The sequence below is a fragment of the Numenius arquata genome, chromosome 14 (genome assembly GCF_964106895.1).
Source record: "Numenius arquata chromosome 14, bNumArq3.hap1.1, whole genome shotgun sequence".
Classification (NCBI taxonomy): Eukaryota; Metazoa; Chordata; class Aves; order Charadriiformes; family Scolopacidae; genus Numenius; species Numenius arquata.
This window is the reverse complement of record NC_133589.1, coordinates 4,762,911-4,884,806: the sequence shown is the minus strand read 5'-3', so window position 1 is coordinate 4,884,806 and position 121,896 is coordinate 4,762,911. Positions and strand designations below refer to the sequence as shown.

Below are 121,896 nucleotides of genomic sequence, written 5' to 3'. Positions count from 1 at the left end.
GGGGTGGGTGGGGAGACACGGGGAGGAAGAAAAGAATAAGAGCTTTTAATACACCAGGAATTCTGTTTTTCAAACCAGAGCACCGAAATCTCCCCCTGAAAACCATCTGCGCCGGTGCGGTCGCACAAAGCAGAGCCCTCTTCACCAGCCTGGGAGGGTGGGGGGAAGAAAACAGAATCAACATTAAGGCTGATTTATATGGTTTGGCCTCGTCCCTAAACAATTTGTTTCTAAAGCACTAACGAACCAGACCGCATTAGCTCCGGCGGCCAAGCGCGTGCGAGCAGAAAACAGAATTCATTCGTTCAGGCTCCAGCATCAAAAAAAAAAAACCACCCCAAAACCAAACCAAAAAGGCAGCCAAAAGGCTGAGCCCTCGGCATCACAAAGCGGAGCATCCCTGCTGGGGCGAGCCCCGTCGCCGCGCGGTGGCACTCCTCCTCCTCCTCCGGCGAGGGGACAAGGTGGGGACCGACTGCAGCGGCAGCCCTGGGGATAATGGGAAAGGCTGGTTTCTCCTCTTCCTCCGCAAGCTCGCTGCATTATTAAAAAGGGGGCAGAAAGCGTCGCCCAGCATCTGCGCGCCATCCTGCCCGGTTCGGGGAGGGGGGGAGGGAGGGAGGGACCCCCCCCGTTCCTGCGGGTGCACCATTCAGCTGCATTTCTCCAGCCGTTTTCCATCGGCGACGAGAAGGCTCAGGTTAAATCTTGCGGCGCCCAATTACAATTGAAAATTATTTCAAGCGTGACGAGACGGGCCGCGAAACCCAGGGAACGCGATCCCTGCTGCAGAAACCGGGCTGCCTGGGTGACTCCCACAACCCAACGGAGCATTTTCCGTCTCCGATGCGCTACTCAAGGTGCTTGAGTTTTGTCGTCCCTTCTTCCTTCCCTCTCGCAAGCTGTCGCGGGAATCTCTCCACGTACGGAACTGCCTGGTGCTCTCCCAGCTCGTGTATAAACCAAACGCAGTTCCACCGTCCTTTTGTTCAGCTGCTCGGGTAAGATGCTCATTTAAAAAACGAACAAACCCTTATTTTCCTCCTATTTCTTCCGTTAATCAGGTCGCTCCCCACCCGTCCCGGGCAGGTCGGGCACCGGTAACTCTCTTCTAAAGCACGGAATCTAAAAGGTTAGACCTCTCCATGTGTTCAACCACGCTGGTGAAGCCAAGGAATGGCTGTCTGGATACACACGCAGAGCTTAATGACCTTCCTGGTGTGGCTCTCACACCAATTTACACACATTCTTACACATCATTCCATAAGGAAGAGAGGGGAAAAAAAAAAAAAGCTATTTTTGCTCGTTTACGCTCTACGTTCCGAATGGCTCTCTCTCACAGGCTGCAATTCAACCCACAGCCCAAGCTCCCGAGAGCAAGACCCAGCGCAGGGGCTGGGATCTCCACGAGCCAAGGAGCTGCTTTAAAAAAATAAAAGCAAGGCAGTGGCGGAGGGGGAGAAAAGCAGCAAAACCGCGTTTGTGACAAAGCCAGAGTAGGCTGGTGGCACCGAGCGCCGCAAGCTAAGGACAACCGACACGGCAGCAGGGGTTCTGCGGGGAGGAGAGGAGCACGTGAGGAGTTAATTCCTGTGGGAGGATACAAGGAACCAGCACCAGCCCAGCACGTACCAGGAAAATGTGGTGTTTACTTAAAACCCGAGCGCACTGCAGAAGTGCTCAATAGCAGCAGATCCATCGCTCCACGCTGCCCCCAGCAGCAGCCGTTTCTAACAGATGGTACATTTTTCAATACTGAGGTTTTTTCAAGTGTCATAGATATATATATATATGTGTGCGCCTTCGGAAGGCAGCAGAGGGAGGAAGGAAAAAAAAAAACCCAAAAAAACCAAAAAACAAAAACCCAAACCCCAAACCAAAACCAGCAACAACAAAACAAGCAATTTTGAGAAATTCAAACTTATTCACAAGAGGTAAAAAAAAGAACCAAGACCACTCTTACAGTATAAACACGCCAATTCATTCATTTTTACTGATGGTTGCATTTATGAATTTCATTCTCGTGAAAAAAAAAAAGGGAATAAAAGGAAAAAAAAATTAAGAAAATAGCTATTTATAGAAAACAAAACAAAAAAAAGGGCTCAAACAGAAAAGACTCTGTGCTGATGCTTTCGATGGGCAGTCCGATGGCATTGCACGTTACCTGTGCGAGCAGGCATGCTTGAAAACCTGTCTCAGTACTGTAGCTTCAGTTCCACAATCCAGGATTTCTTTTACGGTTGTTGGAAAAAAAAGAGCCTAATAGTTTCATACTGTATTTATTTAATAACTAAAATTCACAAATAAAAAGATACTTGCAAAGTCCTTTAGTTGTGTCATCCCCTCCTCCTCCACTCTACTGCTTTCAGACCCATATGCATAAAAAAATGGGCTTGGATTTTTAATTTTAACTGTTATATGATTGGTCGTTGGAGCTGAAGCACCAAATGGAGAAGATGCTTATGGAGATGAGGGTATAACCCTTGCCTTCCCACACACATTTTGGAGGAACATAGGAGATGTACCAGCGCCCGGACTCCTCTGCTCCCGTTTCCCCCACCCAGAGCATTCCTTTCATTTTATATTTCCTCTGTTAAGTGACTGACTGTAGCCTCTTTTATTTATTTTTTTTTTCCCCCTTTGTCCTTGCGGGACTGCAAACACGTTGGACATTGTTCATTTCTCCGCCAAGGCTTTGAGTCAGTGTCAAGTAGGTCCTGTTACAGCTCAGTGCTAGTTGTTTTTTAACGGGTCTTTTCATTTCAGGTAGGTTTGTGTGTCGATTCAGAAGGCTTGCTTATTTTCTTCCTTGTTTATATCTGACAAGCTGCTGGATAAGGCTATTCATACTCCAGGAACTGTTTGTGATAGAACAGCAAATACCTGTAAGAAAGCAGAGGAGCAGTTTCAGCTTCCCGCTACGCGTCGGAGCAGACCAGTACTTCCACTGATGCAATCATAAAAAATGATTAATTTTGTTATTCTTTTCAATTTGAAGCGATCCCAGGGACATGCCAGCTCTCTACACCAACCGTGGATGAGGAGGAGGGAAACCAGCTGAAATGATTTTACCAGCAACTCAGGAAGCTGAACAGTTGTACCTCAAACAGTCGAACCTTCTTGTTGTACAATCTACTTGGAACCTGAAAGATTTCGGAAGGTTGGACCGTGTTGGTGCCCAGAGAGGCAGCACCCGCTTAACACTACCGTGACAAAAAAAATACAACAGAGGTGCTTTAAGATGGGACCGTCGCTTTAGAGTCACATTTCCAAAGCATCACTTCGCATTATCGCAAACCGTCTGCCGTTTACTGTTAGAGCAGCAAAACGAAGAAGCAGGCACGTGGGTGAAAACTCGTGTGTCCCAACCAGATCCAGCTCCAATATCCAATGTCTCAATCTGTACTCAAATCTGGTGTTTCAACGGGATGAAATTCTTCCCGTCCTTAATGACATTATGTGCGCTGCAACGTAACGGAGCGCAGCCCTCGAGCAGTTACACGCCAGGGGGAACCGGACCCATCTCTACGTACTCTTTACTCCCCACACGCCGGGGCAGGGTCACTTAAAATGCTTCGAAGCACTTTTGAGACCTTCCAATTATTATCGTTCCCTCTCACGCCCCACGGAGCTTCCCTTAGTGCACATCTACTTAGTGTCGGCCTTTATCTGAGCCAGGGAAACGGATCACAGCTCAAACCAGCCTTTAACGGGACGGGAGGGACGGGCAGCAGTTGTGTGGCGTGTCCTCTCCTCCCTGCCTACGGCAGTTTCTCCCACAGACATCCCCCCTCCGAGGGCCAGAGCTGGCCACTCGTTATCGAAGAAAAACAAACTCCTTTTTCTGCTGACCTCAAAGCAGAAGTTACCCTGTCAAATCATTTAACACTACAAATCAGATATTTTAGGATAGATTTTTTTTTTTTTTTACTTCCTGGTTGAAGCTCAAAAAATGAAAAAAAATGGGAAAATCTGTTAAAAAAAAAAATTACAGACCGAACATCTGCAGCCATCCATGGAAACGTCAGGAATAATTAAAACAAGAACAATAAAGGCTTAATCTTTCCAGTACCAAGCCCATAGTCGAAAACGCAAAAATGAAGACTTCAGATTTCAAGTTACCTTATTTTTGAAGCATTTACCGGTCCCCAGTGCTTCCCTCAAATGAGGGACACCAAGATGCTTCCCTTGCAAACTACTGTCCTGCACTCCCAACACTTGCCTAATGCAAGTATCTGAAATTAATTTAAAGCCCCGAGCTAAGAAACAGCTCACGTTCCGTACCTGCCTCCCATACAGCCTTCCCGCTCTATTTTCACAGTATTTTCTTAATGGCTTTTCTTTCCATCTTTTACACTCAGAGTAACCCAAAGGTTCTGCAAAGACTGGATTGTGTCATGGAGGTAAATCTGCTCCTACACCGGACGGTCGGATCACTTCGGTTCTCAGAGTCCCTTCCATTAGCAAGAAAAGTTTGGACACGAGGAGCCATTACAGACTCTGCAGAGTCAGCTGATGTCCCTCATCCTTCCCCTCTTCTTCCTTCAACAAATCCAGGACTATAAAGCCACGCTCTGAAGCGCCGATACATTCACAGAGACGTCAGATATTCAAGGACAGAAATTAAGTCTTCTCTATGACGAAATGGTGTTTTAACTGCAAGCAAGGAAAACCCAAGAAAGGCCAAAGCTTCCCTCCCTTTCCCCATTTTCCAGTTCCCAACTTACCCTTCGCTGTCTAGCACATCCTTAATGCTAGCCTTGGTGATAATGGCATCATCACACTTGAACCACTGGTCCTTGTGCTGCCGGATGAAGCTGGTATAGTGCCCACTCTCCAAGGTTCCCTGGTGATTAACTACTGCAAACAAGGAATACCTGGTACAGGAAAGAGTTAATCAGTATGTGGATCAAAAGGGAAAAACCAACTCACATTTTAGACAGGCAGAAGCTTGTGTTCATAAATACAAACAGCGATAGAAAAAGATCTGATCCATCAATAAATCACCAGTTCTGAACATTAACTGGGAAGTGGGTATCCCTGCCCCGGGAAAAGAACCACATTTTTCTTTTTCTGTCCTGGTATTTCTGCAACACTCCAGTCTGGTGACAGCCATCAGCTTTAGCCACACTGGCTACCAAAGATTCTTCTTCTAAAATAGATCAATATCGATGTATTCCTGAAGAGGACCCACTGATTATCTACTCTGACCTTCTGTTTCCCTGAACTAGTTACTCTAGGGAACCGGAAAAATGCATTCGAGGTACGGGGACGGAGAAGGAGGTAGTATTAAACATAGCTAATCTTAAACGTTTCTAGTGATGTATTATTGTACTGAATAATTGTCCTTAATCTGGAAATACTGGATATATTCAGCCTGAACTTCCAGCTTTCAAGTGCTGCTGTACATTTGCCTGTCGGCCTGAGAACTAGCAGATACACCTCTCTTTCAAGGAAAGATACTGGCAGACTAATCAAGTCACTCAACTTTTTTTTTTTTTTCCTTTTCTTTTCTTAAAAAGGAGACGACTGGTGTCCTTGGCCGTTTTGTTCTAAGGTAAGACTTTACTTCCAGTCTTAGATACACTTGCAACTCTTTTTCAAACGTCCTCCACTCTCTTGAACTCTTCCTTAAAATGCTGTCCTCAAACTGGGATATAAACACAGCTGCACAACCGTAGAATCATCTCTCTAATCTCACTTGATACTGTCCCACTTATGTTCAAAGTTCACAGAGCTCTTTTGAGGCAGTGGTGCCGCAACAAGGCACTGATTCAGCTGTCTGTCCACAGAGCCACTGATGGATAACGTTACCCTCTTCCTAGTGGAGTCCTTCAATCCAACTAGGATGGACACCACTCTCTGGTCCCAGATGGAGGGTTCAAAGATTGCCCAGCTGGTTACTGGCATCCAGTTTACTAAGCGGCCTGGATGCCACTGCTCTTATTACCTCATCCTCTTCATTGTTAACAGCTTCTCCAACTTAAGACATGTGCAAAGCTCAACAGCGAGGTTGTGTTTTCTCAGTTGTGTTTTCTTTCAGATGTTTGCTAACACTATTAAAACAACATCCATCTAAAGAATCAATTGCTCTGAGACCACACGTAGCACCTGCCTGGTATCTGCCTCTATGACTAACCCCTGGTCAGCTAGTTTTTAAATCTATCTATTGTGTGATTCCGTTTCTTAATGAAACTTTTAGGACCAAATGAAGTGCCTTGAAGAATTTAAATACACAACATCGGCACATGACTGAAGCAACCAAACCTGTAACCTCATTAAAAAAAGATAAGGTTTGTGTGACCATCCCATGAAGCTATGGATACTGGTTTCAATTACACTCCCTTTACATTCCTAAGCAAGTCCTGTATCAACCCATCATTTATTCTGGGTGGAATCAATACGTAACCCAAGAGACCCCAGAATTACTGGGGTCATCAACTTGGGACTTTGAGTGTCAGTGTTCTATAAACTTTCTTTCGGTCCTCTGGAACTCCCTTTGCTACTGCAAGAGAAACAGGATTATTTACAGGAAACCCCCATCCCTTTTAATACTGTAACCACAGCTTTTAATTTTGCTCATAGAACTACTGCTGGGGTTACCACCTTCAGATCTGAAAGTCAGCTGCCACAAAACCATGAGAGGGCGGGCAACTGTAGTGAACGAAGTTTTATTTTGCAACAGTTCAGACTTACTGTGCTGTCAAACACGGTAACACCCTTCGCACCACGGGATATATACATCGGACCGTGTATCTCCGCCTAGAAACCAACCACCTTTCACAAGAGGAGTCATGGAATGGACCACTTACTTATTATCATTGTTTAGACTATCCGTCGGCTGCTGGTACTGCCCGTTCATTCTGCTCTCTTTACTGCAACACACACAAAAATCCAGTCACTTAAAGCAGTGGCTTCCCAAACGGAGGAAACAGGTTGTACACGACACAGCCCCTTTGCCGAATCCAGGTCCTTATCCATGAGCCCAACGCCGCTCAGCAGCAGAGAAGGGCTGCTGATTAGGATGCTAAAGATGCTTTATTTGTTCTCACAGCAAAGCTACATAAGAAACAGCGTTTCTCCTCCTGGTCAAGGCTTCCGTGCTGCAAATGCAGATCTGTTTACGTCAAATGTCCCATCCAAAAAGCTTAAAAAGGGGTTAAGAAAAGATTTGTATTTTAAACCTGGAAAAATATCTAATTACATCAATCCTTTATCCTGTGATGGGTCAATCATCCCGCCTCTGACTTGTAAATTAATTTTGTGTTTCGACAGCAGCAATAGGATTATGCTGTTATTTCTTAGCCGATGAAATTCAGATTACTGAGTTATGCCTGCTGATTATCCCATCACGCTTGATACCTTTCATCAGCAGAGCCTGTTCTATCCGGGGAGAATTCACCACAGAGGAACAAGGAAGTCCCAAAATCTCCACAATATACTGGAATAAACCTTATTTTCTTAATATAACACTATCTAGCAGAGCTTTAGGGCTCTCCTTTCTCTCCTGGCAGAAGCATCTACTTTTCTTTTTTAGGGGAAGGGCCGGGGAGGGAGGCAAAGCTTGAAATTACTAGTAAAATTTAAGCATCCAATAGAGCCACTACTTTAAGAGCTGCCATGTTTTGGGGCTTTCTGCACTGCTTCAGGGATAAATTAAATCTGAATATCCTCTTGTATATTTGAATGGAATACCTGACAAATACTCGTTAACGAAGCTGATTAAATTCCTTTCATAAAGGTATATTTATATAAATGTCATGTCTTTCACAAACCTGGGGGGTGGGAGAAGTTTTACTGTTTCTGTTTAAACACCAATTAGAAATACCTATTTTTAATCTGGACTGTGTTTTTTCTTCTTGCAGCCTTCTCTAAACAGACGTTGAAGGTACAAAACAAAAAAAACCCAGATTTGCATGCGTGCAGGAGTAAAGAGGAAGGATTTGTGTCACTTCAGAAATACTAGGTTAGGCATTAGGTTACGTCTAGTCTGCCTAATGACACAAGGTGACCGGTGGCAGGCACCCAGGTGATGGGACCAAAGCGGAGATTTGACGGCACAATGGATCCGAGTCGATAAATTTAACATGCAACCAGAAACATAACACATATTAATAAAATAAATAAATAAATAGAAAACCTTTTCTGGCAACAAAACTCAATAGTTGATCTAAAAATTAGTTTAGAAAAGATGCACATCTCAAGGAGAAGCTTACAGCGGAAGGATCGTTATACATACTGTTCTATAACCTTCATTCAAGGATGTTCCATGTTTCATGATGCACATGTATGAACTGGTAAACAGTTCTGTCCAGGTCTTTGGGGGATTTTGAACTTGATACACACCTGGAAGCCATGAATGGTGTCATGTCCAGCTCCAGCGGAAATGAGACATACGTAGTGATCTTTCGCCTCAGTTTGGCTGAGTGTTCAAACCGCTGGAGACAAAGTGGAAGAATGTTTGTTTTTTTTTTCCTTTAGAGAAAGGCTAAGTTTTCTGTCTTTTACAAGTGTCTTAAGCTTAGGAACAACAACACGAAAGCATATCAGCTGTCAGTATCCAGGGTCTCCCCAGATTTTTTCTATTAACTATCTGGGCTGGGAACCCCTGCGTAAATGCTAACACATTTCTACCAGGAAAATAAACCTTTATAACTTTATAAAGGTTTATTTATAATAATTTTATAATAATACAGTTTTAATTATATACATAGTTTATATATATAAATAAAGTTTTATATATAATAATACAGTATTTTATAATAATGCTGTATTATAGTTTATAATACAGTTTATAATAATACAGTATTAATTAGATTGTTTACCTTAATATCTATACATACGAACTTATTCCCAACTGAGATTAAGAAAAAAAAGATATTAAACAGAGAGAGCACACACAGCCTTTACCCAAAGCGGTGTTCATTTGTACTACACACTGTTCAAACACACAGCTGCTGCCTACAGCAGCACACAGAACCGGTGACAATGAGAGCTTGTCATCAGATTCGCACACTGAATCCACCCATCCAATCGTCTCAAGTGACAGGAGTCAAGCCTACACAGGAATACCAATTCAAATCAAGGCAAAAATGGAATATGATAATAAAAAAAGCCTCGTCCCTCCACCAAAAGAAGCCTGCCATGCCCACCATCCTCTCCTCATCTTCTCGATTGAACATTAAATGGAAACAGGAACAAATACCAGAGAGAGATGAATGAGTTTCTATTTAAAGGCAGCTTCTCTCTCCATTTCTCAGAAATTCTGCTCTATTTACACTTCAAGTTAATTATTTTCAAATTGTGGTGCCATAACAATTCCCTAGCAACAGATCCAGACGTGAAAAGCTTAGATTTCTGTAATTCTTATCTTTTGTGTTTCTTTTTTTGCTTTAACACATGAAGTGAAATTTGCATTTTGCACGGACTGGACAACACAATCACTTTGGGAAAAGTAATTTATTAAAAAAAAAAAAATCTTCAATCATTCTGGATGACACAAAAACTGAACTGAGTGTAGGAAAGGGGGTGAGCACATTCACATTGCCTTGCCCAAAGAGCAGAATCTAGGTGTATCTTGCCAACTACTCTGCAATAATAAAATAAAAACAAAAACAAGAGCCCCAACACCTCTCAAGCTCCCCCAAAAGCCAAGGAGCCAGCCAACCACTCCTGAAACCCCAAGACAGTCACAAAAGAGTGATCTTCGGGAAGACCACAAACAGCCAAAGAAGAAAAAAAAGGAATTTTGCTACTATCTCTTCCAGTCAGGCCAGCATCTTTGGCACATCACGTTGCCTATCACCTCGGTTGATACTCAAAATGGACCGGAAGAACAGCGGGTACATAGGGTGAACATCTGAAGGGATGATTGCCTGAAAAGGCCTAAGTTACAGATGAGGGAATTCTTTCCACCTGTAACAGCTTTTTCCAGTAGAAAGCAGAATCAATCTTTTCTCACCAATATATGCCTTCGTATGGCATTCTGTTTTCATGTCAAGAACTCTGCATTTCATTCACAAGCTTCTGTACAAGCCAGATTTTGAAAATAAATTTTAAATTGCTGCTATGCTGGATACAGAGTTGCTGTGTAATTTAACAACTCTAAACTACAATCATTTCTTGAATACAGTCCGTGACTCGCTCAGTGAGACTGTAACACTACAGTCAGACAGATTATTAGATTTTCCAAGATGAACACACTGACCTAGCTTAAAGGGCTACTGGAAAATAAACCAGAAAAACTGCCTCCATGCTGCTGCAAAGTTCAGCATGCACTTTGCCACAACAGCTACAAGATAAGGGTCTAATTCCAACACTGTTGAAGTTACCCAGGTGTTTTACTAAAGTTCAAAGCCTAGAAACCATGTAAGAATCGAACAACTGAACAAAGTCTCTGGAGCAAAAGGCTGAAACGTGTGTTCTTTCAATTCACCATTCCCCAATTGGAAAGAGAAGCAAGACAAGCCTTCGCTTGTACACAGCGCATAGGCTGCTGTTTTAAAATCTGTTTCCAGCCATAAGTAAAAATGCTGTTTTTTCTTTATGTAGCTTATGTGACACTAGTATCATCATCAGAGAGGCAGTTTCTTGAAACATTGGTCATAGTAAGAGCTGAGGCCAGTGGTCATCAGCTGCTGCCTAGCAATGAGAGGACCTTGTCATTCTGTCCCAGGAGACGCTCAAGAACTTAGTGGTCTCAATCTGAAAAGCTCAAGCAGATCAAAGATGCAGTTAAATGCCTACGGTGGCTGCTTCTACAAAGGCCTGTGGCATCACTTTTCAAGGACCCTTTGGCCTCTTGACACAGAACGACCTTCATCTTCTGCAACAGCTGCCTACTTTGCACCACGGTCACATTCTTTACATTTAAGACATAAATTGTACAGCACTAAACTATCTGACATTATCTCCCATCATTGCATCTGACAGAATCTGGACTGCAAATGTTGAAAACTACATCACAGCTGGGAAGATAGAAGAAGCCTTCTCCATTGCAAACGATAACTTTTTCACGGGTTTCCTTCAATACAGAGCTCCTCTCTGGCATTCCTCCAGCAGAAGCCCAGGGTAAAATTTTTAGCATGAAGGATGAATAAGTGTTACTGGAGATTGGTTTCTACGCTGCTCCAGGTATCGTACTACCTTCTATTTTGTTTCCAGATTTTCACTGTTAGGTTCCCACAGCCATACTGCAAAGCTACATTATAGATAATGTAATACTATCTTAATAGAAAATCTAGCTGGGCATGCAAGCTGTTCTTTGTATGAGTTTATATCATAAAAGATTAGTCGGTGAAAGCCAGAAGACACATCCAGGAATTTAGTTCATCCTCTCAGAGAGGAGTACACATCCTCTGCTCTGTCTGCCCCCTCTGAACTTACTTTGAGATGAAAACAGGCCACAATGGGTAACTTCTTCATAGTGAGTTGTTTGGTAGATTCCTGGTAGCTATGGCAACCACTACATTTGATTTTGGCACTGCTTCCTAGATGTTCTGGCCTTGTAAACCTGAAAAAATATTGAAAAGCAAAGGGATGCACAAAATGATCAGATATTTTCCACATATGCTGAAAACACTTATTTTTACTTGTGGGTCACTGGCACCACAAGAGACAGAATTCATGGCTTTTAAGCGTCATTTTGCAAAAAACAACCACCTATAATAATGTAAAGTGCTCTGGTTCAGATACCCAAATCTGACGTTTATCATTGCTCTACTTGGGAACATCGCACTGAAATGCATCTGTGTCTGAGAAAGGAGCTAAATGTTAGTTCATCTCCTACAACAGAAGAGCTGATTTTCATACAGAAAGCAAAGAGCCTTTGTTTTCAGAAACAAAAACACTGATACGGAAGTTCCAAAGCAAGATGACACGACTTCTGTGCTCAGCTGCACGCTAGTCTGCAGGACACTCTCCTAAGCTTGTAGCCCTCCAGGGCTAGGATCAAAGCTCTGAGATGGAAAGGGCTGTAAACACAAAGTTCTCTTCAAAAAACCAGATATCTTCCAAGAAAACTCAAGTGTTGACAACTAGAAAAATCTCTTTCAAAATTTTCAGACAGAAATGCTCAAGGGAGCTATAGGAAGAGACCATTACAGAACAGGGAACTGTTTAGAGAAAATAAACTACCTCTGTGTTCTCACAACACACTAAAGCAAAATACCTCTCACTTTTTCAGAAACTGTCAGCGCAGACAAGGCGAGGAGGATGGACTGCTAAGTCTTTTCCTCCGAGTTTAGACTTCCACAGGGCAAATAAATCATCTCCCACAGGCTGCTTTACAACAAGGATTTTTGAGATGAAGTATTTTGAAATGTAATTTAAAATTTTATATTAATGCAGACACTAAGCATGCGAGGGTAACATGGTATCAGCTCATCACTAACCCAACCCTGCCTCATTCTACTTATGGCCAGCGGAGCCTCCAGCATTAAATGATCATCACAGCCTCCTGGTCTCCCCTCCTGTTTGATTAAGAAGATTTTTTCCTTTACCTCGCCTACGAACCACCATTCTCTGGTTTGGGATTTTATTTTTGCTCCTTCTATCTTATATCTGTAAAAAGGTGTATAGACTTGTTGCTATTCCTAACAACAGGAATGCCTATATCTTCCTGTTTTGTGTGATATTCCTGCTCAATCCTTCCTTCTTCAAGCCAAATTAAAGCTGCACAGCCACACTGGTTCACATGAAGTTACACACCTTCCTTGTTTGAATCTAATATTCAACCCGCTTGCTAATTTTTGGGTAAAAACCTAGACCCATCCTCTTTATCCATTAGAGTTCAACTTCCTTCCCGTAATTTCTAAGGTTCTCTCTGAACCTAGATGTTCTTCTTTCCCTATCATCATCTCTCACTGATTCTACCAATCCCCACGTTGAAGAAAATGACCGAAATTTGACTGATTTTGCCTCTTGATGCATTCCTGCATCAGCAATTTCTCATTTGCATTATTTCCCTTGTTTTCTTAAAATTACCCATCTTAAAAGTATCAAGAAGGTTAGAAATCAGATGTCAGAGGTTATGAACTTTTGTTTCAAGAGGATTAGTTTTGCCCCAGTCTACAGACAACCTCTTCCTCAGACAAATATCTTCATTTGCCACAACAGAACGACTTTCAGATCTGCTAAAAGATCCAAGTTAAAACTGTATATATTAAGCCATGACATTCTCTCCAGTTACCTGTTTCCAAGATGCCTAAGTTTCCTGATCAGAATTATCTTTTCTTTTTGAAAGCTCCATTCCTTTAATTCTTAATGCCATCCCCGCAACCAAGCTGGCAGCAGCTGACCCTCAGCTCTGCTTAGAGCAAAATCAAGATTCATTCTTGGTGTTATAATTTAGACAAGTACTAAATGCATTGTGAACTCTCTTCATGCGCTTGCTTAGCTACAGAACCACGAACATGGAGACAGACACTAGCGGTTTCGATCATTTAAAAGCACATTGCCTGGCAGCAGCCAGTGTAAAATTTGTTTTCTTTTTGCATCACGTGACAACTGGTTTTGATTGCTTATTGTTAGGCCTCCTGTTGCTCTGAGCCTTCTTTGCCTTCTCGCTTTCTCTCACACAAAAAGCTAAAACGTATATAAAAATGCTATTTGGGGATAATGCCATGACAAAGCATCACTTACTCCCATTGTTCAGTTGCCACCTGGAGAACAGAATGAAGCCAAATGTTTTTTTTACCCCACCAAGATTGCTTTTGTCTCATGTCATACCTTCGCAAGCAGTCTGTGAGAGTGGTGGTGCCTGATACATGGCTTTCCCCATTTACGACACTGCCATCACTCCCTGGACTCAGTGGCCAGAACGGGGTGGAGGAGCCTGGCAAATCCAAACTGATGTCCCAAAATGGGTCTATCGTTGTGGAAACGCCACTATGAAAAAGAAAGCAGTTTAATACATGTTTAAAGGAAGCAAAATTAACATCCTGTCCCACTTTAGGGTGCACACCAGATACTTACTTGTAAGAACTATGGGATCTACATCACCCCTAGAGGGCACTCAAAGATGACAGAAAATAAAGTTGCTCCACAGTGTTTTCCCACAACCGACTGTTTTTCCAAATATTCAAAAGCCATATGTTTTAGGAAACATATATGATGTACTAAATGCAAAATACATGCATTTAATACATTCTCCCACTCCCTGGAGCCCTGTGACTCAAAGCGAACAAGCAGGGTTACTCAGAGATAGAGGCAGTCGTTATACTAGTGACCAGTATAGACCAGCTAACACCTATGAAGATGGTGACGTGCAATCCAACCAGTTTAGAAGCACGGTTCTATGGTCAAGACATGGAAGACAGTGTTAAGGCTCCTTCAATAAAAAGAGTGCCAAATACTTTTGCTGTACAGTAAATTTGAGAGGCCAAAGCACAAATGCATCAATTAGCATAGGTTCTCGATCGGATTTCTCAGCAAGACAGCTGAAGACAAGCCAACAGCTAGACTATGGAAAAAGCTGCTCAAAATTTTAACTGGTCTTGACTCAAATCTTCTCTTCCAGCATTTACATTTTTAAGGGAAGTCTAGAACTTCAAGGTTCTAAGCTCCTAGTTTGGAAGCATTTTCCGTTTGTACTCGTTATGCTTATTTTAGAGTTCTCTCTTCCTCTAAGACCAGCATCTTTCACTCTGCAATCTCATTAAGCCGACAATATTCTGCCTTCTCTCCAGCTTCATTTGTGCAAGAGTTGTCAGTTTTCAAAAGAAAACTTCTTTTGTTACAGTTTCACCAATGCTAATATCGTGTCGTAACACATCAGGCTTTTTATTATCATATAAGGATTCTGTGGCTCTACGAGGCAAAGAACAAGATCTCACGCGTTTTCCTTACAGTAAGTCTTCTGCAAATCTCTCCAGAAAACTGAGAATAAAAGCAGATTCAAACAAGCAGAGCACAACAGTCCGTCTACAGGACAGCGTGCGTAATTATAAAGAATGCAAGACAGAACAAAAAACAAGAACTCTGACTTCTGCACTATGGCAACACCAAACATCCCGAAAGAGAAGTCAACTTGCTCCAGGACACAGAGCAGAACAAGTAGTGCATTTTTCCTTACTCTTGTAAAACATTCACTTGCTGGTATCTGAGATTATATTAGTATCAGCCTCTTTGAAACCTCTCCTGATGATACACGAGGCTCCTAACTGAAGGAAAACATGGTTGCACACCAGAATTTTCTTCACATGTAGTGGCAATTACATACGTTCAAAACCAAAGAGATCTTGGAAGTCTTTTCCTCGTGCACTTGGAAAAGAACAATCTCTCACAGACTAGTAAAAATTTCTACGAACTTTAAAAAAAATTTTTTACGGACTTTATGTCCATAAGCCTATGGTACTTTTCAGGTAGCTTTTTTGGTATGTCTTAATATACGACAGCAAACTAATAATTGATTGCATTTAGCTGATGCTGTGTTTAAACAGTTCTTGCCTTGCTGGAATTTTGCTGGTATTTTATCAGTATTCAAGAAAGAAAAGATTCAGTACACTGTTGTGCCGGTGGGCGTACAGCTTCAAACCAGAGTTAGGAATTAACAGAAATCAGTAGAATTTTAAAAAAAATGACTTACTGGCAGACTTGACAGGTAACATCAGACTGCAGTCCGCCTGTGAAGATTTGGTCTATGATGCAGTTACAGTGGTTGGGGTTGTTGGCCTTCTTCCCATTGTCATCACCTGCAGGAACGCAAACACAGACTCAGAAGTCAAAAATCCTCCTCGGGAACAGCGGTTTGTCTTGGACTGTGTTTCCAGAAACTCCTAATAACGCAAATTTATAAACATACTGCAAGCTCACAGAGATAATATGGAACCCTGAAAACGTGCATTAAAGAAAAACAAGGAAACCAGAAGAGAACTCCTAGCAAAATATAGATTATAATCAGCAGGTTAACTCCTGTGAAGCTTTAAGCCGTATCAGCTGTGAGGCAACCCCTTTTTCGGGGTATAGCCCCATCTCCCTTTGCAGAGATTTGCTCTGCCCCATCTGGTGTAAAGCTCAGTTCCTAAGCTGGAGTTGCCAAGGTGGCTCATGAAAAAAAACATTTAAATTTCCCTTCCAGGGCCACTGTGCAATATTTGTACCTAAAGAAACGGCCAGCTCTTTACCACAGAAGCACCAATTTCTGCTTAGGCAGAGTATTCAATAGCACATTACCTTCCTAAATGAACAGAGAGGAGAAACCATCAGCAGGCACTACCTTTTAATTCTATCCCAGTCAACTTCTCTGAGGAGTGAGGGGAGGTTTGTTAAGAACCATTAAGCTCCAGCCTACTTCCTGCGTCCCGTCCTTTCCATGTAAACGTGTACTTTCCGTTCAAGTTTTCACCAGTGAGAAAATGAAAGATGTCCTTATCTGAAGTGGGCAGATAAGTGCCATGTCTTCCTCCAGCTTCTTCAGACGCGGCAATCCTCTAAGTTCCCAAGGGGCACAGGGAACGTGTACCCATCTTTTAGGCATTACAATCTGTCATTGCAGGTCTCGGGAGCACAGCCATTCATTTTTTATGAATTGAGTGCTGAGATTAGGCCAATTCAGCTTTCTTAGACTAACCAGAGCGTTAAATAACCAAAAATTTCTTGGCACAGTTCTCAGCTGTAAAGCATACTCCTTCCATTCCCCATAGGTGAGCTAGGAGTGATACGCTGCTTCTTTGATTTCCATGACTGTACCGATTATTTTCCTTGGGCAAGATAGATGCAATTGGGTTTGCTTTGCAAACAGAGATGCACACACAAACCATTTCACAGCACCGGTTAATCATTTTGTAAAGTACATCTTAAGACGTCTTCCCATCTCCTACAACAGAAACTGCTAAGACAGAATCCAGTTTTCACAGCATCATAGAATGGTTTGGGTTGGAAGGGACCTTAAAGACCATCTAGTTCCAACCACCTGCCCTGGGCAGGGACACCTCCCACCAGACCAGGTTGCTCAAAGTCCCATCCAACCTGGCCTTGAACACCTCCAGGGATGGGGCATCCACAACTTCTCTGGGAGAAATGTTGCCAGATTTCCTGGTATCTTTAACCTACTATGAAACTGAAATACTTCCGAAATTAAATACCAAGATGCTGAGTCCTCAAATCAGAGCTATTACTCAAAAATAATTTCTAGTCAAGCACGTCAAAAAAAAAAAAAAAAACACCTAAAGAAACTAAAAGCATAGGGTAAAACCCCACCATTTTTCTTGGGTCTAAGGCAGTCCAGCTGGAGTCTTCTTGCAGCGGAAAGGAGATTTCTGTTTTCCAATAAAGCTTTAGAAATTTGTTGGAAAATATTGTGTAAACTGACAAAGGTTCCAAGCACAGAAAAGCAGACATAGGTGGTACCTACGAAGCTGCAATGGGCCACTTCAGTTAATTAGATCCTAAATGCCTCAGAAAAGCTCGCTCTCAGCTGCCCACTTTAGAAACTCCTGTTTGAATTGTCAAGAAAAGCACATTGTTTCCTTAAAAAGGCTCTTGAACAAAATGCCCTAAAATTAGATTTCAAATGTACAAGGTTCAAGTTGGGGGTTATCAGACCAAGTCTCAGGCATTTCTTGATGGGAATTTCAGCTAAATCTTACTGAACTTTAGATCTTTTTAAGGTCTCAATTATGCTAAGCTAATGAATAGAGCATACAGCATAGAGACTGTACAAGACATTCTTCACCTTTAGAAAAGGATCACGTATAAGCTTTAAAGACTACATGTGGATTCTCAAAAAAAGAATTTAATGGGGTTTGTCCTTGTTTTTAAAACTCAATTTTTTTTCTTTTTAAAGAAACAACATGCAACTGCCACATCCCTTTAACCTCGCCATTGGAAACATTATTTCTCTCTGGTTTGTTTCAAGGGGGCAGAAGCAGAGAAACAGGGTGTAGAGATTTTCACGGGACCAGGGGTAACATCCCTGTTGGCCACCTTTAACAGCCGTCCATCTCCACCCGCAGGAGAGAACCAACACTCCCTTTTCAATTAGACAAGTCAATTAGGATCAGTGACGAGAGGGTCTCAAAAGAGTATCCTGCGAGCTTGTTCCCAGCAAAACAGAAGGGCATTACCCACTCGGCGTTATTTCCCATGACATTTGGTTGGAGAGGAGGGAGGAAAAAAAAAAAAGTAAGATTACCACCTACTCACAGTTGTCAATACGTAACAGATGCTGAGAGGAGGTATGTTATGCAGCTGAGAACTAGAAGCTGTGAGATTGTTGTGCTCAAGTTAAGGTTCCCTTCAACATTTATGTCTTACAAAGCAGGCTTTAGTTCCATACATTTTATTCTCAAAGCTGGTCGTGATTCCTACTAGGGAAATCAGCAGCTTCTTGTAAGAGAATTGTCAGCACAAGACTAAACCCAAACTTGAAAATACATCAGTATACGCTAATGTAATTATGGGAATGGAAGAAAGTTTGGATTCAAATTAAATCACAGAATGATATGGGGTTGGAAGGGACCCCCTCCAAATGCAACTCTTAAAAAAACCCACAACACAGAAGATGCAGAACTACTGCATCTGTGCAATAATTAAGCATATTAACTTGTGTTCAAATATATACACATTTAATATACTACTAAAGGTAAATCACAAGTAACAACTGGAAGAACAGCCATAGATTACTTTTTAATATTGCTTTAGGTTTTGAAACAAAGAAGTTTCGCCTCCAACTTCCATTATGTATTTTAGATGAGAAAAAGGAATTTAAAAATTGCCAGATTTTAAAAGAGGCATTAATCAGAACAAGACATTGACTCTTCTGCTTTCCTTTGGCCCCTAGCGTTCTGAACATGTGGTTGCTATTCTTTATGGCAAAGCGGTGTACACTTAAATTTCTGTGGATCACAGCAGATGACACGTTTCACAAGCACATGCTCTATCAGTTCCTAAGAATATGAAGCAGAATTCACAGAGCAGGGTAGCGTTTTACTCCTAAATCTCAGCACAGCGTTCTTCCTCTGTGATACCCAGCACCAGGCTTCGAACCTGCTTTGTAGCAGTCCTTGTTAAAGATGAATGCAAAATGCTTCATGAAAACCAGATAAATGAGGAATAATCAGCTTGAAAGTACTATGCTTTTTTTGTTTGACAACTGAATAACGTTGGCTGGATAAAGTTTGGGATAAAAATATAGGATTACTTCAAATTTTTTATCTTTTGAACCTTTGTGTACAAACGCACATCTCTGCCGCTCTCTGCTGCTTGACTGTTGTTGCTTTTGCAATAAAATAAAATTAAAAGAAAAATTAAAATACAGCCAGTGGTTTCCCGGGGCTGAATATGAACTTTTGAATTGCAGTCTTGCTCCATACAAGGAAATAGTACTTCTGCTCTAAGCTTCTCTAAGTTTGAGTAAGTCTGAAACAAAGTTAGTAAACTCGGAAGTCTCTGGATGGCTGGAACCTCACTCTCGTGAGAGTCTGCAGAATTAGAACCCCGAGTGGTAATTAAGATGTATCTGTCATGTTGACTAAAAGCTGACCTAATGCTTTACAGACTGGGCAGAAATATCCATTCTTTACATCCCTCTAACAAATGTCGAGCCCTGGAACTCCTGAAGGATCCCACGGGAAGAACGGGGTATACTTTGTACTTGCTCGGCATGGAAGAGTCTAAGAAAACATGCAAGAAGCAACAGATCGATGTCTGATCATTCTCAGCATCTTCTAGAATCCAAACACATTCTGAGACTGAAAAACAAAGTTGCTATGTATTTTGAAGATCAAAGGCAATACACGCCAAAGTCCAGGTGAACGCTCAGATTTTAATACAAAGAAGGTGGCCGTTACCTACACAGCCAGGTCTTCATGGCATTACTCTGGTGAAGAAGCGAATGTCTGACGTAGAGTAATATCTGGTATGGAGTAAGCTGTGAATCTCATTTGGGAGCTTTTGTGGTGAGAAGGACCACAAATGCCAACACACAGTGACACTGCAGAACTCTGAGCACTATGAAACCAGCAAGAGACCAGAACACCACAAAACGCAGGTAACAGCTTTAAATGCTGTTTACAGGAGCAACGCTGGGAAAAGAATTCCGATTCAAGAAAGTTCTCTCTTTTTTAGTTGATGCACGTTCTTGGTGAATGGTAGAGAAAGAGGAATAATTAATAGCTTGTCCTTTCCTCCCCCACCCGCCCCCAACCGAAATGCTACTTTCCGGTTAGTCCATCCTTCTCCAGTTGTTGAATGAAAAACAGTGCTGCATAGACATGACAGGCCAGATTCCTTTTTATTCAGAAATATTTTCTGTTACTCCAGCAGCAGAGGGGAGCCCTGTTAAGTGTCCAGAATATGCCCTGCACGGATGCCACAGCTCAACACAGCGGTGCCAGCACAAGGAGAGCTATCAGCCCCGAGACATGGTGACCGTACAGGTTTTCCTGGGCTTCCAAAACTTCATGGATGCCACTAAAACAAAGTATATATTCAACCAGCATTTAAAAAACCCAAACAACTACCTGGGCCAGCCCATATACGGATCTTAGGGCAGTTAAGTTTTATGCTTCGTAGAATGGAGTATTACAAAACTTATCTTTAAATACGTATCAAAATCATATACTTTTCATAATTTAGGCGATGACAGATATCAATACCAAGCACTCACAGCCTGCTCTGACTTGCATTATGACACTTCCTAGAAAGCAGAGTAAATGGAATAGAAAAGGGATAAATGACCAATGTCAGCTAAACAAATATCATTGGATATTTATACAGTTCTTAACATAAGGAACACTTTTGTTTACTTTGGTGCCTGAAGCCTTGGTGATCATGAATAACGTCCAAAAGCTAGGGCTTTTGGACAGAATTTTCCCTCATACTTTATTTTACTTCACTGTGTGTTAATTGTAGAACTTGATTACTATTGACTGGAAGCTTTAAAAGCTTTTTTGATTCATTAAAATAAATATTTAATATTGGCAGGGGAGGCATTATTTGCTTATTATAGCTTTAGGACATATTCTCACTATTAGCAATAATATTTTTACATATGTATAGGTCACGTGTGTGTGTGTCTGTGTGAATGCATGCATAAGTGGGAAAACTTTCTCATTACACAGCAAACTAGTTCATTCCAAAAGCGGTTTATTTTATTACGACCATACTTGAAATTCTGGTTTAGACAAACTGGTTTGGTTCCCACACAACTGCTCAACCATTTATTTTAAATTACCTTGATGTGGAATAGATTATTTACCATAGTTTAATAAAAGTCCATTTCTTAAGAAACAGACATTTAAAGACCTGGATACACAGATGTCAAGGATCTGGAGCTAACACCTTCCCACCAGTAGCACTGTAACAGCTTGCTTACGTCCACACAACTAGCTCAAACTTAAAGGTATCCATTAAATAACTGAATTTCAGTCCTTGCATTGAAATGTAAACGGTACCTTTGCCACAAGCCAAAAATGCTCAGTACTAAAGGTGCAAAACCCCTTAATTCAATTCAATCTAGCTGAAACCGTTATAAAACTTGGTATCAATTCAGAAGTCAGTGTTTTCAACACCTCTGTGATATCCAACCAGTAGTAAAAGAATCCACACACATGCACACGCTCTTTCCAAAGATGTCCAACATATAGTTTTTTCAAGGTTTTAGGACAGATCCCAGTTTCGTTTTCATTCAAGCCAGAGAGGCCAAATAGAACCAAGAATAAACTGTTGAGAAAGCTTGATTTTGTTGGTAATTTCAGAAGACAGCGTCTTCACTCAAAGCCAAACCACACTTTAAAAAATAAATATATCTTTTCAGATTCTTTATCAGTTTGAAAAGAGTGAGGGGACCTTGATTGTTGCGAGTTTTTTGCTTTACAATTCTGAGAAGAAAATACTACTCCTTCATGAACAAATCAGAAAGTAGAGAAGAAATATAAACATCATTTTATATGAAAGATGAAGAAAAAGCTTCAAGATTTGTTAGATCGGTGGTTAAGAGGAAACACAGAGTATTTCTGTTTGCAGCTGAGTTTATTCAGTGTTAAGAAGGGAGAGGTCAGTATTTGGGTAGACTCTGTTCCTTAAAGTACTCAAGACTAGTTTCATTAGGCTTACTGAATTTCAGTTAGTGATTGTCAAATGACAGATATTAGTAATCACAAAAGAACTGTTCTCCTTTCCTTAGAAGTATCCTTTTTGGAGAAGACTCTTTTGGAGGACACCTATTATGAATCTGAACAAGCACATCTGCTACCATGTAAGACTATCTCAAAGATAAAAGCAAGACTTCAAAATATTTCAAAGTGGCCTTCCCTTTGATAGTCCTCTGATAAGCCAAACACGTAACCTCTAAGTGCTTTTTCTAAGAGCACTAGAGGAAAGTTGAGTGCTTTAAAGCTTATTTTTAGTGATCAAGGATTTTTGTTTGTTTGTTTTGCTGGTATCAACCCTTCTGTTTTTCCCTTACAAGAATAGTACAAATTTCTGTGCTTAAGCGAATCAAGCTAGATCAAACATTGGTGGGTTGGGAAATTTTCAGTTCAGACTCAGTTCAGTTAACTAACATGAAATACATAATTTCCTATCATATTAGCAAAGTGATTCAAGACTTAGGTACTTCATCTCTAAAAGCATCTCACTGAATATTTTTACTGTATTGTAGAATTGTGTATTTTTATATACAGACTAATAAAAGATACCAAAACCAAATACTACTTTTTCTCTTATTAACATTTCTGTAAGCAATTTGGTATCATAAATGCTGCAGAATAATATTTAAGCAGAGCAGCCATAGCCTCCCCTGTGTTATTTTCATCAGTCCCATGACACACTGAGTAAGAGCTTTAACTACCTCAAGTATAAATAGAATTAAAATGGCAATTTAAAAGAAAAGACAGTGACTCACAACCAATAAGAGAACACCACGATGGTGATTCAAATCAACGTACAGGCTTGTCTGCTTCTAACTCTAGGTAATTTCTGACAGTAGGAATGGTTTCTTTATAAATAAATCTTTTCCTTCAAGTCTACCAAACATTTTAAAAGGAATTTGCTAAGACTGCTCTACTGGAAGACACTACACTTGATTTGAGAAGAGATTTTTTTCTACCTCCTTTTGATCCAATATTCCTTGTTGATTGAAGACCAGGTACAAGCCTTACCTTTGCAGTGTCTGTGTAGCACATCTAATGCAGCAATGAGGAACTCGTGTGCATCTTGTTGCTCGTACCCTGCTAAATGCCGTGCGTGAGTCCATACCAGGTGCAATAACCTATATGGAATGTGAGGAGATCGGTGCCCAGAGTAAAACTGCTCAAAGCAAAGAAAAGGACATGACTGTTAACACATTACACAGCCTCAGTGCATTTCATTATTAAAAACTTCAATGAGCGCGATTAGTCAAATAAATTTAAACCATTCAATTCTGATGGCCTTAATAATAAAATACAGAGACAGCTTTTTATCACAGACTACTGAAGAAGTGATTTTGGAACTGAGCACCTCAATTTTCTTCCTTCAAATTCCTTCATTTTGTGATGGTGTAGCCTAAAATTTAAAAAAAAAAAGGGGGGGGGGAAGGGGAGCAACATTCAAAAATTCCTTACTGATACCACTGGCTTTTATTAAAAAAACCTGGGGGGAGAAATCCTACATTTGCAAGAGATCAGAAATTTCATTCATAAATTACATGCCCCCCAAAATCAGGACAAACAGTGGAGATGAGGTTACCAGCTGCCATCCAGCCCCTGAACCAAGCCTTTACGAACAGCTTTACTCATCCCAGCTGTTTGTGGAGCTGAAGGTACCACTTCATTCACCCATCCCAATGTCAGCTGCCCGTTACCGCTCCTGCAGGGTGTCGCTGCTGGAGTTCTGGTCCTGGACCAGCTCCTGCATCTGCTTCTTAATCTGCTTCAGTCAAAAATCTGATGAGCTGGCTACCGTAGCCACTGAAATTGCCCCAGGTGATTTTGCCAGAAGCGTATTAGAGAGCGCACAGGCAAATTACTCAGTCAGCAAAACCGTGACGGGAAACACCGCTGCGGAGTGGTGACACGCAGCTGGGGAGGTAAAGCAGCACAGAAGAGGAGGACAGATAACTGCCTACAGAAATGCACGCTGGGGTTTTGTTTGTTTTTTATTTTAAAAATAAAAACCAGCCAGGTCCCACAAAAGAAAAAAAACCCAAACACAAACCCCCCACACACTAAGGGTCTGTGTTTCCCCAAGTCGAGGCTCCTTCCTTTACCCTCTCTGTTTCCATCCAAGTGCTACCTTGGGTGCAATTCTTGGATGCTGCAATTCTACTTTCATCTTCCCGGGTCCTCACTCCTGCCAATCCTGGCACCGAGTCTGAGGCTAAAGCTCAGTCCCCTCTCCAGCAAGCCGACTTCTCTATCTATTCAGGAACCCCCCACATCGTTAAACCAGTTCCAAAAGCAAAGCAGAGACGCTTGCGGTGTCCCTGCGGGGAGCCAGAAAAGGCCCAGAACTGTTTATGCACTTGGGCTTCAGGTTGCATTTACAGGGTAACGTTTTATTTTTAATAAGTGAAAATTCTGTAAGTCATTTTGCCTTCCCTATCCTTTGGAAAAGGTACTTGCCAGTAAAGGGCGCCTGCAGCACCATGATTATGTTTTGCCAAGATCCTATCAAATCAATGGCAGTTTATTTTCAGTTATTCTTCCCAAACAGAGGACAGTAAGCAGCACAGATCAAAAATAAGATTTGAAACCCCAGCAGTATATAATTTCTCACTTTTATTGGGAAAGCAGGCTTCCTTCCCCAGCCCTGAATTTCTCCCTGCCCAGTCTCTGAGCATTTTATATCAAGTGCAAGCACAGGCACTGTGCTACAAACCTACCTAGATAAAATATACTGTACTTTAAGGGACATGTAGGCAAAAAGTAGTGCAATCTTCTCATCTAGTCCTCATATTTGTAGGGTTTTCTAAATGGTTTTAGCCCATTTCCTTGCAAAGAAATGTCTTTACTGCAAGCTTCGCTTTTTCCAAACAAGAAGATATACCTCTGCAGCCAAACAGCACAAAATGCTTCTATAAATAAAATGATCAATAGTTAACTGTGATGCCAACGAGAATGACACCAAGGGACTGGAGCAGTAGTATGGTAATTGAAATCTGCTGACGCAGCTGCTGCTCAACATAATTCAGGGAACTGCAGCAATAAAACTTCTCTGTTCTGTCACTCCTTACAATTAGTCCCAGAGCTCTCCGGTCATTTTAACCAACAGCACTCTCCGTAATTACTCCACTGCAGGCACCAGACCTGCCAGCAGATTCTACATTCTCTAGTGCTTCATTAGGTAGAGAAGAATCTAACAAGAAGCTTTATCAAATTATTAGCTATTATCACACAGAAACTAGAAACACGCACCTAGTAAGAATGGTGTTGAATACACATGGGAGTGGGGAAAGCTTCACTATTCTAATAAATCAAAAATGAAACAAAAGAATCTGAGCATATTCAGTAGCAATATTTAACTGGAATGTATGAAACATCCATCCCATCTCTGTCATTTCCTTGTTGCTGGGAGGAGCAGCCTCTCAGAGCTGTGCCAATCCACAAAAAGGAAAAAAAGTCCGCATAAAGACTTATTCAATCACTACTATACAAACCTTTTCATTAAAGCGTGCAAATATAAATAATGATGTATTTGCAAGTCACCTGTAAAACATTCCAAAAGCACAATTCTTCCAAACATCATTTAAAACAATTTTGGTTTAAATTTCTTAAATTTTCAATTCAGCAGTATCAGTTGTTTATATTGGAGAGAACTAGTTCAAGCAATTTGAAAATACTTGGTAATACGCTGTTTAATTGCTGTTGCAGGAAAAAAAAAGGAAAAACCAAACCAGGATTCAAATCCTCCATTTCTTACATACAACCCAAGTAACAGTAACTTTCTTCTACTGCACTTGAAACACTGGCTCTTGGATACTAAAAGGAAGAATCTATAGGGGATTTAGAGGGTTTTAGACTTTGTATTTTGCATTATTGATACCAAAAATATACACATCCCAGTCTGAAAAAAAAAAACCACAAATCAAAACAAAACCCCCACCACACACATCTGTACTTCTTTCTATTCCTCCTGCCAAAAACTCAGGCAGGGAAGTTTCCCAATTACGTGAACAAATACATTTGATCTATCCTGCATGTCTATCAACTAAACAGTCTCGGAGCTTTGTAATCAAGAATTTTTAGGCATAAATCCTGTACCAGGCTCCAGTCCAATTTGAGAAGCTAAAGTCTCTTTTTAGAAATTGGTTCTCAATTAAGACTTTAAACGTTCTGAAAATTTACAACGGGTAAAGGGAGTGGGTAACACAGAAGAAAAGAACACCTACTGGAGGTTTCCAAACAAAGAGCAATGGTTCAAGGAGTCAGAAAAACCATTTTCCTTGCACGCGCTCTGTATGTTTTATACTTATTTCAGAGACAAGATTTTACTAAATCGGCACAAACTGTACTTTCCATTACAAAATGCAAAGCCTCTGTCTATGTAAAGAACCTTAACTACTTTTTCTCCCTTGTACCTTTGTAGTAACTTATTTCATACATAAGCCGTTTCAACGGTGTACCATCTTGAGATATCAAAGCCATAAATCACCTCCTCCTTTTTCCCTTCTGTCCTCACTTCTCAACTCTCTGCGTAGTTGTGCTGTGCGCTTTGATAGGCTCACGAGGATGAGTAATGATGGGAATAAAGAAGGCTTTGTTCTTTACATCTCTGAGTGGATGCTCTGCGTTCTGCTCTATTCCCAGGTATTCTTGCTATTCCAGTCACAGAGTACACCGAGATACAGACCCGCTATAATCCTACCACCCGGAATGGTCACTCTCTAAATTATTTCGGTAAACCCTAGGGTGTGGACCATCTTGAAATTAGTTTTCATTGGTGAAGCAAAACTAAAACACAAATGCCAGTAGGTAAAAAGTAGTGCACAAACCCTTTCAGCCCAAAGGCTCAATGAACGGATTCTGTGTGTTCTATCTTCCCTCCATCCAGTTTCACCACTATCTGTTATTCCCAAATCCTTTTCATTCCTTTTCTTATGCAGTGTAATTCATGTCATGATTCTATTGAGAAATAGGTTTCAAGCAGCACAAATGATAATGTTAATTGATGCAGTCAGATATTTTTAAAACAAACAGAGATTCAATGCTTGGCATATTCACAAGAAAAGCTACCAGGAAAGAAAACCCCTCAATTCTGAGAACCATCTGACGCTCATTACTCACCATCAACCTACTTCAAGGTAGAAGAACTTTGTAGCTTCCTATTCATCACAGAGAAATCACACAACCTATGTAACTAAATGATCTTAAGCAAAGAAAAGGGACAACTGTTTTCTGTTTAAGAAGGAAAATAGCAAAACTTGCTTATTTATGTATAGTAACTCTCATTTAATGTTCAAATCAGTCTCTTTTTCTCCTGGAGAGATCTTCCTGGCGTGCATTCACCAGATCCCCTGGCATTCCATTTGCCTAAGATCACACTTTCAGAAGAGAAGGCTGGAGGGGAGATGAAGTTAACCCTTGCCCTGATCGTTTGTCACTGGGCAAGATGCCTTGGGATAACTCCAGCAGTTAACCCCGGTGGGAAAGCTATGTAAAAACAAGATAGAACCTGAACCAAAGTTTCTCCGGTAATTCAATTACAAAGGAATTCTCAACCATAGCACTGAAATCTCCACTGGTTGGCGTTCCCTCATTCAGACCTCATCTCTGCAAAGACAGCGTAGGAACCTTCATCATAACCACCGCATATAGTTGGGAGATGAAAAAGAACCAGTCCGCTCCAAAAATGCAAGATTTTGGTTTTCATTCGGAATGCAGAGAAATTCAAAGTCACTGGGAAACAGAATTTCATGAGCGCTGATAGGGCTATACACATCACACGGGATTTACTGCTTGCAAGTTAAAATATACAGAGTTGGTTACAGACACTACAGTTTTGCTTGTGGAGGACTCAGCTCTAGTTTTACTTTGAGATGGTTGAGTCACTTTCTGTTGTCCTCCCACAGCACAAAGCTGCAAGATTTCAACCTGAAATAAGGACAGAGACTACTGTACTGCTGTCTTCACAGTCTGATCTTGCAGATAGGGCTCTTCCCTCACTCACATGCCCTCACCATGTGGCAGAACATTAATTATTAGAACTAATGCAAGCGCAGGCATGAATTTTGATTGGGGAAAACGAAGGCTGAGATTCCCAAAGTTGTGCGTGAAATTAAACTTGATTACAACTGAAACTAATACGAATGCTGCATTTAAGCCCCATTTTGGATAACTGCCCATTCTTTGTTACATGCTTGTACACAGTCTTGCAAGAGGCAACCTAGGCCATCAACAGGGCTCCACATACAAAAATGGAAAGAAAACTCATTACCTAGACAGTCCTGATCGTTCCTCCAGCCCCTCAATCTGTAAGGTAATACTCGCTTCCCCCTTTCCCAAGGGATTTTTTTAAAAAATGCATGTATGTAAACAGATATTCATAGGAATAAGGCTTTATACCACAACTTGATGAAAAGATATCAAGATTATAATAGTACCTTTTTTTTAAATAAACAAATAGGTTTCTATATTAACAGTGTGCAGAAACTGCTATTTCTATACCATGACGGATTTTTTTTAATCCAGGCAGTGGTATTTCCCCATTTAACTGCACATCTGGTTTCAATAATCCTGCAGCTGCTACCTATTGGTATGCCTGCCTTTTTGTTTTTACCTCCTTTCCTGATAGACTCAGGAATAATTGAAAAATAAATCAAAAAATAAGAATAACATACAACTGTTGATTGATAAGCAGCATGGAAAGTTGCTAAGTCACACGAGTGCCAAGTATGAGCAGAAAACAACTTTATACTGACTGGAACTGCTAAGGGGGACTGTACCTTCCATGTATGTTTAACTCGCCTGCAATGACCAAAAAGAATCATCTCTGGGGAAAAGGGACAGAAGTAAAATCAAATTGAAAATCACAAAGATAAAGGTAAAGCTATTTTAGGTTGGTCTCAGTCCGAACGAACTTCCGTGACAGCATATACACAAGACATGCTCTGAGTACTGACATCTCCAGCTATCTCAAATGCTCTGTGACAGCATGGACTATAGCTTTTGCTTTTCCTTTTTTTTTTTGGTTGTTTTTGGTTGGGGTTTTTTTGTGTTATTTTTTTTACTTACCAAGAAAGCAGATCTATCACCGAGGGAAAGGCACAGAATTAGATTTGTTTGTTTGTTTTTAAAGACTTATCTTAAAACTAGAAGCCCATGTCTAGCCACAGTCCCTGATGGGGAACTAAGATAGTTAATAAAGCTCGTTGACTATTTATTAAGGAAAGACTGTGCTGTCTCATACAGCACAGATGAGACCTGCAGAGAAAGGCACGCTGCAAAGCCACCTGAGCGAGAACAGGAGAGTAGTTCATACATGGAAGGTACAAACTGTGCCAACACATTCGCTGTTCTACATCCTCCTGACCACTAATGGATTTCCACCTAAGAGATGATAGCAAAGATGTTTCTCCCTGTTAGAAAGCACTGAATCGAGGTCTTTAAAATATTTATACAGACCTACATAATGCAGTGCCTTAAACCACAAGGCTGTATACTACTGCTTTATTCTCACTCCCATTATCACCCAAGAGCCTGTGACATATTTTCCAGTTACAACTTGCACCTTTAATTAAAGCACACATTCAGCTTTAAGACTAAAGACTTGCAGATCAGTCTCAGAAGAGCAGGCAGCACTGTAATTATTTCCAATATGAGCTTTGACTAAACAAGGGTGACTCAAGAATAGGGCTTATAAGGCCAATGGTTTCCTTTTCAGCAGTTGGGTATTTTTGACAGTAGGGTCTCACACGATCTTCGCTGCTCTGTTTTGCCACAACTTGAGGGAAAACATAATTTGCAACCTCTTTATATTTGTAAAAAGAATACAATCCCTTTTGGGGTAAAAAACAGCCAGCATCCGTGGAAAGGTGATGCTATTGTGGCAAACAGCACTCACCTCCTGAAAAAGCGTAGACATTTCACAGACCAGACATGAGCTGGGGCTTTGCATTTCACATTTGTGCCTGTCGGAGAGGAAGAAATCTCGCAGCAGTGGAGTGTGGGTAAGTGCCTGGACAATACAGTTCATAAAACATGTGTTCCCAAGATTGATTAGCCCTCGTAGACCTATAAAGACAGAAGGGGGAGGGGAAGCATAAGCATTATCGAGTTAACAAAATGGTATATCTGCATCTTTACATAGTTTTCACAATATTGCCAGTTATTGTCTATACACGGCTCCAAGTACACAGTTTTATATTTTTTAGGTAAGCTATTGATTTTGATGTACCCAAGTCACAAGCTTTCTGAACTACACTGGGATTTATTTTACAATTCTCTGAAGAAAGTAAACCTCGAAGTACAGCAACACCAATAGCATTATTTTGCAACGGCTGTTTTACCACACACCACCAAAGCATGCTCCCTCCCTCCCCATGCTGATACCAAAGTGCCATGACAACAACTGGCTCAGTCACTGTAGAACAAACCCAATACATTTAAATAAATCAATCAATAAGTTTTCAGATAGTTTAAAAGGCTTTTCCTCATGCAGGTCACGAAGCCAGAATAAGGTTTTTGCACTGTTATAATGCAACAATCATTTTTTTCTAAGAAAGGCAGCAAAGGAAACTGCCTCGACAGTGATATCCAATGCGGATTTAGCATATCCATTTTTTTTTGTACAAAACCCGAGATCCGAACAAAACAACCTCAAAGAGAAGCGCTGAACAATACTAGTTCCACACTTGTTTTAGCTAATTTAAACATCAATCTACAGTATACATCAAAAAAATTCAACTTGGCATAAGAGGATTCATCACACCTTAAGTCAAACGTTCAGTAATGCCCAGAGACGATTTCTTGTGCTTGGAAACCAAGATGCTTAAAGGAAAGCTCTTTTGTTGCACAACAGAAGAGAGGTTAGGAGTGGGGAAAGCTTTTCAGTCATTTGCAAAGTCTAAGTGAGAAGAAAAACATGCTCAAATCCTTGAGTATTCTTCCAAAATGTTAACATAATACCACCATACAGGAAGTGCTAAACGAGAAGAGCATCAGGTGCACAAGAATGCTTATTTTTAAAACAAAAATTTACTTCAAAACAAGATAAAAATGCATAGATAGATATAATTCTGGTATTAATTTAAAATTAACGTAGTCCTCTTCTGCAATATAAATGGGATTACTACACAAACAGTGAATGAAAAAACAGGATTACTTGACAGAGAATGAAGAATTTCCTTGCCGTTCCACGGGGAAACAAAAGAAAAAAGAAAAAAGTATCAGCTGGCAATGCCGTGGTAATTAAAAATGGTGCAGTTCCCTTGCAGTACACCAGATAGTGCTCAAAGGGCTCTTTAGCATCTTTCAGCAGGAGGAGGTGTGGTCCGGTTGCTATGGTTACCAGAGAGAAATGGCACTACATCAGCTTGAACTGCATTCTGAGCTGGAGGCGATGGACACACAGCCCTCCAACATTATTTTTCCTGTACCTAATACAACACCGTCCTCCTTCCAACAGCTTCCTGTTGCATCTATTTATCAAAGCGCAGGACAAAGTTTCTCATTTTATTAAAGTAACTTCTACTGGGCAGAAAGCTATTGCAATTATTTGCTTTATTTTCATGCTGGGAGGCAACAAGTGTACGCACAACATCAGCAAAAGTGTTAAATAGTTAATTTGTTGTAGCAGCTTGAAATACGGTGTGATGCTTCAGCTTTGTACGCAATCCTATTTCAGTCCCCGGTCTTCGTGTCTCTGCAAACAACCAACGTCACAACAGAAAGGTGTTCGTGCTGTGCAAGTGGAGGAATGTGGAGAACCTCTCCCCTCTATTTTCCATTTAAAACTTAGCAGTTATATTTAAACCACAGACTGTGCACACAGAAGCCTGTAACACTGCCAGAGATGCACCAGGGTATTTCAAGAAGGAGAAGGGTCTCTCCCTATGTCTCCCTGGAAAATTCAGTCCCTCTGGTTATCACCAGAATTCCAAGTCAGCCTGCACGCTGCAGAAGACTACTGTAAAATCAGAAGTACATCTAGAGACTCACGCTACCACTTTTCCTCTCGGTATCTAATTGAGCAATCACGAGTAAAAGCAAACACGTAAAGGCAGCTTTTTGGAATCATTTATTAAGCATCATTTGTTACATGCCTGTGGCTGGACCTTCTTTCCCTGTGACCACAAGAATCAAATCTTCCTCAAAGTTGCCAGCAGAGGACTAGTTACAGGCGTCAAACTCAGACGGCTCTTGGTTCATTTGACTCGCTTGGTCTTTGGGTGTCAGTTTTTCCTGGGTCTAAACGCAGCACTTCGTACGCAATGACTTCACTTGAATGAACCAAGACAAAGTAACCTGCAAAACAGACAAGGCTGCAATGTGAATACTCCAAACCCTAATAAAAAAAAAAATAAAAATAAAGAAAATGGTGAACGTAGCAAAACATGAGAACTTACTTGGCTGAAAAGGGAAAAACGTAAAAGAGCATACATCAGTCTTATCCTTGAGGGAGCAATGACTGCAGCCGCTACGCTCTTAAACTGACGTTTGAAATGAAACAGGTATGATGCACTGAACTACAGCTAAGACACTGCGTAACTAACTGCAGCATCTTGGAAAACATCAAAATTTGATTTATGTAAACTAACGAGCTGACAGAACTCGGAACAACACATCCTCTTGCACTTATATGGAAAAAAATGACTTTTGTTGGAAAGTAGCTAAAAATTAAAGCCTATACAGCATTCTGGTCAATCAAATATTAAGAATGTAAGAGAGTTGTGTCTGCCACACCTATTCCCTCCCCATTAATAAAGCCTGGCAATATTTAACTGGAATAGTGAGCTTTGCAACATGTGGGTCATAAATTAACAGAAAAATAACATGCCAAACCCTCAAACGCAGCAAGGGCACTTTTGCTAGCACCAACAGCTGTCTCCACCAGCATCTCATCAGTGGACCGTGTTTGTACAGAGAAGCGGGCTCGATGTCTAGGGATTGCCAACGGGACCCAACCTCTAGTAATAAAACCATGGTACTTTGCAAACTTCTGCTGTGCTTCACAGTGTTATCTTTACTTCTGTTTCTCATGAACTGTTTCTGAACTGAGCAGGAGCAACCAGCGAGATACTTAATAGATTCTATACACAGATGTGTGCTCTTGTGGCAAGTGGTCAACAGAAAAGCACTGTTTTTACTTCCGAACCTCGCTGATGTCAATGTAAATACTGGAGTAAGTTAATATTGCTGTCATGACAAAATGTTCGTGTATGGTGTAATTCTAAAAAATAAAACACCCTTTGATCATCATACATGGTCTACAACCACTACTCTCATTCTGCCACACGCTGGACAGGGAGGGCATAAGCAAAGCAGCAAGAAATCTACTGCTGCAGTGCCTTGAGCACAGGTAAACCCATCTGGGAAATTCTTTTTACGTTTGGTCTCAAAACTAGGTTCTAAGCAGCTGGCTTACCTTTGTCAGCTTCAGTTCTTCAATCTTCTTGCAGTAACAGCCTTTGTTTTTTCAAATGCTCTAAGTAACAGATCTGCAGTACTGGGCAACAACGCTTGTTGTGATGCAGGGAGATCTAGAACACTGGTTCTGCAAGTCCACCCACGCAGGCGAGATGAAAAAACCAAAACAAGATAAGGAAATTCCACTTCTCTGTGAAATGCAACCGTACAGCTATTAAAGGTGGGGAAAGAGAGGAAACGAGAGGACCACACATGAATACAAAACACAGAAAAACCAATCACGGCGCCTATCTGGCTCTCCTGGAAGAGGTTCTGTTTGTCTCTAAAACTGGGCTTCATGCTGGGATTGGAAAAGACAAACCAGTCTGAACAAATATTACCACACAGAAACTGATTTATTTGAATGAAGGTTCTGGAAGCAAGAACATAGGTCACTATATAATGCAACTTTGTTGAGATGATCAGAATATCATTCAAGATGCACTGAAGCACAGGCAGCTTCAGATCCTTTTTACATTAAACACAGGTTGGCAACACCTTAGAGCGATTTTTTTGTCCCCTGGCCCCAGCTCTCCCAGTTCCCCATCTGGTGTTGATGTTTCCCTGAAGCTCCATCAGACAGCATCAGAAGTCAGTGCAAGCTGAGGAAGTGCTCACTGAAATATTGAAGAGTTCAACATAACCCTTGGAAACAGTGAAGCGTGAAAATGAAGAATTTTGGGGTTTCATCCTAAGTTCATCAACAGGAATTGCAACATCATTTAAGAGCATCTTTCTGAAAACACCACACGTCACCAGAATGGATCCGTTACACACACACAGAGCCCAGCCAGGCCAAGACGCTGCCGCTCTACTCGCGTGCCAGAAGCAGTGTGGTTTTGCTAATGGGGTTAGTGACAGCAGTTATTCTGAAAAAATAATCCCTTTTGAAAGAAAGAAAAAGAACATCTACTAATTTCCGAAAGCAACAGTATGCAGATACATGAAAGTCCACGTCTACACAGGAAAATGCATGACATTGACACTTGTGATCGCGTGAGTTACCGAAAGAAAAAAGAACCATGCAGTTTTGGTGAATTTATTCCACATCGCTTCAGTTGAACCATCCTTTCTCAGCGGTGGCATGAAATCCACATGTAACTGCAGAAGCAGAAATACTGAGTCCAATGTATTAGAAAAGGTCTTTTACAGAACATTTTTTACAGACTTACCGATGATACACTCAGGTATTGAATTATTTTGACAACAGTTCAAGAAAAAGCTACATAAACTTTTGCTGCAACCAAGTCAAATGAAAAAATATCAACCACAGTTGTATTCTTTAAATTCAAACAGTTTTATAGCTTTGCTTTCAAATTCGTAAAGAATTAATTTCTTTTCCTTTGTTTATTCCTAAAGGGTACAAGCAAACAGTTTGACCACATTAAGTTCGTATTTTAACAGGAAAATTTTGATATAAAATTCTCAAAAGTTATCTTTAAATTCACCCGAGTTCTGCCAACCACGTCTCGTATCTTAGAAGTGATGGAAAAAGTACAAGGCAAAAGCAGGAATTTATTTCTTCAGCAACAAGCCACCCTATTTAGGTGTTACCCCTTCTTTATGCTGCAGAAAGGTATAGGGATGGAAACCGGGAGTTTTGTCTGGCTGATTTTTAAACACTGCAAAGATAATATTCAAAAATATCACAGACCCCAAACAGCTTTGATGAAGAACACGGGAGGATGGAGAACATGTGGCTGTACTAAAAGGAGGGCTTTGCTACAGACTCTGGTTCCAGAAGCTCTTAGAGGAGCACATATAGAAGTGTATGAAATGGTTGGGGATTTCCCCACCCCCTTTCACATGTATTTCAAGAGTTAATAATAACGCCCTGACAATATTCTGTCAGTTTACAGGCCACAGCATCAGTACCGCTTTGGGAAGATGGAGTGAGTTTGAGAAAAGAATTTAAGCAAAAAAGTTCTCCCACTCCAAACTTTGAAACACCTGTGAAATTCAGAGCATGGTCAAAACCAACTAAAAACTCTGTCTAGAAGCAAGTTAAAGACTATCCCCATGGCACAATGATTTGTTTGGAGGTTCTAGCAGGAGAGTGCAGCTACTGTATACCCTTGACCGATGAATGGTACGTTTCTATCGGGGAAAGTTGTCCTCCTCGACCAATCACACAGCTTCGGGAGGGACGCACATGGAGCAGTGAGGGAGGAAGGGGACACCTGCCTAGCCAGCCAGATCAGCCAAATCAACCCTGGCGATCAATGGGGTGACAGATGTCGCAGCCAGATCACCCTCACATCCATTGTGCCCATTCCTGGAAGTGCTGCCCCATCCCTGGAAGTGTTTAAGGCCAGGCTGGATGGGGCTTTGAGCAACCTGCTCTAGTGGAGGTGACCCTGCCCATGGCAGGGGGGTTGGAACTCGATGATCTTTAAGGTCCCTTCCAACTCTAACCATTCTAAGATTCTATCACCACCTCAAAAAAGACCCTGGTTAATAGTGGACCTGCCAAACACGTACAATAGGAGTAAGCTACTGCAGTGCTGGTTAACGTAGCTCATGTTCAACAAAAAGCCTGAACCAACAGCAAGACTATTCTGATAATCCAAAAGGATTTCCCAAAAGGATAAAAATTTAGGAGATACAAGAGCCAGAAGAAACTCAATACAGAAAATGCATAATGTTAAAATAGTATGAACCACTCAAGATGCTGAGAAGTTAAACTGTCGAGCTGCAAGCAAGACAACAGATGTTTGCAAGAGTTTAAGCTTGAAAACACCGTGCATCCCTACACTGAACCTTTCTCAGTTTTATATAATCAAGCTACAGAAAAACCCCTCACTCGGAGAAGATAGCAGGAAGGGAGAACGGGTATGTGGCTTTGGAAGGCCAGACTAAAACAATTCAGTTAAATGAATGAAAAAGATGTGGTGAGATCCTGATACATAAAAATAATGAGCAAACCACAAAAATGTTCTAGGAGCTCTCGTAACAAGAGAGAACCCAGTAACATGAAACAACGTCACAGCAATGATGAGACCACCCGCTTGGAGCGATGCTGAGCAGCAAGATCAGGGGCACGAAGGCTGCAGCACCAGGGTTCTGCCAATGACATCTCCTCCTGGCCCCGACCCTCTCTCACCTACAGGCTTTTCACCTCAAGTACTTAAGCATCCCCAGCAGATGAGTTGGGGCGACGGCTTGAATAAGTGCTCTCCAAACGGATTCACCAATTCAGACTGGTCAATCAGTAAAGCTTTTTTAAACAGAGCATTTTTCATGGAAACTGTAAGCAACCGATGACATGACATATGAAGGAAAGTAAGATAAACGCTCAGGGCAATAATCTTTCCTCTCTTGGTTACTTCTGAACCACGTGAAAATGTGCTTATGTTCCCCTGTGCTTGTTTTTCTGACTTGGCTCCTTTTCTGCAGTTATTCAAGGTTGCCAGGTTAGTCATTGCTCGTTTTGAATCCTTCTAAATCTCTTCTGAAAAAAAAACACCTTTCTTGAGCTATACCATCACCACCACCCACCCCCTCAAGCTATTCAGTCACCAAGAGGCACAACCTGGAGAGCTTGCTCTAGAGCGGTATTTCTTATAAGAGATTTGTGATACGTATTTCCAATTTTTCTATATATGTTATATTCAAAATATTAACAAATATTTTTCTATATTATATTATTCCCTTATCTTAAAAAACTATTAAATATCACATATATATGTTGTGTTGAATCCTGCAGTTGAAGGTTTGGAGGATGACAGGGTACATTGTATTTAGATGATGTTGTTAAACAAACTTGGATTTCTTTTTCCCATTTTAATTACAAATATTTTCATTTGGCACTGACAGAAGTCCAATAAAAGGCCAGCCCCTTCCATCCAGAAGCCCTCATAGACACACACACTCTCGTGCAGCTGGAAGACACATTAATTAGTTTAAATACCTGACCTGCACACACATCATTTGGGGGAACCATAAGTTAAGTCCATTCTGCAGAGTATTGGGATTAGACCAGAAAGTAAATTTATCTGTATTTATTGCACTGCTTACACTCTCCAAACACGCATGAAGAATGAGGTGGGATTTTTTTTTTCCTTACGCACACTGACCTAATGTTGGCATGGTTCCCCCACCACCATCCCTTCTGGGAAACTCTTAACATAACCAACCTGCATAAGAAAACTAATCTAAAACATGGAAGATGCTGAAAACAGAACCAGTCAGTATAAGACTATCAAGAACAACTCCTGTTAATAGAAAGAAAATAAATTATAAGACTATTTCAGATACGCATTGCACCATAAACTACAGGTTTACCCACCCCTATGCAAACAGAAAGGTAATTACATCAGAAAAGGCTTTCTGGAAAGGGAAAAAAAAAAAAGTATCTTCGGAAAAAGAGATATTTGCATTCTAAATGAAAACCCATCTTTAACCTTCCAATTTCTGGCAAAAGGACTCTGGATCACTGCATTTTTTCAATGACTACTGAAATAACAGATTGCTCAATAGAAACAGGTTTGCTTATGTGTACAAAAGGAAATTGTCCTTGAGTTTCTTTCCAGTTGAAAATCCTGGAGTCCAGCTACAAAAGATGGTACACTGGAAGAAAGAAGTATATGCCCTGAATGGTACCTGTATAGCAAAATCATTAACTGTTGAAAGAAACAGAATATAGTAAGCTTTCCTCCTTGTATGCATCACCAGCACCAGAAGACGATGACTCTTTAGATGAGTGAATTGCCCAAACCTAGGATGTTCTCAGTTTCGGTAGGACACTGCTGTGCAGTCAGTGGAATTTATCCTCATGACTGATCAGTTTACCCATTGACACAACATTAGCCAGAGGCAAAGATGGGTTGGTCAGTCCATTTGAAGAAATGAAGCAGTTTGCTCTATAGCCGAGTAACTAACAATTCAAAAAAAAAAAAAAAAGCTAGGAAATAGATCCCATGCACGGAATGCAAGTTGCGACCTTAACTAGATACTCTGCTATTTACTTATTTTTCTTAAGGTACTCATTACTGGCCAAGGGTGGTTTTGCTTTTAGAAAACAGAGTCAGTTCCCTACCTTTCAGACTACCAAGTGATTAAAAAAACAAAAAAATCAAAACAACGTGTCAGTTCATATTTCCCAGTTTTGCTACCTGTAAGAAAAAAAATCTCACGTTAAGTGTTATGACTTAAATGCAACACTTAAATACATTCTCCAGTACTTCATTCTGCTTCACATGACAACTCAAAGTCTTTTTTTTTTTTTCCCCTCAGTAATTTCTGGCATACTTGTGTGCAACTGTGACCCCAACATTCATAGGAGACTTTCCAGATTTATTTTTTTTTTACGCTGTGTTAGGATTGCCATTCGTATGTCATTGATTTTACTCTTTTTCTTCCTTAAAACATCCAAAAACCCATGAAAAGTTACTGGTAGGTGACAACCCACCTACATTAAATTGTCAGGATATATGCACGACGATGTTTGTAGCATCTGTTCAGAGATGAACACGTTTCTCTAGCATGTCCATGAGGATGATCTAGTTCATCCACACCACAACATAAAAACAATAAGCACCCGGTTCCGTACAGGCAAGATTGAATAGTCCAGACCAAGTAAATGTGGTTACATTCTTTACGCAACCAGATTTAGTGCCTCTGCACCGCGTTCCCCAGCCCTTCTTGGAAGGCTCCTTACCTTGGGCACGGTGCCACGCAAACGTGTTCCTGCTGTTTACAGACCCGGACTGACACTGCACACATTCATCCTGCTCCGAGCCCGAGCTGAATCTGCATCGACTCAGTCTGGATCGAGACACCGATAATGTTTTTCCAGCATTTAGTTTGTCCCCACCCCTCTTGGTTAAACAGGGAATTGATTGCGTTCGCTATTTTTATCCAATAGCTCCAGTGACATCACATAATATATACTTACAGAAGGGACAAGCTAATTCAGGATAATGCCACTGTAATTGGGAGACAGAACAATAATTCAAGAGCAACTTGTTAAATGGGAGAAACCATCTGAAATCAATTAAATTCAATAAAAACAATTGTGAGGCAAGAAACAAGAAAAATTAAATGGACAAACACAAAATAAGGAGCAATGGCTATAGCAACTCAACCCAAATGACTTAATACTGTGCTGTAGTTCAGAGACAAGCAACATTTTGAAACTTAACTGGGATATGCAAAGGCCTGGGAGGTAATTATTCTGCCCTGGTGACAGGAAAACCTCAGCCAGATGATGGCTAGAATTGAGCACCCATTTAAAAAAAAAAAAAAAAAAAAAGAGATCTATGCAAACCGGGGAGAAGTCAAGAATATGAGTGAAAATTTGCATGAAATTAATATTTTGAGACTGGAGAAACAACTGAAGAACCCACTGGTTGAGTTAATTAATTAAAAAAAGATAGTGCTGATGGAGAAACAGCCCGGCTGACAATTTTCAAGCATGTTACAGGCCACTGCAAAGAGGACTGTAATTAACTCTTGTGGCCTACCATAGCTGTAATAATAATATTAAAAAAAAAAAAAGAAAAAAGACTGAGCTCACAAGAAGTGAAATTTAATTAGATATTAAAAATAATTGTCTCACAGTTACAAAACATTGCAACAGGGGAGGCTGGGACTCCCAGCTGTTGGAACGGTTCCAAAAGCAGCTCCGGCAGCCATCAGGAATGGCCCAGCACATTGACCCCAACTCAGAAGACGCGTGTGACACCCCCTCTGCCTTTTCATCCCACCACTGCTCACACATCCAGATTAATATTACAGCGCGATACAGAACACAGGAGCCGGCTTTGACAGGGAGGGGGAAGGCGAGGGTGTTTTCACGTGACGGCTAAGCCCATCTAACGGCTCACTGATGGGAAAAGGGCTGTTCCCCTCGCGCTGAGCCGGCGTCTGCTCGGCTCCAGGGTGAAATTGTTCACCTTGCCCCTCTGGACAGAAAAAAAAGCACTCTCACCTTGAGGGGGTGAACTCAGCACTTGCAAACCATGATGAGTCTTTGACCCGTCTGAGCAGGTTCACACGGTTCCTCGCAGGTCAGGACAAAAAGGCCAGTGTCAAGAGGATGGAGGGATACAGGAACAGTCGGTCTCTCTCCGAGACATCCAGCCCTCATGTCCCCTCCGCCGGAACAAACCTCCAGCACAGGCAGTTGTCTAAAAGCCACAGCTCTAATACCTGTATCCCTATTCCTACCACACGGATCTGGAAACCAAAATTAGCTGCCCTGCTGCCACTCAGGAAGGGATGGAGAACAGGTAACAGTGGCTGCTAGAATCAGGGCATCGTTTTTAGACTACGTAGGTATTCTGCGTATGAGCTTTCGCATTTGTGAGTAAATGCATTATTCATTCACTTTAGTAATGAAAAAACAAACAAAAAAAAAAACAACTCGGAGGATAATGCAAAGAGATCACCTGGATCTGGTATTTCCATTCATTTCCTGTGTGTCATACCTGCTAGTGTGTGTCCAGACAAGTTTAAGTTTGCAGCTACCAGCAGTGCTATAAATCAATTCTGGAGGAGCTCTGCAGCATCCCTGCATTATGCTGTACCTTCAATTAAAAGCACTTGCATAACATTTAAACAACACTGGACTAAAGGCTCAGCATAGAGAGATGCATGTCTGTAACTTAATTAAATAAAGAATTTCTAGTAATGACATTGAAATAAATCAACAACAAACAGAGATGAGAGTCAAGAAGGGCTACCCTTAACTTTGCCAGATTTGGGTGAAAGATGCACATCTCTAAGCAGTAACTACCAAAGGTGGCTTTACTATAGATTCTTCCTCATAGCAACAGATTGGCCTTTCCACACACGGTACTCGGACATGTATTGTTGGAAGAACCTAAGGAGAAGTGACATCCTTTGGAGCAAACGGATCAAACAAGTTACCAAGAATACGATCAAACACAAAAAGCATAGCATTTTATATTATTATTTCATAGATGAAACAAAAGCCTCAATCCAGACAATGAGTCCTGAGTGTACACAGTGTGCCAGACAGAAAGTACTCTCTGTACTGTACTTAGAATATGTTCATCTTCACAAACTAATGATGCCAAAAGAGGAGCCATTTCACAGCCCAGAGGAGTTTCCATTCTTCCCTGTGAGTTCATTTACCTGTAGATACTTCCCGAGTTCAGTGGTGCCCAACCACTGTGTGCCCCTCATCCTCCAGAACAGTACTGACCAATTACGCTTATTTTTATTTCTCCAGGCTTAAAGCACTTCGAACAAGGCAAGTGATCTCTTTTAACGGCGTGGGCATTGTAAGCCAGGGTGTGAGGTTACAGCCTGTCATTTATTTTGCAGTAACTATATCCTTGGGTTAAGACCAAGCACACAGTTGAGGCAGGAGGACTTGACGTCTTTTAAGTTCTCATCCTTGTGATTTGATGGCAATTGGCTCATGTGTGCACACCCTTGGCTTGGTAAAATGAGTCAGCATTCCTAAAATATCTAGCAATACAAACAAACAAACCTCTTAAGGTTAATTTTTCATATAGCCCATGTAAATAGAGAAGCTGTTTTGAGCAGTACAAGAGACACTGAGAATTTCTTCCCTGTGATTGTATTAAGAAACGCACTTCCAAAACAGAAAAGAAAGTGAGTGGTTTTGACTAAGCCACCGGAAAGTACATTGAATCTTCCACTAAAATGACAGGAAAAATAGCTGTAGAAGATCTTGAGAAGTCACTTAGTTTATCCCTCTACCTCAAAGCAGAATTAATGCTACATATATTATTCCTGACAAACCTTTCCCTGAATTTTCTTAAAACTCTCCAGTGATGAGATCCTGCACTATCCTCTGATGCACTTGTGTTCTGAAATGTTCCAGTGTCATCTTGGTAAATAAATGGAGAGTTTAATAACTGCAACAACATTAATATGGAAGACACACATACACTATCAAATCCACAGATAAGCTCCTCTACTAGTATTAGAGCTTCTGAATTAAAATACATTTTTTAATACTTTAAATAGGCATAGCTTTACAAAAGGTCCCAAAATGAGTCCAAGATCCTGTGCTATCATTGTTTTTCTCCATTAGAAATTTCTGTGCACCTGAGTGGGTATGGCATGAGCCACTTTATTTCCCCATATCCTTCCCCACAAGGAGGAAAAGATAACAGCTAGAGAGAAACCTTGTGTGGGCCAAATCTAGCCAACGTGTCTCCAAATTGATCATGATTACAGTAAAAAGGAACAGATCAGAATACAAGTAAAAATGCTTCCCTTTAGAGTAAATATTTTGCTGTCTTGTAGCTGCAGCGCATGACAACAATCCTGATACAACCACACAAAGTCCACAAGGGCTGGATTTTCATCTAGGTAGGACAAAAAAAAAAATATTCCAGGAGCCATTTCTCCTGGCCAGGATGTGAAGTTGAATTGTTCTTCCCATTAGAGCAATGGCTGCCTTGTATTATAAATGTAAAGAATAACCTGAATTAAAAAAAACAACACACCAAGAAAAGGCCTTTTCATAAACTAAGGTGACATAGTTAAATCCACACCTAAAGACTGAATTTAAAATATTTACAAGTGTAATAGGTATCTGTATGAATTTACTGTCTCCCATAGCCAAGCTTAAGTTTAAAATAAACATGGGGCAGGAGGGGGAAAAGCAGCTCAAGCCAAGGATCTCTGCAATACGCAAGGTTACTTTTGAACCTTTTGGCAAGTCACCCCACAGGAAGAAGACCTGTGAGCACTTTGCAAATAAATGCCTTTTTTTTTTTTTCTTCCCTTCAAGAGTATGGAAAATGTCAGGCTTTATATCTATACTTTCTCACGTTCAGCATTTTTACTGACCATCTGATCGTCCCCCTGTACTCGGCACTGGTGAGACCCCACCTCGAGTACTGCGTCCAGTTTTGGGCCCCCTACCACAGGAAAGACATTGAGGTGCTGGAGCAGGTCCAGAGAAGGGCAACGAAGCTGGTGAGGGGTCTGGAGCACAAGTCTTACGAAGAGAGGCTGAGGGAGCTGGGGCTGTTCAGCCTGGGGAAGAGGAGGCTGAGGGGAGACCTTATTGCTCTCTACAAGTACCTGAAAGGAGGCTGTAGAGAGGCGGGGGTCGGTCTCTTCTCCCAAGTTACAGATGATAGGACAAGAGGCAATGGCCTCAAGTTACGCCAGGGGAAGTTCAGGTTAGATATTAGGAAATATTTCTTTACTGAAAGGGTTGTCAGGCATTGGAATGGGCTGCCCAGGGAGGTGGTTGAGGCACCATCCCTGGAGGTATTCAAGAGAGGAGTTGACATAGTGCTTGGGAATATGGATTAGTGTTGGGTGGTGTGGTGGTGTGTGTGTGGGTTGCGTGTGTGGTGGTTTTGTTTTTGTTTTTTTGTGTTGTGTTTTTTTTTTTTTTTTTTTTTTTCATTGGTTGGACTAGATGATCTTAAAAGGTCCCTTCCAACCTCTGTGATTCTGTGATCTACGTCGCAAAACTGTTTTTCTCTCAGGTGTCTCAAGAAGAAACCAATGCATCATGTTCTCAGACAGCTACACGGCATGTAATCATCCACGGCAATCATTCCTCTCTGATTCTCTCGGCTGAAATGAGCAAGACTGAAAAAAAACCCATTAAGTTCTGCAGCAGAACTTGTACCGAACTTCTCCGAATTCCTATCTCAGCACATCAAGACCCACTGAACAAACGCTGTCTGTTGTGTTTCAACCTGACCGGGTCTCTGTCAGGATCTCTTAGCAGTGAGTGAACACACCAGTGAACGCACACACACAGTCTGAACCTCAGATTTTCAGAACATGCAACAGAAGAAAACATCTTTCACATACGGCACTGGAAATAATCACATAATGCTTTGATACTTTGGAATAATTTATCTGATCCCGTAACACATGAAGATCAACGGGCTGGAGGAGAAAGACGGAACACGGTGCACTCCAAGGTCACATCAAGGGCTACAGAAACAAAAAGGCACCTATTTCTGCTCAAGAGAAAACGTGACATGAAATGCCACAAATAGGAATTGTGCAACATGCCTCAGTTTAACAATGAAGCCAGACCCCTTACAACCGCGGTGCTTGTCATACACGCAGATACACAGAGCCGAATGAGTTTAGAGAAGCCGAATAAAGGTATGGAGAAGTTCCTAAAGCAACCACGTAACCGAAATAGCAGCTGCCCCGTCTCGCACACCCTGCAAAGCAAAGGGCAAGGCATTAAAGCCCTATGAACCTGAGCATGAAAATAATCATTAATCTGGTAACTGCAGGGAGGTCAGGGAGACCAGATAGAAGACACCCAACATCAAAACAGAGCAGTAGTAGGCAAAGGACAGGAACTGTGTTTGTCAAAGCGACTGCGTGATCGATACGGAGCATTATGACAACAAGCCTTTAAAAGCCAGTTAAGTTGTAGACCCTTCAAGGTATTTTTATATGGCAACTTGATGTCAAAAAAAAAAAAAAAAAAAAGCCCTTATAGAAAATAAAATACTTCAAAAGGTGGCACAGAATAAAATATTCTCTTTGCCCTCCCCCAAAGCAGCCAAACTTAAAAGCTCAGTGAGTTCTCGCATGATCTGCACAGAAACATAAGACTTGCAGTGAGAATCCTGCGCAGATGGCATCTCGAAAGAACAAGAGGTACTCCCACTAAACTGACAAAATAAAATTCACACCCGCAGCCGTCCTTTCCCCCCAATATCACACCATATGCTGCCTAAGAGTTTTTACCCTTCCTCAAAACAGATTTCACAAATTAATAACTTGAAGAGCAGGCTAACTGCCAGTGAAATGAAATGCATCCAAATATATTAATATGCACAAATTATTGTTGATGAACTGGCACCGAGCTATTCCAACAATCCACAACACACAAGCCATGCCACATGCTGTTTATGCATATTCCTACTTTCAGTATATACTGTATCTACCTTCTGTCCACACAAAGCCCAATTCTAGAAGCAGATACGAAAGAGCAGAACGGAAGGTCAGAGTAAATATAATCCAAAAGCGATCCACAAAAGAACAAAACTGAGACGGAGATTACTGGCCTTGTTGAAAATGCCACGCTCTCCGTAATGACACAGAGCTAATCAGGTTAAAATACAACGGCAAATCGGAGTTTGCTTCTTTGGTTTGGGTTGTCTTCTCTTAACAGTAAGAAAAAGAACCTTCTCACGCTAAGGGTACGTCTCTGCCCATGACAAGATGACAGACGCATGTTAAGACTGCGATCAGCGGAGCTACAAGGGTTAATTCTGAACTTCCTCATCTGGCTCTTAATTTAGAGACTATGAAAGCACCTTTGCATTGACTGAACCGCTGTACAGCAAAAATATACCCTCCATGTCCAGAAAAGCTTTGGTTTTTAGAGGTTCACTGCATGGTATCGACAAAAAGGGCAACAGTCTGTAGCTTTGTGTGGTGGGGTCAAGAAAAAAAAAGGAGACAAACCTGCTCACCTCGGGGTCTGCTGTCGAAGAAGGGGAAGGTCTGATGTGTGTTCCGACAGACACAGAAAGCCAAGCACTTCTAGCACATCTGTTTTTCTACAAGTATCCACCGTTTTATTTATTTTTAAGCCAGTTAAACAGTACTTTAAAGAAAAGCCTTGATAAATTTAACTTTAAACAAACATAAAATACTTTCTCTAAATTAAAGTACCTTGCTCCAAGGGCCAGAATCAAATCCTGGCTATATAGTGCTGTTGGGTTTTTCTTGATAAGGAACCTCCCATTCCCACAAAAACCTGTTCAAGCAGATGATGACAAGTGACTAACATTTACTGCATTCTTCATGCTAAAAACCTAGTGTTTTGACTGCATATTGAAGTTATACAATGACTTGGTGAAGAAAGCACAGCACAGGAAAGAAATTAACTACCATTAGCAAGAGACAGGTAGGACAAATAATTGAGTCAGCAAATATTTTACACTTGAAAGTTGAATCAGCATCTAGGAGGGGAAAAAAAAAAAAGGGGTTTTTTTGGGGCTGCTACCTAGCTGAATCCAAATGATGAAGGTTCACCTGAAGAAGCACAGAACACAATTTTAGAGAAGTCAAATTGAAACACTGTCTGTAAACTAAGAATGATGCGTGTGGATGAGTAACAACCACAGATCTACTTTTTAAACAGTCCAGAGGAGAAAAAAAAAAAAAAAAAAAAATCAGGTTTGAGTTAGAAGTTTGGAACATGACCCAAGGTCTGGATTCAGAACCCTGTCTTCTAAGGAATTTCACGTTGTGAACACACACGGTGTATCTCCCTTCGTCTCAAATCCCCAAGAGCCACCTAGAGTTACAAAATTCAAGTCTTTTCTATGCAAGTAATACAAATGGCAATTTTCCAAGACAGGATAACACAAAAATTCAAGCCCGACTGCAAACTGCTTATTCCACATACAAGTAGTTGTACCTTCCTACAGTCTGCAGGGGTTGTATTTGAGGTAAATATCCCGGAGATTAGAATTCCAGCTTTACAAACTCTGACGCTTATTTCAACATTTCTTCATCTGCAATATTTTATATTATTGCAGCTACTCACACGCCTATAAATTGGTGTCTCTCTCTGCTCTTATTTCCCCACTAATAAAACACGCAAAACAAGCTTTATAGGGAAGGAAAAAAGCCAAACCATTCAAATTTTTTTTATATATATATATTTTAAAGAATTCTAAAACCTGTATGAAAACCCACTACTCCTCAGAGAGCAAATATACCCAAAGCTTCTACTCAGCTTGCTATTCTGTTTTAAACTAAACTGCTCCCACATAAAGCCATGCAAATTAAAACCTTCAAGCAGACCCTGAACCAGAGAATCTCCTCCAGAACACATTTAGCACATCACTGCAAAAGCCGTTCCCGATGCCAACCTACCACCAAGCTCAAGCTTCGAGGTAACTTCTCCTCAAAATTGTTTTTGACATTTTTTTAATTTTTACTGGAAACGAAGCAAAGGCTGGGATTTATTCTCAACACAGATATTGCAAAAAAAAAAAAAACAAAAAACAAAAACAACAAACCAAAAACACAAAACCAACAACCCAAAGTATTGCATTTCTAAAAGCTGCTAAGAATAGTCCCAATCTACAAAAGTTAGGTCTGGTGGTTTCTTCAACAATCCATAGGCTACTGGCAAGAAGATCAACCAAAAAAATACTGGGAGGCCTAACAAGGGCCAGAACTAGCCATGATTTCCTTGAACACATAATTTCATATTCCAAGCTATCCCACTACTATTGCCTGATACTCCCTGGAGAAAAGATGTTAACTGGTTTATACTTCAACTTGTTACAGCATGGACTTGAAAGCAGGACTAAACCCTAGGGGAAAAAATAAGTTCGTTGTAAAGGGAATCTGCATCCTCTTTCATTAATCTTTACAAGCTGAAAAACATGCCCTGCAAGTTTCAGCTATTCTTCAATCATCAAGCTAAAGATAGGCAAACTTTTTATATTAGTTACTTCCAAAGAGGTTTTTTTTTTCCTGTTGGGAAGGGGGACTGTCTATAAAAGCTGAAAAGGAAGAGCCATAAACTTTGAGGTTACCCATGGACACTACAGCAGGAACAGTAAATGGCGTAACTCAAAAAGGTCGTTTAGATTTCAGCCTTACTACTGATCAATTTAAAAAAAAATAAATAGTAAATTAATAAAAAAAAGATAGCAGAATGATTTTAGAATCTCGGAAGACAAACAGGAATTCACTGAATTTCACTGAATTTTTAGAGTTGGAAGGGACCATGGAGATCATCTAGTCCAACTCCCCTGCTGAAGCAGGAAATTCACATAACTGTGATATTTACTTAAAAAATATTAATATAAATATGCAATAATATAGGCCACATTATCACCGATGACAGCTTCTCAAAGAATTTGTCTTCTTCTCGGGGGATCCTAAAAAGCTGGAAAAGTTCATTTTCTGTTTAAAATTGACTTCCTGGCTTACTCTAATGTCAAGCCTTACTAAGGTGAGAATCCAAGAGCCGTTAATCTTTGCTGGTTTTGCTGTAGATGAACAAAACGACAGCTCGGATGCAGCGTGGTTTGGTGTCAGCAAAGGGAGGTTCCCTCTTACTCCCAGCCACGTGTCCCGTTCCTGGGCCATCCCATCTTCACGCGTGTGTCGGAGCCTTTGCCAAGCGGTTGAGCGCCGTAACACAGGAGAACGTTGCTCTTGCAAAACCACCGCCACCAAAAAGCACAATGTCTTCTGCCAGGTTAACGAATGGAAAAGAACCTGCAAGCAGCCTGACAGCACCAGAGGGAATGCCCAGGAGAGGGTGGGACCACGTGGCTGGATTTAAGGAGAATTTTCTCATCACACAAGGGTGATGAGAAAAAAAAGGATTGTCCCCTGACAGAAGGCGGCCGCCTGCCTCAGTCATAGGACACACCTTCACCCTTAGCAGGTATTAGAGAGAAGTGTACTTTTGCTTAAAGCATAGCAAAAGAGGAGGAGGAGGAGAGGGGAGACGGAAAGGTAATAGAAGTCTTACTGCTTTTACCAGAAATGGTTGTTTGGTTCTCTTAATGTTCACTAAAGGGTATGCCCCTGTAAAAATCACGGCATGAAATGAAAACACAAACAGGATCATATACTGAAAGATACCAGCTTATGTCCTTTCTGAAAGGGGGCCTAAAATTCAATCAAATATTGAGGTAGAAAGAGCAGAACCCCTCCCCCCCCTCATTCCTCAGCGGAGCTAACCTGGGATCAAATAAACATTCTGAAGCACTGTTAATTAGTAAACTCTTCAAATGGGAAGGTAAGATGACTTACTTTTACATTAGAAAAGTTTCTGTAACAAAAGTTTGCTCACTCCAAGCAGGTAAACACTGCAGGGACTTCAGTGCTACTATGGCTGTCCCTAAGCTGACCCAGGAGCAATTAAATCATAGATAGCTCAATCAATGACTGCTGTGAAGATAAACCATCCGAAGGGACATTACAGCAGTGATGAGAATTCCGGCCTGGCACTAGCTTTGGAATACTATGTGACAAGCTCTCGGAGGACAATCAGTACACAAAAAGGCTACTGAAATAACAAATCTGGAATTTCTTTTCAAAATATCTTTTGCAGGGGAAAGCCTTATATTGCTAGAGAGGTAAACTTCAAAAGTCTATCAAGACTTTCTGAAAGCTGATCTCTACAAACCTCAGCCAGTAAATCACAGCTTGAGTTTTAGAATTCTTAACAGATTCACACCCCTCTAATTTTTCTTATAATTCTATGGGAGCTTTGAGAGGAAAGGGTTTTTAAATTTATTTTTACTATCAGGTTTATCAATTTTAGACCTAGGAAAAATATTATAGAAGTCAGTCCAACGGTCAGGGCTCATGACAAAGTAAAACAGGAACAGAGGGATCTCCCTGATAGAAGGGTAGCATTTTTTGATTTTACTAATCCAACCTTTTAGGAAACAGATTTCCAACCAGACAGAGATTATAATTATGAAGTTAGATGGGAAAAAAAAAAAACCAACTCACAGAGGAGACATTCACTTGAATAGTCTTAAACGTCATTTTCCTTTCCTTAACCACACAGCAGTCTAAAAAAAATTTAAGAATCAAAAAGACTTCTATTTGAGGCGCACTTTGTGTGGTCATGATTTCAAACATAAAAGTAATACTGCTTACAAATCAATAACTTTTAAATTGAAGTTACAGCTAAAAATTTGGTGCTGCACCAAACCACGTTTTTCATTCTGCTTTTCCACTTGAGCCACCTTAAATAGCATTCAACTAGAAAACGCACACCGGAAAGCTGGTACATCCCAAAAAAAACTTCCAAGTTCTAACGTAGTCTTCAACACCTTCAGGTTACTGCTGCTTCTACAGCAGCAGCCACACTCCTGGTCGCTTGTCTAGAGCACCAGAAACATTCCCAGGCCACTGCTCCTCTTCCCTTGCCACCTTTACATGGGAGCTCTGCCGCAATATTTATTCCAGTCGTGCTTCTCCACCACATCCCCAGCTGCAAGACCCACCTGCTACTCCCATTTAGCTCTTGGGTTTTGCCACCTCCCCCAACCTCATCCTTCTTTCTAAAAAGGATTTGCTCATTCTCCGATAAAGGCCGCCCCCTCTGCCTTTTTGCAACCCTGCAAATGGGAATCCCAGGTGGCTCCTGCTAATTACCCACGTGCCTTGGGACTCTAATTCTTCCCGTTGTTAATATACAAATCTTTAGCCACAAAGTCACTTCATATGCTAATGGGAGACCAGCTGATCCCAAGCTAATACTTCATGTACTCGGGAGAACTGATCTGCTGGGGGCATTAATGATAGCAGAGCAAGACGAGCTTTGGAAAATAGTTCCTGAAAGATACTCTATCACTTTCACTTCCAGTCCAACTCTGTAATAAAAAATATGCTTGTGAACTTGGAGCTCAGTCACTACCTTCACTTGCTGCAGGAAGCCTCTTCACAGACAAGAAGAGATTGAAAAAATTAGATTTTTCCTTTTATGTTGTTAGAATCTATTTGATAATTGTTAAGTCTTATCTAATTTTCCATATAAAAGTTTTGGTGTTTATAGGATGCTTGAAACCAAAATCAAGATGAGCATTTCTATGAATAGAAATATTTATGAATTGAATAGCCGAGGCCACGATTCAGTGCTGCTGCTGAGAACAAGTTCATAACAGTAACTTAGGAGATGTCTACTTTCCACTCACCCTCTGCATTCCCCACAACTTGCCATCCCTTCAGCCTGATCCAGTTCACCTGAAAACAACTGTTCCGGCACAACGAAAGAGGCAGCACCCTATGGGAGCTGTGGCACAAGGTCTGAGAGTGTCTTGAGCTGATACTGCTACTCAAGAGCATTCCTTTTTTTGCTCCAGGTAGACTACACACTCTTCTTGAATGTCTTGAAATACAGGAACACCATCAGCATTTCAAGTCTGCCAGGACATCACAATAAAACCCAGGACATCACATAAAGCCCCACATAAAACCCACACCACACAAGGATTTTTCATCACGGCTTCTTGCTTAGTGTTTCCACTTGGTGAACAGTGTTCCACGTCACTCGGGAGATGCTTATGTGCAACATGGGAACAGCCCTTCGGTTATACCCCAAAAGGCAGGAATCAGCAGAGTTTCCACAGCCTGTAGCAGTGCCCGACCTGAGTTTTCATTTGAAGAGCTATTTGCTCAATGGCAAAATAGCGATTCAAGCAAAGTTACCTTATCTATCTTCTTACTGGCTGGAAAAATATCTGAGAGATGGAAACATCACCATTCTAAAAGAGAACCGAGCGACATTTATGGGGTTTTGTTAAGTTGGGTTTTTGTTGAGGTCTTTTGTTTGGTTGGTTTTGGAGGTTTGGGGTTCTTTTTTGTTGTTTTGGGGTTTTTTTTACTTTTTTTTTTTTTTAAAAAGGATGTGTACAAGAAGTTCCTTCTTCAATGAGTTTCAAATTGTCGCATAAGTGAAAACATCGTTTCATTTTGCTAAATCAGAACCTAGGAGTTCTGCACAGTATTTCTTCCAATGAACTACCCGTTCAATCCTCCATTATAACGTATTCATTCCGTGACTGAATATTCTTCAGCTTTAATTTATGGTGCCAATGAAAGACAAAGGATCCTGCAGCTGTATAAAAGTTCAAACAGCTCAAAGAGTAGCAGACACATCCAGCTGTTTGAGAAGCATCATGAGATTGCTACGAATTTGGAATTAAAAGAAAATCCCTTTATGTACCAAGAAGGTTCTGCCACTCATTGACCTAAATGAGTGTCATGCAAATAATAAGGATGTAACAGGAAATTACAACAAAACATATTTTACCACCGAAGTGTGTTTGATATGAAGAAGATCAAGTTTAATTTATTTTATTATTAGGACTGAAAATCATATGCTAGCCCTTCACAAACAAGTTAAGTGTATCCTTTCAAGGCCATGCCTGTCCAGGTTTCAGAGTACTGTCCCACCTACTTTCGCTATAATACTAATACACTCATCTTGCACAAATGCTGAAGCAGGCATTGGCACAGTAACCGTTTCAGAAGGTCATTGCGGAGCAGTCAAACATGCCGTCTCCTAGCTGACACCAGAGCATCTCTGGAAGTAAGACAGAAAGCAGCAAACACCCCTTGCCTTCCTCTTAAAACAGCTTTACAGAGAACATTTTATACATAGGAAGCAGCTGGTTATGCTTTAACAGACTCTTTTGTAGACAGAACTGATCAACAGATGTGCAGTGCTTATTATAGATGGTTATCAACATCATCTTCATTTTCAGAACCAATAAAACTGGACATTATGCCTCTTCTCCGAGCCATTTACCTACCTCAGAAGCTAAACTGGATTTGCTAATATCTGCTATGGGATTGATAAAAACTTGATGGCAAAAGAATTGAGTATTAGAAAAAAAGAAAGAAATGGGAACGTCCAGATAATTGCAGCATTTCAGTCTGCATATAGGCTCTTCACTGATCTGAAACTGCAAACAGACAAGTCAACGTGAGGAAAGTGAAGGGAAAAAGCCTCTGAAGCAGATATATATTTAGCAGCAGGTTAGATGGAGAGAAAAGGCTCAAGGACAATGGCAGGTCTTTTCTTGCTTCAGCTAAACCCCCAATGTATTTTTGTGAAAGAAAGCTAGTCTTTTGCTTTTAACTGTAGCCCAAAACTGCATTATGTCTCTTGGGTGCTTTGATTTTTTTTCTCTTTCTAAATCTCAGCACATAGACAGCTCCAGGGCTCAGTAGGAGAAATTATTAAAAGCACGCCTGCAGAAGTAAAGAGATCAGTCATTTCCCTCATCCCCTGTGTTTCACGAGCACTCTCCTGCCCATGCAGTGTTGTATGAGATCTCATGCAACCAGACATGTCCTTTTTAAACAGACTGAAAAATTTAAAATCCTTTAAGAGTAGGGACAGCATTCCTTCAAACTGGAAAGAGAATCACAGAAATGTGCTTCCACTCTTCAGAAAGGTCACATTCACCTTCAAAATGCTATCAAACATTTTTTTTTAAACCCTGCACAGTTGTATTAAGTAATTTGCAACAGACTTTACAAAATACACTGGAGTTTCATAAAACACAAAATCCCACTGTGAACATGATGCAAGCAATTCTTGGCTAGTTATTTTTTCCTAGAGTTTCCAAAGTCCAGATGTTTTTCCAACTCTTTCCTGTTCCACTATTGCAAATGCATAGGTCCCTTCTTTAGCATTACCATTCTATACACATTTTCTACTTACTCTGTGCTTCTCAGTCCATTTTTTTTCCAAATATACACATATTTTGGATTATAGATGATTGACTGTATTAGAAACAGACATTAGAAAGTTGAAACATGGTATTAAGAAGTTACGTTCAGTGTATTTTGACAAAAGCAAATATGTGCGAAAAGCGTGACGCATGCTCACAAAACAGTAAGTAGCTTAAAAATTAGGAAAAAACTTTTTAAACAGTTTCCTACTTCCAATTTCTACAGCTACATCTCCAATATTGTACCTTCACCGTTAAAAATGTTACTGTGCATTTAAAAGCATATGAAAGTGCCCAATAATCTTCATTAGAGCTCGTCAGGAAGCTGGTTTTAACCCCCCTACTCTCCCAAATTAAAGACAACAGAAAAAAAATTGGAAAATGCTGTTCATTTCCATCACCCTTAGCCAAATACTCCCCAGCCATAAGTAGATATGCCCGCATTTCAGAGAGTTCTTTGCTCCAGACTACTGAACTCTAAGCATTAAATGTTTGATATGCATTTCAAAACTGCTATTTGACACACACTGAAGAACAAATTAGGTCTTTTCCGAGTCAATGTGAAATTGAAGAGACCCTATTTAGAGTGTAGAACACGAAACAGAAAGACAGCACTGTGCTTATTCTGTCTGCTAAAAACACATTTACCAATGGGTTGCCACATTTAAGGATGCATCTGAACTACAGGATTTCCCTTCAAACACCTGCATGGGATCTCTGATGAAGACTGAGTTGAGATAACATCACTGATTTCTGCTAAAGTCTTTAAATGCATATTGTCCAAAAAACAAAAAAAGTTCTGTTACACAGATGAATCATTATCAGTACCTGAAGTGACAGAGCAGATATCCTTCTACAGTGAGAAAAAGGTAGCGTAAAATAAATTTATTTTGTTATCCTAACGGTTAAGGAAATCAACTACAATTACATCAGGGTAAAAACAGTCATGGAAGACCACCACAGAATTTTGAACATACAAGTGGCTGAGAATCAGCTTTGGAAAGGATTTCTAGAACTTACCTATGGTGCAGTTTGTGGTTATTTTTCTCCGCTTGGGGTTGTGTCGTAGCAATTCTAACTCTCGTTTGGTTGGCTCCCATGTTGAATACTTCTCTCCAATGCCTAAGCAGACGAAAAGAAAGTTTCAGGGAGTTGTTTAGTAAAAGGATTAAAAACCTCTGTTCAAGTAAAAACTTTCAACATGCTGTCCATTAAGTTAGATTCAATCTATGTACAAAAGACTGATTTCTTTTCACCCCGCCCCCAAAAAAATGTTCAGAAAGATATCAACCAATCTTCCAACAAATAAGAGCTAAAGGAAGAAAAGCACTTCTTTACTTATAAAGAATATCTATCCCAAATAAATTCTCTGTTATTGGATTATAATCCTCCTTTCAGTTAAAAAGAAATTGCAGCACAAGAATAAATCCACTATTGCTCAAAAATGCATTTCTTTGTGCTCAGAGGAGGTCAAACGACAGACCCACCATATGATTTTAGGAGAGGATACAGGATAACCAAGAAATCTCATCACCTAACTTGAACAAGTTATTAAAGAAATCAAAACTGACCCAACTTAATGGACAGATACAGGCTTAATCTTTACAGATGAACAGCAGAATTTAGTAATTCAATATACTAAACAGTTACTACATGTCTTAGGATATGCCATTACAGAGTAAGACCTCTCCTTATTCATGGAGGACTGGATATTAGGAAGTTCTAAACATTCACTTTCCTGACATATCTAATATTACCTAAAAATGCAATTAGTAGTAGGTTTAAACATAAACCTCCCCCCACCAACCAGCCCAAACTGTCCAAATGCTCAACTACCCTTTCTCATGAGCTGCAACTAAAATCTGTCATTTATACTCTTTAAGTATCAACCCATTTCTTTTGCTCAAAGGGAAGCGCAGTGGAAGAGAGCCAGGTAAGCAGTACAGAGAACAGACGTGAAGTAAGCGCAGAGTTGTGTAAATCCCATACAAGAGAAACACAACAGTGAAGACTCGTGTGCTGACCAGCCGAGTACTGCTGCAGCATTCTACGTAGCGCAGAGAAATCACTACGTGAGGTCAATTATAGCAAGTCGCAAAAGCACCTTGGCATTAAAAATAAAGAATAATAAGACGACAAGCAATCTATTCTAAAACTGAGGATTAAAGTCAATTAAGAGTTATTTTTCAGAATGCGTGGAGCAGAAACAGTGCTGTGCTACAGAAAATAAATTATAAATCATACATATGAAAAGAAGGAGAGTAGAAAATATAGCTAGAGGCTTACACATTCTGCATAATATACATTAAATTTTAATAGCTCTTTGATCTTCATTTTCAGAAATAGCTATGCTTGTCAGACGCTACCCACCCAAAAATGTTCAGTTCACATTTACTACTGACCCTCCAGGTTCTAGTAATAAAAGGTCTCCTTTTTGGATTCTTGAGGACTAGAAAATTCTTATTTACATGGATGCACCCATCACTCACTTCATTTGATTCAAGACCAGATTATGCAAGAAGCATAAGAAAGAATACCAGAATCATATAGTCCCTTTCCTTTATCCAAGGTTCAGCATCAAGCTACACACCCAGGAAAACAGAAAAGGAAACTAATTACTGTGTAACAGATTGATGAGATAAAACAGCTGCAATGCTTTGAATACACTATACAGTAGGCATAGGCAAACGAATGAAGCGACTTCAGAGACGCACATATGGACAGTTAACATATGACAGAACATTGGCTTGCAACAAGTTTTATATTAGATATCTTCAGCAGCCCTTTTCACATTCGTAATACTCCCTTCGGAATTGATATAAATTGGTTTGTATAAAAGGCTCAAAGTAATTTTCAACACCGTGTCGGTACCAGCTATCGCACTGGCCAGCTGTAAGCTTGAACTCTCGCGTTTGGGTTCATTGTAGTTTAAACATGGCCAAACGCAGCTCGTATCATCTGACAACGGGAGGAAATCTCGTAATAAAATAAAAAAAACCAACCTTGGACACGTATAAATGCTGGTTTAAATCAAATATAACAAAATTCACACCTGGAAACACATGTGCGCTCAGCTTTAGGCATGCAATAGTTCCACATATGTCAGTGGGACTATTAATATATACTTATATATATCTATATATAATTATATAGCTTGAATGCTTATAGAGGACGCGGACCAAAGCATTTCACAAGAGCAACTCTTCAGGTAAAGTTAAACATGACAGACTGGATGACTCTGCAGGATTCTGGGTGAATCAAATATTGTTCAATTAAGAAGAAATTAAACCAAACACAAAACCAGGTACAGCTGATGCCACAACAAACACAGAGCAAAACAGACAGAAAACTTTTACAGAAGCCTTTCATTAGAAAAAGCACAAGTTAAGTCAGAGACAGAAATTAAAAAGTGTTCCGTTCCAGCTATAGAATTTACCAATAATATTAAGGGTTTATTACTCTTGAAAATTTGGAAAAAAGACAGAACCATTTATTAAGAATGGTTCAATGTTTAAAATTTAAAAACAAACAAACCAACCCCCCTCAAAAAACACAAGAACTAAACCAACAGCAACAAAAAAAAAAACAAAGGAGGAAAAATATTTAATAGAAGGTTTAATAACACCCGCAAACATGCCAAAAATGCCAATATAAACTACCTTAAAGATTTGCAAAACATGCACAGGTTACCATTTACAAATAAAGGAAAGTAGCGTTATAGGAGTGAAAATTCGTCATTTTAAAGATGATGCTATAAGACAGCCAGAGATTCAAGTCAGCATGTGAAATCTCCATCCAAGAATTAATTTTGTTAGGTAAAATACACAAATTGTCACTTTTCAGAGACTTTATCAGGGACACATGGATGAGTGAAGGAAAAGGTGATGAAGGCTCTAGTTTATAAAAGTCACAATTTTGCAAGTAATCAATATAGATTTTTTTACTTTGCTATACTTCAGCAAATCTCCCTTTTCCCTCCCAAAGATCCAAACGTTAATTAGAATGAAGGGCTCCGTGTGTTCTCACCTCCTTTGTTATTAAAGAATATTCAACAGCAGAGGGAAAAAAAAATAAATGGTAGAGGTGCAACTTGTTCAGAGTTATATCATATAACCCTGAACTACAGCTGGACATGGGAACTCATCACACTAAGAGTTAATATTACAGGAGTATGAAATGAATCTCATTATATTTGGGGTTTTTCTTAAAGTTTTTTCTCCAGGCATCATGTTATTATGTGAGCATCTATTAAAGTATATACTAATACCCTTCAAGCACTGTGTGGATAAAAGTTTGCAAATACACAACTTTGACAATTCAATTTTTAAGCCAATCTCACTTTTGGCAGACTGGATTCACTTCTTAAGTTCTTTAAGTTGGCAGCACTATTTGAGGTAAACTAACTCTGTGGTGGAAATACAGAAACAAGACACTGAGTTTGGGCTTTGCACCAATCTTGACATTCAGTTTGGAGGAAGAAGGGTTTCCTCCCCCTTTATAATCTTTCAGGTAACATGAATCACTACGGGAAGGAGAGGATGGATTGAAGCAATAGAAAAAGAAGGAAAAGAGACTAAAAGATGACATAATTGTCCATTATTTCTCCCATGTATCTCTCTTTCTCATTTCTTCGATAAATTTGCAGGGAAACACACATGGCTTCACAATGAAAAGCCGTAAAACGAAAGATTCTGTGCTATGACTTTAAAGAAAAAACATCTATACTGTATACTCCAGTAATTTAAAGTGTATTGTTGCCTATTCCTTCATTTTCTATCTTTATTGGTTACTACAGATTTGTTCTCCAGGGACAGAAGATGCAATGTTCATATTAGTATAAACATGCATTCATATGTATATATATTTAATATGCCATTCATTAGTCAGTTAACCAGTACAGAGATGGTTTCCTGCCTGGCAGCTACTCTCAGTGATTTGTCCCTTCACCGCACAACTTCGTGGCCCAAGACGACAAGATGAACAATCTTGTAGCTCTTAATTACCCTAGAATATAAGCGATAGCAGCCTGATGCCCACTGGAGGACAAACTGGCTGCATCTCAGTCCAGAAGGCACAAATATAACCTTTGCTAAGGGCAACATAATTAAGAAATTGCTCTTGTAATTTACGTATTCAAAGGTAAGGAACTGGGGCGGGGGCTTCCTCCTCTATAGCATCATGAAGAAGCATTCTGTTGTTGTAGTCGATTAATTTGGTGCCCAAAACACCACAGTTTAGAAGGGTTTGAAGGAGTTTTCAGAAGAGGTTCATAGGCTAAATGAAAAGTTTAAAACATGTTTCCATTTTGCCTTGCTTTGAAAACCAGTACTTTGTGCTAAAGCATTTTAAGCTGTGTTTTCTTGTTCCAAGACTCGCTGGCGATCTCACTACCCTTTCCTCTGACTCGACTCCCTCAAAATGGGGAATAAGCAGAAAGCAGAATGGGATCTGTAGTAGGAACTAAGTAAAAGCAGCTATACTTTTGAAACACCATCAGAAAAGCTCTAGTTAATACGATGTTAGCTGCTATTTTTAAAATTGGAAATGAGGTTAAGAATGGTTTGAAGTCATATCAGCCCTGACTAAGGCTGTCACATTGAAACAGGATGCCATGGATTCAGTAAGAGACATTACTAGACAGAAGTCATCTGTCTTTAAATACAGACTTTCCCACTTTAAGAAAACGTACCCCCTAGAGGCCACTAGAAATGGAAGATGACAAGCTTTTATAACTGATGCTCAAAAACTACTCAGTTAAAGGTAAATGCTACTTCCTTTCCTTTCCCAAAAAAAAAAAAAAAAAAAAGAGAAAAGGTTTGTTCTGGAATAGTTCTATCAAGGAAAGGGCATATGAAATCAAGTCTGCTGTAACTATTCAATCATTGGAACATATCCAAGCAAGAGGAAAACAATTTGCACGATAAAACTGGCATTCTTAACTGTGATTCATGTCTAAAATGGCAGGATAATCAGCAAAGGGACGCTTGTTAGTGAAGTGCGTCGCCAGCCCACGCCTCTTACCTGTCATTGTACACTGGTAGTGAGAAACCACTGTTGGGGTGAAGGCTAAAAAAGAAAAAATTAGGGAAAGCAAACTGAATAAAACAAATGTGTGCACATATATTTGTGTGTAAATATTTCTACATAGATACTGTGCATGTACCATGAAAGCACAGGTGTGTAAGTAAGCTGGCACGTTCTATTAAAAAAAATTAGAAAAAAAAAAAAATCACACACAAGGGTGGCATTTCATGTGAGGGGAACAGATTTATCGCCTCTATCACCTAAATTAGCCTAAAGGAGCAGACTGTTACATTTTTCTACCTAATACACATCTGAGACTGATATTATGCAAGTTTTGCAGGATTAATGTTAGATATTTTTCTTTTTTTTTCTTTGCAATTAGAAATAAAATATTTCTGCTACAGTTAGGTGTGGCGCACATGTTAAACTAACAGTCTAACTCCTGGAAAGTAACAGCTAGACATCCCTCTCTCTCCCAAGTCCTTCACTACTAAGTCTAAAGAGCTCTTTCTTCCCCTTACTGTTTTTTGCCATTGACAAATGGGAGGGACAGGTATGATTAAAAACAGAAACAAGAAATTCAGGCAGGAAAACCAAACCTTGTAATTTCCAAGCTTTTCGTTGTTCTTCTTTGGCAATTTGTTCCATGTCTTTGTCGTATATGTAATCTTGACACATAAAGCAGTATATACCCCCATACAAAAGGTCTATGGCTGCAAAACAGAAGGGAAGTTGGGGAGGAGGAAAAAAAAAAAAAAAAAAAGATGTGAGTTCATAAACTAGAAGACATTTTAAAGCAGGCTTCCAAGTCAGGCACCCTTTCTTCTCAGCTGTCCACAAAAAGTAAAACCTGTACCTTAATCTAGAGGATTTAAAAAAAAAAAAAAAAAAAAAAAAAAAAGAGAGAAAGAAACATGGAAATTTTTCCAGTTACAGTGTGAGCTATTCAACTGCTTCTGGCACAGCAAGAAAACTGTGTAAAACAACAAAGCATCAGCTGCTTTCAAGTTGTTTGTAATTCACAATATACCTTCCAAAGACATAAGTAACCAAAAGGCGTAATTACAGTGACTGACTTAAATACATGCAGAACTAGTACTGTAAGATTTGATATCTAAGTTTGAATTGTCTTTTTCTAAGACTTCAGTGATTTCTATTCAAAGCCATTAAAATAATTAGAAAGCACCTATCCAAATGAAGGCTCAAACAGAAGACAGCACTGAAAGCTCAGATACTTGTGCAGGGGAATGGTTTTTCTGGAGTAGTTTATTCCACAGGTTACACATCACACAATTTCTCTCGTTTCACATGCCCTTTTAGAACGGACATATAAATGTGGAGCAACGTGAAAAGTATTTACATAACCCTAAACAACAAAAAGCCAAGAAATGAAATAAATCAGCTAACTGGGAAATAACATTTTGCTTCAACATACACTGAGGAAGAAGTAAGTGCAAACTAATCATAGCAAATTGCTGATTTTCAGTAGAGAGATATGGAAAAGCAGCCACAATCAAAGTTTAAAAAATAAAATAAAAATCAGTGGGCCAGCTAGTAAAATACAATCTGCATCTAGCGGACAGCTGAGAAACCTATCACCATTCTCCCTCAAGAGCGTATCCTCCATTTATTTTATTTCCAGATAAATAGCATTATTAAAAAAAAAAAAATCTCAGTATGGTGGAAACTTGTTTTAAACAAAGGAAACCATTACCACATTAGGTGGCCTCCAAGAAACAGCACGGAATTTACTCTGAAGTCATAAATAAGCCAAACCGCACGCCACGCCGCAGGAATTCTGCTGTCGGTCTCATCAGGCAAAGGAAGGTGAAGCCTTTGTGCTGTCCCCCGTTGGGTGAGGTCGGGGAGCTTAGTACGGTTTCTTCCCAACCACATCTCACCCATCCTTCACAGCCTCTACCCCTCTCAACAACCTGCTGCCCCCTCTCCTCCTTTAGTCCCGTATGGCTTTTTTTTCCTCCTCCTCCTCTTTCAAGAAATCACTTTTTCCATGATTCTGTCAAATTGTTTGTTACTTCTATTATGTAATAAAGGGAACAATTATTTAAATAAAAGTTTGCATAATGCCTATTGGCTGTCATCTTGTTTATGTGCTTCATTATTTTATTCTTTAGTCTATTTGGCCCACAGTCTGTTTGCAGAAGAGGACAAGCGCTGCTTGCATTACCTTCTGTAACGTCCAAACACCAGAATTTTCACCCTGGGGTCCAGAGGGCTTAATAAGTTCCTTTAGCAAAATATCACACAAGGTGTTAAGAATCTTAGCTGTGGTCGAGATCAGTAACAAAACAGTATGCCATGGGGGGAGGGAAGGAAAAAAAAAACCCACAATCAAACAACTCGAATTGTGATAACATTTACTCCATTATCTATTGCACTACCAGTTACGCAGGGTTTTCAACAAAGAATGGTTGAAAATCCAAAGTACTGGTCTCAAAACACAAAGTCAAATATTATTCTCCATATATTCTTTAAAAGATCTTACAAACAGCCCCCTCTCCCCCCCACCCACCAAATAACAGAAGAGGGCTGGCAGAATATGAAATAAATAGGACCCTCTGTGAGCACCAATAGTTTCAAGTCTCTCATCGGAACGGGGAGGGATATGTTGTTCTTGGAGGATTCCTTACTTTTCTCAGCTTTCTGGATTTACGTGTGTGGATGACGACGTACAGACATGAAGATCAAAGGCGACAAGAGACCATCTTACACAAACCACTTGTTCAGAGCGGGATGAATTTCTCGTGAGAAGTATCAGAACGTTTAACAGAAACACTGGCGGAGTAAAACCCGTAATTGTCCAGCGCCTGATTAAGGACCCTTCAGAAAATGTCCTCTCTCCAGCACACTTATGTGAACAATATAGTTGTATATATGCCAACACTTTTAATGTCATTAAAAGGACTGCAGTAGGTTTTGGACAAATTACCTCAAGCACCAGCAACAAGGTGGCCCCACAGGGCTGATTACAGCACAAAGGGCAGGCGGGAGTTTCTCATGAAAGCCAAAACACGGCTGGCTGCTCAGTTTCGGGATCCTAGGAAAAGAGTCCACTAGTAAAGCTCCTAAGTTAATTGTTTCAAATTAGTATAATTCGAATTTTTCTCTTGAAACGTACTTTAGCCTTCTTATTCTGGTCGTCTTGAGGTGAAAAAGAATGTTTTCTTTTGGGCAAAGTGCAAAACATCCACTATCACGTCCCTCTGGTGAGCCACCAGGTCTGCAGGGCTAGGGGTCCCCAAGGGAGGAACCCCTGAAGGGACTCTTTTACAGAAATTCTTCCAAAGCAAGCGATTCGGTAGCACTAACTGAAGTTACACCACACCAAAAGGACAAAGGCCATACAAAACTGTCTCCCTCAAAGGATTTGGGGCGGGGGGAACACAAATTTCACCTCATTGTTAGCAACAGGCTAACATTTATTCTAACGTTTATTACTTTTTTAAAAATTAAATTGCTGTGAAGTTTTACCCCAAACTGAGCCCCTTGACCAGAAAATTCAATTAAAAAAAAAAAATCACTATGAGAGTGAAGTATGAGAATGCACACATGAGAATGTAACAAATTTCATCATTTGCGTTAACATTTGGGGTCACAAAACTAACAGAAACAGGCCTCAAATTCATAAATAGTTTGGGAACTACTAACTTAGAACCGATAAACTAGATGTTTCAGATTAATCCACTGCCAACTCTGCCATGATGCTCCACATCCCTCACGATGAACATCTCTTTTAGGAAGCTCCTTCCAGAATGGCTGCTACTCCTACCTTCCAGTATTTGGTTTTCTTAACACTTCTCTTGGGAGGGGGCAGGGGTGAAATCAGTGTATTTTAATTCAGTTGTAACATAATACACATATAGAATTTGATTACACTGGAAAAATAAAATATACATTCAGTAGAAATACACTTTTTTTCTTTCATAGGGAAGAACCAGAAGAAATTTAGAAGAATCATAATGTCATTTTATTAAATTTGATCCATCTAGTTTCCCGTTTCAGGAACCCAAAATAACCACTAGTGGATCACAGGTAAAGTAATTTAAGAATAAAAAGTCCTCTTGGAATGTAACATTTTTCTTTGCTTTTATACCTTCTACGCTGACAACGGGCTACCATTATTTTAAAGTCAGAGCTCCTTGTACCCCTTCATATACAAAATTCTAAACAGCTGCAACACAAGAGAGAGAAAGTCAAAAGATATCTCATTTTTCATTTAAAAATAAAGCTATCGGCCTGGAGAAACAATGAGGCGTCACAGAAGATCACATGGGAACGAGAGCAACTTTATCTACTGGTGCAAGTGACAGTAAGTTTCGAAAGACAACAGCTCAGGGGTGAAAGTTTAAATTTAGGCAGCAAGAGGTCTTCAAACTCTCCATCTGGGAGCCAAGTCAAGTGTTTTGTTTAAGCCTGAGCGCTTCACTTTGCCAAATATATCCACTGACGTCCTTGTGAAAATGTGAAGAGACCAGAGATGATGGGAAGATAACAACAACATGGGAAAAAAGCAGGGAAGCGTGCCACATCCAGAGCGCGCGTGTGCACGTCTCCTCCAGTTAATAACCTTGTACGTTGAGTTTTCCAAAGTCCCAGGTGAACAGAACTAACGCTGCTCAGTTGAAAATGAGATATTTCACCGTATCATATGCCAGCCTTCCATCAGATATGACACATTTGTGAGTCGTGTGTTGGTATCACCTTCCTCGGAACACCGGCTGCATTCGAGTACAACAAAATGTACAGACACAGAATTCAGGCCAATTTTTACCTGTATTGAAATTAATTCCTCTGCTAATTTCTGTGACTCAGTCTTGGCATGTTCTCAACCCCAAATCAACACACACTCCTATTCTATGAAAGTCACCTGCATTTTGTTCACCTTCTGTAACAAAGGAGACTAAATCAGTAATTCTTTTAGACAGTATTCTAAGTCAACATCCCAGGCTAATTCATACTCCCTAATTTCTCACATCAAGTGTTAATCGTTGAACCAGTTCCAGATAATAGTCTCAAGTTCACAATAAGTGATTTTCTAGACTTCAAGCCAGCTCTCCACTTGTTCTTCTATCTGATATATCAGCGCAAAACAGCTCTCTGATGGCATTCTTCCTCTTTTCCTGCCACCTGGAAACTGCACCACAGATCACAATTTCTGAACTGATAAGATATTAAGCTTTACTGATATCAGTAAGAAAAATCTTAATCTCAATAAGGAAACAATAAATAAATAACGCCAAAACACACAATCAGACTCATCTGAGGCATTGATCAACTTCCAGGTTTGAGTTTTTGCCAGAAAATAGGGAGCAGACGATAAAAGCTATTCACGCTTTTCCCTTATCCTTTCAGTCTCTAGCAAGGCGATCACGGGCTTATCAACTCTACAAGTCACAAAACAAGTCTACTTAATTTTTATTTATTTATATATATAAATAAAAATAAAAGGCTCATCCTGCTAAATGGTGATCCAAGCTAGTGTCCACTGAAATCCTTGAGAATTGCAGGTACTTACTTGGGGGACAGGGGGGAGGGAGTGGAGCCCCAAACTCCCTTTTGTTGCCAAAAATGCAGGGTGAGATACCCAATCTTTTAATACAAATTTAAAACTATTAAACACAGTTAAGCACTATCCTTCCCTCCCACACTCAATGTTTAAGAGAAATGGCATTTTCTTTTCCTAACACTTGAGATAAAATCATTTTGTTCTTTATGTACTACCTTTTTTTTTTTTCCTTTTTTAAACCAGCAGCCAACAGGTAAGTGTTTTTGTGGCCTGTGCTCTAAAATTTCCAAGATGCCCAGTTTAAAAGTTTAAAGGGACTGATTCGCCTGCAATCCAAACATGGCAAGTATCCAATACTATGCTGCAAACCACTCAAAACTAGGAGCCAAATGTCCAACCTCTATGCCACACACTTGCCTCTGTGATAGTTTAGGGTATCATCCTACATCAGCACATGAATGCAAGCCAGGAAAGGCGAGATGTTCAGATGAAGGAAAAATGTCTTAGTATCCCTGTGGAATCTAGATACCAAAAATGTTTTTAGCTGTTAATTTAGAGGAATCAATCTGTCAAAACATTTTATGTTAATTTATTATGGGCAGCTCCTTGACTTCATTCAGAAATACACGTACCATATACACACACGTTACATATGTGTGCGTGCACTGCGTATACTACAGAGGAGCACGGAGCATGCCTATAGGAAGCTCACAGAACCTTAAGCTATTATAAAAGATGTTGTGCCTTTTGTCAGTCTTCTCCCTGCCCTTTGCTGACTCTACGAACTTTAACAGTTCCCATGTTTGGAGCAAACCTTTGAAAAGTGAAAAGGATTAAATCCTCCTGGCTAAAGCACTTTTTCTCGATCCCACAAAATATTATTCAGGGTTAAAGGAGAGAAATTGTTAAACGCTCCTTATTTAATCTTGCTGTTGCAGTGAACAAAAGCCTGCTGCCTTCTCACGAGGTCAGTCTGGCTCAAAGTTTGAGCTAAGCTATAGGAATGCCATGCTACAACGTCCATCACATAAACAAATGAGAATTTGCCTGCAATACTTTGCACAAGTAGAACAGCAGATATTGGAATATTGGAGCTTCCAAGCCATACCCTATAGCTGACCTGTATATCCAAAATGCTTCCCTCCTCCTCCGCTTCGAAACGATGATCCTCTGGTTGACATCATAAGAATATTATTACACTGAAATACATAGAGTTTGTGCTTTCTATTATCAAATTTCATCTCACTTTTATTACTGTAGTCAATGAGGCTATTCAATTATCATAGGCTTACCTAGCGTCCCTCAGTATAAGCAATACCTCCGAACTCTGTGACCATCATGAATTTCATACACAGATGTAATTCCTTCTCTTCAATTACTAGAAAATAGCAGTAAACCAGGGCTGGTTCTGGTAGTAAAGTCCACACATCCCACACACTCTGCTTTCAGTTTATTCATCATCAGTCTCCTTTTATCCTGCCTCACATACACCACAATTCTTACATTAATCCTTGTCACTTCTACCTCAAGTAATAATTTCCGAGGGGGCAAAATGTCAGTCTTCACTTGGTCTAGACAAACCGAGTCCAGTGTATTTCCTTTTTGTAAGAAAATCAGTTATATTATCAAAAAGACATATTAGTCTGACACAATCCATCTCTGACAGAACTACAAAACACTGTATCCTGTTTTCCATTTGCCTTCATCTCCTTAACAGACTTTTTTCAACACCCACACCAAACAAAACATTAGAACAGAATTCAAATTAAGAGGCTGCTAAAATGCCCAGATGACCTTTTCTACCCCTTTCTGAGCCTAAATGCAAAAAGAAAACCAAACTGCTACTCTAGCACTGCGATACACTCTGCTGGGAACTGCTTTAATTGCTCTATTCACATAGGGTATAACGAAGGTCTGAGCTGTTTACAAGAGAATTCTACTTCACTGCCATTGTGCAAAATTAACACTACGGTCAATACCTTCCAACTCAAATGAAACTTAAATTGCCATTCCTTTACATAAGTGCTGTGTTACTACATATTACATTTTAACAGACAGCTATGTACTAGGAGCAGTAACCAGATTTTTTTCCTTTGACCAACTTCAAATATAGAAACCAGCTTTTTGCCATGTTTCCTCTGAATCGGATGAAAAAATGTAGTTATTTGTTTTCTAGGGGAAGTAGAAGCTTTTAGAATTCCACCAAAAAATCCCCAACTTAATCTATGAGCATTATTATTGTGCTCACCCATCCCATTCCTCTCACCACATTTATTTATTGGACTGAACCTTACACAAGCATATACTTAGAAAAACCAGTTCCTCCACAGTTTGTGATACAATAAATAATGAATGGACTCTTAACAGGACTAATTCTGAAATCAACTGTTTGCCAGTCTCCCTAGAAACTGAATGGTGCTTCAGTCTTCCAACTTTTTCTTGTCTAGTCTTTTAACCACTGAACCTCAGCCCTGCTATTTCACCTACCTCTATTCTTCAACTCCAGATTAGGGCCTTACAGCAGACCAAGACTTCAACCAAAAACTGTATTATGTGCTGTTCCAAAGATATTATGTGTAAAGAGTGCATCTCTAACAGACAGAGGCATACATAGCATGGAAATGCGTGAGCTGGCTCTGTACCAAGGAGTTTAAATAGGTCTATACAGAGCTTTGATGCCATAATTGAACTAATCTAACTCAGAAAGGTTATCCGTAACAGACTTTCCTAAGCTTCGTAACAATGACTCTTCTTGTAGCTAAGTAAAGACAATCTGTGTGTGTGTGTATATATATATTTTTTTTTATATATAAATGTATATATATGTTAAAGCATGTGGGGAGAAAACTCCCAAGGAAGGTTACGTAAATAATCAACGATTCTGAAAATGGAGTTTGTTTTCTCATATGATATACCCCCCTAAAAAGTTTTAACCATTACATAACAAAACCAGAAAATATTCACTCAGAGAATATTAAAACTCCATTTGGTATCCGCCTAGGATTTTCAGTCACCACCAGGAAACTGAGAAAAGAATCACTACTACAGTTTCAAGATGAACTCTCTCTACAGCACCAACCTCTTTTCTCTCTTAAAGCTACAGTTCACAGACACCTTCCTGCTGCTCTGGGACTAAGTCACCATGTATTTTCCTTCATTGAGCAACTGTAGAAGAGATAAGGGAGCAAACGTCAGTTTTCACAAGGACAGAAACCACCAGAAGATTCCCCAGGTGCTGGAACCCGATTTGGAAAGATTACAGAGGAAGATGACAAAGTATGCTGACGGCACACATTCATTTATAATAATCAAATCTGAAGCTTGCAAAAAGCTCCAGAAGGATTTCATAATACTGAGTAAATAGGCAATACCAACAATGGTGAAATTCTAATCACTGCCAGTAAGGTAGCAGATGAGTAACAATTACTACTCAGGAAAGAAGTTTTGGAGTCAGTGAGTAACTCTCAAATAACATCAGCTCAGTGTTGAGCAGCACATTAAGAAACACAAAATAGAAGTCATCGAAGAATTAACTAAGAATTCAAGTCATTAGTACAGTAAACTGTATTCATCTCAAGGTTGTCACCACAGATGGACACATCAGAACTAAAAAAGTACGATGAGGATGTTGAGAATCATACCACAGGGTCAATAAGAAAAGCTAAAAATAGTTCAGGATCTACAGGTTGGGAAAAGGAAATATCTGACATCATCAAAAAGATCAAGAACCCCAGAAGCGATCAATAAGCGTTTTTCACTCACCATTTCTCAATTCTTCACAAAAGAAATACAGAGCAAAGTTACAAGATCCATTATAACGCAAAGCAGAAAAGCACATGTATTTTTCACACGGCTCAGAAAAGCCATGGAACTCTCTGCTTTGGCATGTTGTGGGTGCCAGAAAGGAAGCAGGCTGTTATGCTGGACAGGCTACTGGCAGCTACTGGAACACAAGCACCAAGCAGCAGTATCTTCTTCGTAAAGTTTTTGAAAAGCAAAGTAGTAGAAAAAAGGAAAGTAGAACAAGGGAAAAAATGCTTAATATAACTATATCGCTGCCTGTTCTCTAAGCTACCTCTGCTGACCCCTAGCAGGTAGAAAGCTGGATATTTACGATAAAGCTTCAGCCAGTACAACCACTTCAAAGAAGCAAAACATGTTTTATGAAATTGGGAGAAGAGGGAAAAAAAGGAAAAATTAAGGATTCTGTATTATTAAAATTGCAACAGCAGAAACTATTTCCTGAAATAACAATGTCCACAGACTAAGATATCACTGTGCTTGGGCTGCTGGGCTTCAGATCTGTAGCATTTCTAATCAGATGGCTGTTACAGTGACTTTGATTAAATACCTTATAGTTCTGAAGGAGGGTACGGACAGACAGCCCTGCCTCACCTGCTCCTGACAACGCCTTCACATACGACGTATTTTGACACAAACCATCTCTGAGCAGTCCTAGGACAGACCCAGAGGTGTTTATAACTGACACCGTTTTCATGTAGTTGAGGGGGATGAAGGATGCCTACACAGTAAAAAAACCAGCACTGAAACAGAACAGGAAAAGGCTAGTTTGAATTGTCCTGGAAAAGTCAGTCTTATCTCCCTCTTTCTAAAGGTTTTCACAGCTGTATGAAAATTTTACATTGCATTAACGATTCTCAACCCAGTGGAAATACCAGCCTACCATGGTGATGGACTAACAGAGACTGCAATGCAGAGAGTGAAAAAAGCAGCTCATGTAGCTGGATCTTACTTCACCTCCGCGTCCCCCACATCCACAACTCAAGGAATAGATTAAAGTAAGTATTATTAATATACGCTGAATAGGCAAGCAGATGCAGGAGCACAGGTATCGCTATAAGGTCAGGGTGTGAATGGCTAATTTATACTGCTCAGGGAAGCAGAGATAACAAGGAATGTATTTTAAGAACACTCTGGACTATGATCCCAAAGCCTCCTGAAACATATAGCAGTGAGCTGCAAAAACATCACTTCCAGTGCTCAGACAGCTGTTACAGCCGAAATCTATGATATTTCTTAGAACTGTGATTAAGTGTGCAGTTCCTGCTAGTCTCCATGGAGACTGATGTTGGCTCAGCAAAAAGTCACCAACTGTTTTAAAATAATTCCTGTTCATTTTGAAATTTCAAAGCACTTAACTCGTTTTTGCCTATCAGATGCTATTTCCCCAAACAAAACTCCAGCAGTAAAAGCAACCAAAAGCACTAGCAAAACTACAGAAATATTTTTACAGCTCATTTCACATGCAGCTGGAAATTAAACACCAAAACATACATTAAAAAAAAATAGAAAAGGAATCTCCAAAACTAGAAATCAAGTAGTCAGTTGTACAATCTTCACATGACGTGTATTTGTGCACTGAGTACATTATACTTAGCTGCAAAAGAATCATTTTTTGGGATGACACAATATTGTATTCTGTACTTCGGCTTGAACAATTAACTCTTGCCCTTTTTATCTAAAGGCTATTCCTTTTGGGAATTACCTTATCTGACACGTTCTTATTTGTCTAATACCATGAGAATTACTACAACAGTCTTCAAGCAAGAGAGCATCTTCAAAGAACCTCCCTCCTCTGCCCAGTTTTGGTTTTCCTTTAAAGAAACAGAAGATGTTTCACTACAGCAGACAACAGCAAATTCTACCTTGCACAAAAAAATAACTTAAAGAATTTAGGCTTCCTAAATACATAGATAAATAGCAGCTCCCAACAAGTGCAACTATAAAGCTCTTTTTAAAGGTTTTCCATAAATATGTTTAGTGGTAAAAATAGTAGTGTTTATACAGAAGCCACAGATAAACAGGCAAATACTGCCTACAGTCTCAATTTAGCACTGTATTTTTTTAAACCTTAAACCTGGCCATAAACTTTTATTGGCACAAAAGGTTTTTTTATACACATATACACTTTACCAGAAAGCCTCAGACAGAGTTTATACCTAGAGTAATTTCTGCATTGGCAAAGACGCCAAATAATTTCACCTAACGAACTGACTTCAAATGCTCTGTGAGATTGCACCCTGTAAAAAGCAATTTAAAAAAAAAAAAAATCATTACACAGGGTTGGTTTCTTTCTTTCAATTTTCAAAGAATGGTTGAGGTTGGCAGGGACCTGTGGAGGTCGCCTTGTCCAACCCTCCTGCTCAAGCAGAGACACCTACAGCAGGTTGCCCAGAGCCACGTCCAGATGGCTTTTGAATATCTCCAAGGATGAAGACTCCACAACCTATTGGGCAACCTCTTCCAGTCCTTGGCCACCCTCACAGTAAAAACATGTTCCTTGATGATCAGGCAGAATTTCCTGTGTTTCATTTTGCCCTCACTGCCTCTTCTACAGTCACTGGACACCACTAAGGAGCCTGGCCCCACCTTTTTTAACCATTCTTTCAGATATTTGTACACACTGATGAGATCCCCCTGAGCCATCTCTCCTCTAACCTAAACCACCGCAGTGCTCTCAGCCTTTCTTCATAAGAGGTGTTCCAGTACCTCCATCATCTTGGTGGCCCTTTGGTGGTCTCGCTTCAGTAGTTCCAATCTCTCTCTTACTGGGTAGCCCAGAACCGGACACAGGATTCCAGATGTGGCCTTATCAGTGCTCACTGATTTCAGATGTCTTCTCATACTAGTACACTGCATTTTTTAATTCCTGATCTTATCATTTGAAGCACAGCTATCTCTGCTTTAGTTCATACTGAATATTGCTGCCTACCTTGACATCAAGAATTATGATCGTGTCACTCATAGGCTAAAAACTTCATAAACATTATGGATATTCAGTATTACTTTCCAAGACTATATTTTTCAAGGCATTTACAAACTTAAGCTATACCACCACAGAGCCTAAATTTTTTCTTTCTTCACGCATATGGAGGGAGAAACTATAATGATTTGCTGTTTTAAATAATCTTTTCCATAAATAGTAAACTTGCACATCAGTTTCTTAAGCACAGGAGTACCCAGCACTGCTGGCTTTCTGGAGCGTCTTTGTCTTCATGGGAAATAAAGACGGTTTGTTCCATAAGCACTTGGGATAAATTAAATGAGAATGGTGGCGAAACTGGTCAAGAGAAAATTTATTCCATGAAATAATGCTTTTTTTCCTGTTTCTTGTATCACTCCACCAAGAATGTATTTTCATTTGAAAAAAAATGAAGTGTGCTGTACACCAAGCAAAGTTACATACATCCATTTTGACACAAACAGAATTTAAATACAATGCAAAATTCTGATCATTTTAAAACTCTGGAGTGTTCTAAACTGTAGGTAATAAGTAACTTAAAACAAAACTGAATGCTTTTGTTTTTGAATGTTACGTAGCACCGACGCTGACAGAACTTGATGGTTGGCATTTTACCAACGTTTTTGAGGTAGCTGAGGAAAAGGTACACTGTATCAGTTAAATTGTTTTCTTATTACTTCAGTTCCTGGCCCCACCGGAAAGAAGAAGCCAAGAACAGAAAAAAAAAAAAACACAAAAGTTTAAATAATTCTCATTGTTACTTGATTAGTCTTTGTTGTGACAGTAATGACGGAATGATATTTTTTTCCTTAGCAAGAATAAAAAAAGTGAACACGACCTCCTGAAAAAAAGTTCACTGAAATAAATGCTCTAGTTTAGTTTTCATACTTAGCAAAAAAAAAAAAAAATCTGTCTACTCACATTTTTGTTTTTGCCTATATATGACATTAATTCATAAATACTAAGATACTAAAGAGTAGTAATTCAAATTCTAAGTTGTGAACAAAAACTTATTCCTGATGCAGTGGAAGCTGAAGCACCAAGTTTAAAATAATGCCACTAATCTACCCAAAACGCAAATAAAATTGATCTCCCTGTCTAATGAGGTAACTACAAGAACATATCACCTTCCTGCCCTGGAATTGGCAGGGATAATAGAGCAAGCTAAAGAGCACCGGTGAGTACATCAGGATGACATCTTACCTAAATTGTGTCGCTTTGTCTTTGCGTGCTCGTGAATATGTTTCTTTGTAAAACAGCCAAAGAAGACACAGTAGAGGCAAGAGTGGAGTCTGTTCAGGTGGGCACCACACATATGACAAATGCACGACTTGGCCTGAAAGAGAGAAACAGACACAGACGATGAGTGACAGAAACACATCCCCAAGTCCAGCAGAACGGAGTAGATCTAACCACTAGCTTTCCCTTTTACTCGCTGCCTTTTGAACAGGGGAAACAGCTCTGTCCCCGTGTGACAAAGCCACCAATTATACGTATTAACGGAGAAAACTCTTCCATTTGTCCAACACACTTCCAAGTCTTGATAGGGAGCAGGTCTTGTCTAAGGACAGACAATAATCAACCCATGTACAACTCTCAGCCTGTTTAATGAACGTTTCATGCCAGGATAAGCAGGCACTGCTGCTGGAATACACCGTCCTACTATTCCCAGACTCTACCTGGGCATTTCTGTTCCCATACCAACCAGGTACCAGCAGGATGGACCTACGTAGCCATCACAGCTTTGCTGCTCCAAAGCTCCTTCGCTGAGCTGGTTCAGCTCGGTAACCTGGAAACCAAAGCTACGCTAAAACTAGTCTTTTGTCAGGTGTTTGGTGGGGTTTTTTGGGGTGTTTTTTTGTTTGTTTGTTTTTTGTTTGGTTTGGTTTTGGGGTTTTTTTTTTGTGGTTGGACTCTATGATCTCAAAGGTCCCTTCCAACCAAGAAGATTCTGTGATTCTGTGTTAATGGGTCTGGGGGGAGATGGAGTAGACTCAGATGAACATCAGAGCTCAGGGAAAGCAGATGCCCCAGCAGGGAGGTAGAAGGGGTGAAGAGGCAGGAGTTTGGAGTGGTGGGACCAGAGCACAAACTCTGCTTTTTCACAGCACTGAGCTCCTCGATCCCCTCAAAAGCTGTAATATAACTTGAACACTAAAATGTTTGCAGGTATATGGCATTTCATTTCTCTGCTGGGAGATTCTGCCCGATTCATTCATTAGATTTCTCCGTACCAGCCCACAAACTAGTGGTGCAACATCAAATCCACACCAGTCAAAAGAGTTACAGAAGTCACTTTTGCCACTCTCAGACTGGCTTTGAATCAAGTTTGGGAAGCAATGTGCTGACTGTTACCCAGAGCAACCCAGAATGGAGAGATACATGATGAAAGTTACCATGATTCACTGGAAATTAATAAGCACGTAAGACTGACACGAGGGTTTGTGTTCCTATGATTTGATTCCTAGGATAACAATACATTTTAACAAGCAGGTTTGGAGGAAAAAAAGGCAATTAGAAGGTTAAGCGGACTTTTTGACCTTCAATTGTATTTGAAGCCCTCTTTAAGCCAACACCACCCACAACTTTCTTATAGCATTCAACTCAGGTACTTGAACAAATCTTTTGAAAATTACCCTGCCTAGTAGGAGACTTAAGAGAGTTTGAGGGGTAAGTATTTTGCTCAACAACATTGAAATCAATTCAGGTCCAACACCATCTGACTGGAAGGTACAGACAGGAGAAATTCCTCACAGTAAATTCACTTTTCATCTCGGACAACTGCATTCAGACACACGTTCAAGAGTAACTGAACTTCTGTAACAGCTCAGAGCTACAGAAACCACTTACAGAGGAACACCTTACTCTGCAAAGTAATCTGAAAATACTATTCCTTTGCTTGTCAATATAGAAGCACCTTTTTTTTTCTTCATATCAAGAAAAAAAAACCCCACGAGAATCAGAACTACTAAAACACTAAGCTGTCACCTAACCCAGGCAGTGCATTTCATCAAAAAAACCCCCCCAATGTTCGTCAGTAACGTTCACCCAATCTGCCACAACTTAAAATTAGTGCTGAATAAATGATGCATGATCCTCTTCTCGTCTGGCATTTTTTCTTTCAGAATACTTATGGCTGTTAAAAAAATAATCAAGGAAAAAGGTTGCAGTATGCTGCACTGTGCAATTCATTTTCAAGCTTCTACAAATTAAGACTTAAATCCTGAATCTCACATATTGTGTATTCGAAATTCTCCTAATTTCTGTTAAATGAAAATAGAACGCTTGAATCAAACTCCACACACCTACAGAAAGAAATATTTTAAAGTAGGACCAAAAAAATTCACCACCACCAGCACAATTTCCATCTTTAGAAAAATTCTGCAGAACTGTCAAACCATTGCCTAACGGTTGCTCTTTGGCTGCAAAAGCTAAATAGAATCAGCCTATCTGTTAAGATTGCTGCTATGACAACTCCAGCAACCAGCTATTTTACTTAGCCAGCTAAAAATAAATCTTTTAGCATTAAATGTATTGTAAACAGATGACATAACAAGCATGTAAAAAACAATCCTTTTAGGCTAAAAGGCAGAAAATTCATACCCTGAGAGTTTTTATTTCCATGAAAATTAAGAGAAATTGAAGAATGTAAAAAAAAAAATTAGTGGTAAGTTAAAAGAGAAAGAAGTTCAATCAGTTATTTAAAGGAAGCTGTTTTATCCCTGTTCTCTATTTGTTCAGTATAGCTCAAGATGGTTTTTCTAAAATTGTAAGAAAACAAGGTTAAAAGACAAGAGTGAAGAAAGAAATCAATATCAAAAAAACACAGTGGCTATTCTTAACAAAATTAGCTGTCTCCTTTTCATCTGTCCATGCTTTTAAACAATTTGCTAAAACAAAGCTGCCACCCTTCCACCCCACCCCAAATAATCAAATTACTCTATTTCGTAATACTCCCACCCCTGCTCACATCTCCTGAGGCTACAGCCTAAGACAAAACAGAACACTGCAAATGAGTAATCAAAATCGGTCGGATCCATAAAGTCACAAGCTTGCTGTAAAACACGACTCAGCTTTTTTAAAATGCGAGTTAGGTCTTGCTTATGGTCCAGATGCTTTTGGGAAGTCAACCAGCATTTCAGCTGCAGAATCAACCCGTCACTTCTCCTTTTCTCTGGTCTGTCCTCCTAGATACAAGAACACCCCTTCCTTATCCTAAGCCATAAATGTAGCATCTTCCCTTTCCTCCATACCCTCTCCCATTATTATTCTGCTCCTCCCATCATTTAATTCTGTTCCCTGCTTGCTTCTCTCCTTTATTCTCCTTGCTCTCAATTACTCCACTCACCAATCTTTTACCCTGTTCTCTCTCCCCACACAGTCCCTCACCTTACGTCCCCAGCCATCTCCCGTCAGTCCGTACCGAACCTCTGTCCATCCCCTTTATTTTTGCTTTGATATTCTAACAAAACTGCACACAGAAACCAGAAGAAGCCCTGAGCATCTTCCTTCTGGAAGATTATAATCAGTTTTTTAAGTGACAGAAAACTGGAAAGAATGGTCCTGCACAATAAGCGTGGTGTGTGCACACGTACACAGTAACCAACAACGTTTCTGACACTGCTGCAGGAGGGAGGAATGTTAGAGATCCCAATTCCCTCTTCGGTGCTTTTTTTTCTGCTACTAAGACAGTGGTAACTTGCACACCCAGACCCTCAGCAATGGTTCTGTGCCTCCTTTAAAGGAGGTTTAAACAGCCTAGCAAATGAGGATGTAACAATCAGTACAGGACACAAAAGGGAACTGGTTGAAATCACCTGTAACACAGGGCAACAGAGTCCATCTCTAAAAGGCTACCGGCTCTAATACTGTTCATAGCTATGATATGAAATGAGTTAAAAAGAAAGCAGCAGGCATCAGTAGGTCAAAAACTAGACTGCTGACACTTCACGACTTCCCAAATTGTCAAAATAGCTTATTATTTGTTTATCATCCTACCATCAGAACAGCGGAGAAAACGAATGCATCCAGCTGGCATTGCTCTACCCCGGCAGCTCCCCGTCCCACAGTTCCCCTCCTGCTCTCCTTTCCTCCACCTACAGCAAGGTGGTCACGCTGGGCACGTAGCACCAGTTGTTTCAACTTCATATTAGCTCCTCAAATCAATGACCGGCAGTTTTGAGTGGCAATAAGCTATCATCCCTGCAACGCAAACCACGCAGAAAAAGCAGGATGCATACAACAGACCTTATCTACCGCAAACCATCCTTCTGTATGTCCAGCTATTTCAGAAGTAGCTTTAGAAGCCCATTTTTTTTATTTAATTGTATACGAGAGGAAAACATCTTTTTTAAAAAAAAAAATTTCCACTAGGGTACTTAAGGAGTGTTGCCTCATGCTCACGCCAAATATATCAAAGCTCTTTCAGAAGAGAGCTGTTGTCAGTTACCAGCTTATAAGCCAAAGACCTCCTACCTCTCACAGTCTGCAAACCACATCCACCACACAGGTTCACGGGAAAAGATGAGCTAGGGAACACTAACAAGACAGTGGGAGGTTTGGGAGGTTAAGAGATCATAAGGAAACTGTCGCCACATGGTACGTGTTCCCAAGTAACTTAAAGCAGCAGATTCTTAAGGTCCTCCTAAAGCAAATACACTGGCTATAGATCCCTCAAGTGTTTGATCACGTACAAATCCTTAGCATTAGGAAAGTAAAAATTTCCCAGCACAAATCTGCTTCAATTTCCTCACCTTTTAAAGTAAGTTTTTGTGTAAAACAGACATAACATTTAGATACATCAGAAGCAAGAGGAGAAATTATTTAATTTTCTAAATTGTTACCGTCATTACTGAAAGTCTTTGGAGGGGTACACTTTCCCTTCCAGCCCAAAAACAAGTCTAATTCTTCAGCAAGAACTTTAATCTCAGTCTACACAGATTAAGGTGGTCTTTGTTGTTCAGCTCTTAATACCTACAGAATACAGGTGTCTGTGGGAAATTCCCCCTTCATGCGTAAGTTTGTCACCATCATCTGCTCTGTTTCCAAGGAGAAGCATTTGTGCTCCAGAAGCGTTACTTCGGCTCCAACAAACCATTCCTTACAAGGCACCACTTAACTGGACTTGAAAGAAGGTGAACTCTGGGCACAAGGAGACACTGAGGAGTCCCACCCACTCATGGCTGTTGAATTTTGAAGTAGGATTTCTGTGAGAAACCGAGAAACCTATTCCAAAGTTAACCTTGGTACAAACACCACAGCAGTATTTGGGCAGGAGAAGCTGCAAGCCCTGAAGTCAAGAAGCAAAGTTTAGCAATGCTGCGAGATGTCTGGAAGCAGAGTATCTGCAATTCTCAGTACTTTCTCTCCTGTTATGACTTTATGTTTCTACATCCAACTTGCTTTGAGTTAAAACTAGATATTTTGAGATAAATAAATCCTCCCAAGTCCCATCCCCTTTTCCCGATGATGCTTTCACACACTGGTGGGAGAGGAAAGTAAGAAAAAGCAAGAAATTAATGTCCACTTGCCTTAGGAACCCACGACAGCTCCTGCAACATCCTCCTCCTTGAATCCTTAATCTCTTACAGACACGTGAACAAAAGTGAAGAGACTGATTTAAAGTTTGCAGCGTTCATTAATTTAACAGTAGAATAGGGGCAAGAAAAAAAAACAACACCCCAACAAACAGAAAAGTCAGAGACTTTTGACTGAAACTTTTCAGATATGAAGTGCAAATGCCCTCACTGGGCCACAGACCAAGACATTTAAGGGATATTTAAACATATTCTTCATTATCACATGTACGATATTCAGAGTTCCCGGTCTTAATATGGACATTTTAGGTAGAGTCAATCCTAATCCTCTTTGGCAATTTTTGCCTCTCCTATTCACCTTGCCACATCTAGACCATAGCCAAGGCACAGGCTTTTTATTCTTATCCATCCTTGCTGCAACCAATTCTTGTCCCAATGTGACACAGATACAGCAGTGTACGTTGAGTGACAAACACCATGCTTCCCATAGCCTGTTTCTTTTGAAAGGAAAAAAAGGACACAATCACAAAAGGTCGTACAACTGACCACTGCTTCTTTCTTTGCTGAAGACGGAGACCCTACGGCTGTTCCAACAGCAGCGTTTCTTCTGCCTTGTGGGAGGAGAAAGCCAATATTAAACCACAGCTGACAAGATTTATTACTCTCGAGTACTCTCTGCACCTCAAGAGTAAGAAATTTAGGTCAAATCTGCCTTACGACATTTCTATCACTTCTTAGTCTACGTTTATTTCAAGACTCCCTGTACCGCTTTCCTAAGGCAGAGGCACTCCACAGACCCATCATCCGTTTAGTATAGTGGCTGGGATAGCTCATAAATTTAAATACCTAAAACTTCAAAGGCATGTTCTTAGGATTCAAGAAACAAAAAGAGGGAATTGATTCTACAGTTCTCCGTGGTATGGCATATAAATCACTCCTCCACATGCTGATAGGATGATTCAGAGTTACTCTGAGTCAGCGCACATTTCTGACACATCAGCTTTAAAAAAAAAAAAAGTTGAAAAATCAACTTAAATATTGTTCACTCACTTCCTGCAACCAAGTCTTAATTATGCTATTTTCTGATTAGAAACGTCGATTATTTTTTTAAAAGAATATTCCATTAATACCGTAAATTTTGTTTCCAGCCCCACTAAGGTTGGGGTCCTAGGAAAGCTTTTATTAGTACTAGCAAAATTGTGTGCTAGTTACAGATTTCTGTGGTGTGATAAGTGTTCAGGAACTAACCTTAAAAAAAGCCAGGTACAGGTAACTTCTTAAACTTGATTATTCTAAGTGTTTGTTTAGACAGCAGAAAGAGACAGTTAAGTATTTTGGCTCTATTCAAGGGAAAACATTAAATCTAAGGTGATTCCTCTGCAGTGGTGTATTTGCTGGCTCCCGTAGCGCCCTCAACTGCGACAGAGAACGTGCTTACCCAGCCTCCCCAGTCTCTGAACAGGACATTTGGCTCTGACCACCTGAGCAGAAGTTTGAAGACAATATCACAATTTATAAATAAAGATTAAATAGCGTAAGTTGTTAAATAATGTCACAGTTATTGAACTGAATGTAAAATAAAATATACCATTATGACCATCTGAGCAGCTTGCTGTCCTTCTGTACATTAGATTAACCCACAGTTAATTCCAACGAATCCTACACAGGAAGCAACTTGAGAATTTTATTTTTTTTATTTCCAAACTGATAAAACTTTTCCACTGCACCTTTTTCAAGATGCTGCATCCCAGCAAGGGCACAAACTGCCCGCCTTTTGATAAAGCGAAGTAACACGTACATTCAACTCACCTGTTCCAACCCCAGAATCACTTTATCTTAATTTAACCCTGATTTTGAAAAAAGATTAGTTGACCAGTAACTACTGCCAGAGAAAGAATGATTAAATATTTTCTGCTATTCAAATTCTGAAGGCAATTATCCCCCCTTTTTTTTTATTTTTTTCAGGGTTTTTTTTCCCCCTCCCTCCTATCTTCATGGAAGACACACCAGCCAAAGGGAAATGAGACTTGTGGTTTTTGAGGCTAATATCAGAATATTTTGAATGATCCGCTTAATTAGAACTTTTTGGTCTAGAAGTTTTAAAAGCACACTACTCCTATTCCTTTTTCAGTTGTATTTTTTGGTCTTGACAAATTACCTCAATTTCCTCCTCTGGCAATGACAAGCCTCTGCTAAGTGCTCTGTGGTGCTCAGATGCCAGGCTGACAAATTCTCTGGAGGCTGGAGAGAATGGGAGTTAATCCTAATTAATAAAGCAGCCTGAGCTAACTTCTGCAGGAGTGACGGCTTGCCATAACATCAGCATGGCTAACTCACTAGGAACCAAAGCACGGTTGGCCAAATATTTTGATTGGAACAGGATCCCCATCCAGAGAAATAATAATGATAAATTAAGTTTAAAAAAAAAAAAAGAAACCAATTAGGATTGTTTCCAGGTCCAGAACAGGTCTTCTCAAATATAAAATTAACCACAAAAGTCAGTTTGGGAGCCTGACTACTTTATCTTGCACCTTTGGACATAGTCACCAATTGTTTCTATTCTCTGCTCAAAGGTTGGGAAGGTGACAGGGGAGGTAGCACGCTGTCAAGAGTTAGTTGAACACCAGAAAAATGCTCTATACAGAAGTGAATTGTTAGTAACAAAGAACGAACAGTGACCCAAAGACAAGACACAAGAGGAACACGCAGGTAAATCCCAGGGCAGGTAAATTCGCAGGGCATAAGCAACACAGAGTGGCCATTTCATAACATGAAGAAAAGAGGCCATCTATAAAAGCATCTTCTAGACACGCCAGCTGGAAGCAACAACAGTCAGAATAAGCCTGAAAAGACCAGAAACATCCTTTGAAATAACACTACCTGTTCTGTTTTGGGATGAAAAATCTGTATGAAGTTATCCTAGAAAACTTTCACAAAGCAGGTAACGTCCCAGCATCCACTGATCAATAGCCAGAGCGTTCACTTTCCTTTTCCAAGCTGCACCACAAAATGGGAATGGACATTACTGAGCAGTCCTAGAGCACAAGCAGTAGTTACCTTAATAACTCATGTAGCAGTACTCTTCCAGTCCTAAATTGGCAGGGGTTCACTCCCTATCACTGTTAAGGAAAATACCGGTAACTTTTCACTAAGAAGAAGTTGGAAAAAGGTCCACTGTAAAATAAGGAGTCTCATTGATCTGAACTGAAAGAAGCAAGTTTGAAATAGCTTTGAGTCCATAAAAAAAAAAAAAAAAAAAAAGACAGACTGCGAACAGGTTCCACAGAAAAAGCTTTAAAAATGCTTCTATACATACTAAGTGCCAGACAATATAGTAGGGTTTTTATGACTCCACATGCTTTCCTGAACTCTTGAATGCATTAATTTAGAGAATTGTGTTAAAGACCATTTCCCACTGTGCCCAAATATACTACAGCTGCTTTGAGACCAGTCAAAGGAGAGAGAAATGGAAAAAAAAAAAAAACCACACTGAAAGTTATTTCAGAAGAGAGACAACCTCCTTTTTTCCCCTCCTTATCCACAAATACTGGATTAATACATACGAAGAATGATCTCAAGGAGTCAGAAAAGCCTTCCTAGACCTTTCTTCCAGAAAGAACCAGACCTCTTGAGGACAGATACTTTAGTTCTCATCTATTAAACTTGATGCAGTAGTTGCCAACATTATATGCTGTTATACACTAGGATCACGCTGTCCTAAAGCGACCTTTCCCATTCCTAAGTGAGCTACTCCAAGTAAGTAATTTTTTCCCAAGGATTCAGAACAAGAATAATGACTTGCTTTTAATGTGGTGTTTTATTCAATAAGATCAAAGCTCCAATGAGGCTCTGCGCTAAGCGGCAGGATGGAAAACATCAGTAAACTCATCTTGTTTGTCCCCTTCCTGCTGGAAGGGGCTGATTTGAACCATTCTGCTTCATCTCATACAATTTGCATCTAACGTATTTTTCCTCAACTAAGACAGGTTGAGGAGCGCTCTCATTATTTCTTCCACTGGCTCAACTGTTGGTGCCACCATCTCCAAACGAGGGGCAGTGACACACATTTAGAGCAACTGCAGCTGTTTGTGCAGTAATCACGCCTTCCTGCTCTAAACCAATTAGACCATGCAGCTGGAGAGTTACTCCTATTGACAATCTGTGCTATCTTAAGCTTGGAGTGCATGCACCCTGAAGGGAATTACAGCTAAAGCTCCAAGACACTCAAGTTGAGGGATTATATGTACGGACAAGACGAGAGACAACACACTTTTCTGAATCAACTCTCAAATGAAGACACGTTCTTAAATGAAAACAATGTTGTAGCCAAAAGTCTATCCAAGCTCCAAAACCACAGCTTCTGGGCTCTGCAAGAGCAGTTCACGGGCTCTGCAAGAGCCAGCAGTGAGAGTCAACCTAAAACTAGAGAGCTTTGATGAAATTAAGGATTGTGTTTGGGCATCAACCAGAGATCTGACGAGTTCTCATTTAACCCGTACATACAGATTCTTTTCCTGCTCTCCTTACTCTGGATGATACATTATGCCAAGAGCTGGTCATTAAACCAGATTATTTAAACAACAAACAACCCAAAACAAACAAACAAACAAACAACAAAAAAAACCCCAAACCAAACACCACCACAAAACAACTTTTTTTTTTTTTTTCAAATTTTTGTTCCACACAAAATTCCACAGCAGGTACAAGGCTGAAATGAAACCTGGGAGGAAAAAAAAAAAAAAAAAAAAAAAAGAGTTGCACAACTTAAAAGACAGCACAAACTCAGGGAGAAAATAGGAGGAAATAGGAGGATGCTCTAAAGATGTAATTTTGGCTTTCCTATATATAGTCACACTAGTAAAAAAAGCTGTATTTCAACAAGAACAAAGCAATTCTCCTGAATTTAAATGACTACGCTGAAATTGCTTATTTGCTTCTCCTTCGGTAGGTGCTCATGCCCACCACTAGCACTTACAAATCTAAATGATTTCTCAAGTACTCTATAAAAGATGCATTTAAGAGCCTATTGTGTTTTTAAACCATTTAAATAATGGATCTTGTTCAAATTAAATCGCGTGTCCTTCTACAGTAAGATTCTTTTAAAAGTGGAAAGCGTATTTGCCTCGTGAAAACGCATAAGCTGCTTAAGGTTCAAATGCATCTCTTTCCCTGAATATATATGATGCGTGGATACGTTCTGTGTGTTGATTTTTATCTATTTCCTGCAATGCACCACTGCAGTAGCGAATTTCACATGAGAACAAGGGGCTTGCCAATACCGCAGTAGTGTATTCTAAGATCTAGTACAAAATCTATTACTTTACCTCACCGTTCCCCCATGTCAGCAAATCATGGAAGTGTTTTTAAACATCCTATTAGGTAATGTATTGATCTCATCTGTGAGCACGTGATTTGGGAAGCAATTCAAGAAGCGAGCTAAACAAACCTGCCTGATGCTGTGCAGAGAGTCTTATTAAACCCTGCCCAGGCTGCAGAGATCGTATTTTGCCCTGCACAAAACTAAGAAATCTGATTCTTCATATGAAAACAGGTACGCTCTTGGGAAGCTTGCCATACTCCTTTGATGGAAATACTCCAGACAGCATCCTTCCAGAAAGAACAAAAAAAAAGAAACTTCAGGATATGTAAGATCAAAGTCCTAACAAGTCCTACAGCCTCATTTAGAAAAGCACAGATTTTTCAGCTATCTTGTCTTTAACTACTCTAAGATGTCCATAAAAATACGTGAACTTAATTAGTCCACATCAAAGTCAAAGCAATTCTGCTAGTAGGAAAGATGGAAGGGATGATGCTACAGCACAGATTCTCTGTGGCATGACTTATTTATGAGACGAATACTCTCAGTAAAAAAAAAGAAGACTAGTAGAAAATGAGCAGCAATGGAGTTACAGAGTGCATCTATTAGCAACTATTTGTTTTATTAAAAAAATCCCCACACCAATGCCACACTAAATAGGGCAGATCTAGTGTTGAGCCTAACCAAAAAGCATTAGGCTGGTAGAAAACACTTCTGTTTTTAAAAGCTTCCTATGAGTTATGCACCATTCTGTCAAGACTTTAAGAGTTATACATGACATTTTTCTATTTACTGCAGTAAAGCAAGCCAACTACTAGTACAGAAATTAACCCCATTGCTTGCAACTTTTCTGACAATTGTGGGTTTCAATGATGATACATATAACAAACAAGTAAGACATAGAAGCCAAACTCACTTCTTGCCATAAGAATAAACTTCCTCTTTGTCTAACAGGAGCTGAAGACAACTTCTAGTCCCCTCACAGTGCCTACAAGAAAAACCATTACAAAACAATAAACTTCCCTTTTGGTTTTACAAGAGCTATACAGAACATTTGCTGATTCTCTTTCCAAAGACCAAATTGCCCAAAGCACCACAAACCATTCCCAAGAAGCACATTCGCCCTTAAAAACATGCCAGAAAAATGAGCTGATGCCAAAAAGACCGTTAACCCATACACGCTAAAGAGTCTTCACAGAACAAGTGCATCCGCTAAAATTACAGCAAGTCTTTCGGAGGAAGTAAGACAGAATATTCACAGGGTCTCAAACAACAAGTTTATAGTTTGTGTTTTCATTAGCACAAACCATAAACTGGAAATATAATGGACAAACTAGAAATTTTTATTGCCTAGTTCCACTTGTCTATTAAGACATCAGCATCTGAGGACATATTTATGTTCACATAACTGTACACGTACAGGAATACTCTAAGCCAACCAGCACATTACTGCTTCAAACAACCAGAGAACGAAAGCAAATTCTCAATACGCTTGCGCAGAACACGCTGGGAGACCTGGTAAGCTGAAGCTAACTATTTCCTCATACCTCAGTACAAAACAAATTAATAATTCATTTCACCAGAGGAAAATAAGAGGCCTTTCACTCACTGGAAAACTTTCATGCAAACTCACAAACCTAAAGTTCTGAAGATAAGACAGAGGTGGTCAGAACTGCAATTCACCCTTTAGAAGATCTAAGATTTAGAAAGATGAGATATTCTGAACCCTACAGACATGCAAGTCAGCTTAGAAAAACTGTTATCAAAGCAATGTGAATACGAAATACCTTTTGGAAGGGAAAGGAGCTTTGATTTCTCACGCTAAAACTCGTAAGACCAATGAAAGCATCTTTAGAAAAAAAAAAAGATATGGGAAATGAGCATTTTCATGACAAAAATGTCTCCATCTAAAGAGTTTGCAAATTGCTGCAGTCCCACAGAATAATCATGATGTGTGCAGGAAGGTGGGCGATAAAGTGAAGAGTTAGCGAAGACATAGTTAGCGAAGAGCATCTGTCTTCTTACATAGGATGTACAGCCAATTATTACGCTTTAACACTTCATGCTGCATCTGGAACATTTGTTTTGCAAAATAAGTTCATTTTACCTGCCTCTCAAAGGAATGAATTGGGAGGAGAGGTGCAGTTAAATTGTTACTGCCTCTCAAGATCAGGGAACACCAAATTCTATCTGCTGTTGGTCAGGAGGGCTTGGGGAAGGGGTGGCTTCTGAGTAGAGAAATTTGGAAACAGCTAAATGGAATCAAGAAGCAAACAAAAAACCCTCCAACCTGCCCTTCCCCACAAAGAAACTAAGCTCACCCCCAAATCCCAACACAAAAAAAATACATCACAATACATTCTCAATTTGGCCCTGCACTAAGAAGACTCAGTACTTGGAGCTGAGTTTAAAGCACCTTGTCCACATGTTAAGAAAGATAAAATGCTGCTATTTTTTCGTAGAAACATGGAACTACAAAATTTCATCTGTATGCGCCTTTGCCCCTGCCTCCAAGGTACTACCAAGCACTTCGCTAATTACCTCAAAGCCAAACTTCCATTAAGACAGGAAAGAGAATTTTAAATTTCTAACGTCTGAAATATCTCTAATCTTACTTAGATTATACAATCTTTGTATTTTGTGATTGAAATCTCTATTCCTCCCATACTATAGAACTTCAAATATACATCAGCAACAAATTCAAAAAAGGACACCGTTTCTTAATGGTTTCAGAGCGCTGAGAAGCTGGGGACAGCAATCCTTAGAAAGGTTTAATACTGTAAAGGTCACAGTGTCTGTGAGTCACTTTCTGAATTTCCATGACTGATGTCAGGACTGTTGAAGATGCTACTTTTCATTATTTTTTTTTAATGATGTTTCAGTTATAATGCTGAAACTTTCCCCTCAGAAGTGTAGGATGACAGCTTCACTTCTTTCCTCCTCTTAGTTTGTTGACTACAGCTGAAGAGATCTCATAATCCGATATTTTTTTTCCAGCAATATCCACAATCTTTTGTTGGGTTTTTTGATGTATCAAACAATAGCATTAAGTAAAAACCCTTATATTCCCTACTCACAGATGCCTGTAACTCATTAACAGATTACATTTGTTCAGAAGACTTAAACAAATTTCTGAATTGAGATTTTCAAATTGAGTGTAGAGAAATTCATCCTTGTGTTTTCAATAGTCTATTCCGCACATTACTAAAAGGAGTGCTATTAGGAAAAAAGGTGAGGCTTTTCTATTGAGTCACAGGCAAAAGTTTGCCCTTTTTTAATACTGTAATTACAAACACAATTATTTGTATCTTTTTGAGTCCTCATCATCAGTAGTTTTGATTTCAGGAAGTTTATTTTGATTCTGATCAGGCACAGTTTAATAAACATGAGGCAAACCTGTAAGTGAATGGAGTTGACATCCAGGCCCTAAATCTGTCCACTGACATTTGTGTAAAGAAAAAAAAGAAGTCTAGAGCCGCACTGCAATGCAATTCTTTGAAGAGCAACATGGAGAACCACCAAATAGATTCAAATCCTCATCTTGACCCAGCTCAGACTGCTCGCCTACAATGAATACGAGAACAGGAAAGTGTTTATGTGCAGGTCAGATGCCACTCACCCCGGCAGCAAAGGGAGATGCTTCTCCTCGTAGCAGCTTTAAACTACATGAATTCATTAGAAGAAAAATGCCTGTCCTTACTACTGTGAGAATAAACATCCGAACAGAGTGTAAGATAGGTAGTTTTGTTGTTGTTGTTTTTTATTAGTGTTGTGAAGTTTTTTTTATTCAACTCTCAAGCAGCTGCTGCACCTTATTAAAAAAAAAAATATCTCCTCTGGCACCTAACAGCACTGTGAGAAGTAGCCAGAGCTTTGTATATTTGATTGGTTTGAAAAATTTTCATATTCAGCAATAAAGCCAAAGAAGAAGCAAGTCTACATCTCTTGTCCATGCTTATGATTGCACTGTGTGCGGCAACTGCAGCTGTAAGCCAGGGCCAGGCATGGACAGTCTGGGGCAGAGGAAAAGGAAGGGTGCATGTCCCAAACTGGCCGTGAGAGGGGCTGGAGAGGTGAGAGGAACCACGCCAGAACCCAAACTCTTGCTGCCACCCACAAGGCCAGCAAGGCAGAAGTAGAGAAGCAGCACTACCCAGAAGAGCTCTGAAGATGATGTAGTGCTACCCATGTAGCTCAGGCTCTGCATCGCTTTTGAGACCGAAGCCCATGTTACAGTGACGCATCTATTACAGGTATCAGCTGTGGTAAGTCCACCCTTGCCTACAGCCAAGGATGTACGGTCCAACAGTTGATCCCAAAACTGAGACTTAAGAACAAAAGAAGAAAAACCTAAACATTTTTAAAGCATAGAATCTTAGAATGGTTAGAGTTGGAAGGGACCTTAAAGATCATTGAGTTCCAAACCCCCTGCCACGGGCAGGGACACCTCCACTAGAGCAGGTTGCTCAAAGCCCCATCCAGCCTGGACTTGAACACTTCCAGGGATGGGACATCCACAACCTCCCTGGGCAACCTGTTCCAGTGCTTCACCACCCTCACAGGAAAGAATTTCTTCCTAATATCTAATCTAAATCTCCCCTCTTTCAATTTAAAACCATTACCCCTTGTCCTGTCACTACACTTCCTGACAGAGAGTCCCTCTCCGTCTCTCCTGTAGGCTCCCTTCGGATATTGGAAGGCTATCGGATATTGGAACGCTGTTGGCAGATATTGGAAGGCTTCACAAATACAAGCACAATCTTAGAGCAACAATTCCAGTGTCACTGTTGTAGACTTGTAAACGCCAATTCATGACTACTTTGAAATAGAATTTCTATTCCATGCTTCACCTTCTAACTTTTATTCTGTTCATTCATAATTTGGACCAAAGTTGAATGACATGTGGCTGAATTTCAGAGAATGCGAGTACTTGGAACTTCTACCAACTTCAGGCTACAGCAACCCTGAAAACTAACCCATGAGTAGACTCCAGCTACTGCTCCATGTTGACGCCACGTATAATCTCCTGCGGCAAAAAATACAAAGATTTGACAAGAAGATTTTGTGCTGAGCAGCCAGACCTGGCTCTCTTCTCTCGTCTTCTGCATTTACGAGAGAGGAAGCGCTAAACCCTCAACTCAATATCAACGTTCCCTTCAACAAACGCCGATCCCTTTAGTTTAGCACCATTTAAACACCACCAGCATTATTTCCAGATCTTCCTTTTTAGTAGGCTGCTTGTTTACATAATGCTGCACATTGAAAACAAAAATTAGTAGATTATAGTGCTTGGTTTCATTTATGGACATTGTGCTTGGTTTGTCATTTAATGCAAAAAGTGTTAGTTTAGTTTAAAACGTGGATATAAAAATTAGTTAAGACAAAACAAATACAGCCTGCAGCAGCCAGCTGGGCTCAATGGCGAGGAAAGCTTATTAGGCAAAGCACATGCTTTTTAGCTAGAAAACACCTCTGCATTCCAAAAAGAAATCCCAGCAGGACAGCAAGTTTTCACAACACGGGGATAAGAAAAGCAAGCAGAAAAATTCCCAGGCTGTTAATTACAGTGAAGGCCTATTTCATAGTATCAACAACAGATCTTTCTCCCTATTTTCCTTGCTCTTCAAAAGACAAAATAAACCAAAAACAAGGCACCTCCACTTTTGCCATTTTACTAGACATGTTTTAAAGAGAAGCCTGTCTCTAGAAAAGCTTCACCTACCCCTCTACTGTTCCAAAAGATGATGTTGGAAGGGCTGCAGAAGAAAGGATGAAAATACAATTAAGTGCAGTTAACATTACTTTCAGAACCTAAAACATCCCCTCCTTCCTCAATACCAAGCAGGAAAGCATACCCAGAGCTGTAAGCATTGTACAACCTGTCTGTGCAAACACCAGCTTCTTCCAAATTAATTAGGTTTCATAAAATCCTAATGCTTCTATTAAAATATGAAAGATGGAAGAGGACAATGACATTTCAGCCGAAGTGCTAACCAATCCTCATGAGATAAAAACCCATCCACCTTTATGCTACTGAACACAGCAAATGCTGAGCCTCCTTTTAAGTACCTTCAGAGGAATGGGAGAAGTACAAAAAGCAAAATATCCCAAACAAGCCAAAAACTATAACAACTCCTCAACACTTTTATGGGGTAAAGATTTAACTTACAAAGCAATTGGGGAGTTCTGAGAACTATTTGTTGGACCCAGCTCCAAACAAGTGTTAGTGAGCTTTTGAAAGGAGCACAGCTTTTACTTAAATAATTGAAAAGCTGATGTGAACAGCTTTTAAAAATCCTAAAACTATTGCAGTTCTTGAAACTATTCAGAGTTCTGTAGAAGAGGAGCCATCAAGACAGAACGCTTTCAACACAATGCCATTGTTTCATTCCGTGGTGCATCTTTTTGACAGTACTTCAGAACTCGTAATACACACGTTGCTTCACATTCTCACAACAGAACGCTCTTTATATTAAAATACTAGAACTCAAGTTACAGGACAGCAAAGAAAAAAAGGTGCTGAAGAACACCTTAAAACTATATCCAAAACAAAAAATGCACAACACTCACCTTTTCAGATGCTCTACTAACCATTATGCCTGAGCCCTCTAAGCAAGAAAAAGCAACATGCTACATAATACATAACATTTTCCACTTCTTTTTTGGTGAAAACGCCAAGATTTCCACAAAAGATTGAATTTTGTCCACTGCCAGAGAGCTAGAAGAACAGTACTTTGATGTAGAAGACAATTTGCCTGTCAAAGCTAATAAATTACTCCAATTATTCTTTGATTAATGACACAGAAATTAAGAACACAGAGAACAAGTTCTCAAAAAGAGAGGAAATTTTTCAGAAAGTTTGCAGGCAAGTTCAAGTGTTTTTCATCAGTATTGTGAATCCGTGTCTGGGCATCTCCTTCTCAATAATGAAATAATTCTTGGAATTAGAGCACCAAAAGACTTAATCAGAGCAGGATTTCCTGACATCCCATTTCTGACAATCAAGGGATGGCAGTGGTAACTGACGAGGGAAATGGGGGAACAGCACTACCTACATGCGTTTAGCCCAAGATCTGCATTAGGACTCCCCAGTTCACCAATCCCAGGTAAAATTTAGCTCCTAATAAAAATGAAGAGAAAATTTATCAAACATCCTCATACTGCACATCACCCTTTGGACAAGTGTTTTTGCACAGCAAACTCACCACTACAGTTGTGCTAGAGAAAAATCAAATGATGACAGTAAAAAGAGGAGAAAAAGATTCACGCAGCGGATGGGTCAGGAATACTACGGAGAAAGGGGGAAAACAGAACTCCAGTGAATACGATTTCTTAGGTATCACTTGCAGGCAACTCCTTTAGCACTTGGGACAAGAAACATGAAGTATATATAAATGCTGTTCTGTGGAGTGTCCAACTACTGGAACACGTAAGTAACAAGCATTTAGTGCAGCTAGAAGTTCATTTCACCGTTCATGTAAAGATTCATCTTCCATCTTATGCAAGACATACAGCTTGTCCTCCAAACTTCAAACTATTTCATAAAAACAAAGACAGTAGCCACCACAAATAACATCGATGATAACACGTAAGCAGGAATAGCTATTTGTAAATATCCTTCAAATTCTGTAAACCAGCTCAGCTCTTATGTTTCAAGAATAAAATACATGATTTTCCTCTCTGTATCTTGTAAAACAGGAATATTGCAAATAATATCAAAACTGTTTCAGGCCGCTTCATTCACATCTCCCTTGTCCTCCAGTGGCTCTTAGGGAACTTTGGCTTTTGAAAAGAACTGTCCCACATATGACGCTTCCTTATCAAAAGAAAATACAACTTATGTGCATATATAAACACACGTTTAAGTTAAAAGAAGCATAACCATTCTACATTGAAGAAAGAAAAGGGCATTTGAATCTCAATTTCCTACAAAGATGGTTTCAGCAGGTATTTTATGTACTCGAGTACATATTGAGCTCCAGGAAGCCACTGCACATTTTCAATTCAAAAATAGTACCTAAACACAGGTTTAGTTTATATGATGGGGAAATATGGGTTTTTAGAGGCCTTGCTCTATTTACGTCTACTTATATTAACTCCATAGACATTCAGTAGCCAACATCACACTTGGACAGAGCAGAGCAGTTTCTCTAAGAGCAGAGAGACCTTTAAAAGAGATAAACGCACAAGGAGAAACTACAAAACATTCATCAGCCAGAGCGCGTTCTGGAGCACACGCACCTGACAAATTAGTAGCATGTGGCATTTTAGTAATATCAGTGCCTGCAGAAGATGCTTGGGAGAAGAGAAGAAGATCGTGTCTGCTTACGCATCACAGGTAATTGCCAGCAACTCCTCATGCACATGCCATCGATTCACTCAGACACGACAGTCAGAGCTGCAGTTACCATCACATTTGTCAAACATAAAAAGACATAACTTGGATTCTACCTGACATAAGCAAATACTGGGCCCACCACATGCCCATTAACACTAATAATTAAGATAAGTAGTGTTTCATTTACCGAAAGAGCATCTGTACAGTAAAGCTGCAGACTGCTTTCAGAAAAAAATTACTCAGATACAATTTACAGTTTGTCTTATCAGAAGAGTTTAAGGGTACTTGGGTGCACATGCATTTTCATGTAAAGCGGAACACAGAAGAGATAACTTCAGTTGTATAAATATAACAAACGTGTGATTTAAATAATCTATTTGCAAAGCCAAAAAATCATAGCCCTGGGGACTCCCAACTGAAAAAAAAAGACACAACTCAAAATTGGAACATGCACTGTTAGAAAAAATTGCTTTTTAACTCCTGTGGCAAACATGATCGAGCTATCTGCAGACAGCAATTGTGACAAAATCAAATCATCTTTTTTTGATCATCCAAACAGAGGTTGGGTGTCACTGGCATCTACAAAGGCAGACTGGGCCAGTCAGTGACCTCATAATTCTGTTCAATGAAATCTCACTTTAACGCGGCTGACATGATTCAAACAACCTACAAGAAGTCTCCTCTTTGCCAGCTGAGCTCCCATGGTCTGTCTAAGGATGAAGTAGAACCCGCTGTTCCTCAAGACACTCCTCGAGGGCAGCAAAGGAAATACCCGCTTGAGTCTAAAACAGGACAGGAAAGCAATATTCAAGCACCCTTCCAAGCACAGCTTCAGATCCAAAATAATGCTCCAAAACAGATGGGAAAAGAAGGCTCTAACATTCATGTGCTTAGAAAAAGATTAGTGCCATGTCTATGGTAGAAAATACTGACACCTTGGTGACAATCCTAAAACATGGGGCTCATGCACATGTGGAGTTAGTTGACACCAACATCAGTGAAACTATTCTGTGTACCAATGCAAAACCCGCCTGCAGTGTGAGATTTTATTAAAGGATTTAATTGAGAAACAGAGACAAAGCTAGATCACCAGATCTTTTAAATTCTCAAAAAAACCCCAAAAAGCATTACTGGGAAAAAAGCAGTAGCTGTGAAGTCTCACAATCCACGGCGCAAACAAGTTGCTCTGTTTGGTTTAGAACATTAAGGTCGCCATCTGAAACAGAAGGGCTTTTCCAGTTCATACAAGAAATTATTCCTGGACTAGCTCAACACATCTCCCCAAGGCACAGAGCTCTTTGAACACCAGAAGTTCAAACTTGCAGGTCAGTATGTAAACAAGAGGTGAGCAAAATCCTGTGTCTTTGCAGGAGTGGGGGGTGCTAGGTAAAGAGGAGGAGGAGGAGGAGAAAGCAGCCCCGTACAGATGGATTCAAGTGACCCAAGACCACTTGGCAAGCAGATAACGGGTGGAAATAACCAGAAGTCCATTTAGAGATAAGAAGTCATTCTGCAGTTCTTCAGAGAAGGGATTATTACCACTCAAGATTTGCAAGCGTTACAAGACGGTCAGCTGCAACATGTTAAAATACAGATTTCCTATGTTTGATAAATATTCAAAATACAGTCCATCGTCACAGCCACCGCACTACACAAACAGTCTAAGACAGGGGTTTTGAGGATTTACAACAAATCCTCCATTATTTTAGTCACAAATTAACTACAAAAGTGGGTCCTTTCATATTTTACATATTGGTCTGACTTCACCTTTAACAGCCAACATAATGATGAAGATTTTGCAAACTTGAAGTTGACTAAAGAATTACAACAAGCCTGGAAAGATTGCCCACCTCCTTCGCTTGTTTCCTAACATGTTTTTGAAAGAGACTGAAGAGCAGCGCTCTACAATAGTGACAATCTTTCAACAGTGGCCTCTATTTCCATCATTCTTCAATGAGACTCTTGGGAAGGAGCAGAGGAACGGTGGCTACAGTTACAAGAACACTACAGCCTCAATTCACCTGGTCTTGGTAGCAGTTTCATCTCTACAGCTAAAGAAGATTCTCTCTCGTTGGGCAGCCAGATTCTGCTTCTACTGAGGGGAAAAAAAGTCAGAAACAGCAGCTGTTTCAAGGGATAGCAGTTCTTTATTCCAAAGGGTTTACGCAGCTCTTTTGCTGTCAAGTATTCTCTTAGAAAACAGGGAAAAAAATTTCAGAGTAACCATATTGTACATAATTAAAAAAACTAATAAATTCCTCTTTTAATCAAACAAGAGGAGACAGGAACACTGATAGCCACACACATCCAAATAAATTACCAAAATGAGATAAATGGAAAAAAAAAAAAGAAAGTTATGCATGTGGTTTAGCTGTGCTGCTCTGACAAAACACAGCAGACCCTGAATCCTCTTTAATTGATCATTAAATTAGTGAACCTGATCCTTAAAAAGGCAGAGAAGAAACAGATTCTGTACTATACGGGATACCACACACCTTGAAGTATCTCATATTACCATTCTCCACTTTTCCTTCCCAAGGTTAAACAAATTACCATTGACTACATATGTGTGTTTCTTTAATATATATATATACACAAAAAAAACCCCTAATAAAAAGTAAAAAATCCATGGTAATAATATTCTGTGCAATGAAATAAAGTATTAAAACCTCAGAATTCAAACTGAGACTTTAAAAAGTTAAGATTTGGAAACACATTTATATTGGCCGAGCTCTACCCAACAGCAATATCAAAAAGAAATAAGTAAGAGTTCCTAGAGGCTTCTGAATACCAAAACACATTTTCTCATCACACAGTTCTGGTCTCTTGTGATAGGAGATAAAGTTCAACAGAAATCTTCCATGAAACACTGGGATTGAAATGAGAAATAAATTTTAAAACTATTTACAGTAGTTATTTGCATTTTACCAAAACAACACAGATGAAGTCACAGTATGATTAACACTACTCCAATGGAAGTGACTGTTCACTGTACCCATGCTTAATAACTGAACGTAGACTGACAGCAACAACCCAATTGACATTTTTCTTCTTTTACGGTGAAGATAATAATTGTGTTGCAAAGAGGAAAGCTTTACCAAATGTAACTACTACACCAGCCTTTACATCCATTTTTGGACTTTTTAAAATGAATTACCTACAGATAAACATACATCTACATATAACACACCAATTCAATGCGAGACACTGCCTGATAGAGGAGACAAAATGGCGCAAAAAACATAATGAAGCACAGGCTTAAGAAAGAACCAACCACACACTTCAAACAGAGACTACGCTAGCAAAACTAATAAAATTGATGTTTTGTTTGTTAATCATACATGAATTACAATTACAGTATTATTGCTCTGTATTTTGTTCAAATATACCCCAGTGTACCTTGGCACAAATCTATGATCCAAAAATCAACAGAGTAATTAGAAACGCTGTAGAAAATTAGTGCATTGAGTAGTATTTCCATAATTCCTCCTAAGAAATTATTAACAGACATTAGATATTCTGAGCAGTGCTATTGAGGGACTTAAGAGTATACTCTTATTTGGTTTTCCAATGTGAAAAAAAAAAAAAAAAAGTTATTTCCAACTAGCTTCCCATCAGCCAATATAATGTCACTTCAAGATTCTCTCTAAAAACAAGGAATGGTGGTGAGTCAAGAAATCTTGATTCTACAGGATGAGAATCTACAGCACAAAAGTGACAGGTTCTTGGTTTTCAGACTGGTCAAAAAACTTTCTTTTGTTAAGTGATTTTAAATTTTAATTTCAACACGTGCGTGCACCAATGGGGAAAGCTGTTACATTTAACATGCAACTACACAGACTTTGCACAAAATTTAAGCATCTAAAAGAAAGACAAAACAAAGCAAGAAGGCCCATCCATATGAAAAAAATCTGTGCTCATGCAAACGGAGAGGTTAAGTCTACGCAATAATTTCTGCTGACATTATTACGTCCTTTGGGGAAGTAAAACTTGGCCAACAGTGTCTGAGCCAAGGCCTCATGTTAGCAATCGTGTATGAGAGAACACATTGCTGGGACGGGCAGAATCAGCTAAAAAACACTCTGACAGAATCAAGCCAAAAGTCGTATTCCACCTTGGAGATAGAGAAATAGTTACAGCTGAAGAGCACCCTGGCTTGTTCTACACTGCTTGAGTTAATTCCCTGGTGTATCCTCACCACTTAACCTTACCCTTCAAGGGTTTCCTGAACCATCCATTTATGACACTCTCTTCCCCAACATCTCACCACCCAAAACAAGAGGCTTTGCTTCCAAGGGTTATCAAACATTGGGACAGGCTGCCCAGTGAAGTTATGGAATCACCACCCCAGGGATATTTAAAAGACAGGTAGACGTGGTGCTGAGAGACATGGTTTAAGTGGTGGACTTGGCAGTGTCAGGTTGATGGTTGGGCTCAATGACCTCCTTAAAGGTCCCTTCCCACCTAGACAATTCTATGATTCCCTCACTTTGTATTAAATGTTGTATGGGCTTCCATCTCTCATTGTTTTCAGTTTACTTACTTTCCATACAGAAACTGAAAAGGTTTTTTTGTTGTGCTAGACCGTAATAATTTGTATCAAGTGGATATAAAGGGAAGATTGAATTGCAGAGAAGCCTGAACAAGCCAAGGAGAGATGGCACTGGTTCTGTGTGTCCTGCCTTCCCTTCTGAATTTCAGTTCTCTCCCCAAACCGGCACGGATGGTTTGCTGTTGTCCACAGCTTCCCCTTAAGTAGGGAAACCATCTTGATGCAATCTCAAAATTTACCTCATTGCATTCCAACACGGAAACGTCATCAGAAGGTAGGACTCCACAAGGTCTGCCCTAAAGCTGCAAGTCGCTGAGGTCTGAAATCAATCAGTTCAAGCAAACAGATAAGCTTAATGCTTCTTGTCTCCCAGCTGAACAATTGAATTTGGGATGGGGAAACAGCTGCTTTGGACTTGAAGATCTGAAACTGCAGTCTCACCGGGAAAGAGAGAACTTGGTATTCATCATTATTTGCTTTCCTTGTTCTTCCCCATGTTACAGGAACATTAACAGTTTTCAGAAACTCTTAATATTTATTGCTCCCAGCATACTAACAAATATTCTTTGGCAGACGAGGCATACTTTTTAGTGTGCTCTTCCGTTGATCTAGCTTGTCCCCGTTTCCAAAACTAAGACAGAATTACCAACACTTTCTGCTGGTTAGAGCATTAGCTGGTATACTAACAGCTCACTAGAGCTCCAGACCCCTTACCAAAGTTAACATAATAGCAGAAGTTTGCGCATGCTTGGCAGTGCTAAAAAATAAAATAATTGTATTTGCTATTAAAAATAACTCCACTGCAATATGAACTTTGATAAGAACAGAGAACTCACCTGGCAACTTGTTCTAAACAAATCCCTGTTCCTGCACTCACAGAAATGGTACCAGTAATAAATTCAACATCTATAATGCACGTGGCAAGGGAGATTCAGCCGCAATCTATCATTCCCTCAGACATGTTGGTGGAGGCCTAAAACATGACGGAGAACTCAACCTTTCTCTCTCCAGCTCTGAAGAGCTGCATAGGCTACCCCAGCAGCTGGATAAAGTTGTCTACACTCTTCAAGCCCCTGTATACAGAAAAACGAAAGGCTAATACATATGCACAAACCACAGCATTGGGATGGGGGCAACAAGGGAAAACACAGGAGTGAGGGAGAAAGTGAATTAACTAAGTCTTTTACCTGAGCAAAAACCAGAACCGCATTGGCATACTTCACTTGAAAAACCAGTTAAGAGCTTGAAGCAAAACCAGGGGATTCTTGAGGAAAGTATTACAATTGCAAATCACCAGTAATTTCACACAGAGTAGAGCAAAAGTATTGCATGAGATCCCATACAGATTTCTAGTTCTGATCTCTGGCTTCTATGGTTATCTTTTGTGGACAAATACATAGTCTTTACACTTTACAGCGGGATTAAAAAAGAATCCGAAAGTCCTGCCTCAGGCCTTCTTGAGAGCACCTCAAGTTGCTTAAAAGCTATCCCTGCCAAGTAAATAGGTGGTTTACTGAAGTCTAAAAGAAGTCCTTCCTAGTTCTGATTTTCAAGATAGTGTTTCCCATAATCTGGTAGTGCAAATAAATGAGGCAGAAAGAATGAAAAGTAGGGACGGCTGAACAGCACACAATTTGGGTGATACTCAAGCAAACTTTCCTACGCTACATTTTTGCCTGGATCTTGACCTATGGGAACACATTCATAATAATGTAACTTCTGTGCCAGATTCTCTTAAAATATGAGGGGATAAAGTTATTGGTGATACAGTGTCTTGCCACCGGACATTACGAGATTTACGCTGAAAAGACACTGGGAAAAGTGTATTAGCAGGTTAACGTCTGACTAAACCACCAGAAATCTCACTTCCCAGGTAATCAAACACCACCATGCAAAAAATGTAGGTTTTTTTCAGAAGCTATACATTAAATAACTTACATTTTTCTACAGCACATATATGAGGGCAAATGTTAAGTTGTTCTGGGGAATCTCAGATCCTGTACTAAAAAGCCACCAATTTTCCTCTTCAGAGCTCTACAACATCTCAGAGACAGAACAGCCACTGATGTAGGAGGCTCATAGAAGCCTTCAAAGGGACAGATGTGACCAAATAAGAGTGGTGACCTGTACTCCGTGATCCGGCTTACAGTACCATCTTCCAGTGAGCCCAAACAACAAGGAGTTTGTAAGTTACAGCCATAAATTCCAGGAACAGAATATGTATCGTTGGGCATTTAGAGCAGCATAGAATAAAAATTCCAAGTGAGGTAAAACGAGAACAACCAACCTAACCTCACTAAAGCAGTTGCAACTAAACCAAACAGCATCTTACGGAACAGTGCTGGCCATTATCAAACAACAGTTTCTCCTTCTTTTGAAAGATTGTAAGGACACAGATGGCAGAAGTAGTTACAGTTCTCCAGAATCAAGCCAATCTAGTCATTAGCACATGTTCTTAAAGAAAACATAAAACTTCCACAACACCCAACTACTGCAGAGAACACAAGTAAAGCAGCAAGGGGGACACTGTTTAATTTCTTTTTTAATTACCCTCACCCTACCTTATTTTTAACCTGAACACAAAATGGAACTTCTCTAGAAGAGAAGCAAAACCAGAAGAATTAGCCCTGATCTACCTCTTTACTAGTGTTCCACAGGAATGTGTTTCACTATATAATAGTTTTTCCTCCCTGAAGTCAGAACAGTCGTAAAAAAGGGGGGAGGGGAAGTTGATTGCACTAGTTCTACAGCATCTGGCTATGCAATAAGACTCTTGAAATAATTTTCTCTAGTGTAGCATATAGCCAACAAATCTGGCAAGAAGCAACTTTTAAGCATGTGTTGCTGTGACAGCAATGAATTATCACCCCAGTCTGCAGCAAGATTAACACTTAGAACCTTGGCATGAAGAGCAGCCTGTGCAGACAGAGTGTCAGGAGCAGTGCTCCACTCCACATCAGACTCGAAAGGGTGGGCTCACGTTAAGAAATTAAGAGCATAAAAATGCAGACATTTGCCTAAACTGTAAACAAACAGATAATTTCTAGGGGGAGGTGGGAGGGGAAAGGCAGTGAACAGCCAAAGAAGTAGGAACACCAAGGGAAACTCAAGGTATGGAAGATAAAAGAGAAAAGAAGCCACCACTGAAAACACAGTATTGCCTACGATGGAGGACGTGCTCCAAAGAACAGTTATAGAACAGAAACAAAAATTAGAAAACAGCTCACCAGATTTCTCCTGCTTAATACCAAAACATTAAAGCATCCAGTCAAACCAACCTGACATGAAAGAAGCTACTCTGAAAGCTATGGGCAAATTGTAGAAAAAAAGCAATCACTGAGTCCCACTTAGGACGTTGCTCACACCGAGTTGCAGAGTTTGTCAAATCTTTTGTTTTCCAACGCTACAGGCCATTACCTGTCAGTTAAGTGCAGATTCAAAACCAGCTTTGGTGTCACTGGAAGGTCAGAGATGACACAACATCAAAACCCACTCTACTAAGGAGTCCTGTTTGGCAGATTCAGGGTCATCCGTTCCACTTTTCCAGCTAACTCACCACAAAGAGAAGAAATCTGAAAACAAAGCTCCTCACCACAAGTTTCTTAATACAGAAGTTACACAGGGAAGTGAAGAAAGCCATGAAGCCGAATAAAACGTGGTGGAATCTCCTTCCTGGTTGAACGCTCACCATACATAAACTACCTTTTGCTTTACAGAAGTGATAGGACTATAAAGCACGACTTCTCCTCTTTGATCTGGTTTGCTATATAGAGGCAGTAAGGAGATTCCAATCATCAGCATCACATCTAATGGAATTTTACTTTGCTTCATGAACCAGAAGAAGTATATAATATTAATGCTGAGAGAATTGATTTCAGAGATTATGTGTTCTACTTCCAAGATCTCAACTTGAAGGAAATACTTCAACAAGTTAAGCAGTGGGACTTGAAGCTTGTGAATAGGTGAGGTTAAGCGATTCAGCACTGAGGAAAACCAGGACAAAAGGATTTAATCGCTTTAAAAAAAAAAAAAAAAGGATAGCTAATTCACGAACTATTAGTAGTAGCTGGATATAAAAGTATGGTTGCAGTGACAGGAACAGTCTTAACAGGCATCACAATCAGCATGGTTTTACATAGAACACAGCTTTCTGCATGACAAAAGGAAAATTTTACAGTTTCCTTGAAAAGCTTTCTTTCAAACACGTACCTGTAAGTAGATATTACATAGCTCCAAATTCTCAAATATGAGAGCATGAGAGAGAGTTAAAAGAACAATATGCGTTGAGAATTTTGTAAGGAAGTGATTACAACTCACCTACTATCCTGCTAGGAAATTAGATCCAACTGCCTGAGATGAGAAGCTTCTCTAAGTAAAGAAGTGGGAAACGTTGTCTAGCGAAGAGGAGTAAACACTGAGTCGACGTAGATCCTGTAACTGAAGTCAGTTTGGAAAAATCTACTCTGGAAAGAAATCAGGGAGGTGAGTCCAAAGATTTTTAATACTGGGTTGTAATGATGAAATGAATGCTGCCATTGCCAGTTGGTTGGGAAGACCAACCTACATCTAAGGGGCACAGTTTAATGTGAAGTGTCCACAGACCAGACTCCAGGCTTCTGGGGCAAAGTGCTACCACTTAAGCTCCACTCGACTGCTCTGAAAACACTAATTAACTCATACTATTCATAGACACACTTACTGCTGCCATCTATGATTGATCACTCAGGAAAACAAAAAACGAAACCAAATCAATCCTAACGAAAACACATCATCCTCTAACTCCCATGAAATTACAAGGGGGTAAAGGACAAAGTTCTGGTTTTAATTCCCCCAGAGCAGCTTGCAAGTTATTTCTCACCATACTTTTCTTCCAAGTATTTTGTTACTTCAAGCTACCGTATCTTGTCATGACAGACATAGCCTTAAATCACTCGTCTTTGCTAACAGAGACAAAACGATGACTCCCAAAACCACATAATGTCCTACCGGATCACAAAAATATCAGCATTCTGTTTTCAAGAGCAGAAATAGATACCATTTAGGTTGGAACATGAGAGCAACCGCTTTCTGTGGTCCATTCTCCTCCTAGTTCACTCCTCCAGCACAATTACCGTCGGAGCAAGGAAGCTACTGGGCACATCCTCCTCTGCTTATGTATTCCCACTAGTATCCATAGAGGTCTGCAGGTTGACAGGGTTGGTTTTTTGTCTCAAAGTGAATTATTCTTCTGAGAAGGGCCTTTTTACATACTATCATGTTGAGTTTATTAGCTTACTTAAATCAGACACTTGAAATATGAGACCAAAATAGGCTTATGTGTCTCGGTTGGGTTTTTTTTTTTTTCAGCTACAGTTCAGCATGTTGGGTTATATCAACTATCTGTGCAGCAAATGCCACCGGAGTAAAATCCAGGCTTGACAGCTATTTTGGGCGGCTGGATTAGAAGCGTTAGCTGCATTAATGGGGCAACGAGAACAAAGTCTTTTGTGGCAAGAGAGCGATGAAACACCAGGTAAGTAGGTGTATCACAGATCCTCTAGAAAATGTCAACTGTTTGAGCAACCATCCATTAATACAATTTTTCAAGGAGTTTCACCCATTTACTGCCGTCACCTCCACAGGATAAGTATTTTCAACCACATGTTTTTCAGGGAACATCTTCTACATATGAGGCTATTCTGGTGCTGCTGGAAGCCTACTCTGTCCCTAAGCTTGTTCTTGAATACCCAGGTTGAGGTGCACCAGCAGACCTACCTGAACACACCCCAGTAATACCAACTATAGATTTCACCAGTACTCTAAGAAATAAATTTCTTTCAGTAAAAACTATAAAGTCAGCTCATCTTTCGTTTTGAGCATTTTTAAAGCTGTCATTTTCAGGAAGTAAAATGAAGGGTTTCGGATATTACTTTATCTTAATAAAAGAAAAAAGAAAAGCCATCAGCATTAACAAGCTTTTTCTTGTTTGGATATCTTTCAGATAACAGCATTTTTCAGTAGCCAGGGGAAAAAAAAAAACCAACAGGATAACACACCAGGAAATGCCACACTTGCTCAATATTAAGATAGATTTATTTTTTTTTTAATCTGATGGAATTTAACATTTCATAGACACAGTACGGAAGCATATAACTAGGAAAAAGGAGATCCTAACACACTCAAAATGTTTCAAGAGCTGAATCCTGTATTAGGCATGTCCTCAAGAGACCCACACATCCCTAAGTCCAGTCCTTTCCATGGCTGCACCAGTACAAGAGTAACTGAGTACCAGCAGAACCACATGCCCAAGGATGGGGCTGCAGAGGTAGCACCTCTCCCCGACCCTAGGCAGCATTTTAGGGTTTTACTGGAGTGCTGCTATTCTCCTGCCATCTCCATCTGGCACACCAGTCCCGCAGGGCTCCAGCCAGCTGGCACGGCTCACAACAGCCTTGGGGCTGCTCTAGACTACACAAGGGAGAGGGCCAGAGGAAAACCAGTACCGTAAAGAGCTAATTTACAATCCCATTATCCCATCATCCTCATGAGCATGATCTATCCGCATGCCCCGTGGACCAGATGCTTTAAACTAACCAAAAAAAAAAAAAGTTACAACATCTTAACAGAGTTTGATTACAAAAGAAATCTTAACTTAGAGAGGGGCCTGTTTAAAGAGGGAAACAAGTGGCTCATAACTTGATTACTTAGAAAAACACTATTCATTTCATTAAATTAAATGCAATATGAAAAGTGGATTTTCTGTAATAGCTGATCACAGATTACAGGCATTCTACACTCCCTGGTTCATTTATTTTTCACAAGGAAGCTGGAGTAGAAGCAAGTTATTTGCATACAGGAATAAGTTCTAGTGACTGCAAACAGAAGACAAGTCTGACGTATCAGGCTCAGCGCACACCGGTTCCTCTGCAAAAGGTTACTTCACAGAACCTTTCAAATGAAGTTTGTATTAACCCCACTTTACAGGAGAAACCATCAGTAGGTGGAGAACATTCAAACGCAGTCAATCTGTCAGTGTCCAGGTCCAGGGGACGGCAGCGGTTGTTACTCAAACTGCCACGTGCAGCCTCCAAGCGTCACCGCTCGGGTTCTCTCCCGTCACCCAGCCGCTCCTCCCCTCGAGCCACCAACACTACAGCTGTTTGTTCAACACTACATCCACACAAAACATACAGCCAATTCAGGTGAAATATTATTAAGAGGAGAAAGGGTTTGGTTTTTTTTTTTCATCCTTATCTGTTTTTTCTGGTTCACAGCACAATCGCACCAACACGATGCAGCAAATTGTACGACAACAAGAACACGCAGCCAAGAGCTGGTCATTCCTCAGACTGCTAAGACACACACACAGCTTAAGAGCTGGATTTCACATTCCCCACTCACTAGTCTTTGGTGATAATGAACAGAACAGTCCAAATTTTACATCTCTTGCTCTCCTCTGATAAATCACATATTGCCCTGTCCTGTGTGGACCCTAGGGGGTTGGACTAGATGATCTCCAGAGGTCCCTTCCAACCCCATATCATCCTGTGATTCTGTATCCAAACCATTTGCCGATTCCATCACGTACTTGTGTCTCACTAGTACCCACATATATAAATAGTTTTTAGTTTTTAATTCAAGCTTTTAAAATTTGTCAGATTCGCTAACTCACCGCCTTCCTCTTAGTGCCGTTTGCTTGTGTTCTTTTTACCAACACTTAAAGCAACTTGTCTGCAAAACAGTTTTAACCAGCAGGTACAGTGTGCTTACAAAATTAAAATGCTTCTTTTATAAATAATTGCTGTAACAAAGTAATTCTACAGGTTACCACTGAACTGGAGTTCTGTTTTTCTACAGTCAGACTTTTGCAGTACGCAGCCTAGGACAGAAAAAAAACCCTCCACTTCCTACTGCCTGAAATCTTTCAATAAGGGCCTGAAAACTTGCATTCCAATTACGAGATGGCCCCGTGACCTCAGACATACCAGGATCTCCCCCCTCAAGCCTCCTTGTTGTAAAATACTTAACCGTGGGGACGAACAGAAGATTTACTTAGCGTCACAAAGTAATTTCTCTAATGCTCCATGTATATTTTTCATTTTCACGCTCGGCACTGTTTCACAGGCACACAGTGATACGCTCTGTAGAATTACGAACTTCGGTACCACTCCAGTGCACTCTGTGATTTAGCAAACAAGCTAAATGACAAGCCTCCGATTAGCAAACACGTGGTTGAGGGCAACTCTTCTGCATGTGCAAGTTCTTGTAACTGAATCGACGCTAAAAAAAAATTACAATGAGATGAAGAAAAGAGATGGAACTCATTGGGGCAACTCTGGAACTCACACGCCAAGAAAAGTTATAAGCAGCAGAATGACTATGTGACAAGAAAACACATCACTAAGGGTAGTAATATAAAGTTATGCTGGACAAAGTGTAAGATCGATTTCCGCAGGGAGCAGCCTCAATGACAGACAAGAGCCTTGTTCCTCTTTACGCACAGAACTGCAATAACTCTTGAAACCATTTTCACTGCTTTCCTCATTCTGTTCTCCACGTCACCGTTAAGACTGTCCCACAACCAAAGCCACAAAACGTAGTCACAAATGACCGAAGAATGGAGTGTTGTTGATCATTCAGACACACATACCCAATAATACGCTTTTTAGGGGGGGTGGGATGCTTGCTAAGAGAGCATAACAGAAGTCAGCAATGTACAGAAAAAAAAAAGATTATATGAGAATTCCACACCCTGGTCACTAGCTGCCAAGCAGGACAGAGATCCAGTTTAAGAGCAAAACTGGGCTGTAATATGAAGATAATGAAGCACAGTAAAGAAAAACATAAAACCTTAAGACAAATTTTGCATTTGTCACCAGAGGGCACAGGGTCACAAAACCTCACCTAACATAAATGAGGTACTGAAATCAGTCAGCTATCTCAGCTGTCTTCACTTATGAAGTCGTCATACATCTGTTGTGCAATAAATCTTACCTTTATTTACCAAGTATATTCTAAAGAACGTCCCTTAAAATCTGACTCGCATGCAATAACGTGTCTGAATGCACAGGACAGAACGCCAAATTAGAATCAGACATTTGTGAAATTAGAATTAGACTTTGGGAAATAACATTAGGTCGTTCGGAGACACAAGGAGGCGAAGATTCATTTCCTTTTAAAACAGAAATTATTGGGAGGATGGGTGAGAAAAGGCAAAAATAAAGGTTATAACTGCTGTTTTCTCTCCTTGTGCTGAAGTAATAGAATTCAAGTCTGTACATTATGCAAAAGCAAAACATACATATAAAAGCCCTGGCAGTAAATTCAGTAAGATGGATCCAAAGCCAAATCCTATTTTAAAAAGGCTCCTTGGATGCCTGAACTTCTGAGTGACAAGCGAGGCAATCACCACAAACAGAACTCATTGCCATCGGTGCCACATCAGTGTTCGATACTCTGAGCCCCATCACTTAACTATACTCAAATACTACACGGTCTTTCATGCGTTTAGGCAAAAAAAGTTATTACTAATTTTCTAATCTTTACTCTTTGGATTTATACATACTACTTTTTAAATTGTGGATTAACATATATTTATATATATGGATGAAAACATCTCGGTTTAATATACTAGGGCAAGAGTCACAACATGGAACTCCAGATTAAGGCGCTAACTAAAAAGAGGAGATATTCTAATAGTCTCTTTACTGAAATGTAGATTAATCATCTCTACAATTTAATTCCACATAAATACAACTCATTGAATTTATGAATAGTTATATTTTTACATCTTACATGTATGCGCAGAAGAGCTTGGCTGTGTGTGCAAACCAACTGTCACATTGCAAAACCAGCATGGTACAAGAACAAGAGCGTGTAAGCGTAGTTAAACTTGGGTTCTCTTTTCAGACTTGCTACTAAGCCAGCATCACATTTAGTGAGCTGCCTCTCACTACTACTTTCAATATGGGGATATTAAACATATTTGACATGTTTAATGTCAGAATTTGTTACAGGACATGAGAACTTGCTAAACCGGTCTTTATGCTAAAAAGATGCTACATTTTTTTTAAGTGTGTTGAAAACGACTTTTGTTACCGTATCCACCTTTTAAGAGTTTCACCTTGTTTAACAGCCGATTTTTTTTATTCAATGACAAATTTAGTACACCGTAGACCTTCACAGAACTATTTCCCAGGGATATGCTGACATCACCAGTGATACTATGTAAAAGGTAGACAAGAAGAGCCATGTTAATTTCAAGCTCCATTGAACACAGGAAAGGAAGAAGGAGAAGGGGGGAAAAGTTCTCTTTACCAACTTGGGGAAAAAAAGTTCTCTTTAGCAATTTGGAAAACCAGCAGAGACAGGAAAAAAAAAATAAGAATTTAAAAATAGCGTTACATATAACTGAGAGGTTTTAAAAAAAAAAAAAAACACAAAAATAAACACCACACAAAACCACCACAAAAAACCTGAGTGACATTCCATGTAAGCAGAGGACTGAAAAGTCAAGTATTTACTGTATTTCACACACAAAAGAACGTGACAAGACAAACCCTTACTGCTAATCAGTTACCAAGTGATAAAGTGAATCTCAAGTTACTTTGAATGAACTGGTGTCTGGTAACAGTTCACTTTATTCATCATCAAATAGGTCTTAAAATAAGAAAAAGAATCATTTTATCTAAGAGAGAGATCAACGTGGTGGAAGCTGTCCTAGCGCTAAAGTAAACCACAGATCGTTCCGGACTTGCTGCAGGTTGTATTAAGGTGGTACCACTCCTTGGAAAAAAATGTGTTTTGAACCAAACATAATGCAGGTTAATTTTGCAATGAGTAACTCTTTACACCATTGATTATATTACTAGCTAATGCAGCAAAGTTCTTATCTTGAATTAAGCAGAGTGTACATAAAGGACTGCCAAATCAATATGTAAAAGAATACAACTACCAAGACACAGCTTTCCTCCAGTCAGAACAGATCTATCAGCTTCTAGAACTGCTTCTGCTAAGAAAAGGTTCCCAGTTCAGGCCTCTCAGATAACATATGGCTCTCCCTACGCTTCAGCACTGCTTGCTGACAACACAGTCCGGGATAACATAATAAACTGTAATATCATCATAGCATTTCACTCACTTAGCTCTGTTGCCCAGAGGTTAACAAGAGACTGGAGAGAGCTGCTCCTTCTGTCCAGGTCTAGAAAGGCTCTAACAACAATGGCTCTTTGCATGGTTTTAAAAAAAAAAAAAAAAATTACGTTTTTAAAATATAGTCCTAGTAAATCCAGAAAAATGCATACAGGTCACCTTCAGATTGCTTTTCTTGCGATGCCACTGTAATTGACATATAAGCAAGAGTTTGTATACATGTATCTCCCCAACTTACAGGCTGCCACATATATACAGACACATTATAAATACGTGGAGAGCCATTAGAATCCAAGAACTAAAAAACCCAAACCCAGCCTTTTCAAGTAGCTATCAGCCAAATGAAATGAAAGGCATGGCTGATAAAGTCCTACATCTACCAGGAAAAAGACATCAAGAAACCATAAATCTAGGTCAATTGCACATAAACAGGAAAAACCATGAATGCTAGGTTTAATGTGAGAAACACAAGCTTTTAAACCAAATTAATTTTTCTCTGGTTTAAAACAAACCAGCCACCACCGCCAACAACGGGAATCAAATGAAGACATGCAACAGCGTTTGTTATGAAGCAGGATCCCCAGAGTCTGTCCCAAAAGAAAAACTTTTTTTTTTTCCCCCGCTCGGACTCAAGTAGTAGTAAGCCAGGAGCAGGGGAGTCAGCAGCTCACGAACAGGCGACTTCCACTATCAGCCACCAGCACTCACCCGTCCATTTGTTACTCCAGTTACTAAGACAGAAAATCCTCAAATGAAAGAAGAAGGGTAGAAGGTTTGGAACTGATTTGCAGCTCTGGTTTCACGTTAACGCTACAGATTAAGGCCTGAAACAAAAATGAGCGTATCAGCTAACCTTTGTTTGGGGTTTAAAGCTTTGATGGCTTAAAATAAAGCTCAACGGATAGTCCAACAAATCAAACAAAGCCATTCCACTCTGCTCACCTTCACACTACCAGCTCTCATTCTAGTTTGAAAGCTTTCAACATTTTCAACGCCAAGCAAGTAAGATCCTTGACTGCAGACAAAATTAAAAACACGCTACAACTGCTGCCGACAAACAGCCTGGCCATTAGCAAACCTTGACTGCTGATAAGAGTACAGAGGAAAAGAGAAAGAAAAAAAAAAAAAAAAAAAGAAAAGAGCCTTCTTGTCCAGTTTATCCCTTATTTTTTTCCTTCCTCAGCCTGTACAGATCCATCTCCTTTCTCTGCAACAGAGAACAAACAAAAGTATGGGGAAAACCGCATTTACTGTGCTCGTTTGTCTCTCCATCCATATTTAAAAAAAATAGAGGAAGAAATGGTTCCAATGCACTACTATTCATGAGTCAGCTTCAATGACAGATCTGCATAACCTCTAAATCAGACCATAAGTGTTGCCCTGAGAGAGAGATAAGACCAAGTGTTCGGGTAAGTCCTGATAGTTCACATCCCACAACTCAAGAATTGCTATTTACCGCCAAAGAGTTCATGGCACAAGACTAATTCCTAACCTTTGGCCCAGAAACCAACCATTTATTTCAAGAAACATGGCAGAGGAGATAAAACAGCGTTTAAACACCACTAGAAAGAGGAAGGCCTTATATTATATTCTTCTTTGCCGCCAAAGACATAAGCTCAGTGGAGCATTTTCAATCTGGCTTCTCCCACATACGCAAGGCTCCGCTGCGTATGGAGATGAAGTCTCTTGTCTGGATATCTCACACTAAAAATCGTGTCTTCACACCAAGAGGAAAGAGAACATTACCTTCAGCAGCTCTAAGGACCTTCCTACTCCTCAGAGGTTAAGAGCTAAGGAAGATTGTTCAGTTATGAAACTGGAGACCTCCTGAACAATGCAGCTTGCAGTTGATTTTGACACTTCTTACGGGCTTTCAGGGAGAAGGTAGTCCCCACCACACATGGCAAAGAAGAACATCCTTCCTGAGTGAATCAGACAGTTCGCATAGGCAGCCAAAGCGGAGTGTGCAGCTGAAAAAGAGACATGCTTCTTGAATCCTGGACTCCTCTGTCCAATTCTCCACAGGATTTGTAATCCAGAAGTTTGGTGCATATGCTAAAAACGTTAAAGAAAAACAAGCTAAGATTTCCTCATTAATTTAAGCAATCAAAACACCGAGCCTGAGAAGGCGGCACAGCCTGGTAAGGTTCCTTGCCCATCTGTTATGGTACAAAGCAAATTGCCTCAGCAACACTTCCCTGTTCCTGGACAGGTCTATGGGGCAAGGCTGGGAGGGAGAAAGCAAGTGAGCAAACTTGCCTCAACAGGCACGAGATGAGAAGCTCCACCATCATTCTACCCTGCGACTGCAAGGTCATTTTAGCAAGAACTTAACACACTGATTTAGACTGTGAACCACAATACTCACTACGGAAAACATGACATGGCATATATTTGCTAATATATTATTAAGCTTTTTCTACTTTGCAAGTCAGGAAATGAACCAAAGTCATTTCAGTTTTAAGCATCGACAAATCAATTATCTGTCAAACATCAGAAAGAACGAAGGACTGAAGTCGCAAGTGTGTGGGGAGAAGGATACCTGTGGAAAGGTCACCACCTACAGAAGAAAACGTTGCTTTGTATCTGAAAGCATCAATCGGTCTAGAGGGTCCACATAAAGAGAGAATAATGGAAAAAACAATAGCTCTCAAACAGGAAGAAATATGCTAGAATGCACCCGCTGTCAATGAGAGCGCACAACCCCTGACAGGCAATTATTCTTTGATCTATTGGCAGAATCGCAGAACAAACATTCTGAAATTCCAGATAAGACCTTCTGCATATCATGACTGTGGTCATGATGAGCAGTTTACTTTTATCATTGAGAAGAGTTTCAGAGCAGTGATAATAAGAACCTCAGAACGAGAAAGACAGTTTTCCTCTAAGGTGTTTAGTGCAGTAAGACAGAATTTAACTGTAAATTCAGCTGCCCTTCAAGCACCGAAACCATTACTTACCAACTCCTAGATACAAAGATGCATCTCCACGTCTAATCGTTCACTGATGGGCACCAAAACCTACATTCAACACCGCAAAACAGATTTTTCTCATCTGTAATTCTAAAGGAATAAGCGAAGTGTTTGAAGCATGACCCTACAGAAAAATGGAAAAAGCTGACACAAAGGGCTGGCAGTAAGTCTTTTTAGCATCCTCCCTCTGTTCCATAATTCCTGAATGGGAGGTAGTAGTGTCAAATTTAAGGACCTCTTATGCAGTGTTACTTAATTAAGTGTGAGGTAATTTCCACATCAAAATATTCCAGGTAAAGTCCATGACCTACAGAAACATGAGCTTTGCCATCAGCTTATTAAATGGATTCTAACTACCACAAATTAAAAATCGAGAGTTACAGGCCCAAGTGCTAAAGCCAAGAGAGTCAACCCTCATTTTGTGCCACTTAAGCCCTGAAATCCAGTTCCCCCTTTTAATCACGATTATTACAATTTCAAGAGTCTTCTTCCTCTACCCCTTTTCCTGTTCCACTCTTCCAAGAGCGTGACAGCCAGGTTTTGCCTTCGCATGGGCTTTACCGTCAGCGATGCATTTACACCGTGGCAAAGGCTTTGCCTAGAACAGCGTGTGCCACGACTGCTGCACTTTACTACTTTGGCCAAGACGCAGCGAGGTGAGGCAAGCGACAGCCTTCAGGCAGATACAATAACGCACCATGACGACAGCTCCAATCCCGGCGTAGACAACGTTTCAGAGGCAAACATACTCCTACAACCTTCCCCGCAATTCCAGTATCTACAAAGATACATACATAACTACCTCTCGCTTCCGACCGAGGATTCAAATACACATCCAGGAGATAGGTATCTTTCCAACTATAAACTGTGCTTTACGGCTATTCTATTCAAAACGCTGGCTGTAAAGCATACTGAACCGAGAGCTGAAGCTCGTAAAAGCTTATTCGCAGAAAAGGTACGTATTAAAAACCAACAGCAAAACAGCAAGCAGCGTTAAAATGGTCTTCCAAAGCATAATGCAGTAGGCAGTGCAAGTAAAGCAGGAGGAACAGACACTTTCTGCCCCCTGCAGTTTCCATTGCTATCTAGATTTTTAAGACAGCCTTAGGAGGGGTAGTACATTACCATTCTAGAAACCCAGCAATTTATATCTGGCTATCACCAGCCAGCCAAGGTATTTTTTACAGGTAGGTTCATTTAACTAACAGTTAAATTGACCAATACTTCCCATTAACAATAAACTACATATGTGGAATGTTTTCTGTGAGAAACAAATTACGTGATTGTCTTTGATTTTGCAACAGAAAAGAGTATCACCTTTTCCCAAACCTTTAATTTGACCTCATCGTTTTGATTAGGATTAAAAATAAGAATCTGCACCAATACACAGATACTCATAAGCAGTCTGAGCTATGCTCCTAAAATATATACATACATAATATATGTATATATAAAATATTAAAGGACAAAGGATTGTTTTCTAGTTACTAGACTATAAACATGCCTCCAAACAGAAAATATCATTTATCAAATTTTACACGTAAAACTGCAAGGCAGAGAATTTCAGTAAAGAAAAATCCCATGGAAGGTGGTCTCACGTCCATATGCAGGAGAGGTAAATACCGTAACTGTTGTCTATATACTTTCTTCGATCTTTATGAATATAGACTGGGAATTGAATCCCACATTCAGCCATCCAAAATGTTTCCCTATACGTGATTATGTACTCCCTATATGTGATCATTTCAGGTTGGTTGAATTCAGGAGTCCAACTATTTTCAGGCTGGTAACCTGCTTAAAAAAAAGAGGAGGAAAAACAACATTTTTAGCATGTATTTGGAAAACCGATGTTTTCCATGAGATGACAGGTAATTTTGAAACAATCCTGTTCTGCTTTATGAGCCTGGCTGTGCCAAGAGGAAGTGAGAACAGATTGATTACAATGGAATATTATTTATTTCCAGCTGTTTTTCAAGCAATGATGAACACATCCCTACCATTAGGTTTCAGAAGAAAAAACCTAAACTGTTGCAGCATACCAATGGGATGCAGGTTACAAAGGATGCTCCATACTAAATTGGGAAGGAGGAAAGCTAAAGTGTTAATTTTACTAATGAAATTGTATTTCCATTCCTCCACATAACGTTGGATTCATATTTGTCTGAGCCATCCTCCTACCTCACTTGTCTTTTTTTTCCTTTCACAGCATACAAATAATTTTTTCCTCCATTTAATTTCCATATTAAATACCAATTTGTATTTTGACACGCTAAAGGCTAAATAAAACCAGATATTGACTAATATACTTCACGATATTGACTTGTAGGGGATTATAAATAGCGCACACAAGTTTGGCTATATTTTGCAGGCCTATCAAGTAACTAATACATTTAAAATATGTTTCTTCTCAGATTCCATTTTTTCCTCTTTAAGTAAAAAAACCTGGAAAATTGGCTTGTCCTGAGAACACACACTGAACACCGAAAAATGGTTAGCCGACTCATCCCCGAAGTACATCTTTCATACTCTAGGTCTATTATGAATAATAAGCTGAGCAGCTTAATGCAAAGCAAGTGGGATCATGAAGTTTTCAATGGGTCGCTTCAACACAATCTGCGCTGTCCCAAAAAACAAGTTTTGCTGCATGTAGCTGTTGCGCTCCCCTCCTCAGCCACGAATACGATGACTGATAGAAATTTGCTAAGTCACTTCGAAGTAAAAAAAAAAAAAAAAAAAACAACAAAACCAAAAAAACTAAAAAACTAGTCGATTCTAGGGAAACACAGTTAATCAGTTGCACAGTTAACAGAGAAGTCCTCCAGAAATCTGCATGGTGGTTAGGGATGCAATTTTGGAAGGTAAGTGGGAAAAGGTGCTCTTTAGCCTAATGAAGAGGGATTTTTTTCCCAGTGTTTGCACGCCCCAAGCACCAACACACTCTGGGAGCAAACTCCCCTCTCCCCTTCTGCCCACTCCACACTGGGTCAATTTCTTTCCCCCACCCCCCGGCCCTACTACACCAGGAATCCCCTTTTCCAAGCGGATTATAAGCACGAGCAGCTTTTTTTTTTTTTTTCTTTTAAGGAAAAAAAAATAAAATAATAAAAATTAATCACCCCCACCCCCCCTCCCATCCCCGCAGCCATTGTGCCTGCCCGCCTTCCCCACGCACACGCCGCCCTGGCCCCGGCCGGCCCCGCCGCAGCCCCCGGGGCTCCCCGGCGGCACAAAGCTCCGCCGCAGGCCGGACCTGCCCGTTGCCCCGGGCCTGGCCTCCCCTCCCCCGCCGCCGTATTCCGGGAAGCCCTCGCTGCCTCCCGCACCTCCCGGAGGAGGAGGAGGAGGAGGAGGAGGCGGCGGCGCTGCGGAACAGCCCCGCTGCGGAACAGCCGTCCCCGCCGCCGCCGGGGCAGGTGGCGGAGAAGGAGGCCTGGTGGGGTCCTCCATCCCGGTGACCCCCGCCACCTCCCTCCCCAACACCTCTCCACCCGGGAGGCACCGACCGCTTCCTCTTCCCTCCCCCCCAACACCGCATGCCCGGAGCCCGGGCCCACCTGCCCCACGGGGAGGGAGGGGAGGCCGGTGGGGGGGGACCCGTCCCCTCCCCGGACCCGCGGGCAGGCCGGGGCGGCGGAGTGCGTGTGAGCGGCTGGCGGGTGGGTCGGTGGAAGGAGGGAGGGGAAGGGAAGAAGGGAAGGGAAGGGAAGGGGGGTGGATGCGAGCCGCCCCCGGTACCTTGCGCTTCCTGGTCTCGGCCGAGCCGCTCCACACGAAGCACTGGTAAATGGCCCGCAGGTTCTGCTTCCAGTTCTCCACCTTGAAGCCGGTCACATGGCAGCACCCGGCCGCCGGCGGACTCATGTCAGACCCCCCCACATCAATCCGCCCGCAGACGGGCCGGGCCGGCGGGCAGCGAGCCGGCCCCTTCCCCCCCTCCGCAGCAACCGCACCGACACGGGCCGGGGCGGCCCCGCGCCCGCCCCGCCGCCGCCCCCCCGCCGCCGCCGCCGCCGCGCACCCGCCCTCCGGGGCTCCGGCCCCTCAGGCCGCCGCCTGCCCCGCGGCCTCCGCCGCCCCCGCCGGCTGCTGTGGGGGCGCGGAGAGCGGCTGGCACATAGAGCCGGGGCTCCGCGCCGCCACGGCCCCCCGGCTCCGAACAAAGCGCGGCGGCGGGCGGGCAGCGCGCACTCCCTCCCTCCCGCCCGCCCTTCTCCCTCACACACAAAGATGGGGCTCTCTGAGGCGAGAAGGAGGAGGAGGAGGCGGCGGCTGTAGCGGCCGCTGCCGCCCCCGGAGTGGCCGCCGCTCCCTTCTACCTCATAGAGGCCGCTGTGGAAGCGGCGGGCGGAGGGGGAAGGGGCGGGCGGGGGGGGGCGCTGGCGGCGGCGACCCTGGCCGCGGTGTGAGCGAGCGTGTGTGGGGAAGGGGGCGAGTCTCCGCCCGCCGCCGCTCCTGCTCCCCCAGCCGGCCGCCCGCTCGGCTCTTGTCTCTTTAAACCGCCCCCCTCACCCGCCCCCCCCGCCTGCTTCGTCGTCTCCTTCCTCCTCCTCCTCCTCGCCCGCACCCCCCTCCGCCCGCCGTGTGCGATGGTCCGAGCCGCTAACTCAACCTAGCCCGCCAGGCCCGGAGTGGGACAGACCAACGGGGAAGGGGCGGTAGGTGCGCCCCCTCTGCCCAGCCACCCTGGAGGGAGGGAGCCGGAGGGGGAAGGAACTCGGCGATTGGTCCGTCCGCCTGTCACTCAGCCGCTGAGGTGGCCTTCTCTAGCGTCTCATTGGTTTCTCTCCCTTTCTTCTCCCCCCCCCCCCCCTTCCTACCTAGCGTTTCCCCCTGCCGGGAAGGGCTCCGTCGATTGACAGGACATCCGGCCAACGGACAGAAGGGGCGGGGCCTGAGGGGCAATTTTTGCCGCATGATTGGTCAAAACGGCCGTCAGTCACGTTCCGAAGCGAGCGAGGATTGGAGAAGGCCGACTGAGGGGGCGGTCCCTCCCAGCAGCGGCCTGCGCTGTGGGGGCAGTGCTTCTGTCACATCCGCTGGTCCCGGCTGTTTCGCTGCTACCTCAGTGATTTCCTGAGGGGAGAGGGGCGGCGGCGGTCAGGCCGCTCCCTGGGGCAGGGCTCCCGCTCCCCGGGGCAGGGCTGCCTCCACGCCCTTGCCTCTCTCTTCTTGGCAGGGGCCCTCCCTGCCAGCCTCGGCCTCCGCGCCGGGCGGCTCTTAGAGGCCTGGGCACAGCTCAGGGCTTCAGCCCGGGGGCGGCCCCGCAGCGGGCTCCGGTTCGGTCAGCCGGTATTGCGGGATAGAATCAAGAGGAGAGGCGGACCCTTGTCCCCTCCTTACCGTTCGCGGGTTCAAAAAGCCGAGTGCGGCTTTGCGGGGGCGGGCCGGGGTGTAAGAGGCCTCGCCGGTCCCCGGGGTGTGGGGAGAGGATCCCGTGCAACGCTCCGCTGTGCCCCGAGGACCATATATGGTGCCTCTATACCGCCATCCTTCTCTCCTGGTGTTTCCACAGGGAAGAAACAAAAGTAGTGTATAGCCAGAACTGGTATTATTTCAGCTTTTCCCTATAAATGGCTATACAAGGAAATGAGAATACAGTGGTAAAAAAAAAAATTTGAATCCGTCCATAGTTCTTAGCTTTATGCTACACACACCATAGGGTCACGTAACAGTGGAGTGAGGCAGGAGGAACAGGACAGGGATTCTGCCGTGAATTGTGAAACGAGAGGCAGGAGGCTTTGCAGAGGCTGGGTCCTTACACAAGCTCTGGGAGGACTGTGCAACAAGACAGGTAACTACCACTGCGTTATTTTATCAATCCATTTTTCAATACGTGCTATTTACATTCTCTCTCAGGAGCTGTAACCTTGAAGTCTTCACCTGGCAAACTTCTGCGAGGCCCTGTCCAGCTCCCTGGCTGACTGCTGCGACTTGCAGAACTCAAAAGACAATTGCAACTATCACCCGAGGACAGAATCACTTTCCGTTTTCTTTAGAGGTGCCGCCATTTTAGACAAAAAGCAGGGTACCTGGGGGTACAAGAGACATTTTTTCCTGATTCCTGTATAACCATAAGGTTTGGTGACAAAGTGAGTAGGGAATATAGGGCTGGGGAAAGACCTGAGTTTATACCCTCAGACTGTGAAGCAGCAGCAGCCCACGCTGTCCTGCCAGCGGTGCCATGTGCCACATGGGTGACCTCCTGTACTGGTAACATGGATCTGCCTGCCTCATACTGCTTGTCAGCCTCTCTCCGAAATCCCTCTTCCATGCTGTTTGGGGATTACAGCTTCAGCAATAAAACTAGAATTGCCCCACAGGAGAAAAAAAAAAAAAAAAGATGCCAAGAGACCTTTGCCTTCAACAGGAAAGGTCCCGATTATCCCGCTGTGTACGCAAGCTGGCAGAGGCTGCTATTTGCACCGCTAGAGAAGCAGTTTCAGAAGATGACGTGCAAAATGTGGAGCAAGGTTATACCCTGTCTTTGACCCTGCATAATCATTAGACCTATTAAGTCATCATAGCCAGCGTGCAACCTACACTTCTTCTGTAAAAGGTAACAAGCTGGTGCTGCACACACTTCCCACATGTTAACCCGTCCCCCTCGGGCTGCATCAAAAGAAGCGTGGCCAGCAGGTCACGGGAGGTGATTCTATCCTTCTACTCTGCTCTCCTGAGACCCCACCTGGAGTACTGTGTCCAGCTCTGGAGCCCTCAGCACAGGAAGGACATGGACCTGTAGGAACGGGTCCAGCGGAGGGCCACAAACATGATCAGAGGGCTGGAGCACCTCTGCTGTGAGGACAGGCTGAGAGAGCTGGGGTTGTTCAGCCTGGAGAAGAGAAAGCTCTGGGGCGACCTTAGAGCCCCTTCCAGTATCTGAAGAGGGCCAACAGGAGAGCTGGGGAGGGACTCTTTGTCGGGAAGTGTAGTGATAGGACGAGGGGTAATGGTTTTAAATTGAAAAAGGGGAGATTTTGATTAGATATGAGGAAGAAATTCTTTACTGTGAGGGTGGTGAGACACTGAAACAGGTTGCCCAGAGAAGCTGTGGATGTCCCGTCCCTGGAGGGGTTCAAGGCCAGGCTGGATGGGGCTTTGAGCAACCTGATCTGGTGGGAGGTGTCCCTGCCCAGGGCAGCGGGGTTGGAACTCGATGATCTTTAAGGTCCTTTCCAACTCTAACCATTCTATGATTCTATGACATCTTCACCTGCGACTCCACAGCACCACGATGCCAGGCGCAGCCACTAGAGCGTGGCAGCTCTGACACCCCCTGCTCACCCTAAGGCATCGGGGAGACTATGAGCTGTAACGAGACTTCCAAGCCCTCGTCCTTTCTGTGTGAGCAGACCCCTGCACATGTCCCCTGACACCCTCCTGATGCTAACGAATACAGTTTAATGACCCCAGTGTTGAGCGTTCCCCACGTCGAGGACCGGCTGGATGTCTTGCTAAGACAGTCGTTCCCCGCAGTCCGAATGGCTCTTTTATAAGCATAAGAAACAGTATGAGGCAATTAAGCTACATTTTCTCCCATGCTTGGGACAAGCTCCTTGGTGATACCTACGGAGCTTCCTCTTTCCTTCCTTTGAACCCCTGATTAGAACCCTTTGCTTGCAGTACGCACAAATAAGCTGGGGCTCACTAAACTACTTACATATCAATACCAGCATCTATCTGATGATTCCCTGAACTTGCTGCTCTCAAAATCTCCCTCTTATTTTGTCCTAGCCCCTAAACCGTTTGGAGCAGGGTCTGGTTTGAGGTTGGTTCTTTTTTCATTTGTCCGGGGAGGATCGGTGGGGGTTATCAGGTATTATGGTAATGGTAATAACTGAGCTAAAGTGAAACCTTTATAGATCTGAGAAGTCTCTCCCAATCTTAAAAAACAGCCTCATGGGTTTGGTGAAGATCCTTTTCTACTTCCACTAAGTCAACGTTAATATTCCTTATTGACTTCAGTTGTAACAGGATTGTACTCTCAATGCTGCACGCTTGTCCTATGTTCACAAAAACAATACCAAGGAAACTTCTCATGTGCCATGGTTGGCCATACTCTTTAATATCACTCTGATTTTAACACCGAATCTACAGCAGACATATTCAAAAGACTGTCTCACCTCTGAAATGTCATAAACCATTTTTAATAACCTTGATCTTAACATCTACCAGATCTTTAGCAATGAAAAACCAGCAGGAAAACATAGATCTGTTACATTCACTAATCAAACAACTCTTCTCAAAAGAAATGTACATAAGTCATGATGGCGTTTCGACATCATCCACTAAAATTAAATTAATAATAAAAATGAATTCTCATGTATCTTTCTTCTCCAGATACAAAAGGGCCATCAAAGGAAGCTACTGATTAGTTTTCATTCAGAAGCCAGTTTTCAAGCAGCCCCTGGTCTCTGACAATCTGCCTTTTCTCTGTAGCCTTAAAATTAGCTCGTCACCCACGCCTAGTTTCCATCACCATGAATCAAAACAGGACATTAGCTGTGATCACTTGGAAACAAGATACGTGTTGTAAAAGCACATTGACTGGTAGAACTTAACAATATGTGATATTATCTCTCTGTGTCACTGTGTGTCTCTGTCATCCCAGCAAAAGGAGTGTAAATTCCGTTCTTCCTAAATATGCTGCAAGAGCTCTTGATTTGTACGTTCCTACAGGATGCAAAATAGTTTTCCAGAGAAAAGTTGCAAAACGTGCATGAGGCTACGTGCTGAGATGCTGAGGGGAGGCAAATCAAGTCATATACAGCACGGATATCAGCGATATTTGGGAAACTAAAACTATATGGTCAAGCGTTCACTAATCCTACCCATAACCTGCTTTGCCAATACCAAACCAGTGCAAGGTGTGGTGTCTGTTCCTACCATCCTCCCACTTTTTAGCCCATGTCACCACCAAAGATACCCAATCTTTTCCTAGGTTCTTTGAGAGAAGATTCACCACCTCCCTCCTTTCCCTAAAGTTTCTCATGATGGGCTTCCAGAGGGAATCTGGAAACACATTGCTAGACGCTGCTGTTAAAGTAGTGGTTTTGAATTTGGCTTTCTTGGGGCACTCAAGGCATCTGAGCTTCAGAATACAGCCCATTTCAATCATTATTAGCCAAACGGAGTCAAGTTCCAAGGGTCTGGGTGCCCTGATGCCTGAAGCAGGGCAAAAATATAAACACATTGACCTTCAGGAGAACTAACCATTGTTTCCAAAAGCAGTGGACAATAGGGAGCCACCCTCTGCCCTGTGAAAGCCGCCTAAACATCCCTCGGAATAGATGGACGTTAAAGATTACCAGCATTTAGTTCGAGGTGGACAGAACTCAATGGCATGGGTGATAAATGTCCTAACAGCATTTAGTATTTATTCTATGTGATCTGAGTATCTTCCAGTTAAACAAACCCCCTGACATTACTACAGTTTAAAACCGAGTAAAGAGTTATTCTTATTCTGCAACAACCTACTGTTACTAATCTCGGGCTTTTCTCCATGGCTACCACATCAAAACAGGAGATAAAGATAAAAGAGAGAATTCTGCCAATGAAATTTAAGTCCATCTCTCTGGAAAAAAAAAAAAAGGGATACTAAAAAGACAATACGTATGTTCAATGCCCTGCGGATTCTGAAATTTTCACGGAGATTTCTCTGCCACTCTCTCTTGCAGACTCCCCGTGTTTACTCAGTGTAGGGTGTGGTGGTGTTTGTCTCATGCAGAAATAACAAGAATTGTGAGTTTATAAACACAATTGTTTTCCTTTAAGAAACACCTGCGTTTGTTAGCGTTTCCCTCTCAAAGGAATATTTCCTTTGGTAAAATACTAATTTTTCTCTCTGGCCACTTCAAGAACAATTACAACAATTAACTATTCCTGCTCCCTGAGGTTTCAAGGCCCATCCATTGCTGAGGATGTGAGAAGCGTTCTCTGAGACACCAGGAACCCCCATGCAGGACACCCATCCTTCACCGCACCCGCTATCACCAGCCCCACTGTCACCCCTCAAAGGCAGGAACGGAACCATTCAAAGATTGACTCTTGGGGAACATTTCCAAGGTAGGGATGTTCCCTTTCAGAGTTTCCCCAAGGTTTTCCTGGCATTTATTCTCCATAAAGAGGAGTCTCGTTAAGCCAGAAATCCGACGTTCTTGTTGTCAATGAATCATTTTAGAGCCAGGGTAAAAATCCACTCTGAAATAGTGTAGAAAAGAATGGCTCTTGAGATTTTTTTTGAGGCCAGCTCCTGACTTGGGGAGCTTGAGGCAAGCTCCAGAGGGGGACACTGTCATTAAACCCTTTGCTCTCCATATTGTGAAGACACCGGAGTTTTTCCTATGAAGTGTAAAAACTTCAGACTCTACAAACACTTGTGATTGTTCCAGCCCACGCTGTAAAGGTGCCACAGCAGCACAGAGCAGCAGTCAAAACAAAATAGGAGTGGAAAATAGTGACAACATTTTGTCACGTAGTAATTGTCAAATCAGGGCCTGCTTGCTACACACACACACACACACACATACACTCAGAGGAGAGTTTACAAGTTTGCTGTGGTTTAATTTTCTCTTGGGCATAGCTTGGGACTGTTTCTAGAATAAAACCTTTTGGTGCAGCAGATAGCTTGGGAAAGGATTTGCCTCTGGGGGCAGGAAACAGTTTTAATCCCTCCCATGTCTCTTGGAGGAATTTTTAATTTTAAAGCATTGATAATTATGCTAATTAGAGCTTACCCCCAAATGACAATGGAATATAAATGTTGATAGTAGCTAAAACATACTGCAAATGTGCGGCAAACACTACCTCCAGAGAGTCATCTATGTTACATGATAGCTCAGCTGGGAAGAAGGGGAGTTCTTCACGTGGAAAGTAACTGTATCCCTGATCCATGTCATCCCAAGGTGGCACTTCTAGACTTTCCTGGATAGCCATGAATCCACTGTTACTTTATGCCTTTGGAATGCTTTTCCACATAATATGTGTTAACATGTCCAATTTAGTTCTCGGAT

General features: G+C 40.8%; 1 protein-coding gene across 2 annotated transcripts; it reads right to left on the bottom strand.

Annotated features, from left to right (window-relative positions):
- Positions 1-1,908: 1,908 nt before the first annotated feature.
- Positions 1,909-114,839, bottom strand: USP22 (ubiquitin specific peptidase 22). Of its 2 annotated transcripts, XM_074158267.1 has the most exons (14): positions 114,620-114,839; positions 73,243-73,375; positions 60,349-60,462; positions 59,747-59,791; positions 54,746-54,847; positions 29,983-30,152; positions 23,103-23,250; positions 15,587-15,692; positions 13,729-13,887; positions 11,386-11,512; positions 8,347-8,438; positions 6,813-6,875; positions 4,728-4,877; positions 1,909-2,883 (listed from the first exon to the last, which is right to left on the bottom strand). In XM_074158267.1, the coding sequence occupies exons 1-14, from the start codon at positions 114,743-114,745 to the stop codon at positions 2,841-2,843; spliced, it is 1,578 nt and encodes a 525-aa protein (XP_074014368.1). In that variant the 5' UTR covers positions 114,746-114,839; the 3' UTR covers positions 1,909-2,840. The 2 variants fall into 2 exon arrangements, with proteins under 2 accessions (XP_074014368.1, XP_074014369.1); XM_074158268.1 differs by lacking the exon at positions 59,747-59,791 and having other exon boundaries at positions 1,967-2,883; positions 114,620-114,745.
- Between the last annotated feature and the right edge of the window lie 7,057 nt (positions 114,840-121,896).

Bases quoted from the DNA above. Each gene is read 5' to 3' on its own strand.
- USP22 (XM_074158267.1), bottom strand. From the start codon at position 114,745: ATGAGTCCGCCGGCGGCCGGGTGCTGCCATGTGACCGGCTTCAAGGTG. The intron at 59,792-60,348 runs GTTTGGTTTTCC...TTTCTTTTTTAG, and splicing joins AAAAGCTTGGAAATTACAAG to CCTTCACCCCAACAGTGGTT. The intron at 8,439-11,385 runs GTAAGTTCAGAG...CTTTGTCTCCAG, and splicing joins TGGCCTGTTTTCATCTCAAA to CGGTTTGAACACTCAGCCAA.